The sequence below is a fragment of the Pseudophryne corroboree genome, chromosome 2 (assembly GCF_028390025.1).
Source record: "Pseudophryne corroboree isolate aPseCor3 chromosome 2, aPseCor3.hap2, whole genome shotgun sequence".
Classification (NCBI taxonomy): domain Eukaryota; kingdom Metazoa; phylum Chordata; class Amphibia; order Anura; family Myobatrachidae; genus Pseudophryne; species Pseudophryne corroboree.
The window spans coordinates 169,861,402-170,005,580 of NC_086445.1; the positions used below are offsets into that span (position 1 = coordinate 169,861,402).

General features: G+C 46.6%; 2 protein-coding genes across 8 annotated transcripts in view; one reads left to right on the forward strand and one right to left on the reverse strand.

Moving 5' to 3' along the window:
* CAB39L (calcium binding protein 39 like) overlaps nucleotides 1-9,179 on the forward strand; it is a 131,863-nt gene extending 122,684 nt beyond the window's left edge. The window contains exons 8-9 of the mRNA XM_063951994.1: nucleotides 1,181-1,324; nucleotides 3,432-9,179. Of these exons, the coding sequence (XP_063808064.1) occupies nucleotides 1,181-1,324; nucleotides 3,432-3,611 (324 nt within the window). The 3' untranslated portion in view covers nucleotides 3,612-9,179. The remainder of the gene's footprint in view (nucleotides 1-1,180; nucleotides 1,325-3,431) is intronic.
* Nucleotides 9,180-32,047: 22,868 nt separating this feature from the next.
* On the reverse strand, nucleotides 32,048-109,463 carry CDADC1 (cytidine and dCMP deaminase domain containing 1). Of its 7 annotated transcripts, none has more exons than XM_063952005.1 (10): nucleotides 109,446-109,463; nucleotides 108,068-108,157; nucleotides 86,846-86,949; nucleotides 81,814-81,994; nucleotides 69,284-69,853; nucleotides 58,231-58,280; nucleotides 55,553-55,728; nucleotides 52,414-52,603; nucleotides 32,979-33,039; nucleotides 32,048-32,841 (listed from the first exon to the last, which is right to left on the reverse strand). In XM_063952005.1, the coding sequence occupies exons 3-10, from the start codon at nucleotides 86,894-86,896 to the stop codon at nucleotides 32,765-32,767; spliced, it is 1,356 nt and encodes a 451-aa protein (XP_063808075.1). In that variant the 5' UTR covers nucleotides 86,897-86,949; nucleotides 108,068-108,157; nucleotides 109,446-109,463; the 3' UTR covers nucleotides 32,048-32,764. The 7 variants fall into 7 exon arrangements, 6 of the variants coding, with proteins under 6 accessions (XP_063808075.1, XP_063808074.1, XP_063808071.1 ...); XM_063952004.1 differs by having other exon boundaries at nucleotides 109,408-109,459; XM_063952001.1 differs by lacking the exon at nucleotides 109,446-109,463 and adding an exon at nucleotides 108,305-108,428.
* Nucleotides 109,464-144,179: the final 34,716 nt, after the last annotated feature.

Consider the following 144,179-nt stretch of genomic DNA (forward strand, 5'->3'; position numbering starts at 1 on the left):
TGTGTGTGTGTGTGTGTATATATATATATATATATATATATATATATATATATTATACTAAAGTGGCTGTGTGTGTACATACTTTTTTGGGGGGTTGAAATGTACTACTTGGGACTATGTATGAACTATGAATATGAAAATGTTTTATTTCAGAATGTTTGTCTGTTCGTTTAAAAACAAAAGAGAGTTTATATTGTGCACATTATTATACAGTACAGCTCCCGCCATAATTATATAGTCTCCTTGGACCTGAAAGGATGCTTAAACTAGCCTTATCACAAATAACATATACAAGTATAATAATAATAAAGTGTAAATTGTTGTAAATATTTCTCCATGTTTGCAAGCTGCCGTAACAGCTATAAGTGCAGTAATTCAGATAGTTCTGAGAACTGTAGTGAAAATGCACTGCTATATTACCTTATGATCTAAAAACACAGACGAGGGCTGGTGTGAGAGGTGAAGCTTTCTGTTTCCCATCCGATGGCTGACCGCTTCGATGCAGCTGCAGATACCCAGAATTGGTGTCTGCAGATCAGCTGATGTGCTCATGCGTCAGGCTGTGACTGCTTCTGTGCACAGTATGACCATCAGAGGTTTCGATGCCATAGCTAGTAGCTGCCACATTGCTGGATTTGATGTTAGAAGTCTGACAACCATTCGAGTTTCTTATGTCCATCCGTACACTACTGTATGTGCAAAAGATACACCTCCATACAGGTTATGCTTAACTCAATCTCTATGCAGTTACATCAGCACTCCCCAACTCATCTCTAACTACAGATGAATGCCCTGGTACGCCTCTCCAGCTGTAAGTGTAGGTGCGGCTGGAATGTACCATTCTGCATCGCCTGTATGTACGTACAATGTACGTATGCGCAGTGCTAATAGTGTATGTTCAGCTTTGCAACAGTCCCATTATCATGCTAAAAAAGGACAACACATTAATTTTAAACACACCTCATTAACATGTTCTCATTTCACTGCAAGTAACACGATGAAAAGGTGGATTATATTAATTGTCATTTTCAGAATTCCTTATGGTTACATGGGAATGTATCTTGCCGTGTTTCTCGTGTGTGTGTGTGTGTGTGTGTGTGTGTGTGTGTGTTATAACCTGTGTATTTTTATTTAGCTACAACATGTACAGTGACTGATAAGTGAATGTTTTCCTCTGTAGTTGCTGGGTGAGCTAATCCTTGACCGGCATAACTTTTCCATCATGACAAAGTACATCAGTAAACCAGAAAACCTGAAGCTTATGATGAATCTGCTCAGAGATAAGAGCCCCAACATTCAGTTTGAAGCGTTTCATGTCTTTAAGGTGAGTGAGCTACTTTGTGCATCTGCGTTTTGTCAGGCAGTAGAGAGGACACATGGAAACCTGTTACTGGAGAGCACCAGACAATATGCATGAGGCATCTGGCCAAAGTCCCATGTACGTCACAGGTAATGGAAGCACATAGCTTGGATCTATTTTTAGATGCTGCACTGGGAATGATAAATAGGAGGATATTCACAGTGCCATTCTCCTTTGTGTAATCCAACAGCATGTGTGGAGACAGCTTCACGCTATGCAAAAGAAAATGGTGTAGGTAAAAAAAAAAAAAAAACACTTTATATCCATACAGGCAGATTGTTACCCAGCCCCAAACGTGCACTGTGTAGGATTCAGGAATACTTATCATTCACATTATCACTGTGGGAACGGCTGCAAAACTTTATTTTTGAATAACTGTAATTTCAGTGATAATTGTACCAATTGTCAGTACCGATCGTTGCCATCTCCCCAGAGTTGTGCTCCTGTGCATCTTTTCACACCTCTGTTTCCTCTGATTAAAACATGATTTAATAAAATCTGATTTTAATACTAAAAATCCCCCTGGACACTCAGACGCTAATTAAACCCACAAGGAAAACTCTCTTATGCGTCATGATTGTGCCTCAAGAGTAAGACCAAGGTTTTTTCTACTATAGATCTATATGGATGTCAACGAGTCTGTGATATCGCTATTACAAGAGTGCCCAAACCAACTATGTACACAAACAGTGTCAACAATGGTGAGGTGCAACTTTGCCACAGACCGCTGGCTGTGGAGGGGTTAAGAGGAAGGCTCATTACCACCTCTTCTCCAAGTTCTTTGTTCTTGCTTCTAGTGAAGCTGATTTTCAGTAAGCAGATTATTCTTCTCTAAAATTGTGACCTATTAGTCTTTTCACCCATGCACCAGCTTTCACAGGAGTAGTAGGTGTCCCTGTCTTGTAGATCCCTATGTAGGAATATTTTCTATTTGCTTGGACCTAGAAAGTTCTGCATTTTTGTTTTAGATTATCTGTGTAGTCTGTTGACCTTATTAATGCATAACCTGATTTAAATTTGATGGCTAATGAGGTGTTGTAATCAACTAATTGATTGATTATGCCAGGGGTTCCTAACGCAGTCCTCAAAGCACCCTAACAGTCAAGGTTTTAAGTATATCCATGACTCAGCACAAGTTGGGGCTGTGAGACCAGTGGTGAGGATTCCAGCGGTCAGCATACCTACCCTGGGAACTGCAGAATGCCGGGGAAAAGGGGGCGAGCGCAACAGAGCCCCTTGCGTGGGAAAGGCGTTTGATCGCTCGGGATCCTGGAATCGGCATGGGACTGCATCCCAATTAGCAAAGATGGGTAAATCATATTGACTGTGGTACTAATTAAGTCACTTGTGGCCAAGCATAGATATACTTAAACCTAGACTGCTAGGGTGCTTTGAGGACCGCGTTAGGAAACATCTGGAGTATGGGCTTCTTGACGTTTTATTGCATCTAATGGGGGTTTAGGAACATATGACTGTTTAGTTACATCTCAGCGAGCAGTTTTGGAGAGTATTGGATACTCCTGATACTCTGCTCCATTCATTCTTTGTGGGCTTTAATGCTTATAAATGCATATGTGCATTTTGTTGTTAGAAAAAAATGGCAGCTATAAGCATAGACAATGCGTACTGCCTCACTTTCCCAGATCCTGCCTGCTGTGACATGAGAAGAACATGCCTAGAGCGTTATAAAATAAAAGAGCAGAAGTAACACCCATCTTAACGCAGACTTTAACATGCAATACAGGGAATCTAGTATTTGAAGAGAACGATCATTTTTTTGCGTTTCATTTCTAACAAAAAAATTCCAAATGAATTTTACAAGAGACTTTTTTTGGGACATTTTTACATTTAGCATTACTGAATGGGAAATTATCTACACTATTGAAAACTATATTTATATAAAGTAACTAGAACATCTCCATTACAATATAAATATACAATTCCTCAGTCAGGAAAAGCACAGACGTGCAATCGCATATGTACTGGCAGAATCCATTCTTTTTCTCTAGCAAATACATTTAAGCACAATACTGTTCTCAAGTCCACTCATCTGTCTTGCCTTACATCCTAGGTATTTGTAGCGAATCCAAACAAAACACAGCCAATTGTGGATATCCTGTTAAAAAACCAGACCAAGTTAATTGAGTTCCTGAGCAGCTTCCAGAAGGAGAGGACAGATGATGAACAGTTCTCTGATGAAAAGAACTACTTGATCAAACAGATACGAGACTTGAAAAAACCCACCCCATGAAGATCTCCGACTGTGCATCTACCATCGATCATCTGAATCAAGTGTTTTAAGGATTGGTCATCATGGCATTGTCAGTGCCTATGTCTTTGTTTCAGTTTAGTTTATTAGCTGCCAAGAGTATAAAGGTTTTATATTAAAACTTTAAAAAAAAATTGTTTTTCTTAATCAGGTCTGTGGGGATGTGAAATTTGCAGTTGGGGGTGCAAGGGGTCAGTCACTGTAAGTAGGGGCTGCTACTGCTGATGTTGATTTGACTTGAGCACTCATTTGGTTTATAAGTCTGGAGATTTCTCTTTAACTTTTCCCAACTTGTAGTTGTAGAGAAGATGGAGGTTATCTTCTCAGCCTTCTTGTACTGGTTTCTAGAAACGGATCATGCCGCAATTTTCCTTTTCTCTAGCAAAAACCCCCCAGATCTATAGCACTTTGTCCGAAATGGCTCCTCTATTGGAGGGGGTAAAATGTATGTAATTCAAAGATTGTTTTATGGAGGTCCACTTGTACTTGGCGACCTAATAAATTCCTATGAGTGATATAGCCTATTATTCTAGGCCACTTTCTTCATTTGTCACCTGCCGCACAGGCATCGAAGCGTTTGTCTCTAGAGTCCTCTCGCATCCAGCATATGTGCATGAATGTCTTAACTTGTCATTGTGAAATGATTGTCAAGACAATGACAGCTTTTGTATACACCAAAGGGCACGATAGTAACTGCATTTTCATGATACCACAGGCATATTCTTTCAATAACTTCTTATTAGTAGCTGAGTGGATGACACTGTTATAGAATATACATTTAACACCATCTCTGGTATAGGAAGACCCTCCTATTGCAAAACACAATTGGTGGGGGAATTAGGCTAAGATCATAGTTGTGCTGCGGACCATCATATGTATAATATGTAGGAGCGATGTCTTCTGGTGCATTATGTGGACACTGTACCCTAATACTGTCTAGAATACATAAATTATATTAGATCCATATATATATTTGGACACTGACACAATTTTCATCATTTTGGCACTACAGCCACAATGGAGATGAAATTTAAATGCAGATTTTCAGCTTTAATTGAAACAGAATGTACCAAACGGTTCATTTGGCCACACCTAAGGTTGCCAAGTTTGACCTTATGTTGTGGATTCACAGCAACAGATTCCAAATGCAAATGCCACACTTGGAATCAACTCCAGACCTTTTGCCTACTTAATTAATAAATAAATAAATAACGAAGGAATAGCCAGACCTTTCCATGAAACAGCTTTTGGGTCAATTGTCCAATTACTTTTCGGCCCTTGAAAATGAGGGAGCTACATTTTTTACAGCTATAATTCCTAAACCTTTCCTCTAATTTGGATGTGATTATCCTCAAATTAAAGGTAACAGTCTGCACTTTAAAACCATATTCATTATATAACTGTAACATGTTTTGGTAAACGGCTAAAATATCAAAAAAACGCATCAGTGTCCAAATATATATAGACCTAACTGTATACTTCTATAGTTTGGTGTTATCCGTTCAGTGACCATTAGGAAAAATTGTATATTATAATTAATATACACCCCCTATGTCAATTATGCCTCATGCCTTTCATATGGTAAAATTATAGTCTTTCTGATTCATAATATTGTACTAATTTGTATTAAACAGTTTATTACAATAAATGCAGTCGGCTGAGGGATGAGTGGAATAAACCCAGTTTTGTTCTATTACTGTTGTTCCAATTGTAAAGTGCAACGGAATATGCTGCGCCATATAATAAACTAAACGTGCAAATTTTAATGAACACCATAAAGATCAGACCTCAGACCACTGCAATTGATAATCTCCAGCAGTCAGAGATCTGATGTAAATGTGTCCTTATACAATATACATACATATAAACTGTTTCAGATTACGTTTCTGCCTTGTGTATTACCTGTCAGTCACTTATAATATGTAAAGGAACCAGCGGCTGAGGCGGAGATCTAGCAATGATGTTACCGCGTACATTGCCCAGCTGTGACTGGCCCTTGTCTTTCCCCGTCTCTGTGTGAAGTGATGTCTCGGTGAGCATAGCATTCGCCCTGGAGGTGGCTGCCTGCGCATCATATTCAAAACTGTTCTATAACTCTGCACGTTATTGGGGTGATAAAAGCATAAGGCGTAAACCAAGTTCTTGTTTTCTATTTTTATATCAAGTGGGTAATGAAGTTGGCTCTGTAAAGGAATTCTTTTATTAATATAATTTTAATATATTCTTGGTCTATCTTGTTATGATTTTTATTTGTCCTTTTGATGTGCTTGACTATCTTTCCTCTGCAGAGATACTGCAGCCTTATGGGTACCAGGAACTATACAGTGCTAATTGGCACCCTATTTAATAACTGGTTATGGGTGTGTGCACTGCATGAAAAAAATAATCTGATGAGATAATACACTGTCATACATTTCTTGTCACACTGAAAATACAGATGTGATCTCGTACATCTAGTCCTGTATTGTGAGATGCCTGGCGGGGGAGTGAGCCGTGAGGTCTCATGCCACTCTGCTTGCATCTAGCATATTTTTCGGAAGAATATGCATCTTAGTTGCAATGCAATGCCACTAAGATGCACCAGGAGACTGTACTGATTAAGTTGATTTCTGTGTGTGACTGAGTCTGTTTATGAAGCGCAACAGAACTTTGCATGGAAAAAAGCTGCTGCATTGTAGCACTTCGTATACAGATTAAGAGACTCAAGGGGTAGCCAATTAACAATTACCAATGCGAATTGTCCCGCCGGGGGCTATCCAATTAGCCCTGATAAACCGGCATGAGCCGTGGCTTATCAGGGATTTTGTTTCGCCTGCCTCAGACAGGCGAAACCAAATTGCTGTTTCTATCGAAAACACACAGGTTTCACTGAGCCTGTGTGTTTTCAAAAGAGAAAGTATTTTTTTTTGCAGGTGACCAAATTGGATAGCCTGGTAAAACATCGTGAAAAAACATGAAAAACGTTAATTTTTCACGCCTGATGTTTCTTAACCTCTAATTGGATACCCCTCTCAGTCGCACACAGACATACAAGTGTCGCATATCAAACTGATCATCACATTCTCCTGGGGCATTTAAGTGGCATCGCATTGCATTTAAGACACATTTTCGGGTAAGAAGATGCTCGGCATGCAGTCTCACAGCACCTGGCGCACAGAGAAGGGGCCGTTTGCCGCGACTGCAGTAACAATGGTATGAGGACGCATCTGCATGAGATTGTGTAAAAGTCAGCAGATATAACGCTAAAAACCTCAAGTTTATATAAACTGAGGAACATAGGCAAGTGTATGGGTGTTGTATACTTGTGTGAGTTGTATTCTTATTGCTTCAGTCCCAACATAACCAGGAATTCTTGTACAGGGATTTGTGTGTGAGATAATCAGATAGATAGTAATGTGTTCATACAGCTGTCTGCACTACATATAGCAGTGGTGTAACTAAAATGATACTTAAGTCAGGGCCCGAGAAATATGAGTAAGAAGCATTGTGGTTTGTCATGTAGACATTGGGGAAAACGACTGCATTATTGTAGTACTGCTGCCATTGAAATTTGGATGGTCTTATGTAACGGGTTAAGCTTGCCTTGTTGGTGCTTTCTGGTAGCATCAGGAGGGCAAGAACCAAGCAACCTTGAGCCCCTGGTATATATTTGTATATTCAGCAGAGCCAAACCTAATGGGCTCTAATTAGGGTGTCAGTGCTGTTACTCCTGTTGCTACACCATTGACATATTCTGCTGATGTGTTATTTAGCTATGATCCCAGAGCTCCTATGTATGAACCTTTAACCATACAAAAGTAAAGCAAACTGCTTACTGTAGCAAAATAACAGTCTATACTTCTAATGCTCCCATCCTTAATAGGCTCCATGACCAGGTGCCACAAGTAGCGAGTATTACATTATACAAAGTAGAAGTAACATTTAGATTAGATTGGCATTGTGGCCTATAGGAAATGAAAGATTACGTTTTGGGGGTCACGTGTTACATTATCAGATGTTTTGGCACATGTATAGATAGAGGTATGACTTTTGGGCCTTGTAGGACTGTCACTGATTGGAGCGTGCAGTGTAATTACATGATGGAGATGGTGTTACTTATTGAATGCATTGATGTACCCTGAAGATTGAATTATAAAGTGTATCTGTTGCCTTAACTCAGTGGAGGCAGGAATTTTGTGATGGAGAATATCCCTGAGAATAGGGCCTGTGCGGTAACTAGGGTCCAATATCCCTGAGAATAGGGCCTGTGCGGTAACTAGGGTCCAGATATATGCCATAGTGATAAGAAAACCTAAGCACTCCTTGACAAGATGCTGCAGTGCACAAGGGCAGAGACTGTTGGACTTTTTAAATTAGACTGAAGAGGACATTTGGGGTATAATCCCCTAATCACAGTAGAATGTATAAGAGGTTCTGTTTAATGGATCCTCATGATTTTTTTAGGACAAGTGAAGTAATCTGAGTTTATCCAGGAGCCTGGAGTTGGAAAGTACTGACATTTTTTTCTTCCTTTTCGATGTGACTTGATGAGCTACTTGTTCTTGCACCAGGATCCATTCAGGATACTGGCAGTCTGAATACCAACACCGGCATCCTGACATGGATTGAAAGGCTGGTGCCGGAATCCCGATCAAGCTCTACCGGGGAGAGTTGGGGTCAGGCTGTGGGAAGGGATGGTAAACCTTCACTGGGATGCCAGTGTTGGTCATATGACCTCCGGCATCCCATATGTATGCCCTTGCACTTATTCTCAGTCAGTCAGAGGGGTGTGGTTTCACTACTTCTTATTCAATTGATGATATTCTGCCCTTTCTGGAACAACTGGAGGCAATTCCATTAAATATTATGGCAGTGAAATATCAGAGAATCCTGGTACCTCGCAGCCACCAACGTCTCACATTGTATCTCATAGAGGTGCAGAGTAAAATGTGCAATGTAGGAGTACTGTCATTCTCTGTGATGTGCTCACGTGGGCAAGAATTATATTGCTGCCATTGATTTAGCCTACAAAATGACTTCCTCCACTGATCGTAGTCAATAGGCACACTGAGGAGGATAAAACACCTTACGTATGGATATATTGTACCATTTTTCATAGTGTGATGTAATTCTAAAATGACACGTTCACCCTGCTTAGTGCTCTGTAGAAATGGTCTCTGCTAATGATACCTGCAGTGCAGTGTGACCCTGCAATGTTTTCTAATGGCAGCGACAGCAGAGACTTCCACACGTTTCTCCTGACATTGATTGTTAAGTGATGATCGTCCGACATACACCATAACGCATCCCTATGTAAATGGAGAAACCTTTACAGCAATCTCGGATTTTGCGACTTTAAACCTCTGCACTTTGTATTGCAATGTAACAACCCTTTTACACAAATGTGAGAGGTCTGTACTGCATACAGATCTACCTTCTGCGCCTTAGAAAAGGGATGAAACCTAATAAATATTTGCTTATTTAAACTATTGTGTGTATAAAATAAATGTATATCATCAGTTTGTACTTATAAGATTATATTTACAAAACATTAAAGGCACGGTTACTGATCCCTTGTGTGACGCTTATTTGCACCCTTACTGTGTATTGTGTTTTATCATATTGGATATTACATGGAAATGAGCATAGTAAAGAGTGTCACATACAGTACAGCTGTTTTGTGTTAATGGTTAGTTTCCCAAACTGGTGTGTGTGTATATATCCATATACCTTTGCCATATTATGTCAGTGGTCTCCCAAACTCTGTGGATAATTCAGATCTGATCGCAGCAGCAAATTTGTTAACTAATGGGCAAAACTGTGTGCACTGGGGGTGGGTGTGTGTGGGTGGGTGTGTGTGTGGGGGGGGGGGGGGTCCTCTGTCCTCAAGGCACCCATTGTTCAGGTTTTAAGAATATCCGTGCTTGAGCCAGATGGTTACATAAAATTGACTGAGGTACTGGTGAAGTCACCTGTGCTAAACCATGGATATCCTTAAAACCTGGACTATAATGGTGGAGTTTGGGAAACTCTGGGTCAGATGGCTACATAGTGTTTCCAGCTTTTAGCTAGTCATCACATACATTACATGCTCACACTAGAGGCCATACTCAGACGGATGATCTGGACCTAGCATAGGGCTGGTAAAAGTTACAATGGCGCAGCCAATGGTGGCATCTATCAGGGTATCCCTGTCCTTGCATATTTGGATGCACTAATGCACACAAGGACAGAGCATTGGGGCATCCAACTGAAGCAAAAGATGCAAGGAAGGCCGCAACTGTGCCCAACTCGGAGTCGGACCCTATGAGGAGGAATCTGCCCTTCTCAACAGACTCCAGCCTCACAACCGACCCCGCCCCATTTGGGCTGCTTCCATAAATTTCCCGAGCTGGTCTTCCATCACAGTCCGCCCCTGGCTACAGTCCTCTATATTAGAGGTGGCAGAAACACTGGTCCAGCAATTCACAAACCCTGCGGGTGCCAAACAGAAAACCCTTGTTTTGGAATGAAGACGCATGAAATCTAGCATACAGTCTTCCACAAAGCATGTGAAAGTCTCTCATACCAAATGGGAGAGGGGAGGGTGTTGTTATTTGGGCAGATAACGCCAATATGGAACATCCTCAGTGCATGGTGACATGTTTGCATAGTGGTGGGAGAATAATATGATGGGGATTCATTTCAGGCTACAACCTTATCAAAAACAACAAGCATACTGTCTCGAAGTAGCCAAGACCTCAATATCTTTCCAGAATCTTTTAAATGATTTATAAATCTCTGTTGGCTAATGCTACGTCCAGGCTAACAGAACTCAAGGAGTAAGTGTGGACAAACAATGGCAAGGCAAGGCTGGCGGAGAATTAACAGGGACGTGCAGTCAGTGGAGGCAGTGCCTCCCCTGTCATAATAATACAAATAATACAAAGAAGATGTTTATAACACAGATTCTGTGATATCTGCTTTGTATTATTTTCATTATTTCCCCCTCATGAAAATCCCTGCATTTTACGGTGGGAGGCAGCGGGTATACTAAACATCGGGGAGGGGGGGCAGGCAGGGGGTATGCGAAGCTATGGGCTGTAAAAGCCCATTGACATTGTATGGAGAAGCGGCACCTACACTGGTGCCTCAATGACAGGGGCGAGCATTCAGCCCATCCTCCAGATGTCATTGTACCAGTGGATCCGCTGGCCAGCGGACACGTACGATGGCGCAACGCGGCAGGCATCATGGCGGCGGGATCCGGCGGAGAAAGGGTGGCTGATGGCAGACCTGGATCCTGAAAGGATCCAGTCCTTGCCAGCCATTCTTCAGAGTTCGGCAGTGGAGAGTGGCTTCCCATTTCAAAAATGGCGCCTCAGCGTCATTTTTGAAATTCAAGATGGCCACCGAGAGCCAATCACGGCTCGCCGCGTCATCGCCCTGCCCCCTCAACTGGCTTAAGCGGCAAGGTAGTGGCAGTCAGTCCGGCAGCGGGGAGGAAGCAGGCAAGATAGAAGACGCTGGAAGCCCTGTCGCAGCGGCGGCCATGCAAAAGAGCTTAAAGGCCGCCGCCCCCAGGTGAAGGTGCAGCTAAATAAACTATTACAACATTAGGTGTCTGTGTTTTTATTTTAATATTTTCTTGACAGGCGGACTACGGGTGCCAGCGGGCCCTTAATGTCCAGGCATGCTGGCACTTGTGGTTCTTCAAGTGCCAGCATGCTGGGGCTGGCTTGCTGGGACCTGTAGACCACCTGTAAAGAACAATATTAGTATGACATGAACCCCCCACCCACTGCTACCAGAGGTTGCTCAGGAGGGGGGGTCCCCACTTTCCAAGGAATGCCAACCCTGGGCTGACTGTTTAATGCTATGGCGGGGGACCCCACACTGAGCGTCTCCCCTGCTATGGCATTATCCCCCCTGCTGGTTTTGGTTAAATAGGGGGAACCCTATGCTTTTCTCTGGGAAGGGGGAGGGTTTGCTTGTCACTATATGCCTCCCCAGTCATTGCCCTCACCGCACATCACTGAGAGTCACATAGACTCACAACTGTAATTATAGTTAAAGCTGCTTCAGTAAATATGAAAACAATGGGCCTAATTCAGACCTGATCCCAGCAGCAAATTTGATAGCAGTTGGGCAAAACTATGTGTACTGCAGGAGGGGCAGATGTAACATGTGCAGAGAGAGAGTTAGATTTGGATGGGGTGTGTTCAAACTGAAATCTAAATTGCAGTGTAAAAATAAAGCAGCCAGTATTTACCCTGCACAGAAACAAAATAACCCACCCAAATCTAACTCTCTCTGCACATGTTATATCTGCCCCACCTGCAGTGCACATGGTTTTGCCCAACTGCTAACAAATTTGCTGCTGCGATCAACTCGGAATTACCCCCAATGTGCAGGTAATAGTGTATATAATGGTACCACAGGCTTTTCTAGTCTAGAGTTACCTTATTCTCAAACCATATGCCGCCAAAGTAGCCATCACCACTACATATTACAGGAGCGCAGGAGTCACAAAATGGCGCCGGAGCATGCTAAGGGGGAGGGACGGGGAGCATTGCCCCAGGGTTTTCGGGAGGCAGCCGGGCAGGAGAGCAGAGCGGACCATAGAGGAAGGAGCCAGCAGCAGCATGTAGCCGGAACTCGGCCGGCCAGAGCTCCCCCTGGTGGCCGGAGGGAGGAACATCCACGGCAGGACACAAAGAGGAAGAGGTCCGGGGGGAAGCAAGGAGCGCAGGCAGCAAGGAAGAAGGGACAAGCAAGGGAGCCCCCCAGCATCGCCAGGTGGCAGCAAGCGGTGAGTGGCACCTCGGAGATAGCGGGGAGGAGGCGCGGGGCTACGGAGGCAGATGTGCCCGTGGGGGGAGGGGAGGAGCACGAGACTTGTGACGAGCAGCAGCCTTTTATCCCCAGCTCCCCAGCATCACAGACAGATTCCACATACCCCCTCCCCAGCATACCCAGCGGGCAGGGGGCCAGCAACAGAATACAGCAGCGAGCATGATCCGGCGGCAGATTCGCAAGGGGCATGGGTGTATCTTGCCTCCATGCAACTGTTTAAAAAGGCGGTGCAGCCACCGCCGTTTACACCAAGGGACAGAGGGCAGCCGGTCGAGACCCATTATAGCAGGGGGCGGGGGCAGCAGGAAGATCGACCATCCAGGTCGGTATATCAGCAGCAGAGCTCCCCCCAGTTCTCCCACCCCAGGAGCATACGGCATTGCCCTTCCCCTTACGGATACACAAGGGCGCAGAGGTCGCTAGCCGGGGCCACTTGCTATGGGTTTTCATCACCGCAGTTCAGCATGCAGCATCACGGCTGCTGCTGGGAGCGTTCTGAGAGACACTATCATAGGGACATGCGGGAGGACAGTCATCAATTTTTATGCAGAGGCAGGAGCGAGCAGCACGGCACTGAGCCAGCGCAAGGGGAGGAGCATCAGCAGGGGGAGCGCCATCAGGGTCCAGTCAGGCACCGCCGGGGAATTGCAGCTCGGCCAACACCGCACTCAGCGCGGCAACCACAGCAGTACGTCAGGCAACAACCGGGGCGGTTACTTCAGCGGCCGCATCCGTCACCAAGCTCAGTGGGCCAGCACAAGAGTTAAACGGCACGGCCAGAGCTACGTTCAGTGTGGCTTCGACGACAGCAGCGCAGCTTCCTTACGTCACAGCCAGCGAGAGCAATCCAAGAGTCGCAGCGGACACCAACAGCGGGACATACTATTCCTCTTCGCGCAAGGATGGTGAGAACATCAGTAATAATTGCAATGTTGATACTGTGAATGTTAATGCGGGGGTTGTGCAGGAGGTTAGCAATGCTATTGATAGGTTTACAGGTGTGTGCGGTAGTAGGTTACCAGTGCGGGGTAATGCGCAGGACAGTAGTTCTTCAGAATCTGAGGAAGACGAGTCAGTTAAGGTGCTAAAGGAGCAGCTGAAGCTAGCAAGGGAGAATAGTAAAAAGAAGAAGGCTAGCACCCTAGGGGTAGAGGTGTCGGGTAGCCAGATGGGCCACGTGAGGAAGAAGGAGGCAGGGGGTTCCTGCAGGATGGGGTGTCGGTAGGATGCGAGCTGGGGTCAGTGGCCAGGCGCTTGCCGAAGGAGGCTAGGAAGGAAATTGTGAAAGGAGCGTTCGTGGATATTTGCTCGCTTACAGTGGCAGGGTTGAGGGACAAAGAGAAGGCCACGCCAAAGGGGGCGAGCCATCAGACTCCTACAAGACAATAGAGAACTGGTTGAGCGGCATGTTTGCCTACATGGGTTGTTATACGGAGACCTATCCGGAGGCGGCCATGGGCATGCTAAAGTATACAGATCTTATTTATTCTGCGTACAAGGAGTGCGGCGGCTCGGTGTGGCGCACGTACGATGAGGCATTTAGGCGGAATGTGGCAGGCGACAAGCCCATCGACTTTGGAATCAGGGATTTACATGAGTGGTTCAGAGCGCAAGCAAGCGGCTCATTGGAGAAGGGCCTGCCTGGGCAGAAGTCCAGTGCGGGGAGGCCTAGCACGCAGAAGCAGGAATTCAAATGCTGGGCATTCAACGAGTCACAGTGCACACGGGCGCAGTGCAAGTTTAAGCACGCCTGCAATTTCTGCAACGCAAATCACTCAGGAAAAAACTGCAACAAGAAAAGGGCTAGTTACACACAAAAACTACCCGCAGCGGCGGGGACTAGCAAAAGCAATTAGCCCGGTCAACCTGGGCAGGGTCCTGGAGTGGCTGTCCAGGTACCCCAAGCCTGACGAAGCCAAGCTGTTGCGGGCAGGGTTTGCTGAGGGATTCAGGATTCCTATATCAAGAAGGGTGCCACCAACAGTTAATAGCAGAAATTTAAAGTCCATTGCGGAGCAACCGCTGGTGGTACAAGACAAAATCGCGAAGGAGCTTGTGCTGGGCAGGATGGCGGGGCCATTCAGTTCCCCGCCTGTACCAGAGCTCGTGATTTCGCCGCTGGGCCTGGTCCCTAAGAAAGTACAGGGAAAATACCGGCTTATCCAGCACCTATCATACCCAGAAGGAGCATCAGTAAACGATGCGCTGGATAAGGGCCAGTGTTCGGTGCAGTACCAATCATTTGATAGCGCAGTACAGATGGTGAGGAAGCAGGGCAAGGGAGCGCTCATGGCAAAGCTGGACATTGAATCCACTTTTAGGCTTCTGCCCCTGCACTCAAAGTTTCAGGCTCATGGGTTTCCGTTTTGACGGTTACTGGTTCATAGACGAATGCTTGCCCATGGGGTGCACAATTTCTTGCGCACTCTTTGAAGCGTTTAGCTCATTTCTACAATGGTGTCTGGAGGAGCGCACGGGGGTGAAAGCCATAGTGCACTACCTGGACGATTTCTTGCTGGCAGGTCCACCGCAGTCGAGTCAGTGCGGCCAGCTGTTGTGGGAGCTCCAGAGCATGCTAAGGGCATAGAGATTGATTCGGAAAAGGGGGAATGCAGGTTGCCCGGCAGACAAGGTGGAGAGGTTAGGTAGGGAGGTCACCCAGTGCGTGAAAGCAAAGAAGGTTACCCTGGCTCAGATGCAGGCCTTGTTAGGGAGGCTGAATTTTGCGTGCTGGGTAATTCCCATGGGAAGAATCTTTAAAAGGCGGCTGGAGCAAGCCATGGCAGGCGTTAAAAAAAGGCACCATTTTATCCGCATTTCCAGGGAGCTTAGAGAAGATTTGCGAGTATGGGAGGAATTCGTCCTACACTTCAACGGAGTGTGCATGTGGCAAACAGCAACTTCGCATAATCATGCGTTGCAGCTGTTCACTGACGCAGCCGGGGCCACCGGCTTCGGGGCCTATCTGCAAGGGGAGTGGTGCGCCGAGCGGTGGCCAGCCCGGGGGACGGATACAGGGCTGACCAAGAACTTGGCAGTTTTGGAATTGTTCCTAAAAGTAGCGGCAGTGGACATCTGGGGTCACAGGCTGGCCAACAGGCGCATTCTGTTCTGGTGCGACAACTTGGGGGTGGTGCAGATTTATGAACAATCAAAGTGCGTCATCCCCGCCAGTTATAAGGCTGGTGAGGAGGCTAGTTGCGGCCTGCCTGCGGCATAATATCACATTCAGGGCCAAGCACGTACCCGGGGAGCAGAATGTTTTAGCAGATGCATTGTCCAGACAGAAGTGGGAGGTCTTTAGGGCATTAGCGCCGCATGCGCGTACGACAGGCTTAACATGCCCCTCCCGTCTTTGGCAGATAGTCGAGCCAATCTGAGTGACCTCGTCAAGCAATCACTGGCGGCGAAGACGTGGAAAGCATACGAGGCCGGCTGGCAGAAGTGGCAACAGTTTTGGAGCACGCCAGGCCAGGAGGGTAAGGCCGCAGGACAGCGATTACTAAGTATGCTAAGAGGGGAGCGAGCTTCCAGGGCCAAGGTTAGCACTACACTCGCCGGCATTTCCTTTTTTACAAAACTTGAGGGCGGTCAGGACGAGACCAAGGCTTTTGTGGTGCGCTCTATAATGAAGGGCTGGGCCCGGGCAGAGGGGAAGAAGCCGGACAGTAGAGAGCCAGTGACCATAGAAAGGCTAGAAAAGCTGGTCGGCGCGGTGCCTTTAGTATGCAGGGACACGTGTGAGGCTATGTTGTTTAGAACAGCTTTTATTATGGCATTCAGCGCTTCAGAGTGAGCGAGCTTGTAGCCGAGAGCAAGCATGCACTCAGCTCGGGACTTCAGAATGGGAATGTCACAATCGCGGAGGACACGTGCTGTGCAAGATACAGAAGTCCAAGACTGATCAGGGGGGCAAGGGTAGATGGGTTCGTTTGAAGCCACAACATAAAGCAGCGGTGTGCCCAGTGATTGCAGTCAGGGAATATCTGGACTTCAGGCCTAAGGCGGGAAAGAATTTCCTAGTCCACGGAGATGCGACTTCGCTAACTAAGTTCCAGTTCACGGCAGTATTTAAGAAATGCATTAGAAGCTGGGGTGGGACGCGTGGAAATTTGGCACGCACTCATTCAGGATAGGGGCGGCAACCTCAGCAGCCACCGAGGGGTGGCCGGTATAAGATATTAAGGCTCTAGGACGGTGGCTGTCCAAAAGCTATAAGACATATATCAGGTCCATAATAGGAGGTGTACCGGCAAACTCACTAACATAAGTATCCCACCTCCACCCCCCAACAGGTCACGATGGAAGGAGGCGTATATGGATTGTCGGGCATTACTACGTTTATTGGGCGGCAAACAGGGCCGCTGCCAGGCCCTATGGACGGCAGCTTGGGCTCCCGGCCAAGGTCGGAAAGGTATTCTGGTTCAGGAGGAGGGGGATGAGATGGCACGAGCTAAGAAGGGCTCTTTTGCTCGCGGAGGAGTTTACGGGTTGCCCGGACGTGATAGTGCTGCACTTAGGGGGCAACGACCTAGGCAAGGTAAAATCTATTGATCTGCTTAAGGCCATGGGGGTAGACTTGGCATGGGTGAAGGCACGCTGGAGAGTGGCCGAGTTGGTTTGGTCGAGCATCATCCCCAGGCTGACGTGGTATGGAGCTTGGAGGGGAGCGGGCGTGGATAGAGCAAGGAAAAAAGTGAACGCGGCAGTGAGTAAGCTGGTCACGGTGATGGGGGGGCAGCACAATACGACACGGGGACAGTAAGGAGGGGATGTACAGACGGGATGGGGTCCATCTGTCAGACGTAGGCATTGATTTATTTAACAACGCAGTGCAGGAGGCTTTGGAGGCAATTGTGGAGCATTAGTTGCAGGGTGGAGGGCTTCGGTTCTCAGGGTGACCTGAGAGCCTCGGCTGGCGGAAACAAGCAGCGCGCAAGGCATAGGTAAAGGGGGAACCAGCCGAGGTTTGCAGACTCACCCTCGGAAAATGGCCGCACGCTCGGCACCAGCTTTGGACGGTTGGGCCATGTGGGCTGCGTGCCAAGAGAGCGTGAGATGCGCCACAGGGGGGCGGATTCCCTAGAGGGGTGTGGCTGTGGCGCCTACAGGGTAGGCGGACACACCCCCGGGAAATAATCAGGGGGATAACGAAAGCTTGCCTTGCCCACTGCTTATTTTTGGTGCCCTGCAGCATAGGTAACGAGGTAACAAAAATAAAGCTGTGACCAGATTATTCATCCAAAATACTGCCTCCGAGTCGTCTATTTCTGGGAGGGGAGGGGGGGGGGGGGGGGCATAGCTGAATTAGCGGGACGCAGGCAGGTCGGTTTCTCCCCCTTACTAGATAATGAGGGAGAACAAACCCATACACAAAGGTTCCATTTCCTATTATGGGAAACTAATCACATTAATGATCAATGGCAGTGAACGTTTACAAACCATAATTAAGAATGGTTTCCTTTCATGTAATTTTTAATTTGGTTTTAATTTAATTCCTTCTCTATTTCTCATCCGTAATTAATACACACAGTAGCGGATCTTGCCACGGGCAAGCAGGACTTTTGCCCGGGGCGCCGCCTTCCGGAGGGCGCCAGCGCCATCCGGAGGGCGCCGCACCATGGCAAGATCTGCTGCTGCTGTGCCCCCCGTTGGTCGCTCTGTCCCGCTGCCGCTGTCCCCCGCTGTGAAGGGAACTAGACGCGTAGCGTCTAGTTTCCCTTCATGGAGAGGACCTTTACTGTGCGGTGCGCGATGACGTCATCGCGCACCGCACAGCAAAGGCCCTCTCCACGAAGGGAAACTAGACGCGAGCGTCTAGTTTCCCTTCGTGGAGAGGACCTTTGCTGTGCGGTGCGCGATGACGTCATCGCGCACCGCACATCATTTCACTACTGTACAGGGGGCGTAAATGGCCACGCCCCCTGTATGAAGCCACGCCCCCTTTGCCCGCCCGGGGCGCTGGAAGAAGCAGAACCGGCCCTGAATACACACATGATGATGCAACTGGTTAGGTGTATTCTTCACTTACCTCCAGTGGCAGCAGCTATGATTGGTCACTTCACGTGAGAACACAATTTATTAATCTACTGCTATCTGTGAGATAGCTGCTGCTCTTTGGGCTTGCCTTGCAGATGGAGGGGAGCAGTTTACTGAGGTCTATAATATACACTGTCTGCATATCTGACATGCCGGGATCACCATGCAAATAGCCACATTTCAAAATGACAACCACAAGAAGCATGAGAACCGTTGCTGAAGAATGACCTTGTTATTTCCAGAAAGTAAATGAAAATGCAGCGTAAAGTTTTGTTGGGTTTTTTTTTTCAGACAATTTTATTCTGTGCACCCACAAAGATCAGATAAATGCTGGGCCCCGTTGATTATTATATGCTGGGTGCAGAATGTGCCATTATGTGTTTGCAAATAAATGTTTATTTTATGCTTATATGGGGGTCATTCCGACACGTTCGCACGCAGCGGTTTATCGCTGCGGTGCGAACGGGTACGGAATGCGCATGCACGGCAGCCACAGTGCGCGACGTTGCCCGGCGACAGGGGTCGCTGGGTTACGTCAAGAAGAACGAACAAAGCGGTCGCAGAGCCGACCGCAAGAAGATTGACAGGAAGAAGGTGGTCCTGGGCGGCACCGAAGCTTTTCCAGACGTTTTCGGGGGAGTGGATTTGAAAACACAGGCGTGTCCAGAAGAAAGGAGGGCGGATGTCTGACGTCAAAGCCGGGACCTGTATCGCTGAGATCGTCGCATAGGGTAAGTATGTCCAGGGCTGGTCTAATTTTACATTAACATTTTTTAGCTTAGCAGGGCTGCACAAGCGATCGCAGCCCTGCTAAGCTAAAATACACTCCCCTATAGGCGTGTACTAGTTGATCGCAGCAGCAGCAAAAAGTTGCTGGCTGCGATCAACTCGAAATGACCACCAATATCCTTTATTCTGTGATTGTGTTCTGTACTATGGTGATTATTGTGCACCATAGCAATAAATAAAAAAAGACAATTAAATTAATTGAGACCTGATCGCAGCATCAAATTTGTTCTCTAATGGGCAAAACCATGTGCAGAATGTAACGTGCAGAGAGAGTTAGATTTGGGTGGGGTGTGTTCAATCTGAAATCTAAATTACAGTGTAAAAGTAAAGCAGCCAGTATTTAACCTGTACAGAAACAAAATAACCCACCCAAATCTAACTCTCTCTGCACATGTTATATATGCCCCCCCCCCCCCCCTGCAGTGCACATGGTTCTGCCCATTAGCTAACAAATTTGCTGCTGCGATCAGGTCTGAATTAGGCCCACAGACAAAGCACCTGCAAGTGTTCCATACAAGAACACTTATACCAATAGTAAAACAAAATTACATTAAAAAAATTAAAGCTTCAGTATAAAGAAATATGTCTGAAACTGTAAATGAATATACACAAATCTATCCATGATGTCCATTAATAAGTTTTGTTAACAATTTCTTCACAATCGTGGATGGTGGAAGAAGACCTGGCTAATAATGCCCTTTGCCGAAGTAGGACCTTCATGAATAACCCATGTTTTATGTAAGGGAGACCTATTACAGCAGCCAGCAGTTGGTTAAGCAATGGCTGGTGAACAGCTATCAAACTCCAGTTATGGAATAAACTTCTGCAGTCTGTTGCAATCATAACACCTCAATTGTTAACATTAAAGTTCACTCCTAGTCGGGGCAACAAAGTCTGCGGCAATACCAGTGACCATGCAGCCACAGGGATTACTTTCCTTAGTGAATGATCTAATCAGTGCCCATTCAGAGGCGTCACTGCCAGTGGTGGTGACACCCGGAACAGGGATATGCAGTGTGCATGGTCATTGGCGCACGCTGGAAAAAAGGTATGGGGCGTGGCCTTGCGTCCCTAACCCATGTTACATCTGTTCGGAAGTCCCGGAGATGCAGGCTGTACCCAGGTACCAGTGCGTGTGCGATGCTGGTTTCTACAAAGTGACAGGAGCTGGGTGCTACACATAAGGTAACAGTGCAGCACTCTGCTCCTGCCACTGAAGAGGAGTTGGCACTTTGGTGTCACCCCTCGGCAGGTGACACCAGGGTGCGGACCGCACCCCCCCCCCCCCCCCCCCTGCACTCCCGTTGTGACGCCACTGTGCCCATCTACCCATTTTATACCATCCCGAACACGTGCCTGCTGCAGGAGCACACCATTTCACTTGTGCATGTACTTCTGCTTACAGTAGAAGCAACAATCACTTGAGCAGTAAGTACCATACCACCATGCAGCATTATTACTAGTGCATTTATTTTATAATGTGACCACTGAGCTAGCATAGCGTATTCATGTGACACTAAGTGGGGTCCATGTGATCCCATACAGCAATGTAAGGGTCTCCCTGGTACCTTAAATTAATTTAGAGGAACATTACCTATGTTGTCTAATATATATCTAATTTACTGTGTTTACAATAAACCCAATTGTCAGATCATTAGCATGACTAGTGTTATTAATATTTGTAAATAATAATCGCATCATTTCCCATCCTTCCTATACCCAGTCCCTGCACAAATATAGGAACACAAAAGTAACAGCTACTGAATGCCACCTTCCAGCATACAATGCAATGTTGCTGTTTTAATTAGGTAGATGGGGGGGAGCGTTACCAAGGATACGACACTCACTGCAAGGTCTGCAGGTGCTGTAGTAAAACGGGAGGAGATTGTCTTCGCTGGACACGTAAAATAGGATGTATGAATGAATTGTGTAATTCATTATTTTGTTACAATATCTACATGAAATACACAACGAGCAGAACCGGTGCTATGCAGCCATTATGTCGACATTCACAATCTACACATGACTAATATGTCGAAATAAATGTGGACATGGACAGAATGTCAACATGAAGTGTCAACGTTGGGGTTAGAATACTCAAAACACATAGTTCACATTTCCGTACATCAGTGTTGACATGGTCAATGTCCACAATAGGAACGGCAACATTTTAAATGTGACAGTATAATCTACACCCGTGCCAGGAAATGCCAAACACACTTTTGCATAAAAGACGTCCAGCTCTGTTACCTGAAGGTATTATTGTAAATATGTTCATTGTACTACAGTAAAGAATAAAAGAAAAGTAATAACGTATGCCATAATTTCATGAGCAGCATTTTATTGGGAAGCAGGGAAAGCATATGACATATCTCATTTTGTAATCCTTATATAACTGTATTTATTTATTTATGAAGTCATTTTTAGAGCACATACATATTCCTTTAGAGAATAATTTGGTCATTCGCACTCAATCCCTGCCTCAGTGGAGCTTACAATCTATTTCCCCTATCATGTGCACAAGGGCAAATCTTTTCTCAGAATCCAGTTAACCTACCAGTATGTTTTTGGATTGTGGGAGGAAACCAGAGAACGGAAGAAACCCCATGCAAACAAGGGCATAACATACAAACTCCACACATATAGGGTTTTGTGGGGAATTGAACTCAGGACTTTGAGGAACTAATGCTAACCACTACATCCCCATGCTGCCAACCACATTGTGTAAGTGCAATGATAGATCTATCAGGCATGTTTGCTATGCTGCCCAAATGTCTGTATGTCTGCACTTTCCTGACCCATCAGCAGGGGCATTTCTAAAGAGGAGGGGGTCCGTGTGCACCTCCGGGTGGGCCCCCTCCTCTCTACGGCACTGTAGACTCCGGCATTGTGCCGGAGTCTACTGTGCATGCGCAGGTCTCCAGAAACATGGCGCCCGCCATGATCTGGAGACCAATTTGGCTACCTCGCATGCAGCGATTTCCGCCGTGATTGCAGGTCCCGGCGCTGGACTCCGGAGAGGTAAGTGTTAAAATGGGTACAATGGGTGCGGTGTGGGCCCCCCCTGGACCCAGGGGCCCGTGTGCACCGCACCCATTATAGAAGCGCCAATGCCCATCAGACTAACCATAGCTACTCTGGAAATACTGTAGAGCCACCACTCCTAATGTTTACAAGAATCTGTAATACAATGCATGGGTAAAAGAGGACACACCCTTATACTTGCATGGCCTCAAATAACTTTATATAATAGCTTTGCATTATACCCCTTTTCCACTGTAGCTCGGGTCGCAGCCGTGTCGCCTGACACGGCTGCGACCCGAGCTACAGCCCCCTTTCCCATCAGCACTCACCAACCCAGCATATTGCCGGGTTGGTGACGCTGCTAGTGACGCGGCAGGGGCGGCACTGGGAGATCACATGATCTCCCAGCACCGCCCTCCCATACCCTGTGAATGGGAGCTTCCCGTTCACACTACTCAGCTTACCGGGTTGAACACGTGTTCAACCCGGCAAGCTACCTGGGTAGGATTTCCAGATCACTTGATCCAGGAATTTGCAGGGGGACCCTTTTCCACTAGGGAAAAACACGGGTAAATGCGCGCCCCTGCGCATTTACCCGTGTTTTAAAAGCTAGTGGAAAAGGGGTATAAGTCTGCAGGTCCCTTATGCCCTACAGGCACTGTGTACTTGTAAGTAACCAAATACAGAAAGGAAGATAGCAATAATACACCCCAGAGATAACAGGCACACCTTTCAAACAGGAATGTCAACTTTCCATTAGACACATTTTATTCTGCATTTCCTGAATTCATAAAATCATTAATAAGATATAAATGATTAACAAGGTAATTATTGAAAGAATCTCTAATTTATTTATTAATTATTTATTACGTTTCTTATATAGTGCAGCAAATTCCATTGTGCTTTTGAGATGGAAGCAAAAAAAAACAACTTACAATCTATAGGGAAATAGGCATTGATACATAAGGATAGGTTTAATTTATTGAATAATGGTCCACCATTAATACAGGGCCTTATTCAGACCTGATCGTAGCAGCAAATTTGTTAGCAGATGTGCAAAACCATGGCCCTCATTCCGAGTTGTTCGCTCGGTAAATTTCATCGCATCGCAGCGTTTTTCTGCTTAGTACGCATGCACAATGTTCGCACTGCGACTGCGCCAAGTAATTTTGCTATGAAGATAGTTTTTTTACTCACAGCTTTTTCTTCGCTCCGGCGAACGTAATGTGATTGACAGGAAATGGGTGTTACTGGGCGGAAACACAGCGTTTTATGGGCGTGTGGATGAAAACGCTACCGTTTCCGGAAAAAACGCAGGAGTGGCTGGAGAAACGGGGGAGTGTCTGGGCGAACGCTGGGTGTGTTTGTGACGTCAAACCAGGAACGACAAGCACTGAACTGATCGCAGATGCCGAGTAAGTCTGAAGCTACTCTGAAACTGCTAAGTAGTTTGTAATCGCAATATTGCGAATAAATCGTTCGCAATTTTAAGAAGCTAAGATTCACTCCCAGTAGGCGGCGGCTTAGCGTGTGTAACTCTGCTAAAATCGCCTTGCGAGCGATCAACTCGGAATGAGGGCCCATGTGCACTGCAGGGGGCCAGATATAACATTTGCAGAGAGAGTTCGATTTGGGTGGGTTATTTCGTTTCTGTGCAGGGCAAATACTGGCTACTTTATTTTTACACTGCAATTTAGATTTCAGTTTTAACTAGTGATGTGCACCGGAAATTTTTGATTTACCACTCTACAGGCTAGACTCAGTGGACGTGAAGTTCACAAGTGTATATACTTTATTATTTATTGTTAAATCTTCCTGGTAGGATCAACTTTAGTATGACTAGTTAATATATGTGGTCACCCTATGAACATCAAAAATGTTTCCCAACTTCAGTCCCCAGCGACCCCCAACAGTGCATGTCTCCCAGATCTGATACTCTGCATACATGGGGAAACTGTAGTAGTATGATATACCCTGTATGGAAAGATCCACGTGAAGTACATCATGCCTGCACCCGTGGAGGAACTATCCCATGCAAGTATTGCAGAGATTGACACAAGAAAAGCGGAGGGATGGCATCCCTGCAGTTGGCAGCTGCAATGGGATTTCAATTAGTGGAATTAGATTATTGCAATGAAATAATTGAGCGGAGAGAGCACATTTATTAGGAGCCTACTTTACTGTGCGCATGAATGCAAGAAGACTTGATAAATGCTGCACATTGACAGAGCAGGTTCTGCAGTGTTAAGTTGGGTACACACTAAACTATGCATGCACCTGGCACTATCTGCGGTGACAGAAACCCGGTGGGGTGCAGACATCGGCAAGTGCATACACACTTGTCGATGTCAGGGCAGCAGTGGGGGAAGGGGGGCATACTGCATTTGGCATGGCATAGCTAGTGGCATCCCCAGATTCAGCTGCATGTACAGCCGACTGGTGATGTCACTAGAGACCTGCAGGAGCGCACTTCACTAACAGTCTAGTGCGTACATACTGGACGATTTGAATGATGTGTTGTTCCGATCTGTCGGAAGCGGCCACATAGTTAGGATCATCATCTAGTATAGTGTGTACCCAGCTTTAGAAGGATAAACATGGCAAAAAAGTTTTATAACGCCACCATTTTACTCTACACAGTATAATGTCTCAATCTGCTGTGATTAAAGCATAAAACAAACAATTGGGGATAAAATCAAATTACAAAAAAAAAAAAAACAGAACAATTTTAACAAAATTGAATTTATATTTTTAACTCTTCAGAGTAGCCACTAAACACACTCTTTCTAAACACTAAACACACATTCTTTCTATAGTGGGAGCCAAATTCTGACCCTCATTCCGAGTTGTTCGCTCGCTAGCTACTTTTAGCAGAAATGCAAACACAAAGCCGCCGCCCTCTGGGAATGTATCTTAGCATAGCAGAATTGCTAACGAAAGATTAGCAATTGCTAACGAAAGATTAGCAATTCTGCTAATATTGGGGGTAATTCCAAGTTGATCGCAGCAGGAAATTTTTTAGCAGTTGGGCAAAACCATGTGCACTGCAGGGGGGGCAGATATAACATGTGCAGAGAGAGTTAGATTTGGGTGTGGTGTTTTCAAACTGAAATCTAAATTGCAGTGTAAAAATAAAGCAGCCAGTATTTTCCCTGCACAGAAACAAAATAACCCACCCAAATCTAACTCTCTCTGCAAATGTTATATCTGCCCCCCCTGCAGTGCACATGGTTTTGCCCAACTGCTAAAAAATTTCCTGCTGCGATCAACTTGGAATTACCCCCATTAGCAGAATTGCTAACGAAAGCAATTTCCTTGCAGTTTCTGAGTAGCTCCAGACCTACTCCTAGATTGCGATCACCTCAGTCCGTTTAGTTCCTGGTTTGACGTCACAAACACGCCCAGCGTCCGACCAGCCACTCCTCCGTTTCTCCAGCCACTCCTGCGTTTTTACCTGGCACGCCTGCGTTTTTTAGCACACTCCCTGAAAACGGCCAGTTTCCGCCCAGAAACACACACTTCCTGTCAATCAGCAGAGCGATTGAAAAGCTTTGTACGCCTGTGAGTAAAATAGCATCGTTTTGTGTAAATTTGCTTAGCGCGTGCGCCCTGCTGTGCATACGCATGCGCAGAACTGCCGGATTTTAGCCTATTAGCAATTCTGCTAAAATTAGTAGCGAGCGAACAACTCGGAATGAGGGCCATTGTTCGGGAAGATCTTCCCAACACTCTTTTATAAGTTTGATAATTAAAAAACATTGCCCTTGTAAATTCTGACCTTAAACTTGCCAGGAAGCGGGGGCATGTAAATAAAGATCAGACAATGAGAGACTATACTTTCACCTAGTAAGTGACATACAAAAACCTTGTATTATGAACCAGAGATTTCAAATTGATTTATCGGCCCATATGACTGTCTTCCAGTCATCACTAGTCCACTGCTGGTGCTTAATGGGCCAACAGGTCTCTTTATCATTGCTGCAGAACAGCTGTTCAGTTCTTAGCCCATTACTTGTTCCCTGAAATAGGCCTTTTTTAATAGAACTCTGAAATGGCCATTCTTTTAACCTAAACTTGTTTTTTTCTAACCACTAGCAGGTTACCACGTACATTTGTACCATTAAAAGTAACACACTGGATTTCAATTTCTTAAATTACAACAAACATTGGAAAAATGGGGGTGTTGTAAAACTTTTGACTTGCAGTGTACTTTTACAGTGAGTTTTTTTTTCCATTTTGCACAGAGTGCATCAAGATTTTTCTCCTCTCGATATACAGAAGGCATACAGCTTTCTGTGCACAGAGCAGAAAGTAGGCATGCACGTTAATGTGCCTCACCCTCCCACGGCCGACCAAACGCTGTGGCTCTGGGAGGGCTGGGGGTGGACACAGAAGGGGAAGCAGGAAGGGGCGGAACAGGATGACGCACTGGAAGTTTGGCTGCAGCGCTGCCCGCTGCCTGGCTTCCTATGTTAGAAGTATCTGAGCGCTGTAGCTAGCCGCAGACTGATAATAAAAAATGCAGCGGCGCGGCAGTGCGGGTGTTGCCAGGGGCAAGGCACCACTGGCACACACCTAATTACAGCCCTGTGGAGAGCAAACGAGTGCAGAGCAGAGAGTAGGCACACAGCTGGATATGTGGAGAGCAGACGAGTGCAGAGCAGAGAGTAGGCGCACAGCTGGATACGTGGAGAGCAGAGGAGTGCAGAGCAGAGAGTAGGTACACAGCTGGATATGTGGAGAGTAGAGGAGTGCAGAGCAGAGAGTAGGTGCACAGCTGGATATGTGGAGAGCAGACGAGTGCAGAGCAGAGAGTAGGTACACAGCTGGATATGTGGAGAGCAGAGCAGAGAGTAGGCACACAGCTGGATATGTGGAGAGCAGACGAGTGCAGAGCAGAGAGCAGGCGCACAGCTGGATACGTGGAGAGCAGAGGAGTGCAGAGCAGAGAGTAGGTACACAGCTGGATATGTGGAGAGTAGAGGAGTGCAGAGCAGAGAGTAGGTGCACAGCTGGATATGTGGAGAGCAGAGCAGAGAGTAGGCGCACAGCTGGATATGTGGAGAGTAGAGGAGTGCAGAGCAGAGAGTAAGCACACAGCTGGATATGTGGAGAGCAGAGGAGTGCAGAGCAGAGAGTAGGCGCACAGCTGGATACGTGGAGAGCAGAGGAGTGCAGAGCAGAGAGTAGGTACACAGCTGGATATGTGGAGAGTAGAGGAGTGCAGAGCAGAGAGTAGGTGCACAGCTGGATATGTGGAGAGCAGAGCAGAGAGTAGGCACACAGCTGGATATGTGGAGAGCAGAGAGCAGGCACACAGCTGGATATGTGGAGAGCAGAGAAGTGCAGAGCAGAGACCAGGCACACAGCTGGATATGTGGAGAGCAGAGGAGTGCAGAGCAGAGAGTAGGCACGCAGCTGGATATGTGGAGAGCAGAGGAGTGCAGAGCAGAGAGTAGGCACGCAGCTGGATATGTGGAGAGTAGAGGAGTGCAGAGCAGAGAGTAGGCACGCAGCTGGATATGTGGAGAGCAGAGGAGTGCAGAGCAGAGAGTAGGCACGCAGCTGGATATGTGGAGAGCAGAGGAGTGCAGAGCAGAGAGTAGGCGCACAGCTGGATATGTGGAGAGTAGAGGAGTGCAGAGCAGAGAGTAGGCACACAGCTGGATATGTGGAGAGTAGAGGAGTGCAGAGCAGAGAGTAGGCACGCAGCTGGATATGTGGAGAGCAGAGGAGTGCAGAGCAGAGAGCAGGCACACAGCTGGATATGTGGAGAGCAGAGGAGTGCAGAGCAGAGAGTAGGCACGCAGCTGGATATGTGGAGAGTAGAGGAGTGCAGAGCAGAGAGCAGGTATGCTCCTTGATGTTCTCAAACTGGACCATCTAAATGCATGGCTGCAAAACAAAGGGCCTGATTCATAGAAACATAGAATTTGATGGCAGATAAGAACCACTTGGCCCATCTAGTCTGCCCCATTTTTACCTCAAACCTTATTTGATGCTTGTTTCTTTGTAAGAATATACGTATGTCTATCCCATGCATGTTTACATTGCTCTACTGTCTTAGCCTCTACTACCTCTGATGGGAGGCTATTCCACTTGTCCACTACCGTTTTTTGTGAAGTAATTTTTCCTCAAAGTTCCCCTGAACCCCCCTCCAGTCTCAGTGCATGTCCCTGTGTCCTATTGCTTCTTTTAATTTGGAGAATGTTTCCCTCCTGGACCTTGTTAAACCCATTGATATATTTGAAAGTTTCTATCATATCCCCTCTTTCCCTTCTCTGCTCCAAACTATACATATTGAGATTTCTTAGTCTTTCTCGGAATGTTTTGTGATGCAGGCCATGCACCATTTTAGATGCCCTTCTTTGTACAGTCTCTAATGTATTAATAGCCTTCTGAAGATATGGCCTCCACAATTGAACACAGTATTCTAGGTGAGGCCGTACCAATGACCTATACAGTGGCATTATTACTTCTTTCTTTCTGCTGCTTATTTCTCTCCCTATGCAACCAAACATCTGACTAGCCTTCCTCAGTGCTTTGTTACATTGCTTACCTGCCTTTAAGTCACCTGAAATAGTGATCCCTTTCATCCTCAGTAGTTTCCAGTATAGTGCCATTAATACTATATTTAGCTTTCGGTTTTTGAGTCCCAAGTGCATGATTTTGCATTTGTTGGCATTAAACTATAATTTCCATGCTCTTGACCATGCCTGTAGTCTACCTATATTCTCATTTGTTTTACCCCTCCTGGTGTGTCTACCCTGTTGCATACCTTTGTGTCATCTGCAAAAAGGCATACTTTCCCTTTAATGCCATTTGCAATGTAGAAAATAAAGATATTAAAAAGCACTGGTCCAAGTACAGATCCCTGGGGTACTCCACTGGTAACATTTCCCTCATGTTAATGCACTCCACTTACTACAACTGTCTGTTTTGTATCCTGCAACCAAGATCTTATCTATTCAACCATCTTAGTATCCAAGCCCAAGCTTTCGAATTTATGTAGCAGTCTGCGATGTGGGACAGTGTCAAAATCCATACTAAAGTCTAGATAAGCTATATCTATGGCTCCACCTTTATCTCTTACTTTAGTCACACAGTCAAAAAAGTCAATACAGTTTGTTTGACATGATCTCCCCCCAGTGAATCCATGCTATTTGGGATCCTGTAAATTGCTGGATTTGAGATAATCTACAACTCTTTCTTTTAAGAGTGTTTCCATCAATTTTCCTACTACTGATGCTCACTGGTCGTAGTTGCTTGCCTCTTCCTTGATTCTACTTTTGTGCAGTGGGACTACATTCGCTTGTTTCCAGTCCTCTGGAATTACTCCTGTAGCTAGTGACTGGTTGAATAATTCTGTTCCTGGTGCTACCAGCACCCATTTAAGCTCTTTTAGTATCCTTGGATGTATCCCATCTGGCCCCATTGATTTATCCACTTTCAGCTTTGAGAGTTCTGTTAGGGCCTTATCCTCTGTAAATGTACTTGGGGGGTCATTCCGAGTTGTTCGCTCGCAAGCTGCTTTTAGCAGCTTTGCACACGCTAAGCCGCCGCCTACTGGGAGTGAATCTTAGCTTATCAAAATTGCGAACGAAAGATTAGCAGAATTGCGAATAGACACTTCTTAGCAGTTTCTGAGTAGCTCCAGACTTACTCGGCATCTACGATCAGTTCAGTGCTTGTCGTTCCTGGTTTGACGTCACAAACACACCCAGCGTTCGCCCAAACACTCCTCCGTTTCTCCAGCCACTCCCGCGTTTTTCCCAGAAACTGTAGCGTTTTTTCGCACACACCCATAAAACGGCCAGTTTCCGCCCAGAAACACCCACTTCCTGTCAATCACACTACGATCACCAGAACGAAGAAAAAACCTCGTAATGCCGTGAGTAAAATACCTAACTGCATAGCAAATTTACTTGGCGCAGTCGCACTGGGGGCATTGCGCATGCGCATTAGCGACTAATCGCTCCGTTGCGAGAAAAAAAATACCGAGCGAACAACTCGGAATGACCCCCTTGGTTCATTTTCCTGAATATCTCTTGTCGTCATTATTTTGTGTCTGCTTATATTTCCTAAAAGCCATCTTTTTTGCTTTCACAATACTTGCTACTTCTGTCACAAACCACACTGGCTTCCTTTTTCTTGTGTTTTAAGAAACACTTTTGATACAAAAGGTCTGTTGCCTTTCATATTGCACTTTTTAATGTTTCCCACCTCTCCTGCACTCTAGGGGGTGCACACAAATCCTGTTGTGACTGTGATTCTTATATGCAGTAGATTTGTGAAAATATGAAAATGTCGTAACCATAGGGATTTGTGTGAATTACTTTAACTGTGTACATAGCAAACTCAGGAATGCCCCCAGTCGCTATGCGCCTGCATTTGAGACGCCACCCACCGTTACTTCCCACAAACGCTCGTGGCCTGACAATAAAACTGCAAGATCTCTAATTAATTGGGACACATGCACCGTACAATACAAATCTCTCAGATCCACAAACATCTGCACTGCATCCACCTCTGGATGATGCCCAAAGGCTCTTTGCACTGTAAATTGAGTGCACTTGGTAAGTGGGGTCCTCTGTGTCTTACAATGGCAGAACTAAATCAAACTGTTCTCTTAAGAGATCACATTCATTGCAAATAAAACTAAGGTCCTCTGCAAAATCCTGCGTGAGTCCCATCACTTCTCCTATAGGAAAGAATTTGTAGCATTCACAGTTAGCTGGCCTATTGCAGCATATATATCATTAAATAAGAGAAATAAACATCTTGGAAATCTTCGTCCTATTTATGTCCAGATCTTTGCTGTCACTAATATCTAAGTGTATTTGTGCCATTATCTCCTCCTTGGTTGGTCAGTATATTGTACAATAAACATTCTAGTGACAGTGTAAAGGTGCATACACACGGTGAGATATTGGCCCTCATTCCGAGTTGATCGCTCGCTAGCTACTTTAGCAGCCGTGCAAACGCATAGTCGCCGCCCATGGGGATTGTATTTTAGCATAGCAGGAGTGCGAACATCTGTGCAGCAGAGCGACTGCAAACACATTTTGTGCAAAACAAGACCAGCCCTGTAGTTACTTATTCTGTGCGATGACTGCTGCGACGAGTGACACGGTAATGATGTCAGATACCCGCCCAGCAAACGCCCGGCCACACCTGCGTTTTTCCAAACACTCCCAGAAAACGGTCAGTTGACACCCAGAAACTCCCACTTCCTGTCAATCTCCTTGCGTCGACCAGTGCATCTGAAAGAGTCGCTAGAACCTGTGCAAAACCACGATGCTCGTACCCGTACGCCGCATGTGCGCATTGCGATGCATACTAATGCGCATATTTGCCGTTTTTTTTAACTGATCGCTACGCAGCGAACAACGGCAGCTAGCGATCAACTCGGAATGAGGGCCATTGTCTATGCCCGATTATGACTATGCGATTTCCCTTCAACTCCGCCGGAGCCCAAAAGCTCTAATATTGTCTATACACACGGTGCGATTTTGGCTATGTGCGATTTTGACTATGGCCATTTTTGACTATACTTTGTACTAGATTGTACACAATATAGTCAAAATTGCCTTGCCTGCACAGTCTGTATTTTTCTTGTGATTCCGATCCCACGGGGCCGAGCATCGGTATCGCAAACTGTGTACACACGGTGCGATATGTGTTAACTTTTCTTGCGATTTTGGCTATATGGTCAAAATCGCAAGAATACATCACACCGTGTGTATGCACCCTTAGGGAAGTCTTGCGTTCTCCACATCCATCTATCCTCCAGCATCCATATTAGCTTTCACTACAGGATGATTTCGATGTATTGGACATCTCAATACAGGATGACCGGTATAAATGTTAGCAGCAGGTAAAGAGAAACTGTCCTATATATGACACATGACAGGAACATTGGTCCACAGTCCTTTATCTCATACATGAAGTTGGAGCAGGCACCGGCCGAGTACATGATAAAGTGCACAATTAAGTTGAGGTAACTGAGAATTCGCTCATTGTGCTCAGGCCTTAGTCCAGTCTACTGGTTTCCTTACTTCGCAAGACCACTTTGTTGTAGGACACCAATGAAATAGCAACTCATGGAGAATGCTAACTTAAGTCTTCTACCTGAAATTCTTCATTGAAAAGTTAAAGCTTAAGTGAAACAGAGAAAATCTGTTGTACTTCTAAAAGCCATTAGTGGTCTCATCTGTCACTTGTCTGATATAGGTATGTTTATGATGTCTAGACCTCCTGTTCATCCATTGAAAGTCCGTCGGGTCAATGCAATGTCCAGATTTGTTCAAGAGGGCAGATCACATCAATTTCCATAAATTATGTAAATGTCATTAGTAAAAAAAATAGTAATAATTTGACATCTTAAAATATAATGGTTTCTCCATTAGCTGCAATAAATAAATGATCTTCTAAAATAAAACCAATTTGCAAGGAGATTTCTGCATGGTTCATGAGCTTTTCCCAAAACACATCCTTTTGTTCTTAAAATCCAAATCATCTGGTTTACTTTTCAAACATCCACCTGCTAAATATATGACAGAAGAGAACATGAGATAGGGCTAGTGCAGTAAGACAAAGCAGCAATGCACAAGATGCTTCTAGCGTGTAAAGCAATCACGCCAGTCTTACGGGACTGTCTGTGGCTATTTGCAGCATACTCACCTTCCGTGGTCGTGGAGTTAGTTGGATAATCAGAGCAAGCACTGTGCGGATTTTGTTGCCACTGTTGAAAAAAAAGGAAAGCTCCACTAAATAATACAATGATTATGAACGGGTTTAAATCAAGTTTAAAGAGGGTCACTTTTATAACCGTGTTTTGACAAACAAGGAAAACTGTATATTCCATTTGTCTTGATGTGTTTTACAGCACATAGGGGTCTTTGAACTATGCCTCAGAGAGTGCTAAAGTACCAACCAACCAGCTCTTGTCATTTTTCAAGCACATCCTGGAACATGGCAGTTAGGAGTTGATTGGTTGGTACTTTCTCTCCAAGGCTTAGTAAATAGACCTAAGACTGGGGGACAACTAGGAAGAATTGAGAATGTGCTGTATAAGGAAATAAAGTACATCATGTTTTCTCATACGTCCTAGAGGATGCTGGGGACACCATTAGAACCATGGGGTATAGACGGGATCAGCAGGAGACATGGGCACTTTAAGACTTTCAAAGGGTGTGAACTGGCTCCTCCCTCTATACCCCTCCTCCAGACTCCAGTTTTAGAATTGTGCCCAGTGAGACTGGACGCACTACAGGGGAGCTCTACTGAGTTACTCTGAAAAAGACTTATGTTAGGTTTTTAATTTTCAGGGAGGCTGCTGGCAACAGTCTCCCTGCTTCGTGGGACTTAGGGGAGAGGAGTATGACCAACTTCTAGTGAGTTCAATGGCTCTGCTTCTGGCTGACAGGACACCATTAGCTCCTGAGGGTGCTGATCGCTGGGTACGCCTAGATGCTCACTCCCGGAGCCTGCCGTCACCCCCTTACAGAGCCAGAAGTCAGAAGACAGGCGAGTAGCAGAAGAAAAGAAGACTTCTTCTTCAGTGACGGCATTCTAAGGTACCACGCAGCGAACGGAACACTGCGCACCATGCTCCACTCACACAGCACTGCAGGGTGCAGGGCGAGGGGGGGGGGAGGGGGGGGTGCGCCCTGGGCAGCAAAAAAGTCCTACATTTCTACTAGCAAGAGGGGACATTAGTGCCAAGGCACTGTCCTAACCCCACCAGTATAATTATTTATTAAAATAAGCGGGACAGAAGCGCGCCATTGAGGGGGTGGAGCTTTTTCCTCACAGCTCACTCTCAGCTCGGCGCCATTTCCTCTTCACAGGGCTGCAGAGACGCTGGTCCTTCCTCATACTGCTGACAAGTATCAGAGTGCAAAACGGGGGAGGGGGGGGGGGGGTGGGCACAGTATAAATTTGGTGCAATATATTTGATATTTAAAACGCTACAGGTCTGGGGCATTTGTTAGTGTTTTCAGACCCGTTAATTTGGCGCTGGGTTGTGAGCTGGCAAATCCCCTCTGTGTCTCTCTGACAGACTTTACTGTGGGACTGTCCCCTATATGCCCGGTGTGTCTGTGGGTGTCGGTACAGGTGTGTCGACATGTCTGAGGCTGAGTGCTCTCCCCAGGAGGAGGCTGTATTAGGGACACAAACGGCTGTGGGGGTGACCCTGTCGGCACCGTCGACTCCTGACTGGGTAAATGTTTTGAATGCTTTGAATGCTAATGTGGCTCTTATTAGTAAGAGATTAGATAAGTCTGAGTCTCAGACCCAGGCATGGAAGAAATCTGTGGAGGATGTGTTATTACAAGTACAGGACCCCTCGGGGTCACAAAAACGTACTTTTGCCCAGTTGGCAGACACTGGTACCGACATGGACACTGATTCCAGTGTCGACTATAGTGATTCCAGATTAGATCCAAAATTGGCAAAGAGCATTCAGTACATGATTGTGGCGGTTAAAGATGTATTACATATCACTGAGGACCCTGATGTTCCTGATAATAGGGTCTGTATGTATAAGGAAAAGAAACCTGAGATAACGTTTCCTCCTTCTCATGAATTGAACACTCTATTTGAAAAAGTCTGGGAAAGCCCTGACAGAAAGTTTCAGATTTCCAAAAGGATTCCGGTGGCTTATCCGTTTTCCCCCCATTGTAGACAAGGCCCTATCACGTTTGTCTAAAAAGGTGGCTCTCCCGTCACCTGGCACGGCAGCCCTTAAGGACCCTGTGGATCCAGTGGCGCACCCAGGGGGGGTTTCCGAGCACCCAGAAACCCCCCTCCACTAAAAAAAAATTTTTTTTTTTTTTTTTTTAGCTGCATGAGTATTATTAATGGCTGTCTAACATCCTCTGCAGCCTGCTGTCTTCCTGGTGGCACTTGTAAGTGCAATAAAAGTTTACTTTATTTTAATTATAGTACATATATATCCATGTGCATACATATATACACGTGTATATACATACATATAAACACACACACACATGATATACTGTATATACATGTGTATATATACGTGTGTGTGTGTGTGTGTGTGTGTGTGTGTGTGTGTGTGTGTGTGTGTGTATATATACATGTTTAATATGCTATGTATATGTGTGTGTGTATATATAAATATATATATATATATATATATACGGTATATATATATGTGTAGACGTGTGTGTGTGTGTGTGTGTGTGTGTGTGTGTATATATATATATATATATATATATATATATATATAGACACACACACACACACACACACACACACACACACACACACTAGTTTTACGGACCCAGCATATACTGGGTCACCTCAGTCCCCACCCCCGTGATTGGCTCCACCCAGTTCTGGAAACCACCCCATGCAAATCCTGCGTTTGCCACTGGGATCGTAAGCAAGAAACTACGTTAAAATCCATTTATGCGACCACAGGTACGCTACTCAGACCTGTCATTGCATCTGCGTGGGTGAGTAGTGCTATCAAAAAGTGGGCAGAAAACTTGTCATCTGATATAGATACCCTAGATAGGGATAGCATCCTCTTGACGCTGGGTTATATCAAGGACGCTGCAGCCTACCTAAAAGGAAACTGCGAGAGATATTGGCCTTTTGGGATCAAAAGCCAATGCCATGGCAGTCTCAGCTAGGCGAGCATTGTGGATTCACCTATGAAATGCTGATGCTGACTCCAAGAAAAAGATGGAATCTCTACTACAGTGGCGTAACTAGAAATTTTTCTCCCCCAAGCCAAAAAAATCCTTCGGCGCCCCCCCCCCCCCCCCCTAATTGGCTCGCCAAAAAGGGGGTGTGGCTTCGTTGAATGGGCGTGGCTTCGTATAAAGGGGCGTGACATTGCTGGAAAAGACTACCTTATACCCCAGTTTTGCAACCTGCACGCCCAGACGTTAGCCACCACAGGAAAGAAAAATAATCCTGATTCATGCCCCTTACATTATTTGTCATTTTTCCTCCTTATAGTAATGCCCAGTATACATTATGCCACATACTGCAATGGCCTTAGCCATTATGCCACACACAATAATGCACATGACACAATATGCACACACTGTAATGCCCCCGACACATTATGCCACACACCGTAATGCCTGTGACACATTATGACAGGAATCGCAATGCCCGTTATACATTATGCTACACACTGCAATGCCCCTGATACATTATAGCACATACAATGTCTGTGACACAGTATGACACACACCACAATGATCCTGAGACATTATACCACATACCACAATGCCCGTGATATAGTATACAACACACCGTTATGCCTGACACATTATGAAACACACCGCAATGTCCGTGATACATTATGCCACACACCGTAATGCCCATTACACATTAAGTTCTACAGTAAGGCTTCTAATTACTTTTAAATTACCTGCTCGTTGCCAGGGGTTTCATGCTCTTGGTTCCATGCACGGTGCCAGGGGTTTTCATGCTCAGGGTGTCATGCTCATTGCCAGGGGTTTCATGCACTGGGTGTCATGCTCGTTGCCAGCGGTTTCATGCTCTTGGTTCCATGCACGATGCCAGGGGTTTTCATGCTCAGGGTGTCATGCTCGTTGCCAGGGGTTTCATGCACTGGGTGTCATTCTCGTTGCCAGGGGTTTCATGCACTGGGTGTCATGCTTGTTGCCAGGGGTTTCATGCACTGGGTGTCATGCTCGTTGCTAGGGGGTAGTGCTTGTTGCTAGGGCCATGCTCCCAGTGCCACATATGCCCCCAGTGCCAGATATTCCCCCACAGTGCCAGGTATATGCCCCCAGTACCAGATATTCCCCCACAGTGCCAGGTACATGCCCCCAGTGCCACATATACCCCCCCCCCCCCAGTGCCACATATGCCCCCTCAGTGCCTGCTCCCCCCAGTGCCAAATATTCCCCCACAGTGCCACATATGCCCCCTCAGTGCCAGATATTCCCCCACAGTGCCAGGTATATGCCCCCAGTGCCAGATATTCCCCCACAGTGCCAGGTACATGCCCCCAGTGCCACATATACCCCCCCCCCCCAGTGCCACATATGCCCCCTCAGTGCCTGCTCCCCCCAGTGCCAAATATTCCCCCACAGTGCCACATATGCCCCCTCAGTGCCTGCTCCCCCCAGTGCCAGATATTCCCCCACAGTGCCAGGTATATGCCCCCAGTGCCAGATATTCCCCCACAGTGCCAGGTATATGCCCCCAGTGCCAGATATTCCCCCACAGTGCCAGGTATATGCCCCCAGTGCCAGATATTCCCCCACAGTGCTACATATGCCCCCTCAGTGCCTGCTCCCCCCAGTGCCAAATATTCCCCCACAGTGCCAGGTATATGCCCCCAGTGCCAGATATATGCCCCCAGTGCCAGATATTCCCCCACAGTGCCAGGTATATGTCCCCAGTGCCAGATCTTCCCCCACAGTGCCAGGTATATGCCCCCAGTGCCAGATCTTCCCCCACAGTGCCAGGTATATGCCCCCAGTGCCAGATCTTCCCCCACAGTGCCAAATATTCCCCCACAGTGCCAGGTATATGCCCCCAGTGCCAGATCTTCCCCACAGTGCCAGGTATATGCCCCCAGTGCCAGATATTCCCCCACAGTGCCAGGTATATGCCCCCAGTGCCAGATATTCCCCCACAGTGCCAGGTATATGCCCCCAGTGCCAGATATTCCCCCACAGTGCCAGGTATATGCCCCCAGTGCCAGATATTCCCCCACAGTGCCTGCTCCACCCCCCCCCACCCCCCGCTCCTTTGTGTTGGAGGGACACGGAGCGCATAGCGCGCCTCTCCTGTGTCCCTCCTGGCTCTCCTGCCGGTCTAATAAAGGAAGTGCCGGTTCGTGAGCCAATCAGAGCTCACGAACGGCACTTCCTTTATTAGACCGGCCGGGGGAGAGCCAGGGAGAGACACAGGAGAGGCGCGCGATGTGCGCTCCGTGTCCCTCCTTACAGCAGCGGAGGGAAGGAGACCGCAGACTGACATGCGGACGCTCGTCCGCATGTCAATCTGTGCAAAGTCAGTGGCGCCCCCGCAGCCCCTCGCCCCCAAGCCACCGCGAGGACTGCGGGGGCAGTAGTTACGCCACTGCTCTACTATATAAAGGTGGTGCCTTGTTTGGTGACGGCCTCGTTGATTTGGTATCTACGGCTACCGCGGGTAAGTCATCCTTTTTGCCTTATGTTCCTTCACAACAAAAGAAAGCACGCCACTATCAAATGCAGTCCTTTCGGCCGAATAAATACAGAAAAGGGTGAGGTTCCTCCTTCCTTGCTTCTAGAGGAAGGGGAAGAGTAAAAGATCACCAGCCTTGTCGGGTTCCCAGGAGCAGAAGTCCTCCGCGGCTTCTGCCAATTCCACCGCATGATGCTGGGGCTCCTCCTCGGGAGTCCGCACCGGTGGGGGCACATCTCAAACTCTTCAGTCAGTTCTGGTTTCGTTCGGACATGGACCCATGGGTTTTACAGATAGTATCCCAAGGGTACAAACTGGAGTTTCAAGACGTTCCCCCTCGCCGATTTTTCAAATCGGCCTTACCAGCTTCTCTTCCGGACAGGGAGGTAGTATGCGACGCAATACAAAAGTTGTGTCAAAATCAGGTCATTGTCATGGTTCCCCAGTCACAACAGGGAGAAGGCTTTTATTCAAGCCTGTTCATGGTCCCGAAGCCGGACGGCTCGGTCAGATCAATCCTAAACCTGAAATCCCTCAATTTCTACTTAAAAAAATTCAAATTCAAGATGGAGTCTCTCCGAGCAGTGATCTCCAGTCTGGAGGAAGGGGATTTTATGGTGTCGGTGGACATAAAGGATGCCTACATGTTCCCATTTATTCTCTGCATCAGGCTTACCTGAGGTTTGCAATTCAGGATTGTCATTACCAATTTCAGACGTTGCCGTTTGGTCTGTCCACGGCTCCGAGGATTTTCACCAAAGTGATGGCGGAAATGATGGTTCTCCTTCGCAAGCAAGGAGTCACGATTATCCCGTACTTGGACGATCTCCTGATAAAGGCGAGATCCAGGGACCAGTTGGTGCAAAACATTGCACTCTCCATGACAGTTCTTCAACAACATGGGCCAGTATTTACTAAGAATCAGAGTTTGTCCGATTTGTGTTTTTTTTTCTAAATCCCAATCCGGGAATTCACTAAAGCACCAATCTCGGCAGTGTTTGGACTATTCGTAATGGTTTGAATGACAACGTTCAGAAATACGAATGAATAGACCATCGGTCAAACGCGGCTGTTATTTCATAGAATACGGGCATTCACTATTCATTCGTATTTCGGTGTTAGTTTCTGAGTGCTGAAGTGTGGGTCTGTTTTTTTCCGATTCGTTAAAAAAAGCAGCAATAAAATAGACCTGCTTTTTCCAGTCGAGTTTGGATAACCATGCACGGATCAGTGAGATCTGTGCATGGTTATCTATGGGAAAGGGTCTGTTTAGTGTAAAATCTGGAAAAAAAATTGCGTGGGGTCCCCCCTCCTAAGCATAACCAGCCTCGGGCTCTTTGAGCCGGTCCTGGTTGAAAAAATATGGGGGGAAAAATGACAGGGGTTCCCCCATATTTAATCAACCAGCACCGGGCTCTGCACCTGGTCCTGGTTCCAAAAATACGGGGGACAAAAAGCGTAGGGTTCCCCCGTATTTTTGAAACCAGCACCGGGCTCCACTAGCTGGGGAGATAATGCCACAGCCGGGGGACACTTTGATATCGGTCCCTGCGGCCGTGCCATTAAAACCCCAACTAGTCACCCCTGGCCGGGGTACCCTGGAGGAGTGGGGACCCCTTCAATCAAGGGGTCCCCCTCCAGCCACCCAAGGGCCAGGGGTGAAGCCCGAGGCTGTCCCCCCCATCCAAGGGCGGCGGATGGGGGGCTGATAGCCTTGTGAGAAATTGTGAATATTGTTTTTAGTAGCAGTACTACAAGTCCCAGCAAGCCTCCCCCGCAAGCTGGTACTTGGAGAACCACAAGTACCAGCATGCGGTGGAAAACCGGGCCCGCTGGTACCTGTAGTACTACTACTAAAAAAATACCCCAATAAAAACAGGACACACACACCGTGACAGTACAACTTTATTACATACATGCACACCAACATACACACATACTTACCTATGTTCCCACGAGGCTCGGTCCTCTTCTCCATGTAGAATCCTAGGGGTACCTGTGAAAAAAATTATGCTCACATAATCCAGTGTAGAATCAGACCTTTGCATAATCCACGTACTTGGCAAAATAATAAAACGGAAACCCGACCACGCACTGTCCAGTCGGACAATGTAACAGCAGTAGCGTACATAAACCGCCAGGGTGGAACAAAAAGCAGAGCGGCAATGGCAGAAGCCACAAAGGTTCTCCGCTGGGCGGTAAAGCATACAAGCGCTCTGTCAGCGATCTTCATTCCAGGAGTGGACAACTGGGAAGCAAACTTCCTCAGCAGACACGATCTCTATCCAGGAAAGTGGGGCCTACATCAAGAGGTCTTCACAGAAGTGACAAGTCATTGGGGAATTCCTCAAATAGACATGATGGCATCTCGTCTCAACAAGAAGCTTCAGAGATATTGTTCCAGGTCGAGGGACCCTCAAGCAATAGCAGTGGATGCACTGGTGACACCATGGGTGTTTCAGTCGGTGTATGTATTCCCTCCACTTCCTCTCATTCCAAAGGTTCTAAAGATCATAAGAAGAACAAAGATTCAAGCGATCCTCATTGTCCCAGACTGGCCAAGGAGGGCTTGGTATCCAGATCTGCAGGAATTACTCATAGGAGATCCCTGGCCTCTTCCTCTACGCGAAGACATGTTACAGCAGGGGCCGTGCGTGTATCAAGACTTACCGCGGCTACGTTTGACGGCATGGCGGTTGAACGCCAAATCCTAGCCCGAAAGGGTATTCCCAGTGAAGTCATTCCCCTACTTATTCAGGCCAGAAAAGGAGTAACGTCTAAACATTATCACCGTATTTGGAGAAAATATGTTTCTTGGTGTGAATCCAAGAAGGCTCCTATGGAGGAATTTCAGCTAGGACGTTTTCTCCATTTTCTACAAATAGGTGTGGATGCAGGCCTAAAGTTGGGCTCACTTAAGGTACAGATTTCAGCCTTATCGGGTTTCTTTCAAAAACAATTGGCCTCCCTTCCAGAAGTTCAGACTTTCGTGAAAGGTGTGTTGCACATCCAACCTCCATTTGTGCCCCCAGTGGCACCATGAGATCTTAACGTGGTGTTGCAGTTCCTTCAATCACATTGGTTTGAACCTTTACTGAAGGTGGGGTTGAAATTCCTCACTTGGAAAGTGGTCATTCTGTTGGCCTTGGCATCCGCAAGGCGGGTGTCTGAGTTAGCGGCCTTGTCTCACAAGAGCCCTTATTTGATCTTCCATGAAGATAGAGCAGAGTTGAGGACTCGCAAAAGCAATTTCTGCCGAAGGTGGTTTCATCTTTCCACATGAACCAACCTATTGTGGTGCCAGTGGCTACTGACGCCTTAATTGAGTCAAAGTCTCTGGATGTGGTCAGAGCTTTGAAAATTTATGTCGCCAGAACGGCTCAGGTTAGGAAAACGGAGGCTCTGTTTGTCCTGTATGCTTCCAACAAGATTGGGTGTCCTGCTTCCAAGCAGACTATTGCACGCTGGATCTGTAATACGATTCAGCATGCTCATTCCACGGCTGGATTGCCGTTACCGAAATCGATGAAGGCCCATTCTACTAGAAAGGTGGGCTCGTCCTGGGCGGCTGCCCGGGGGGTCTCTGCATCGCAACTTTGCCGAGCAGCTACTTGGTCGGGTTCAAACACTTTTGCAAAATTTTACAAGTTTGATACCTTGGCCGATGATGACCTCAAGTTTGGTCAATCGGTGCTGCAGAGTCATCCGCACTCTCCCACCTGTTCTAGAGCTTTGGTATAACCCCATGGTACTAATGGTGTCCCCAGCATCCTCTAGGACGTATGAGAAAAGGGGATTTTAATACCTACCGGTAAATGATTTTCTCTTAGTCCGTAGAGGATGTTGGGCACCCTTTCCAGTGCATACTGTATCTGCAGCTATTAGTTGTGGTTACACACATGTTGTGTTACGTTATTGTCAGCATGTTGCTGCAAGTGTTCATGCCATTGACTTGTGTTCTGTTGAATGCCACGTTGTGCGGCATGCTTGAGGTGTGAGCTGGTTTGAATCTCACCTTAGTTTAACAATAAATCCTTTCCTCGAAATGTCCGTCTCCCTGGGCACAGTTCCTATAACTGGAGTCTGGAGGAGGGGCTTAGAGGGAGGAGCCAGTTCACACCCTTTGAAAGTCTTAAAGTGCCCATGTCTCCTGCGGATCCCGTTTATACCCCATGGTTCTAATGGTGTCCCCAGCTTCCTCTACGGACTAAGAGAAATAGGATTTACCGGTAGGTATTAAAATCCCCTTTTTAAACATATTTTTAAATTGAGTTTTTCAAATATGAAATACAAAAGTACAAGAATAAGCAATCATTTCTCTGAATAGAGTACTATAACATACAATGTTGGAGTGAGCATCAGTTACAATCCAACAATGTTGAAGGTAAAATAAAAATTTACTTGTGGAAGTCAGGGAGGGGGAATGTTAGTACACAAAAACAAATACGTAAAGCAAGGGGTCATATAAGACCAATCACAAATTATTTATTACAGTATACAGAGCACAAATATTACGCAGTTTAGTTAGTCACAGTCTCAGGGTAGCTTGCAATCTATGGGCCTAATTCAGATCTGATCGCAGCAGCAAATGTATTAGCTAATGGGCAAAACCATGTGCACTGCAGGGGGGGGCAGATATATCATGTGCAGAGAGAGTTAGATTTGGGTGGGGGGGTGTTCAAACTGAAATCTAAATTGCAGTGTAAAAATAAAGCAGCCAGTATTTACCCTGTACAGAAACAACATAATCCAACCAAATCTAACTCTCTGCACATGTTATATCTGCCCCACCTGCGATGCAACATGGTTTGCCCAATTGCTAACGTTTTCAGTTTTCTAATAACTCTGAATAACCCACTAAATTCCAAAATTGGAATACGGGGAGATATAAGGCCCGATTCATAGGTGGACATAGTTCAATAAATTATGCTAATGATGCAGAAGGCGACTTATGTAAATAGACTTCTGCCGGCTTCTGAGATCCACTGCCATCTGTGGATCACTTGTGAGAACATCGGCCATGTGAGTAATCTTCAGGGTACGCAGAATGGCTGTCTCAGATCTGTAGCCAAGGCCAGTAAGTCTGTATCAGAAGACGCAGACACTGGCCTCTGCACTCCCAGAAAACTGGGGGCGACACAGTCGCCATCATTTTCCGAAACGTTGCCCGGAGCCACTCCCTCCCTTCCCAATGGAGGGGGAAAAGATTTTGTAGCAACTTTGTATTGTTCATAGTCCAGTAATCAAAATCTAATACCTGGAGAGAAGTCTCTGTTATTCCATAAAGAAGTCACAAGCTTCAGATGCTGAACAAGATTATAAATATTCTAGCACAGTAATCCCATATTGTTAGGATACATTTAAAGGTAGGAAGGAATTGCATAGATGGAAGTCTGTGTTTCCGAAGATACTAGGTAAGAGATAAAGCAGATATAGAAGACCAAACAGACTCAGGGGGTAATTCAGAGTTGATCGCAGCAGCAAATTTGGTAGCAGTTGGTCAAAACCATGTGCACTGCAGGGGAAGGGGGGGTAGATATAACATGTGTGGAGAGAGTTAGATTTGGGTGGGGTATATTGTTTCTGTGCAGGGTAAATACTGGCCGCTTTATTTTTACACTGCAATTTAGATTTCAGTTTGAACACACCACACCCAAATCTAACTCTCTCCGCACATGTTATATCTGCACCCCCCTGCAGTGCATATGGTTTTGCCCAACTGCTAACAAATTTGCTGCTGCGATCAACTCTGAATTACCCCCTCATACTCTTGGTCTACCCACACTCTAAGGTGAGAATTCGCATGAGCTTGCACTGATGGTAGCTAAGTAATATTTCTGGAGGTTGGCTAAACCCAAGCCGCAATCTTTTGTACTGTTATGCAAGCTCCATAGGGGAACCCTAGGCTTCATACTAGACCAGAGAGTGAATCAGTAGAGTTTTCAGAAACCTTAATGGAATACGAACTAGAAACAAATAAAAATGAGAGGGATGATGTTCATTTTGTAGTGTTTATGCGACCTATCCAAGATATGAGCAGAGACCGTTGCAGTTGCCAGGTATTCTATGCACAGTCTCTGTACCGAGGGATAGTTCGCAGCAAATACCGGGCCGTAGGATTTAGTGAGAGTGAGATGAGCACCTAAATATTTGAGTTTCTGGTTAAATTGCTGTAGTTTTTTACAGTGAAAAGTAAATGACATGCACATTATACAGCACCCTAAAACATTCTGAATGCTTTAAAGCATATAACATATAAACATAGAACTAAACAACAACAGCTTAATAGACATACTGCAAAAAGTGGAGAAAACATTTGGCGGTGTCCTGGAGTTGACTTTTACAGTATGACCATTTTTACAGTACAAGTTTCAATGTGAACACCGGAGCGTTTACAACACCTTTTTCCACAGTTACCTGTTATCCAATTTCCATTGTTTTCTCAAACTATGTTCTCGTCTTGTTTAACAAAACAAACACATCTATCTTCTAGAAATATATAGTTTCAAAGTTATTAATTAGTAGTAATGTAATTTTAGTATTACATTGATCTGTCCACTGGGGGGCACTATGCTCCAAAGTACTAGGTCAATCGCCACACATTAATATATGGCAATATTACTATTATCTTCCTTTATTTATAAAACCCAAACATATCCCACTGCACTGTGTATAGTAGAGTCCTGCATGAAGTTAGAGAAATAAGATTCTATGCACAGGCTGTTCTGTACTTCACTGAATAATTGTAGAAAAAGTATATTCCAACAATAAAACAAGATGCACTCCAATTGTCAATACAAATGTCCAGTAATTCATACAGGAGGTACACGTTATACAAGTGATTCCACGCAAAGAGCCTCATACCGCTGTACATCATCTATAAATAACACTGGGTGTTCTAGGCATCTTTCTGGAGGTAAAAGAAAATATCAACCATGAAACTCATTACAAAAAAAAAAAAAGTCTCCCGAGTGGCCCCATTATCACGGGAGAATGCAGGCTACTTACCTGGCTTTACTAAAATGCTGCATTGAGAGCCCCAATGCATCACAATGCACAAGGGACAGTCAAGAAACACTGGTGATCACTGATGTCACTGGTAGATGGTTGATCTGGGTATGATAAGGTCACCTCCCCGGCAGCCTCCCTAGCAGTAGGGCATGCTCTAACACAGGCAGGGATGTATATGACATCCCATGTTATACTGTAGGACAGGACAGGCCAACCTGTGGCTCTCCAGCTGTAGTATAACTACAAGTCCCAGCATGCCCTGCTACACATTTGCTATTAGGAAATGCTAAAACTGTGGCAGATTATGCTGGGATGTGTAGTTTTACAACAGCTGGGGAGCCACAGGTTGGCCAGGCCTGCTGTACCTCATGTAAACAACAGTGACATGCGGTGAGGTGAGGAGAGCCTTTCCTGTCATACTAACGTACTATATATGCGAGAGCTTTGCCTGTATAAAGTATATGAAAAATACAAAGAATATATCAGAAATATCTTCTTTGTATTATTCTAATCATTTTTATAGTCAAAACTGTCTATGACATCAGTGGTGCATACAAGGGTGGTTTCCGTGTACTTGGAAACCCCCCTTTATGAGACATTTTTGTTATTTTTGAGATGGAGACAGTAGTGTCTACGTCTAAGTAAAAGCCGCGATCGCAGCCGCTTACTATATCTGCAGCAGCAGAGAGCTATAAATGGTCGCATAGAGCTATAAATGTCCCGGGGGAGCTGCTGGCAGTCCATGCTTAGCCACAGCAGCTCCTTCCGTCCTCGATCACAGTGCCGTCCATCTTCTCCCGCCTCACAGTCCCAGCCCCTGGTATGTATAAAATATAGAGTATGTACTGTATGTGTGTTTGTGTATGTATAAATGAATGTGTGCGCTCTATGTAAGTATATATAATGAGTGTGTGATAGATAGATATATATATATATATATATATATATATATATATATATATATATAGTTTTGGTTAAATTAAAAAACGGTCATCAGGAATCCAAACATTAAAAAGGTCTTGCCTTAAATACATTAACATATTTTCACATACATTCACATTTAAGGCTAGACCTTTTTAATGTTTGGATTCCTGACGACATTTTTTTTAATAAAACCAAAACGTAGAAGCATTTAATATCACGTTTCCTTTATGACCGTGAGTGCAGTGCCATCATGTGTGTGTGTGTATATATATATATACACATATAAAACACTCGCTTCTCCAGCGATGCAGAAAAAGTAGACAAGCCAGCACTCACGTGTAGGTGAAAGAAAAGCAGGATTTATTCCTTAACCAAACGGGATGGTGAAGTACAGCAAATACAGCAAACACAGCCCGACAGCTGTTTCAACCGACTGGAGAAGTGAGTGTTTTATATTTATTGCTGCCTTGCACCACCATTTTTTGCTTTATATACATAGGCTTTGAGTGCTGTCGTGATTTCCTATATATATATATATATATATATATTTATTATATGCACACACATACACAAGGAAACCCCCCCTTACTAAATTCTGTGTTTGCCCCTGGACATATGACATATCTCTAATCAAAACTCACCACATTTCCAGCAGTATATACTGCTGCATCATTGTAATATGCCCTTGGGCTCATATATTGTGGGTAACTCTGGCTCTGGTACTAGCCAGTGCCTCCTGAACCATTTACCTCACTGCCCGTCCCTGGTAAACACATGCTATACAAATAATATTAGTGTTATAATAAACATACACGTGCATGCATGTGGATGAGAGAGAGATAATTCGCTATATGGTGTTCATGGAGCTCAGGAAGACCTCTTCCAATATCGATCAATAAAGTCCAAGAAAAGATGGCAGCACTCAGTCTTCAAGAAGTTATGTTTTAAAGCTTTCTTATATACTAGCATTTCAGGGTGCTATACAGGTTGAATATCCCATATTAAAAATTCTGAAATACGGAATATTCTGAAATACGGAATATTCCGAAATACGGAATTTATTGTGCATGACTGAGATACTAAAATCTTTGCTTTCTGATGGTTCAATGTGAACAAACGTTGTTTAATGCACACAATTAATAAAAATATTGTAGAAAATTATTTTCAAGCTGTGTTTTATAAGATGCATATGAAACAAATGAATTTTGCATATGTACACAAACATGCACTAAATTATAAAACATATTGTATAAAATTACCTTCAGGCTTTGTGTATACTTTGCGTCTGAAATGTAAATGCATTACATGTTTAGACTTGGGTCCCATCCCCAATATAACTGCGTATTACAAAATATGGAATAATCAGATATCCAAAATACTTCTGGTCCCACGTATTTTGGGGTATCCGGACTCCAGGTCAACAACAAAAAGGTCGACACCTTAGGTCGACGCCAATTGGTCGACACACCTTAGGGTCGACGGGAACAAGGTCGACATGAGTTTTTCACGATTTTTTTCTTTTTTTTTGAACCTTTTCATACTTAACGATCCACGTGGACTACGATTGGAACGGTAATCTGTGCCGAGCGAAGCGGTAGCGGAGCGAAGGCACCATGCCCGAAGCATGGCGAGCGAAGCGAGCCATGCGAGGGGACGCGGTGGACTAATTGGGGTTCCCGGTCACTCTACGAAGAAAGCAACACCAAAAAAACATAAAAAACTCATGTCGACCCTTTTCCATGCCGACCTTGTTCCTGTCGACCTTTTGTCCATGTCGACCTTCTGTCCATGTCGACCTAAGGTGTGTCGACCAATTAGTGTCGACATAAGGTGTGTCGACCTAAGGTGTGTCGACCTTTTTGTTGTCGACCCTGAGTCCCAGACCCGTATTTTGGATACTGAACCTGAATGTTCTTTTATCATTGGTGATTGATTGTGTTACAGTACATTGATAAAAGGACATATACATGATGGCTCCATGTTTATCTTGGCCTTTAATAGGATTAACTGAGCCAGGGCAGTCGGACTTAACCCCCTGCTGTAATGACTTAATCCCCTGCTGTATTGTTCTCTGTATTGTATTGCAGCTGAGAACAATAGATGAAAGGTTTATGTAAATAAAACATGGTGTGCCTAGGCACAGCAAAGAAGCCAAGATAACCGTGGATCTATCTGTAGTATCCTGAAACGTTGGTAAAAGCACCCACCTATTTTTGGTAGCATAAGGTAAATGTATTACGAAGCACATGGTGGAGCAATTAATCTATAATGAAATAATGTAATTAATTGTCACAACTTAATTAACAGTCTCATTAGATAGGCAGAGCTCCTGTCACCTGTGACACTCAATAACTACAGGAGGTAGCCATGCTCATCTTTGCTGCGATGAGGCATGCTGCATAGAAAGCCAGGCTGCAACTAATTGCAGCCGGCGATCACTGCATTCATTCCTAGAGGAATTAAAGGAGTGATCGCCGGCTGCAAATAGTCGCAGCCTGGCACACCATGCAGCATGCAGCATCGCAGCAAGATGAGCATGGCTACATCTGTATACCAGCCCATTTCATAGAAGAGTTTCATTGTACACAGCAGCTGTGACAATATCAGCCATTTCAGATGGAAATAAGAGGTCATGCACTCACTATAAAATAGATTCTGTGATCACACAAATTACACGTTACAATGTATTTTCTAAAGGGGTACACACGAACCTAATTGTAGCAATGTGCTGTCATTTGACTGTCAGATGGACTAAGTATGGAAGGGTTCACTCACCAGAGGCCCAGACTTAACTGTGTATACGGGATGGAGACGGTATCCCGGCTGACGTGATGACATCTGTCAGGGGCGTAGCCAGAACTTTGTGGTCCCCATAGCAACATTTTGAAGGGGCCCCCATTCCAGTGCTTCTAGAGAGACACTTCTCTGCAGCAGTTGTTAATTTTATGCCCTATAATAGTGCCCTAGTTCATTTTCTGAACCATAGTAGAGCCTTATTTAATGTTATGTCCCATAGTGGTGCCCTAGTTGCTTTAATGAATCGCAGTAGTGCTTAAGTTCACCCTATGTCACATTTCAGAGCTACCAGTACACATTATGCTGCACAGTACCCTCAATTCACATTATGTTATATAGTGCTCCCCGTTCATATTGTGACTCATTACAGTGCCCCGGTTCATATTATATAACATTAAAATGCCCTCCAGCTCATGTTATACCCCACTACAATGAGCAGGTCCAGGGGCATACCTAGATATATTGCAGGCCCCAATGAAAAAGTTTGAAAGGACCACTACGTACCACCCAATGGTGAAAAATGTACAGTATATAACACATGTAACTTTGACAGGGAAGGTAGGCCCCTCCCAGCTCTGGGCCCCCTTAGCAGCTGCACTGCCTGCACCTATGGTAGCTACGCCTTTGACATCGGTCATGATCCCGCCAGCCATAATACCGGCAGCGAGTCCCCTCACAGGCTCGCTGCACTCACCACGCTTTGGGGCCTCCACGGGTTCTATTCTCCCTTGGGTGGTGGCGTGGACCCACCAACTGAGTGGGAATACCAGGAAGTGGTCGGTATTCTGACCACCGGCATTCTACCGCTGTTAGATCCTGAACGCCAGGGTCCCGACAGCTGGTATATTAGCTACATCCCGTGTATAATGCCACACTTAAGTTTCTAATTTTGGGAGGGTCTAGCATGCAGGAAAGGTCTGATGAGGAGCAATGAAGTGTGTGTAGAGGGAGGGGGATGGACCCCACGGATGCCACTCACGTGGCACTAGTGCCAATGGTTGACTATGCCTGTACTAAAGGATGGCTAAGCCTAACACAGAGGCCTTTTTTTTAATAAAAGTATTACTAACATCGTCACATAGATTTATACCAAATTGACCTACATTGTCAGACCCTGAGGGATAAGACACTTCCTGTGCTGCCAATTTACTGTTTTCTGTTATTCACCATTTTCTGTAAAAGGCGACAACAGTACCTAGAGGCAGTGTCAGCGGTATTACTAATGGGAAGTCTGACTTATGCAAGAACATACCCAGGGCAGTCTTTTCGTATTGGCTCAATGGGCTCTTACCCAAGGGCCCCAGAAGTAGAAGGGCCCTAGGCTGATAGCTGAGGGTCCCCTCTATCCAGGGGTACCAGATTTTTGAAAATCGTCCCAGGAGAAGCAGAGATATCCGACTTAAAAGCAGTGGTCCCCATCCTAGCCTGTTAATTGCTCATCCCGGCCAGATATCTTGGGTTCTGTCTGACTTAGAGTTTTTCTGAGGGTATAATCCTAAAGCTGGGACTCTCCTCTTCTGGTGGACACTGGCAGCTTGTCTCTACTATGCCCAGAACTAGAGATATCAGCCTTCCAGCAGCTGGTCCCTGCACCAGCTCCACACGCCTAATATGCAGTTTTATATTTTCGTTGGTGGATTGCTCTGGCTCCTAAACTCTGATCCCCAAGTCCCCAGAACCTCCTGAAAGGTGGGACTCTCTAGTTTTTTTTTATCACATTCAAAGCTAAGAAATATATTTTCAGGAACTGGAGATATCTGCAGTCAAGCAAGCTGCCCTCCCACCGGAAAATGATAAATATTAAGCCCACTCCACTAGCCACCCCTCCCCTATGTATTAAACACCCCCTATCACCCTAGAAGTCATGTACCAGGGCTTCTTCATTCAGCCCAATGCCCCCTTATACAGTTTTGTTCCATCTGTGCAGTAAAAGAGTAATTAGCAGAAATTACTGCTCCAGGTCCTACATGCTGAGCGGAAGATAGAACACCCCCTACCGCCCGCGGGACATGAAAGCTGCTGCTGATATCACCCCCCACCCCTACAGCTGGAGGATGAGTAGGGGGCCCAGTGCTTTGCTCTCTCCAGGGGCCTACACTGCTGTTAAGACAGCCCTGAACATACCCCCACCCCACCTTGTCCACATTAGCATTTTACATACTGTATAGACCTGTAGATTTATATAAAAGCTACTAATGACAACATACTTTAGGCTAAGTGGGTCTTAAAGCAAGATCTATTATTACAAAACAGTAAATCTACATTTAGAACAGGAGTTTGTTTCTATAAAAGGAAAAACAAGGATCAGTTACAATTAATTTTGCACAACATATTGGAAACACTTAGGATAGCTTATCTTTCGGGTTTGGTATGTAATACCGGCGGTCAGGATGCCGGTGGTCACATGACCGACAGCTGCATCCTGACACTGATCATCCCGACATCGGACGGGGTAACCATCCCCCTTCCCCTACCCGAACCCTAAAACTCTGGGGTGGTGGCTATGGTAACCCTCCGGGGGTGGCAGCTACGGCTAACCCTCGGAGGATGTCTGCTATGGCTAACCACCCCCCCAGTGCCTAACACCCCCCCCTCGGGCTCTAACCCTAATGCCGATACTTTGGGATGCCGATACTTTGGGATGCCGAACGCATCCGACTTGCTTCAATTCAATGCAAAATAAAAACATCCTGCTTCATATCTATTTGTCAAACCCTTCATGTCAAAATAAACTTACTTGCTCACTGTAGAGTGCCCCATCACCTGCACAAAGTGCATGTAGCCATTTTGAGAACTAATATTTATAACTACATAACATGAGGGGGCAGGTGTCGATCTTTATACATGTCAACTTAATGTGTAGACAGAACACTGGGCTATGCAGAGCTATACGTGAAGATACACCTGTTCTCGGATGGCTCCCTGGCACCAGGTATAGGGCTGGTCCTAGTGCGCACGGACGTGGATAGGTGCAGAGCAGTGTGGTCACATATCAGTACAACTCAGCAAATGGGTGAATATCCGTCATGAACGTAATGTGGGTGCATATACGGCCAACTTGCATTCAAACCCCCATCAGCCCCATAGTGTCTCAGTCATTCTTTCCTCAGGAACAGACAGGCTGCATTCCCTGGAGCATTGTTAAGGTCACAATATAGCAGACTGCGTGCAGGTAACTTTAATGAATACTTACAGTATATTTACTGACTCCCTTAAGTTCAGCAAATTTCATATATGATATATCGGCCTTCTTTTTCCCAATGTCCACATCTCCGGAATAAATCTGCTTGATGCCAGAGCCTTTAATCAGAGGAACACATTCATCACACGGGCATTTTGTCACGAAGATCATGGTTTTTTCATCCGGCTTAATTTCATGACACCTGAAGATGATAAAAGTCACTATAGGGTGTGACCTGCTACTATACAACAATATGCTGGGATATTAGAGAAGTGACTCAGACTGTCAACATAGTGGTCATTGGGCTGTGAATGGTAGAGGCAGGGTCGGTGCTAGGGTGTTCGGCACCCCCTGCAAACTATAAATTTGCACCCTCCCATACGTAATAAAGGAGCAGCGTGTGAGTCACAAAATAGGGGTGTGGCCTCACAGGGAAGGGGCGTGGTCACACAATAGGAGAGAGGAGGGAAAGAGCCAGTGTGGCCTGAAACAGGAGCTGCACTTCACGCTGCCAAAGCCGCTGCCTGTCATACAGTGTACCAGACACTGCAGCAGCAACATGCGCAGAGTGGGGAAAGCGCCTCTTCAGATCGGCACCTTTGCAGGCTCTCCTGAGCGGGTTGAGGCCCTTATTCCCATTCTTAATCCACTGCAATCTATAAAATAAAGTGACCTAGTCTAACAAACATCATTCAGTCGTCACTTCATAATGACCTAGATTGAATACACTGCAATACGACGTATAATATGCCAGTACATAGGGGGTAATTCCAAGTTGATCGCAGCAGGAAATTTTTTTAGCAGCTGGGCAAAACCATGTGCACTGCAGGGGAGGCAGATATAACATGTGCAGAGAGAGTTAGATTTAGGTGTGGTGTGTTCAATCTGCAATCTAATTTGCAGTGTAACAATAAAGCAGCCAGTATTTACCCTACACAGAAACACTATAACCCACCCAAATCTAACTCTTTCTGCAAATGTTATATCTGCCCCCCCCATGCAGTGCATATGGTTTTGCCCAACTGATAAAAAATTTCCTGCTGCGATCAACTTGGAATTACCCCCATAATTTTATTTTGTCAGGTTTCCATGTTTATCCCAATATTCTAAGGAACGGTGCAAATTGCTGTTGCCACGGCATTTAAATGCCGGCAACAGCTCCACATCTAGTACCCTTCGAATGGCCAGCTGAATGCCAGATTCGAACAAAAGTGCTCTGTGCCCTATCGAGCAGCAAACACTTATGTGCGAGAACCCGGCTACGGAATAGTGCGACCATTGTTGTGCTGCTTGGGCCAGGCAAACGTATTCTACCTTAATTGAATTCCTCCCTTAAGGGGGGTTACTGATGGGAGAGATGTGTGCTGAGCGATCTTAACACAGACCGCTCAGCACACATCTCTCCCCCAGCTCAGCACAGCGCGATGTGCTGAGCGAGGGGGGGGGCGACGACAGGGGGCCGCTCACTTCACACAGCGCTGAAGTGAGCTACCCGCTAGATTGAGCCTGCATGCAGGCTCAATCTAGCACTGGCGATAGCCTGTGCATCGCTATCGCTGGGGGGCATACACACGGCAGATCCGTGCTTAAAATCTATGCAATCTAGTCAGATTGCTTAGATTTTAAACACGGATCTCTCCGTGTGTACCCCAAGTTAGTGTCACTATATCAAGGCACAACAATCAAGTGCAAGAGCCCCTATTAAATACCCACTTTTATCAAAAGTCTGACATGGGTAACACTTGGCTACCAAAGCACAGCTACTGTATGTGTTACTATAGTCTGATTAGGCAATAGGATATAAACTTTGGGTCTGATGAGGAGTTGAATGTACTCCTGCTTGCGGAGCGTATCTTCTGCGTTTTTGAAATGCGCATAATCAAGAACTGAGCATATGCAAGAAAAGGAAATGCAGAATGGGACACATTTTAAGCACATCTACACTTACTGTGTAACTGAAGAGGCTTAATTGGGATGCAACAGGGTTTTATCACAAGGTCCTGATTCAGAGATGGGGCAATATCTATGTAATACTGAATGCAGCAATTGCTCATGTGCCGTGATGGTCTTGCAACGTCGGTCACAGTAAGGATTTATTTACAAAATGAGTGACAGTCAGGCACCATCTGTGAGCAGTAACGGGGGGAGGGGTGTTGTGGCTCTAAAACACAGAGGAGTCCTGACCGTACGCAGTCAAAGGGCTCCAACATCTCAGTTCCGTCAACCAGTCTGCACAGCCATAGGATTATTCACTCAAAAGGTCAATTATTGACTGATGTGCGTCCAATGGTTGCATTTTTGTTCACAAGCGCAGGATCTGAGACGCTTCTAGTGGGTGTCTGAGTACAAATCCTGGCAGCTGCAACATTTGCATATTTTCGCACAGCTGCTGCAAATTCGCAACTGCAAATGTACATCTCTGAATGAGGTTCAAGAACCACTGGCGGAGGGTCCCACAACTGCAGGCTATGCAATGGCTGCAAGCAGAAATATGAATGCACCTAGTAGTAGTATTTTCACCAAGTACAGGCTGGTGCAAGTATACCCTTGATAATGACAAGCATACGGACAGGAGTCAGGTGCAGCACAACGATGTGTACATCTCTGCACACTAGCAAATATACACATCTACAGTAGTTCCATGCGTGTAATGAGGGAGCAATTATGGGCAACTTGTGTTCATTTCTGTATCTTACCCATAATCTCTTAAAGCAAAGTAATAGCACCCTGACCAAATGCATATCAGAAATAACACATCAGTGGCAACAATGGATATCATGGAAAGGCAGACAGGCCATGCACAGGATTTACTGGATTTATAGCAATGATTGTATCAGGATGCGGTCGGGATCCAGTCAGAATCTAGATAGCAGAATCCCAGAGGCAAGTACTCGGGCTGGGGTTAGGGTTAGGCATTACGGGAGGGATAGGGTAATGCTATGGGGGGAAGGGATAGGGTAGGTAGCAGGGGGGGGGATAGTTAGGATTAGGCTGCGAGAAAGGACGGTTAGGGTTAGTCTTAGTGTTAGGATTATGGATAGAATATGTAGGGTTAAAATACTCACTGGGATCCATTGGGATGCAGACTGCTGGGATTTCATACCCAACCCATTGTATCTACACAGTGTGTCAGATGTGAGGTTAGTAATACCTGAATGTTATTGCATTCTGCTCTGCGTGGATAATGTAGCGGAATTTCCTGATTTCTCTGTCTTTTTGTTTGTCGTCCATATGAGGAAAGTCGGCATATGCTGACCCAACAGGGAAAGCGTTATATCCACAGCCAAGGAAATACATAGATCCTGTACCGTCACAATCTAGTGAGTTCTGCAAACAGGAAGAGATGAAAATCCTGTGTTTCATAGGGAAATACCATATTTATTATAAATTGACATCCTACAGTATATTGACATCCTACAGTATACTGACGTAAAAAGCATTACCATAAACTATTTACATACATGCATCAGGGCCGAAACTAGGATTTTTGTCACCCGGGGCAAGGTAGTCATTTGACCCCCCCCCCCCCGCAAAAATAAATAAATTATTTTACAATAAATAAAAAAAATTTTTTTTTTAAATAAATAAATGAATAAAAATATTATATATATATATATATATATATATATATATATATATCTCTTTCAGAACTTTTTTACCTGAAAAATTGCCTTTTCTAACATAAATTTCATATCCAGGAAAAAGTGTCCCCATTTTACACAGTACGACAGGCAAGTGTCCCCATTCCCCATTTTACACATTGCGGCAGACAGGTGTCCCCATTTTACACATTGCGGCAGGAAAAAGTGTCCCCATTTTACACATTGCGGCAGACAGGTGACCCCATTTTACACATTGCGGCAGACAGGTGTCCCCATTTTACACATTGCGGCAGGAAAAAGTGTCCCCATTTTACACATTGCGGCAGGCACGTGTCCCCATTTTACACAGTACGCTGGCAAGTGTCCCCATTTTACACATTGCGGCAGGAAAAAGTGTCCCCATTTTACACATTGCGGCAGGCACGTGTCCCCATTTTACACAGTACGCTGGCAAGTGTCCCCATTTTACACATTGCGGCAGGAAAAAGTGTCCCCATTTTACACATTGCGGCAGGAAAAAGTGTCACCATTTTACACATTGCGGCAGGAAAAAGTGTCACCATTTTACACATTGCGGCAGGAAAAAGTGTCCCCATTTTACACATTGCGGCAGGCACAGGTCCCCATTTTACACAGTACGCTGGCAAGTGTCCCCATTTTACACATTGCGGCAGGCACAGGTCCCCATTTTACACAGTACGCTGGCAAGTGTCCCCATTTTACACATTGCGGCAGGCACAGGTCCCCATTTTACACAGTACGCTGGCAAGTGTCCCCATTTTACACATTGCGGCAGGAAAAAGTGTCCCCATTTTACACATTGCGGCAGGCACAGGTCCCCATTTTACACATTGCGGCAGGTGGTGGAGGGAGAGAGAGAGAGAGAGAGAGAGAGAGGAAGGGAGAGGGGCTGACTTACATTTGAAGCGGTTCTCGCCGCTCTTCAGCCGCCTCTCCCTCCTCGTCTGCGCGGCTCCCCCTTCTCCCTCCTCCGGCGGGGTTTCGTGGAATGACGCGTTTGCGCCGTGACGTCACGACGCAATCGCGTCATTCCGCAAAACCCCGCCCCCCGAGCTGGGCACTCGGGAGAAGGGGGTTTCAAAGTCTAAAAGTGCCGCGGCGGGTGTTAGGGGGTCTCGGCGCCCCCTCCAATCTGGCGCCCAGGTCGCCTACCCCCCTAGCCCCCCCCTAGTTTCGTTCCTGCATGCATATGGTAGGTACTGCTCAGTTATATCCCGAATACAAACTGCTGCACATCTTTCTGCCAGTTACACCAAGTGGATTAATATACTGTAATGTTATTTACAAACGCCATGTATTTTGCACTTCTCATATGTTTCCAACAGTGCAATTCATTTCAAACATAGGGATCACTGTCCAAAAAGAAATACATGTTCTGAAGCCCAAAAGGAAAACGGGAAAATAGTACAGTACACTCATTATATTACTGTTCTGCCTTGAGATAAAGTAGAGCGATAAAGTACTAGCCAATCATCTGTCATTTTACAGGTTGTGTGTTGAAAAATGACAGATGCCAATTGGTTGGTACTTTATCTCTCTCCAAGTTCAGGTAAATCTACCCCTGAGGTTGTGAGAGTCTGGTAATAAAAAAAAGTTCACATACAATATGCAAGTGCAATACTCACACAGGAAATCATTTCATATAGCACAGATACAAGAGCAACAAAATGTACTGTATACTGCTAAACATGTGTATTAAATATATCACAAGGGTGATGGTGGTGGGAAGGATTTGGTATCTTTTACCGGCAGACAGGAGGCCGGCTGTCAGTATACCGATAGCGGCATCCCGTCTGTCGGAATCCCAGAAGCAAAGCAGTTTCTATGTTTATAGAAAGACGGTGGCATGGTGAAATATGGGTTCTCGCAGTGTTTAGCATTGCTGTCTCACAGTAATGAGGTCATGTGTTCAATTGCAACAAGGGCTTTATCTGTGCGGGGTTTGTATGTTCTCTTCATGTTTGTGTGGGTTTCCTTTGGGTGCTCCTATTTCCTCCTATGAGCCAAAAACATACTGGTAGGTTTATTGGACTCTGGCAAAAAAATTAATCTTAGTGTGTATGTGTCTCCATGTGACAGAGAAGATTGTAAGCTCCACCGGGCCAGAGACTGATATTTATGACCAAATATTCTCTGTAATAATCGGCGTAATATGTGCATGCCATATAAATAACTTAATTAAAAAAATAATAGATGAAGTACTCACAGATTTCCTTTCTGCCCAAATAACAGCGCCAACTCCAGTTTTGTGGTCTTCTAAGAAAGTGAACAAAATGACATTAGTTCAGTATAGCTATCTGTAATGAGGAGAGGTGAGCTGAACAAGTGGAGTCCTCTGGTCATTCTGCAGATGTGCAGTTACAGCAATACCATTTGTTCTCCAATCCTGCACTATATAAATTCATTTTCAGGGCCCCATTTAACATTAAAAAAAGGCTCAATATATCTCCCGCTTTTGTTGCCACTTACCTGCTTCTGGTATTTAACACCTCCTTACCACACAGCAAGAGATAGTGTTATTTTACTTGGCAGCGGTCCCGTCCCCCCCCCCCATCTTTCCTCTTGCCACCAACAAGTGTAGAATTAAGCAAAAGGGAGACAGCAGAAAGGAGGAGGGTGGGGGCAGAGAGTTGGCTGGGATGTGGTGGGTAAGATGGAGCTGCTCTACTGCATTGTGGGTAATGTCCTGGTTGTTGGCTACTCATCAGGACATTGCCACTCGCCGATGTAGCCGGATGCCAGGATTACTTGACGAGTTTTACCGGTGGTGCAAGTTGACATTTTTCCTTAGTGGTACTGATAGTAAAAATGTGCATGGTCACGTGTCATGAGAGGGCGTAGTCACATGAAGCTAGGGGAGTGGCTACATGACAATAGGGGCATGGCCACATTATGCCCCTTACACCTTATGGCAAACACCATAATGCCCATTACACATTATGCCACACACCGTAATGCTTATTACACATTATGCCACACACCGTAATGGTCATTACACATTATGCCACACACCGTAATGCCTATTACATATTAAACCTCACATCATAGTTCCTATTACATATTAGGCCACACACAGTTATGCAACTGACACCATTTTATGTCCCACACACAAAAATACCCCTTATAAATTATGCCCCACAGTAAGGCTTCTATTTACTTGCTGCCAGGGGTTTCATGGCAAAAGATGCAGCTTTCTGCCTCTTTTCCTGGTACGCCAGCATTCCCAACACTTCTGGGTAGAGCTATAAATGCAGTGGCGTAATTATATATTTTGCGCCCCCCCCATGGCATTTTAGTGCCACTTACGCACATAATGCTCCCTGCAGTGCTGCTTACATGCATAATGCCCCACTAGTGTTGCTTACACACATAATGCCCCCTGCAATGCCGCTTACACAGATAATGCCTCTAGTAGGACTTAATGCCCTACATGCTCAATGCCAGGGGTTTCTTGCTGTTTGCCAGGTGTTACATGCTCATTGTCAGGGGTTTCTTGTTGCTCATCTATAATCACAAAGCTAACTTATAAGAGCTATTTGTACAGGTTTTAACATATAGGATGTTTAAAAAAACAAACATGGATGTAATATAAAAGTGCCTAAATAAGCTTCTTTTTTTTTTTGGTAGAATTTTTTGCTCTCCTTTATACCCAAAACAATACAGGTCAAGTCTCCCTTATCTGGAATGGTCAGGGCCAGGAGCATTTAGTATATGGGATTTTTCTGGATAGCAGAATACCTCTGCAGGGTGGTCCGGCAGGTTCCACAGGGGTCTTGCAGCGTCTGTCCCGGTACAGCGAGGTCATTGCGGACGTCCAGCATGGTGCAGCAGTTGTTCCCGGTGAGGGAATGCCTGCAAAGCCACTCCCTCACTGGCATCCACTGACACTGGTGACGTCATGACGTCGAGTTACGCCATGATGTCACGGCTTCCCCGGAATATTCCCGTTTTTTGGAAGTCCATTTAAGGGAGACTCAATCTGTATCACAAAATGTAGTTGTCACGTACAGGACAATCCATGTCCACCACCATTTTGTAAAGGAAACGTCTACTTGATATTTCGGGATGATATCGGAATACAGACAGTCGCTTAACTCCAAATTATAAGGTAGATTCATGAAAGCTTGGAGAGAGATAAAGTGGAGAGAAATAAAGCACCAATCAATCAGCTCATAGCTATCAGTTAGGAGCTGATTGGTTTGTGCTTTATCTCTTTCCATGCTTTGATTAATCTCCCCAAGAGCCTGTTATTTTATTATGAAAACCTATGAATAATTTACAACTTATAAATATAATTGAACTTGTCAATCTATGTTGAAAACTCAAAAGATACATAGCTACATATTCTGTTTTAGTCCCCCGAGTACCAATCACAAATACCATTTCATTTTCAAATCTGGTTCTTCTAGTGCTGCTGTAGCATGTTTGGTAAAAAGAAGGGAGTGCTAAATTCAAATAGAAAGTATGGATACTTTGTATATTTAGAAAAATGTAATCTGCAATAAACCAGGAATTCTAAAAATACATAATAAAGACAAAAACAGAACCATAAAAGTCTGCAAACACACAACAAAAAATAAATGTATTCATTTATATGTTACACCATATAGTAGGGAATTCAATTAGCTGCTGTCATTTACTGCAGCTAATTTATCCCCCAATACGCTGCCGGCGGCAACACTTATCGGGGATTTGTTTTCAGGACCTCGGCAGGTCCAGAAAAAAAAAATCCCTAATAAGTGCCCGTTTTTGCGATCACAGCTGCAGAAACACGCAGGTTCTGGAACTTATCCCAGATCCTATGTGTTTGTAAGAAATGGGTCATTTTTAGGGCAAACAAAAAAACAGGACGCATTTGATTGACCAAAAATCACCTTTGGGCAAAAATCGCAGTAAAAGCCCATTTTTTCCACCTGGAGATTTTTGGGTGGTAATTGAATTCCTCCCATAATGTAGAAGTCTTAAGAACCACTCCAAAGTAGATTCCAGAACAAGAAGTGTCCCTCCAAGGAAATATTAAATGTTGTGAATGAAGCAGTCCAGTATCAGCAGCATTGGTGTAGCTATAGTGGGTGCAGGGAGTGCCATTGCCCCTGAGTCTTAGAGGGCTCTGGATGCAGGTCACATAGGTCACAAGTTCCCGGAAATGCCTGTAAGCAATTGGGTCTAGCCCGCTGCCTGGTCTGAATGGGGAGACATTTCGTTTTCAGCAAGTGGCCTGTGTAGTGGATGTTATAATGGAGAGAGGGCACTGTAATGTGGCATAATCTGCATTGGACACTGTAATGTTACATAATGTGAACTGGAGGCACTGTAATGTTGCACAGTATGATCACTTCAGCAGAGCTGTCACAAGGGGGTTTTGGGCCACAAGGGGCAACACCAAGATACCATCTCCTCCACAGTGACGACAGGAGCCGGGTGCTGCAGTGTGACATTACCTGCAGCTCCCAGCTCCTGTCACTGAGGAGACTCTGCGGGCAGTCAAACATTTCTGGGGCTGCTAGCCACATCCCTGGAGTGATATAACTGGGTGTGAGGGCAGGGTAGGGCTTCCCCATGGCCACGCCCCCAATGTGACATAAGTAGGGGGTTTCCTGTCCACAGAGCCACACCCCCTTTTCACAGGGGGTGTGTCAACGACCCCAGTACCGCCACTGACTACAATGTGGCATAATATGAACTGAGGGCATAACTATATGGAATACAGGTTGAGTATCCCATATCCAAATATTCCGAAATACGGAATATTCCAAAATACAGAATTTTTTGTGTGAGACATAGATAGTGAAACCTTTGTTTTCTGAAGGCTCAATGTTCACAAACTTTGTTTAATACACAAAGTTATTAACAATATTGTATTAAATGATCTTCAGGCTGTGTGTATAAGGTGTATATGAAACATAAATGCATTCTGTGCTTAGACTTAGGTCCCATCACCATGATACTGTATCTCATAATGGTATGCAATTATTCCAAAATACGGAAAAATCCGATATCCAAAATACTTTTGGTCCCAAGCATTTTGGATAAGGGATACTCAACCTGTATTATGTACTGGGAGTACTACAATGTGGCATAATATGTTCTGGGGACACTATGGCATAATTAGAGGCACCACTGTGTTTCATAAAATGAACTGCTCTGAGAGAGGTGTCTCACTAGAACCATTATAGTGGAGGCCCATTCAAAATGTTGCTATGGGGCTTACGACGCAGTTTACGCACACCTACAAACAGGACAAGTGTTTGCAGACCCCCAAACCTTGGATTTGTACATAAACCAGCGGGTTTGCGTCTAAATCTGAATCAGGCCCAATCAGAGGCAGAATTCTGGGAGGCAATGGAGTCATCTGCCGCCGGGCTCCGGCTCTGAAGGGGGGCACCTCTCCTCCCATTCTGGGACACCATTGAATTAAGTTAATTGATAGCTGTCGCTGTCTTTTCAGTGGCCGACTTCGTCACTGGTCCCTGCACCTTACAAATCACATCCTATTTATTATACTGAATATACACATTTTACAAGGGTCACACCCAGGATTAGAAACCACAACCTATTACACTGGAAGCAGACACCTTACTGATGAAGCTGTTTGCTCCTGTATAGGAAAAATTAGAATTTTAACTATATGAAGATAATTCTCTGACAATTACACATAACTTCATATAGTTAGAATTCTAATGCTTCCTCTACAGGAGCAAATAACTCCATCAGTAAAGTGTCTGCTGTCAGTGTAACAGGTCATGGGTTCTAATCCTGGGTATGACTGCTAAGAAATGTGTGATTTAAATTAAAAGACAATTAAATGTATAAATACAGTATATACATTTTTTCAGGACACTCCATATACACACACATATATATATATATATATATATATACACACACACATATATTATATATATATATATATATATATATATATAAAAAAACAAAAAACAATTGTGACCAGCACTCCTACAGCAAGGATTGAATACCTGGGTGCCTTCCCGTGGCACTGCAAGGCCCAGCAGACAAGGTAAGGTGATGGGCGGCACTCCAAAGGATTTTCTATGAATAAAACAGCTCACCAGGCCGATTAGCGTGTCAACGTTTCAGGTGTCTTTATTCACACCTTTCGTCAGGTATCCTGACGAAAGGTGTGAATAAAGACACCTGAAACGTTGACACGCTAATCGGCCTGGTGAGCTGTTTTATTCATAGAAAATCCTTTGGAGTGCCGCCCATCACCTTACCTTATATATATATATATATATATATACACACATATATAATATATATATATATATATATATATATATATATATATATATATACACACACACACACACACACATATATATACACGCACACATACATATATTTATCTTAATATAGGAAATAGGGGGGCACCAATATTTATCTTGCCTCCGGGCAACTGTGATGAATTTACGCCACTGGGCCCAATATCTGGGAGCCAATCGGGGTGGTATCACCTGCTGTATCAATATGCTGCAGATTCCCTGTCTACAGTAATAATGCTCTTTCCGCCTTTACTACACTTCACAGAGTTTGGAGCTTGGCACTCGACTGTCTTCCACTAGCTCCATACAATGGCTGGCAACGTAAATGGACCTGGGAGCCAACAACCTAGACACATCTGGGAGCCGGCAGCTTGGTCACAGTTGAGAGCCGGCAATCCAGGTGCTTCAATCTACACACAGAGGGATTGTTACGGGGTGCTCACAGAACACCATTAGCCACAGAGAGTTACTAGTCTGGGCCAGTGTTACTTTCCATCAGCGGCACCTGCTCTATACCACGCTAATCATACGGAATGCTCCTATTACACTACTATCAGTCACTGCTATAGCTGCCAGGGGATGCAGTCAATTTACCTACAATCAAAATCCAGACGAGGCACCGTGCCCGAAGCGCGAGTCATGCGAGGGGTCGCAGTACACTTACATGGTGTCCATGTCGACCTGTGTCGACATACACCCCCCCCCCCAAAAAAAAAAATGGTGTCGACTTTTTGACCTGTCAACATTTAAAATGTTGGTATTTTGATCTTGTCGGGATATTGACCTTGTCGGGATTTTGACCTTCGGTCAACTGTCGACCAACGGTCAAAATCCAGACAACAGTTGACCGACGGTCAAAATCCAGACAACTGTTGTCTGGATTTTGACCGTCGGGATTTTGATTGTAGGTAAATCATACTGATCCTGCTGCCAGCACAGATTGTGTGCCAAAAGGAAAGACAGACAATCTTACTATCTACAATTACAACCAGGAGCGGCTCTTGCCCCGGGCAAGCAGTACTTTTGCCCGGGGCGCCGCATCTACAAGGGCGCTGCCGCATCATAACGGGCGCCACCATGTTACTGTAGGACTGGAGTCCTGACTGAGCACAGCGCAGTCAGCGCGGACCCTCCCTCCCTTCCGCCCACTTTCCCGCCCACTTTCCCATGATGCATTGCGCACCGTCGCACGGTGCGCGATGACGTCATCGCGCAACACCTGACGTCATCGCACACCGCATCGAGGAAGGAGACGAGCGGCAGCGCTGATATGGGCACACTTGAGGCAGGCGGCACAGTGGTCAGCGGCACGGCATGATCAGGGCGGCGGGCGGCACAGCACAGCATCATGATTAGGACGGCTTGTTCCTGCACTGTCCCATTGTCTTTTAACAAGTTCCATCATTGCAAAACTGCAAGCCAGGTGAGGAAACAGTGATATATGAAGTACTTTTTTTCTATTAAATCTCAGCTTTCTGTGAGCTATTATTTATTTACCTCTGCCACCACCACTGGGACCATGTAACAACTACTACTTTATGAGCTTCTAATTTCTACTGTACATATTATCTTTCATTTTCCATTCTATGACTTCTCCCTGAAATAAGTACTACTTTGTGGTAATGGGACTGTTGGACACCACTGTGCGGTGTAATGTGAATTGGTGCAATTCTGTGGCCACGCCCCTTCATCATTAAGTTACGCCCCTATTTGGCATGCACTGTCCCTGTTTTGAATGGGGGCGGAGGGGCGGAGGGGGGGCGCCAGAGGAAAAGTTCGCACTGGGAGCCACAAGGTCTAGAACCGGCCCTGATCACAACTTGCTACATAGTGGCCTATTTGTACAAGAACACATTATATAGATACAGCAGGTGCCAGCTCCCTGATAATATCTGGAGGACCTGAGCTGACCGGCAGCACAAGTCACCAACTGCCCCTTTGATATCTTATTACAGCAAAAGTGAAAGATTAATACATTATATCCTGCAGCTACTGGACAGTAATTGTTATCCACTTTGTTGCAACATTTACATCTAATTTAATTGAAATTGCATTGTTGGGAACTTGGGACTAATTTTACTTGGAGGGACCCTTGTCCGAAATCTACTTTGGAGTGGTCCTGAAAACTTTTACATTATATAGTGTGACATTTATATTACTGCTCTATAAAGCATTAATACCTTTATTTTATAGTGTGTACAGATTATTATGGTTCTGTTGCTTCTATATTGTTGCGTAATTATATTTCCTGCTTCATTTCCAACTACATTTTTCTAAATATACAAGGTGTCCATACTTTCTATTTAGATTTAGCACTCCCTTTTCTTTTTTTGTTTTCACCGTTTAGTAGATTATAGATTCGGGAGCTGTCTTTATCCAGCAGATTGTTTTCTCTGTCTCACATAACAGTGCACCAGTGTTTTTTTTTTCTTTCCACCATATTTGCTGCTTGCAAACACAGGGCCTGATTCAGTTCTGTGTCTTGCCTATCAAAACGCAGGTGTGGTATGCAAGGTCGACCACACTTATGTCGAAGTCGGAAAATATTACAGTACACACATCATGTACAAACTCCACACAGATGGCCTCCGTGCGCATACTTGTTGTGCCGTGCGTGCACATATTCGCAAGTTGCGTATGACCGCTCACACGGTCCTGCGTATTAGCGCGTGGTATGAGTAATTACGGTAGCATTTGTACTCGCATGGAAAAGCCACAAAGACATATCACATATTTAATTCACATAGGTGGTCATTCCGAGTTGTTCGTTCGTTGCCGATTTTCGCTATGCTGCGATTTGTTGCTAAATGCGCATGCGCATGGTACGCAGCGCGCATGCGCTTAGTTATTTAACTAAAAACTTAGCAGTTTTGCTGTTGATCCTGCGGCGCTCTTCAGTCGCACTGCTGATCGGTGAGTGATTGACAGGAAAGGGGCGTTTCTGGGTGGTAACTGAGAGTTTTACGGGAGTGTGCTAAAAAACGCAGGCGTGTCAGGCAAAAACGCAGGAGTGTCTGGAGAAACGGGGGAGTGGCTGGCCGAACGCAGGGCGTGTTTGTGACGTCAAACCGGGAACTAAACGGACCGAGCTGATCGCAATCTAGGAGTAGGTCTGGAGCTACTCAGAAACTGATTGAAAATATTTATTGCCAGTTCTGCTACTCTTTCGTTCGCTATTCTGCTAAGCTAAGATACACTCCTAGAGGGCGGCAGCCTAGCGTTTGCAATGCTGCTAAAAGCAGCTAGCGAGCGAACAACTCGGAATGAGGGCCATAGTGCACAATGAACACATAGCCCACATGCACCACACCAGCAATTTATACTTGTTTAAATGGTACAGGTGGTGTTTGGTATCCAGCTGTAGGGTATTTTAAGGGCAACATTCCGGTAGCAGTTTGCAGAAGATAACAAGCTCCTGCGCATAGTTATGCGCAGGAATAGGATAATAATATTATACTGTAATTACTGTACTCTGATATTCGGCGGGAACCCAGTGGAGACCAACTGCAAGTGCACCTCGACCAGACATCGCCCACCTATTCAAACCAACCTATGACCCCTCCTGTACTGTAAATGACCAGCCCTTTGACCTATGGATGAAGAGGTTACAGTTTCCATTGTATTGTGTTTTGACCAACTGTATGAAAAGCCAAGCTGCCTAGCCAGTCAGCTATCTCTCTCTGAAGGTCATCTTACATAGTATCTGAGGTTGAAAAAAGACAATTGTCCATCGAGTTCAACCTATTTGCGGTCTCCTATGCATGATGATTTGACTAAAATTTCTGACTGATGCTGCTGTCAGCCGTTACATTTTATCCCTATTTATAGTAACTATAATGCATGACTATGCACCATACCCCTGGATATCCTTATCCATTAGGAATTTATCTAACCCATTCTTAAAGATGTTGACAGATTCCGCCATTACAACTCCCTCGGGCAGGGAATTCCAAACATGTATTGTCCTTACCGTGAAAAAGCCTTTACGCCGTATTGTGCGGAATCTCCTCTCCTCTAACCTGATTGACTGAGCACCGGACCGTGTGGCGCTGGCGAAACAAAACATATGTACCATTGTATTGTAGCCTCTTTTCTCTTATTGTAATTGTATATCTGTTGTAACCCCCATTTATCAATTATATGTTGGCGGGTCGGATCCCAACATCTTAAATACAATTGGTGTCGTGTCTCTTTCCCTGCTAAGGTTATAAGTGTATTTCAGCCACACGTGAAGCTGCATTGTGCTCTCAGCGTGTCGGTGTGTATGCACTACGTGTACTTTGTACGTCCATCGTGGCGTGGGTACGCAAAGTGTATGCACGGTACGGGCCTTTGTACGCTAACTGAGTAAAAAGTACGTAGGTTAAGGATTGAATACAACGACTGCAGCGGCTCGATTTTAAAGTGTATTGAGTGTATTAAAGTATTTATTTTAGTCCTGTAAGTAAATCAGCATTTACACTTAAATTTACAGTGTCTAGGTCGACCACTATTGGTCGACAGTAAGTAGGTCGACATGGTTTCTAGGTCGATAGGGACTCTTGGTTGACATGTACTAGGTCGATATGACAGAAGGTCAACATGAGTTTTTGCACTTTTTTGGGTGTCGTTTTCTCCGTAGTGTGACTGCGAACCCCAATTAGTGCACCGCTTCACTCGCCATGCTTCAGGCAAGGTGTGAAAAACTCATGTCAACATTTTGTCATGTCAACCTAGAACATGTAAACCTAGAGTCCCTGTCGACCTATAAACCATGTCTACCTACTTACTGTCGACCAATAGTGGTTGACCTAGACAGTGTCAACCTAAGTGTGGTCGACCTAGAGACCGGATACCAAAAACGCAATACGGTAGTGCATCGCATCTTTGAGCAAGCCTCAGCACCTGTGGAGGACCATTAAATTGATTGAGCAGCCACCATTTTATATTACTGTTCTGAGAGGCATGGCGGGGACCAGCAGTTGGAGGGCATTCTGGTCCTTATAGGGGTTATTCAATTAGTGCAGTTTTTTTGACCAGTCGAAAAAACAGCACTTTTCACCCATGTTTTAGGTCGAATTTACATTTAAACCTATTCAATGCCCGTGTCATTTCTTCGACTGATCGAAAAATCTGGGACTGTCAAAAACCACATGGATCGGCGAATTCGCCGCCAATACACGTGTTTTGTTGAATTTGCGGGCGTTTTCGGCCATGCAGGTTCGCCAAAAAAATAAATGCATGGGCGAAAATGGTTCCAAAAATGGATGAAAAAGTCCGCTATTAAATACACATAGGTCGAATTAGTGCCGATTTTCCGACTGTCAGAAAATTCAGCATGAATTGAATATCACCCTTAGTGTCACTTGGGGTGCCTCCAGGTGAATTTGCTCTCAATTTATATATATTTATGTATGTGCTATTATCATGTAGCATAAGAGTATGGAAGTATATGACCCAGAGTGGGTGCAATTATTACGTAGCATTAGGGACCAAGACACCTTGACATGGCTTGGCGGCTTAATCATAAATTTGCAAATATATGCAAACTGAGATCTCTGTATTTCTATTATCATGTAGTAAAATTTAATTGCTGATCCCTTCCAGGACTTGTCAAGTCTAAGGTTTCTCAGAATGGATGCCTGAATTAGGATGCTGAAACCAGTGAATCTGCGTCAGAAGACGCACTTGCTGGCAGATACTTGCCCTAAAAAATGGTCGCAACATGCCTGCATTTTTGTCGCCACTTCCCGTTACCTCCCCCACACAGCTACTGTCCGTCAATTACTCTGCGTATTAATCTTGCCTGCGACCGCTGTCGCAAGACCATCACGGTGCGTGCGCAATTCTAAAACCATCAGTCAGCTACATCCGAATCAGCATTGGCTTCATCACTGAATCAGGCCAACAGTGTGAACAAAGATGTGCTCCAATGTAGAACACTCTATACCCTACTAATTATACTATAAAAAAAATCTAATTAAACAGACCACTAACCGGTTCGATATGCCAGCAGCCGGGCTTGAATGATACAGTGCTGTGCAATTTCTTGAGAAAGGCTTTGGTGATTCTCAGCACTCGTCTTACGGAGGTAGAAACCAAAATCAGAGTAGTTGGGAACACTGGCCGCCACTGTAGCCAGTATGAAGACGAGCTCCTTCATGTTCTGTCTCAGGCTAATGAAATATGGGTTTTCACATAGATTCTCCAGCCCTATCAGCTTGAGGATCTCCTTGTGCGTGTCCTCATTAGAGATTAAAAACATTGTTTCATACTGCTTAAACCGTTCCTGGCGATACTCGTAGAAAGATCTCGTTGGGAATTCAGGCCACTTCCTGGCAATCATCTGCACAAAGTCACATTTCAAGGATGTTTCTTCTACAAACTGCACCATGTTACATGACAACGGCTGCAGCAACACGCACACATGGGCACGACTGTTTGATTTTAACCGCTCAACTGCATTGGCGTCCAGCCTGGCATCTCCGTTGTCTGTGTGGGAAGAGTTTTCTTGCTGAAGGCTCATCTCTGGATCTGAGGGCCAGTAGGAGATCTGGTTCACCCCAGCTGGGAACAGAAATTGATACACGCAAAAAGAAAATCTCTTATTATACAGAAGTCTTATGAAGCCAAACAAAGATGTGTGTATCGGTGGCGACGTGACATCTGATGTAACGATACAGCAGTCACCCGTACACACTGAATGATATATCACACAATATACAGTATTGTTCATTAGCCGCATTCAGCTGCATGCTGTCTGCACCCAGGTCGTCCTATCTGATGTGTACAAGGGACGACCCCGATGTTGGCAGACGGGAGCGTGCAATCATGTGTTCAGACTAAGTGTACAATATATTTCACTGATCCGTGGGATCGGACGACATAAAGTGGAGAAAGATAAAGTACCAGCCAACCAGCTCCTGCTATGTTACAGGCTTGGGGGGGGGGGGGGGGGGGTCATTCAGAGTTGATCGCTCGCCAGCTACTTTTTGCAGCACTGTGATCAGATAGTCGCCGCCTAAACCGAGCTCTGCAAAAACAAATTTTGTTCAGTTTCTGAGTAGGTCTGAACTTACTCAGCCCTTGTGATCACTTCAGTCTGTCTGGTCCCGGAATTGACGTCAGAACACCCACCCTGCAAACGCCTGGACATGCCAAACACTCCCAGAAAACGGTCAGTTGACACAAATGCCCTCTTCCGATCAATCTCCTTGCGATCGGCTGTGCGAATGGATTCTTCGTTAAATCCATCGCTCAGCAATGATCCGCTTTGTACCTGTACAACGCGCCTGCGCATTGCGGTGCATACAGTAGTGATCTAATCGCTGTGCTGCGAAAAACGTCAGCGTGCGAACAGGTCGGAATGACCCCCTGTGTTTGAAAAATGAGGGGCTTGGTGGAAAAGAGGCACTTGCCACATCTACACTGGATTTTGAACTTTTGCTGCCATCAAGTAGCTTCTGCTATCTAGCGTCTGCTCCACTATCTTCTAACATAGTGGCGTCTGGCCACTTCTCACCAGCAGCAGCAGCAAAATACAAATCCCTGGCATTATATTTCAAGACTTATCTAGACGAAAAGGGGCCCATTGTGCTGGTGGTTAGATTCAGTGGCTATTTCTTTTGATTTTTTTTTTTCAGTGAATGTAACAAACTGTCACATTCACTGAATGTAAATGCTGATGTTACAAGACATTGTTTTCAAGATGGTGAGGTTAATGTTTAAGTTTATTTCAAATTAACAGGTAAGAAACATTCTAGTGATGAAAATAAATGGAAGGACAATAAAGGAAATGTATTTTGAAACTGCGGAAAACAATCCTAGCGAGGAATCTTTGAGGGTTAGTCTACAGAAAACTCGGGGTATGCCTTCTAACCTTGGAGATTGAATTCTGCTCCACCCGCTTCCACATCCGATCTGTTTATGCTGGAGGGAATGGCATAATTTCAGCTCACTACCCCTGGGGTAGTGAGGCGCCCTCACCCTTTATACAGCTAAACATGATTACTATGGGCGCAATATGCGCGATAACGGGGATCACTTTAGGAAGGAAATTGGGTGTGATATATCATTTGAATACCGGCCATAGAGTCTCCTGCAGTGTAACCACCTGTTTATGCTCCATTTTATCAATCCTTGAAATCTGATGAAAGTCGAGAAACACTAGAATGTGAAAACATTGATGAGAACTTGGATGTGATATAAAAGTTCAGAGATATGATTAATAATAATATTCACTCATTATCCACTGACTTTATATACATAATTTTTAGTATCGGTAACGTATCGAAATTAGTATTTTATGTATTATTTCATTATTCACAATAATGCAACAGGTACATTATTAAATGCTACATCCCGATATAAAAATCTGAATAAACTGATGTTTGTCATGCTGCTCTGCCTCTTTGGAGACGGGCTATCCCCTTAACAATGTCATGTTGTATCTATACCCATTGTGGACTTCTATCCGAATACCATATTGCCATGCATGCCTGTGTTTCATACTGTTTTGCCCTTTATCGTGTTATGTTTCTTTTTCTCAATAAACATATATTTAAAAAACAAACAAAAACAAATCTGAATAAACAAACAAAGAACCAATACACTGTTTATGATTTAGTCAATAAATACATACATAGTGTATAATACCATCCAAGATTTGTTTATAGCAGCAATAAACCCTCTAATTTAAATTCCTGTTCAAATAAATACAAATAGGCACCAACTTTCTACAAACTTCTTTCCTACAACTTGTTGTCCTGTAAAAAAGTACTTTTGTGGCTTGTGCCTCATTTCCACTGAGCCTCTCAACAGTTATAATCTGTTTGGTTGGTAGTTTATTTCTCTCCAAAGCTTAGTACATCTGGCCCATAGAATTTTTTTTTTTATTAAGTGCTTTTTATTGATTTTAAAACTCTACAAAAAGTGAAACAATTACATTGTTGTCAAGGAATACTTTATGACATAGATATAAAAGGGCAATGCAAGTCAATAACAAATACATGGAATACAAGGTGTGCAAAACGTCCTTCAAGTATAGAACAAGGAGAGGAATACAACATTTTAGATATAACACAGAAATTGACAAGGTTTGGACAAGGTGCTGAAAACGGACATAAGAACACACCACTTTACCCTAAACACAGTTGTAGTGCACGTAGTCTAGGATTTCCCAGATGAATCACCACCCCTACCCAATCTGGAGAGACCCCATCTCTCCCACTTATCATGGAACTTTGACATGGAGTTACGACAACTCCATGACTCTGATGTGGTCAGTCATGAAAGAGGTGCCCTCCATGCCTGCCCACATCACACACACCAAAGCTCTCTATTTATTGCCACAATAACTTTAAATGGTGGTAAAGCACAACGTATAACTATACTAGCTATTCTACCCGTTCTTTGCATGGGACTTTCCGATTTACATGGTTGTAAATATAAATGTGTGTTCAAAAATTTAGTAAATCTGTAGAGATGTAAATTTGAGACATCTTAATGTAAATAAATATGAATCCATGGTTCTTGGTGTTACCCGTGTCACAGTTGCAAATATCTGAAAAGGCTGTAGTACAGACAGCAAACTCAGTCTGCATGAAAGACTTAAAAAGTCCCTCACCAGTCACCAAACAATTGACCTAGGGAAGTAACCTCCTTCAACACCCAAATATTGTCCAAGGAGATTTTACGTAGCTCAGGATATGTGAAGGGTTAAACGAAAGGGGGTAATCAACATCAAAATTTGACCATTCATATAGGGTGTGAGCATATCGCCAAATCATTAGAGCTTGTCATAGTAAATTAAGAAGACCAAAAAGCAGAAATTGCATAAGAAAAAGGGAGGACCCGACTAGCTCGGCCAGAAAATTAACGAAAATTAAAATCCGCAAAATCAGAAGCCCAGCTAGACAGGTGGACCAATTGGGCAGCTGCATAATACAACCTGAGGTTAGGAAGGCCTAACCCACCTGAAGCCTTAGACCTACGGATGGTGTAATGGTTAGCATTACTGCCTCACAGCACTAAGGTCATGGGTTCGATTTCCGCCATGGCTCTACCTGTGCGGATTTTGTATATGCTCCCCGTTCTTGCGTGGGCTTCCTCTGGGTGCTACGGTTTCCTCCCACAATCCAAAAATATACTGGTAGGTCAATTGGATCCCAACACAAATTAACCATAGTATGAATGTGTGTGTGTGTACATGTGGTAGGGAATATAGATTGTAAGCTCCACTGGGGCAGGGACTGATGTGACTGGGCAAATAGTCTCTGTAAAGCGCTGCAGAATATGTGTGCGCTATATAAATAACTGGTAATAAATAAATAAATATCCAAATATTCTGAAACACAGAATTTTTTGAGTAAGACTGAGATAGTGAAACATTTGTTTTCTGATAGCTCAATGTACACAAACTTTGTTTAATACACAAAGTTATTAAACATATTGTATTAAATGGCCTTCAGGCTGTGTGTATAAGGTGTATATGAAACATAAATGAATTGTGTGAATGTACACAAACTTTGTTTAATGCACAAAGTTATTAAAAATATTGGCTAAAATTACCTTCAGGCTGTGTGTATAAGGTGTATATGAAACAAACGCATTCTGTGCTTAGACTTGGGTCCCATCGCCATGGTATCTCATTATGGTATGCAATTATTCCAAAATACGGAAAAATCAGATATCCAAAATACTTCTGGTCCCAAGCAACCTGCTACAGACTTCTGATAACCACCTGAGCTGGTTTATTATTATTATTGCCTCAAATGAAGAATGACAGAACACTGTCAATACTTGAAACACTTTTTAGGATTATAGACTAGAGAGTGCTGAATTAGGTTTAAATATTTAGGTTGGATGGACATTTTGAATAGATTAATACTACACATAACAGACAAGGGCAATTTCTTCCATGTATGAGCTCTCATCTTAAAATTAAACTAAACGGGGTCTATGTTTTCAGAAACATAATCCAAAACTTGAGGCGTAATCCAGACTCCTAGGTACTGTACTTAAAACACAAAGTCAACATTATTATTATCCTTTAATTATATGGCGCCACAAGAGTTCCACAGTGCCCAATTACAGAGTACATAAACAAAATCAAAACAGGAAAACAGCAACTTTCAGTTGAAGACAATATAGGACAAGTACAGGGTAACTAAAATAAGAATTTACTTACCGATAATTCTATTTCTCGGAGTCCGTAGTGGATGCTGGGGTTCCTGAAAGGACCATGGGGAATAGCGGCTCCGCAGGAGACAGGGCACAAAAGTAAAGCTTTCCGATCAGGTGGTGTGCACTGGCTCCTCCCCCTATGACCCTCCTCCAAGCCAGTTAGGTACTGTGCCCGGACGAGCGTACACAATAAGGGAGGAATTTTGAATCCCGGGTAAGACTCATACCAGCCACACCAATCACACCGTACAACTTGTGATCTAAACCCAGTTAACAGTATGATAACAGCGGAGCCTCTGAAAAGATGGCTCACAACAATAATAACCCGATTTTTGTAACTATGTACAAGTATTGCAGATAATCCGCACTTGGGATGGGCGCCCAGCATCCACTACGGACTCCGAGAAATAGAATTATCGGTAAGTAAATTCTTATTTTCTCTATCGTCCTAGTGGATGCTGGGGTTCCTGAAAGGACCATGGGGATTATACCAAAGCTCCCAAACGGGCGGGAGAGTGCGGATGACTCTGCAGCACCGAATGAGAGAACTCCAGGTCCTCCTTAGCCAGGGTATCAAATTTGTAGAATTTAGCAAACGTGTTTGCCCCTGACCAAGTAGCTGCTCGGCAAAGTTGTAAAGCCGAGACCCCTCGGGCAGCCGCCCAAGATGAGCCCACCTTCCTTGTGGAATGGGCATTTACATATTTTGGCTGTGGCAGGCCTGCCACAGAATGTGCAAGCTGAATTGTATTACACATCCAACTAGCAATAGTCTGCTTAGAAGCAAGAGCACCCAGTTTGTTGGGTGCATACAGGATAACAGCAAGTCAGTTTTCCTGACTCCAGCCGTCCTGGAACATATTTTCAGGGCCCTGACAACATCTAGCAACTTGGAGTCCTCCAAGTCCCTAGTAGGTGCAAGGCACCACAATAAGCTGGTTCAGGTGAAACACTGACACCACCTTAGGGAGAGAACTGGGGACGAGTCCGCAGCTCTGCCCTGTCCGAATGGACAAACAGATATGGGCTTTTTTGAGAAAAAACCACCAATTTGACACTCGCCTGGTCCAGGCCAGGGCCAAGAGCATGGTCACTTTTCATGTGAGATGCTTCAAATCCACAGATTTGACTGGTTTTAAACCAATGTGATTTGAGGAATCCCAGAACTACGTTGAGATCCCACAGTGCCACTGGAGGCACAAAAGGGGGTTGTATATGCAATACTCCCTTGACAAACTTCTGGACTTCAGGAACTGAAGCCAATTCTTTCTGGAAGAAAATCGACAGGGCCGAAATTTGAACCTTAATGGACCCCAATTTGAGGCCCATAGACACTCCTGTTTGCAGGAAATGCAGGAAACGACCGAGTTGAAATTTCTTTGTGGGGCCTTCCTGGCCTCACACCACGCAACATATTTTCGCCACATGTGGTGATAATGTTGTGCGGTCACCTCCTTTCTGGCTTTGACCAGGGTAGGAATGACCTCTTCCGGAATGCCTTTTTCCCTTAGGATCCGGCTTTCCACCGCCATGCCGACAAACGCAGCTGCGGTAAGTCTTGGAACAGACATGGTACTTGCTGAAGCAAGTCCCTTCTTAGCGGCAGAGGCCATAAGACCTCTGTAAGCATCTCTTGAAGTTCCGGGTACCAAGTCCTTCTTGGCCAATCCGGAGCCATGAGTATAGTTCTTACTCCTCTACGTCTTATAATTCTCAGCACCTTAGGTATGAGAAGCAGAGGAGGGAACACATACACCGACTGGTACACCCACGGTGTTACCAGAACGTCCACAGCTATTGCCTGAGGGTCTCTTGACCTGGCGCAATACCTGTCCCGTTTTTTGTTCAGACGGGACGCCATCATGTCCACCTTTGGTATTTCCCAACGGTTTACAATCATGTGGAAAAAACTTCCCGATGAAGTTTCCACTCTCCCGGGTGGAGGTCGTGCCTGCTGAGGAAGTCTGCTTCCCAGTTTCCATTCCCGGGATGAAACACTGCTGACAGTGCTATCACATGATTTTCCGCCCAGCGAAAAGTCCTTGCAGTTTTTGCCATTGCCCTCCTGCTTCTTGTGTCGCCCTGTCTGTTTACGTGGGCGACTGCCGTGATGTTTTTCCCACTGGATCAATACCGGCTGACCTTGAAGCAGAGGTCTTGCTAAGCTTAGGGCATTATAAATTTACCCTTAGCTCCAGTATATTTATGTGGAGAAAAGTCTCCAGACTTGATCACACTCCCTGGAAATTTTTTCCTTGTGTGACTGCTCCCCAGCCTCTCGGCCTGGGCTCCGTGGTCACCAGCATCCAATCCTGAATGCCGAATCTGCGGCCCTCTAGAAGATGAGCACTCTATAACCACCACAGGAGAGACACCCTTGTCCTTGGATATAGGGTTATCCGCTGATGCATCTGAAGATGCGATCCGGACCATTTGTCCAGCAGATCCCACTGAAAAGTTCTTGCGTGAAATCTGCCGAATGGAATTGCTTCGTAGGAAGCCACCATTTTTACCAGGACCCTTGTGCAATGATGCACTGTTTTTAGGAGGTTCCTGACTAGCTCGGATAACTCCCTGGCTTTCTCTTCCGGGAGAAACACCTTTTTCTGGACTGTGTCCAGAATCATCCCTAGGCACAGCAGACGTGTCGTCGGGATCAGCTGCGATTTTGGAATATTTAGAATCCACCCGTGCTGTTGTAGCAGTATCCGAGATAGTGCTACTCCGACCTCCAACTGTTCCCTGGACTATGCCCTTATCAGGAGATCGTCCAAGTAAGGGATAATTAAGACGCCTTTTCTTCGAAGAAGAATCATCATTTCGGCCATTACCTTGGTAAAGACCCGGGGTGCCGTGGACAATCCAAACGGCAGCGTCTGAAACTGATAGTGACAGTTCTGCACCACGAACCTGAGGTACCCTTAGTGAGAAGGGCAAATTTGGGACATAGAGGTAAGCATCCCTGATGTCCCGGGACACTATATAGTCCCCTTCTTCCTGGTTCGTTATCACTGCTCTGAGTGACTCCATCTTGATTTGAACCTTTGTAAGTGTTCAAAAATTTTTTTAGAATAAGTCTCACCTAGCCTTCTGGCTTCAGTACCACAATATAGTGTGGAATAATACCCCTTTTCTTGTAGTAGGAGGGGTAATTTAATTATCACCTGCTGGGAATACAGCTTGTGAATTTTTTCCCATACCTCCTCCTTGTCGGAGGGAGACCTTGGTAAAGCAGACTTCAGGAGCCTGCGAAGGGGAAAAGTCTCGACATTCCAATCTGTACCCCTGGGATACTACTTGTAGGATCCAGGGGTCCTGTACGGTCTCAGCGCCATGCTGAGAACTTGTCAGAAGCGGTGGAACGCTTCTGTTCCTGGGAATGGGCTGCCTGCTGCAGTCTTCTTCCCTTTCCTCTATCCCTGGGCAGATATGATCTTATAGGGACGAAAGGACTGAGGCTGAAAAGACGGTGTCTTTTTCTGCAGAGATGTGACTTAGGGTAAAAACGGCGGATTTTCCAGCAGTTGCCGTGGCCACCAGGTCCGATGGACCGACCCCAAATAACTCCTCTTCCTTTATACGGCAATACACCTTTGTGCCGTTTGGAATCTGCATCACCTGACCACTGTCGTGTCCATAACATCTTCTGGCAGATATGGACATCGCATTTACTCTTGATGCCAGAGTGCAAATATCCCTCTGTGCATCTCGCATATATAGAAATGCATCCTTTAAATGCTCTATAGTCAATAAAATACTGTCCCTGTCAAGGGTATCAATATTTTTAGTCAGGGAATCCGACCAAGCCACCCCAGCTCTGCACATCCAGGCTGAGGCGATCGCTGGTCGCAGTATAACACCAGTATGTGTGTATATACTTTTTATGATATTTTCCAGCCTCCTGTCAGCTGGTCCTTGAGGACGGCCCTATCTATAGACGGTACCGCCACTTGTTTTGATAAGCGTGTGAGCGCCTTATCCACCCTAAGGGGTGTTTCCCAACGCGCCCTAACTTCTGGCGGGAAAGGGTATACCGCCCATAATTTTCTATCGGGGGGAACCCACGCATCATCACACACTTTATTTAATTTATCTGATTCAGGAAAAACTACGGTAGTTTTTTCACATCCCACATAATACCCTCTTTTGTGGTACTTGTAGTATCAGAAATATGTAACACCTCCTTCATTGCCTTTAACGTGTGGCCCTAATAAGGAATACGTTTGTTTATTCACCGTCGACACTGGATTCAGTGTCCCTGTCTGTGTCTGTGTCGACCGACTAAAGTAAACGGGCGTTTTAAAACCCCTGACGGTGTTTTTGAGACGTCTGGACCGGTACTAATTGTTTGTCGGCCGTCTCATGTCGTCAACCGACCTTGCAGCGTGTTGACATTATCACGTAATTTCCTAAATAAGCCATCCATTCCGGTGTCGACTCCCTAGAGAGTGACATCACCATTACAGGCAATTGCTCCGCCTCCTCACCAACATCGTCCTCATACATGTCGACACACACGTACCGACACACAGCACACACACAGGGAATGCTCTGATAGAGGACAGGACCCACTAGCCCTTTGGAGAGACAGAGGGAGAGTTTACCAGCACACACCAAAAAACGCTATAATTATATAGGGACAACCTTATATAAGTGTTTTCCCTTATAGCATCTTTTTTATATATTTCTAACGCCAATTTAGTGCCCCCCCCTCTCTGTTTTAACCCTGTTTCTGTAGTGCAGTGCAGGGGAGAGCCTGGGAGCCTTCCCTCCAGCCTTTCTGTGAGGGAAAATGGCGCTGTGTGCTGAGGAGATAGGCCCCGCCCCTTTTTCGGCGGCCTCGTCTCCCGCTCTTAACGGATTCTGGCAGGGGTTAAATATCTCCATATAGCCTCCGGAGGCTATATGTGAGGTATTTTTAGCCAAAATAGGTATTCATTTGCCTCCCAGGGCGCCCCCCTCCCAGCGCCCTGCACCCTCAGTGACTGCCGTGTGAAGTGTGCTGAGAGGAAAATGGCGCACAGCTGCAGTGCTGTGCGCTACCTTTAAAAGACTGAGGAGTCTTCTGCCGCCGATTCTGGACCTCTTCTTACTTCAGCATCTGCAAGGGGGCCGGCGGCAAGGCTCCGGTGACCATCCAGGCTGTACCTGTGATCGTCCCTCTGGAGCTGATGTCCAGTAGCCAAGAAGCCAATCCATCCTGCACGCAGGTGAGTTCACTTCTTCTCCCCTAAGTCCCTCGTTGCAGTGATCCTGTTGCCAGCAGGACTCACTGTAAAATAAAAAACCTAAGCTAAACTTTTCTAAGCAGCTCTTTAGGAGAGCCACCTAGATTGCACCCTTCTCGGCCGGGCACAAAAATCTAACTGGCTTGGAGGAGGGTCATAGGGGGAGGAGCCAGTGCACACCACCTGATCGGAAAGCTTTACTTTTGTGCTTTGTCTCCTGCGGAGCCGCTATTCCCCATGGTCCTTTCAGGAACCCCAGCATCCACTAGGACGATAGAGAAACATAGCTACATCAGCAGATGACACTGGAATAAGTATCAGGTGGCAGAAGACTGCTGATGGCAGAGGGCCCTACTTGTTAGAGCTTACATTCTAAAGGGGAGGGGTAGACGGACAGGGGTGACACAGACAGGGTACATAGAGAGCGTGGAACAGAGAGTTAGGATGAGATTTGGCTGGGTTTGGCGAAGAAGTGGGTCTTAAGGGGCAAAGGGGTTGCTCTGTGTCAGGAACACAGCCGGAAATAGGAAAAATACTAGATTTGTCCCAATTACGTAACCGTGAGAAAACTCCAAAGGCATTCACAATTCGCAACACTGAGCCCAGAAAGTCATCCACATTATCTAAAAATAGGAGCATGTTGTCAGCATATAGCGATACAACTTCTTCCATTTTCCCTGACTGGATCTCTCTAGCAAGCGGACAACAGGGCCAAAGTGTATCCATTAATTGAGACTCGGCTGCCAGAGAAGAATACAGCAACTGAATCCAATGGATAATACGAGGACCAGAAGCAAATTTATGAAGTACTTCTTAGAGGTAGCCGAAGGCATAAGAAGAATCAGAGCCAAAGAATTCCCCAGCATAAACCCAGTCTGGTGTTCGTGGATAATGGAAGTAATTACTGAATTCAGATGTGTAGCCAAAAGCTTGTTATCCAAAAGTTGTACTTTGACATCCGTGGATAAGAGGGAGATGGGCCAATAGGCATCAGGGAGAGTGGGGTCCTTCCTAGGTTTTGCCAAAACTGGGGGGACGAATATAGTCCCATTCAGTCAGAAAATTAAAGACATCTAACAAGTGAGGGATAAAAAAAAATCCTTGAACCTCCTGTACACCTTCACAGGAATCCCATCGCAACCAGGAGCCTTGGAAGCTGGAAAGGAAGAGACAGCTGTCTTTGCTTCTTTCACTGTGAATGGAGCATCAACGAAATCAATAGCTTCCTGGGATAATCCCGGCAGAGTAATAAACTGCATGGTGGAATAGGAAGCTCTAGGTGTACAAAGAAGAGAAGCACATGAGAGGTCGGAAATCCCCCTAGGCAAATAGCTCACCTCCGATACCCTAAAAGACTCGGAGAGATTAAGGCTAAATCTATACAAGAAAATGTATGGAAGGTGGTAGAGTGGAAAGAATATTGAGCAGCAGAGGGGTAATGGATCCTCCAAACATCCATCCACCATAGCACAGAGACCAATTTAGCGAACGGAGTAGGGGAATGAAAAGAAGAGGTAGGGCCAGAAGATTCTCTCCAACTGTATAGAGTGAGGGTCCATAACATTATTAAAATCTCCCAAACAAATAGCCAGAGTAGCCAGGGGTAAAAGAGGTGCCGTACGGAGGATCTCATTACTATTTGGAGGAGGAATATAAATGGCCAGAATATGAAGCAAAGTGTTATTAATACATGCATGCAGGAAAACATAACTACCATGGAAATTCACCTGACTCAGTTCAATGCAGACATTAAGGGATTTTTTTTTTTTAATCTAAACCAGAAACGCCCCTAGCATTTTGGGAAAATGTGGAATGATACATCCAGCCAACCCACGTTTACCACCTTACGCTCAGTCAAGAGAGCCTGTGAGAGACATACTATATCTGCTGGGTATTTCTTAACTTGGACCAGGACAAGAGAGCATTTTATTTTGTCATTCATGCCACAAACACACCAACTGGGCAGGTGGAGAGCCTCATCCCCCCAGCCATAGTACCAAAAGAAGAATAGTACAGGAGAAAAGAAGGAAATGGGGAGAAATACCAGGAAAAAAAGCATTAGCAAATGAAAAGCATAAGAACCTGCCGGGACCCCATTGAAGGGTCATAGCTTACCATTTACGATCATTTTTAAGCAGGCTGAGCATGGTTTCCTGGAGAAGTAGAGATCACAGTCCTTGAGTCTGGATCCATGCTTGATGACTGCAATTTGACCAGCATGAAGCTCCTTACTGGAACAGTGGAGACCAATGACTTTCATATTTCCAACCACAACAAGACCAGTCTTCTTAATCTGCTGTAAGTAGTAAAACACCAGATTCAGAAATCACGTAAAACAGTTTATAAAGCAATGGATGATAGCGCTGCGGAAAATGAACATCCACAATTATTTAAAAGAAAACCATACAAGAAGAAAACTAAAACTTGAAACTTCCTTTCAGGCATTGTATAGTGATTATTAGCAGGGATTTGTTATATTTTAATCATTTGTAGACAATTTATAATTACTATTATAATCATCTGACAAATCAAGCTACATGTCGTAATAAGCTACATGGTAGTTTTTCAGATGATGATTGTAAGCACTTGTTGAAATTGACAGACTGTAAAATGCCTTGTGCGTCATACACTTCTCCAACAGTTCCTATCTTGTGAGAGGAGGAAAGCGAGAGACCTTTGTATAGCTTTTATGTATATATAACATTAAGGACATACTGGCTGATCATGGTTTTCCCTGGTTACCAGGAGGAATAGTTCAGTTTAGCAAGAATTCATAGACACACAAAGCAGATAGTTCTGTAGATAACTAAGCTTAGTAACACCTTTATAGAAGCGAGGGTTAGTCATAAACCAGTAAATACATTATACATTCATCTCTTAATGTTGACTAACATCAACACAAATTATGGTTTTATATTGAATAGATTATTCCTAAATGAAGGGTTATTGCGTTTAGTAATTTATTTGTGTGTTTGTCCTTCTTTACTCCGAGGAGTACAGATTTAACATTTTATAAAAGTATTAGGGTGGGATGTACTAATGTACATCGCCGCCCTGCGCCACGATGCTGATTGCATATCTACTTACATATGCGATCAGCATTGCGGAGGACAGCTCTTCCGATAAGAGCTGTCCTCCACGATGCGCAGCTGCTGCCTAACTTCGGCCCCCGGGAGTCAGTCTGCGCAAGCGCAGAGTGACGGGGGGTGGGCGCGAGGTATACTGGGAGGGATCCCTCACACAGTGCCGTGGAGAGAAGCCCATAGGCTTCTATGGGGTATAGTAAACAAAAGCGGCGCTCACCTGCCGGCCGAGGGATAGTACATCAGGAAAATGCATTAAACAGGGTTTACCGCATTTTCCGCTTAGTACATCCCGCCCTCTGACAGTTTATATTTTATCTGGCAGGCATCCATTAAGGAGCAGTTACTAGGAGTATGTGTAAATGAGGCACATTTAGTATTTTAATATTTTTCATCAACAGTTGTCAGTGCCCCAATATTAAATTCCCTTCTAGAGACATATTCCAATGGGATGCGGTCAGGATCCCGGCAGTCGGAATAACGACGCCAGAATCACATCACAGCTTGGAATGCCATTGTCGGTATCCAGACATTGATTGTCTGGATACGAGGACTACCGGGACGCCACACTCATCAACCAAGGGGTGGGGGTGGGGGATTTCGGGTGGGAATTTGGTTGCAGGTGGAAAAGGTTAAAAGGTTAGGGTTAGACTGCGGAAAGGAAGGGGGGGGTGGGGGGGTTGGCACCACCAGGGAGGGTTAGGGTTAGGCTGCGGGGGGGGGGGGGTAGAGGGTTAGGTTTAGGCTGCAGGTAGGAAAGGTTGGGGAGAGGCACCACCGGGGAGAATTAGGGTTAAGCTACAGGGGGGGAGGGGGGGATGTTAAGGTGAGGCTGCAAGAAAGGCTTGTTAGGGTTAGGGGGTTAAGAGCTCAGGATTACCTTAGTTATTTGCAGTCCAAAATATATTTAATGACATTCTATAGTTATTACGGGGTCGTTTTTGTAAAATGTTGATTTCAGATCTATTTTGAATTCATATTTAGCATCAAAAGATTGTGACTTGCAAATAGGTGCTTATAAAGAAACTATAAGCGCCTATATGTCAGATTGAATCCTGGTGAGGTTTTGTTGATGTAATTAGTGTTTGGGCAGCTGTTTTGCGCCGTTTACTAAGGATTCCCTCAGTTTTGTATGTTCTATTTTGAAGTAAATTTATATAAACGGACATCGACAGGATTTGCAAGTGCAAAATCTGCATATTTATCATCCGTTGTGTATCATCTTCATTTGAAACCAAAACATCAACGTTAGTCGGATTTTGCAGGTGTAATTGCTGTCTTTTTGATCTTTTAGTTCAAAACCAACAGCAAATAGAAGCTAAAACACAACGGCAAACATGTCCAAACAGAAGTACTGTATAGATCACTATGATCTGTGCAAGCATCTTAAGTTAAAGGAAGAGTTAAAAAAATATATTTTAAAACATGGTGTGGGTTCCCCCGTAAATCCATAACCAGCCCGGGTGGGATGTCCCACTGATTTTCCATTAACCAGCACCAGGCTAAACCAGCCGGTGGAGCTTATACCATGGCAGGAACACACACATCATCATAAGGTCCCCCTGCCAACACGTAAGATCTTCTCCAGTCTAGTCAGCCCAGGCTTGGTCTCCCCTTCCAAGGCCTGGGCTGAAAGCATCCCTGGTCCCCACCCAATTAGCAGAACTGTGGGGGTCCCATGCCAAGAATCCCTGCAGTTTGGGTCTCCTGTATAATTTAACAATAGCAGGTGCTAGCTCAGTATTCATTACTGAAAGAGAGGGGAAGGGGCCACAGTTAAGTTGCTGGAATATTCATGAAAATGAAACAAGTACATTTACAGCGGATAAGGTCCTAACAGAACTCTCAAAGCTGAAAGTGGATAAATCTATGGGGACAGTTGGGATACATCCAAGGATACTAAAAGAACTTAAAGAGGTGCTGGTAGCACCATTGGCAGAATTATTCAACCAGTCATTAGCTACAGGAGTAATTCCAGAGGACTGGAAAAGAGCAAACGTAGTCCCACTGCACAAAAGTGGACGCAAGGAAGAGGCAAGCAACTACGACTAGTGAGCATCAGTAGTAGGAAAATTGATGGAAACACTCTTAAAAGACAGAGTTGTAGATGATCTCAAATACAGCAATATACAGGATCCCAAACAGCATGGATTCACTGGGGGAAGATCATGTCAAACAAATCTTATTGACTTTTTGACTGTGTGACTAAAGTGGTGGATAAAGGTGGAGCCGTGGATATAACTTATCTAGACTTTAGTAAGGCTTTTGACACTGTTTCACATCGCAGATTGCAAAATAAACTTGAACGTTTGGGATTGGATACTAGGATTACTGAATGGATAAGATCTTGGTTGCAGGATAGAAAACAGAAAGTTGTGGTAAATGGAGTGCATTCACAGGAGGGAAATGTTACCAGTGGAGTACCCCAGGGATTTGTACTTGGACCAGTGCTTTTTAATATCGTGACATTGCAAATGGCATTAGAGGGAAAGTATGCCTCTTTGCAGATGATACAAAGGTATGCAACAGGGTAGACACACCAGGAGGGGTAAAAACAAATGATTGAGGATCTAGGTAGACTAGAGGAATGGTCAAGAGTGTGGAAATTACAGTTTAATGCCAAAAAAATGCAAAATTATGCACTTGGGTCTCACAAATCCAAAGGCTAAATATACTATTAATGGCACTATACTGGAAACTACTGAGGAGGAAAGGGATCTATGAGTCACTATTTCAGGTGACTTAAAGGCAGGTAAGCAATGTAACAAAGCAATGAGGAAGGCGAGGAAGGCAAGTCAGATGCTTGGCTGCATTAGGAGAGGAATCAACAGCAGAAAGAAAGAAGTAATAATCCCACTGTATAGGTCATTGGTACGGCTGTGTTCAATTCTGGAGGCCATATCTTCAGAAGGATATTAATACATTAGAGACTGTACAAAGAAGGGCAACTAAAATGGTGCATGGCCTACATCACAAAACATACCCAGAAAGACTAAGAAATCTCAATATGTATAGTTTGGAGCAGAAAAGGGAAAGAGGAGACGTGATAGAAACTTTCAAATATATCAACGGGTTTAACAAGGTCCAGGAGGGAAACATTCTCCAAATGAAGAGAAGCAATAGGACACGAGGACATGTACTGAGACTGGAGTGGGGGGAGGTTCAGGGAGAATTTGAGGAAAAATTACTTCACAAAAAGGGTAGTGGACAAGTGGAATAGCCTCCCATCAGAGGTGGTAGAGGATAAGACGGTAGACCAATTTATACATGCATGGGATAGACATAAGGATATCCTTACAAAGAATTAAGGATCAAATAAGGTTTGAGATAAAAAAAAAATGTTAAAAAAAAAGAAAAAAGGGGGCAGACTAGATGGGCCAAGTGGTTCTTATCTGCCGACACATTCTATGTTTCTATGTAGCCACTACTGCTTTATTGTCTCTATGCACTATTTGATATAACACAGCTATACAATAGTTTTAATGACAGATTGCATGTTAAATATGCAAAAATATACATTCACTTCATACTTGCCTACTCTCCCGGAATGGCCGGGAGGCTCCCGAAAATCGGGTGACCCCCGCGGCCCCCCGGAAAAGCAGGCAAGTCTCCTGATTTGAGGGGTCCCCCCTGCCCGTCCGCCCACTTTGTGTGTAAAGTGGGCGGTACTGGCAGTCGATGACGCGATTTTTGCTGAATCGCCTCATCATAGCCACGCCCCCTGCAGTGTAATGCCGGTGATCGCGGCATTACAGAGCGGGGGCGTGGCTTAAAAGAGGCGTCACCATAACCCCGCCTCGCCTCCAGCCCACCCCCTCCTTACGTCAGAGAGCTCCCCGGCCCGCCTGTTGAGCCAACCTGGCTGCTCTCTCCCGCAGAGAGCACCCAGAATGTCAGTAAGTATGATACCCTGCAGTAGAATAACAAGTGAAATAGAGTAAGTCACCAAGTAACAGAGCGAATGATTGTAGCCTGACTTCATTACTGCTAGAATGAGAAATGACAAAATTATCTCAAATACAATTTAAATGTTTACTTCCAAAATGCATTGGCCATGACAATACCTGGGGTCTCTTTCGGTCATCGCCATCTACAGGGGGAGGAAAGACCTCCATCCACAGGCTCAGTAGTGTGAATAAATTGAATCTAGAAAGCCTCGGTACCTGACCTGCAACCGGAGGAAGATGTAAAACAAGACAGATATTTATATATATGTGTCAGGTTACAGCAGAAATCATTTATGTGCTATTTTGAGAGACTATTTAGAAACCTGCAGAGCGACAAGAAAAAATATGTGAACCTTTTCAAATTAGCTGAATTTCTGCATAAACTGGTCACAAAATACAATCTCATCTTCAGCTAAAGCTAAGCTCACACCAAATATTGGGCCAATTGGCTGATGACTGATCAGCCCGATAATTGGATCATGTGTATGCATAAGAGTGTGTGGAGTGTCAGAGTGTTTTACAGTAGCTGATAAACTCTGAAAACGCTCCTGGTCAGGAGGAAGATATAGCAGGTGCTGCACACGCTATATTGTTCCTGCAGGGCCGTATTAAGCCTTCGGGGGGCACTTAAGACCAGGGGGCCCACAGCTAATACTCCGGCCCTCACCCTATCGTCAGCACTGCTTGTTACTCAGCTGCCTAATGATAAAGCTAAATATTTATCTTATAACATTCACTATATATTGGCCCTTTGCTGACAGATAAAGTCTGCTTGTGTTCGCTAGAGCGGATATGTGGAGGACGGACGAGCCGCCAATTGATAAAGCTAAATATTTATCTTATAACATTCACTATATATTGGTAAGAGACTCAGTACGCAATGGGCGTACGGGGTACCGTAAGGGTACGCACTCAGCGTAGCAGACGCTAGGCCGTGGTCGAGACGCACGAGCGGCACGTTCGCTCACGGCTTACGCTGGGTATCGAGCACGCTATAGGCAGTCCGAGTACCGTAATGCAACGCCCACAAGAGGAACACGAGCGGCGCAGACGCTCACAGGATGACACACCGTAAACCTTGTATGCAACACAATGTAACGCTGATTACCCTCCGTTATGTAAAAGTTGCTTGAGCGATTGAGACACTCCGATTACCCTTAGCAATGTAGTGATAAAACACACAATACCTTGTAAGGTTCCAAAACCTTTGTCTAGATGATTTTAGTATGTAAAAGGGGAAAACAGTTACAGTTTATACACTACAGCACTAACATAAAACATCTACACAGAATAACGGAAAATATACAATATACAACAGCATAACAATAACAGAGAGAGAGAGAGAGTATGGCAAATACAAACAGATAATAAGTTCTAATAATATACTCTACCGTTACATACTAAACACAACTGCTCAAAACCTGTCTGACCCTTCGTATCATGTAAAGAGGGATCTCTCTGTCCATGAACCAGTTACACTAAACAAACTCACTGATATTATTAAGAGGACCATAACCTATAAAATACACTATTTGGATTAATTATGTAACGATCGAGTCGCCCGCCAGACGCACACAAACTCTACCGTAAATGCACATACCACGCGCCTGAGCGCACGACCGTGGAGGCGCCATCACGCAACTGCGAATATGCGCACGCACGGGAGAGAATGTGCACGTGCAGCGGGCAAGCGCATGGGGTTAGTACAAGGCATGAGAATAACGATATTTTTCGACTTTGACAGTCCACCCTTTGGCAGTCACCAATAACTGCCACTTCCTAAACAAAACAGAAAAATATATGTCATCATGTAAACACCTTTTTATGATTGGGTAAGGGAATTGAGGAGAAGGTTAGAAAGATATGACCTAGTGAGACAGTAAAAGCATGTGTGTACGAAATCCATGTTTGAGGGGTCATGTATCATCGTGCCGTACGTGTTTTAAATCAAGCTTCGAGGTATTTGCGAAGTATACATTTGAATCCTTCTTATCCCTTATCAAGGGTCTGTGGATGGGCTGTCAAACTCTACCGAGCTCTTTTCGGCTTTTGGTTGCAACAAATGGGGGAGCACATTTAGTTGATGATACATGAAGGGGGGAACATGTGAATGCTAATATGTGAGAATCACCTGTCGACTATGTGAGATACTACCTGGAGGTTGTAGAGATGAAGATAAAAAACAATCGTTATAAATGCAGTCGTAAACTATGTGAGTTTAAATAAACAGTCGCCGATTGAGGTCTTGTCTGATGTCTTGTCTTGATGTACATGTTGTCTGATGTCTCTCGGTGCTTTTGTTGTAAATAGCGAGCAAAAGCTTTTCCATTGTCCATAAAATTACAGTCTCTAAAGTATTGGGCTTTCGTAAAAAGTTAAAGTCACTAGGGATATTGGGGGCTTGTGGCATAGTTCATCAATGGTCTGTATAAAAGAGGTTGTCAAATTCTTCTTCCAAGCGGATGTCTTTGTACCTTGGAGGAAAACAAAGGAGAAACGGGTGAAAGAAACGGACCGTGGAATCACATTTTCATCACAACATTGTCTCTATCGTTGGGTCATAAATCAAATTAGTTGTTGTTGTTAGTACAGTGTCCTCGCTCCTCAGACTCATCACTCTAGTACTACCTTTACACTTCGTTAAAGTCCGAACGCATCTAAATATCAGGCCAACCAATATGACGACTCCCAGAATACACAAGAGAAACTTCCCTACATCCATTATAATACCTTGGGCCCATTCTCCTAAACCAGAGAACCAATTTCGTGGGTTCAACCATGACACCCAACTGGTCAGCTCATTACCCACAGCAGCGAGTGTGAGATTGTGTTTCCTTCGAAACTCCCACTTTAATTGTAAAATGTCATCCATCTTTTGGTCTATGACCTCGGCTGGGTCCTCCGTGCTGTTTGTAATATACGTGCAGCACTTTACGCCGTACTGAGTCGCTAGGGTAACACAATACCCGCCTGTCACTGCTGTGAGATAATTGAGAATCATCCTATGCTGAACCAGCTCTGTTTTGTAGGCTTGTAACTCTTTCGCAGTGTACCTGAACGTGTCGTCATACATTTCGGTGATATTGTCTAACAAGTTCGCTAGCGCAGATATATATCTATAATTTATCACTCCTCTGGCGGTACGAGTGATATCTAACGCGAGTAGGAATTGAATCCCGGTGGATTCATGGATCAGATCAGAGGCCGGATGCTCTGTCCTCTCTATCAGGTGCCTTTTAACGACGTGCTCGTAATGAGTGTGAGTATAAGGAGCTTGGGCACCGCGGTGAATGTCTTTCATTTTGATATGGGATACAGTCATTACTTCAGGCAGTACTTTTCCAATGTAACACAATCCCTCTGAGTTTGGGGCAAGCCACTTATATGCCTTTCTCCCGCATATGAAATATGCATCATCGGGGAGAACATATGGGACAGAGTATGACATTACCATGTTACAAATTTTCCATGTGAAATCTCCTAACCCTAATTCTCCCATCTGTCTAGTACACGTATCCGGTTGTACGATATGTGCACAGTATCCTGGTGATACTTCTCCAACTCGCATGGTCCTACTTCCTAGAGTGTACCTATACCGGTAATTATTTTCCACTGTCGGCTATCTGGCGTATAAGCTCTGTGTCTATGGGCATTCTATCGGCTCTATATGAAAATGTCATGGTTTGATTACTCCATGACACTTCCCAATTTCCCGGCTTTCGGGGATTGGAGATGTTAAAGCATACTAAGGACTTATCCACATGATATTGGTGGAGCTTCAAACTAGGAGGACTAGAGATATTAAACCTCTTGTCCACCGGCCTCCCACCACTTAACTCAAGTACCTCTCCTACAGTTAAAGGGAATGGTACTAGTCCTGATTTGCTATGACCTTGAGGTACTTGAGAGCATACCCAACAGTCTGTCTGGTTTAACACTCTACCCACTAAGGAGTGATAGTCACTCAATGGATGCCGGTCCATGTGGACATTAAAACGCTTCGGGCCACAACAATCCTGTTTCAGCCATTACCTTGCTTAATTTGTTTTTAATAGTGCTGTTTACTCTTTCCACTTTCGCACTCGCCTGGGGGCGGTACGGAGTGTGCAGCTTACTATTAATTCCCATCAACTTACACATTGCTTGAAAAACTTCACCTGTAAAATGGGTACCCCTATCACTCTCAATGATTCTAGGGATACCGTACCTACACACAAATTCCTGCACAATTTTCTTTGCAGTAAACACAGCGGTATTTGTGGCCGCGGGAAATGCTTCAACCCAATTTGAGAACACGTCAATACAAACCAATACATATTTTAAATTTCTACAAGGTGGCAATTGTATGAAATCAATTTGTATTACCTGGAAAGGACCATCTGTAGGAGGGATATGGGATGGCTCTGTTGGTATTGCTTTTCCGATATTCTTCCTCAAGCAGGTGAGACATGTCATCGCTCTTTTACCCGCATGGGAAGAAAATCCTGGGGCGCACCAATAAGCTCTTACCAATTTACACATTCCTTCTTTGCCTAGATGAGTCAGCCCGTGTGCCGCTTCCGCTAGACTTGGAAGGTATGCTCTGGGTGCCACTGGTTTACCCTGTCCATCTGTCCAGAGTCCTGAGGACTCCTGGCCATATCCTTTTGACCTCCAAACTGATTTTTCTTGTGGTGAACACAAATTTTGCATTTCATACAATTTCTGTGTGTTTACAGTATTAAATACCATCAGTTGTGTGCTGTCTGTCTGTATGGGGGTACTGGCTGCTGATTTAGCAGCTTCGTCTGCTCGGCTGTTACCAAGTGATACCGGGTCTTGGCTATACGTGTGAGCTTTACACTTGATAACAGCCACTCTGTCGGGTTCCTGTATCGCTGTTAGAAGTCTTGATGTTGGCTGCATGCGCTACGGGTGTGCCAGCTGCCGTCATGAAATTTCTGAGGCGCCATAGGGCCCCGAAATCATGGACTACTCCGAAGACGTACCTAGAATCTGTGTAGATATTAGCTGACTTGCCTTTAGCCAATTCGCATGCTCTGGTTAGGGCAACCAGTTCAGCAACTTGTGCTGAGTGTGGTGGGCCTAGGGGTTCCGCTTCTATGGTACCTTGGTCATCTACGACTGCATATCCAGTACACAAGTCTCCCGAGTCCGTCTGTCTGTGACAACTGCCGTCAGTGTAGAAAGTAAAATCTACATCTTCCAGTGGGTTATCACTGATGTCAGGCCTTGCCGTGAAATTTTGGGTCAAATATTCCATACAATCATGTGTGTCATTTTCCTTACTAAATCCTCCTTCACCATCACTATCATCCTCCACCCTTTGTGCCTGTCCAGGCACACCTGGGAGATATGTTGCAGGATTTAGTGCGCTGCATCTCCTTATGGTGATGTTTACGGGGGCCATCAATGCCAATTCCCATCTTGTAAACCGCGCTGATGAGACGTGTCTGGTTTGGGCAGAATTCAGTAAAGCTGACACTGCATGTGGTGTATGAATTGTGAGGTTGTGTCCTAGCACTAGATCTTCGCTTTTACTTACTAGCAATGCTATTGCTGCAACACTTCGCAAGCATGTGGGGAGGGATCGCGTTACCGTGTCTAGCTGAGCGCTATAGTAGGCTACCGGCCTGCTGGCATCACCATGCTTCTGGGTTAAGACACCTGCCGCACACCCAGCACTCTCTGTTCCGTACAGCTCAAAGGGTTTTCCATAATCTGGCATGCCTAATGCTGGTGCCTGCGTTAGGCACTGTTTAAGTCTCTCAAATGCCATCTCAGACTCGTCTGTGTGCGAAATCCGATCAGGTTTGTTTGAGGAGACCATCTCCTGTAAAGGCAAGGCCAGTATGGAAAAACCTGGGATCCAGTTACGGCAATACCCACACATTCCTAAAAATGTTCTAATCTGCTGCTGGGTTTGTGGCAGGGTCATGTCACGAATTGCTTGAATTCTATCAGCGGTAAGGTGTCTCAGTCCTTGTGTCAGACAGTGTCCCAAATATTTTACCTTGGTCTGGCATAATTGTAACTTATCTTTGGAAACCTTGTGTCCGGTGTCTGAAAGATGAAACAGGAGTTGTTTCGTATCTCTCAGGGACGATTCGAGCGATTCCGAACATAGCAGTAAGTCATCTACGTATTGTATTAATATTGATCCACTCTCAGGTTGAAAAGACTGTAAACAATCATGCAAGGCCTGTGAGAAAATACTTGGACTGTCAATGAAACCTTGTGGTAATCGAGTCCAGGTGTACTGAACTCCTCTGTATGTAAATGCGAATAAGTATTGACTGTCAGGGTGCAGAGGTACCGAGAAGAAGGCGGAGCAGAGGTCAATCACAGTGAAAAATTTGGCAGTGGGAGGGATTTGCATAAGGATGACAGCTGGATTTGGCACTACGGGGAATTGACTCTCAACTACTGTATTTTGTTGATCCCTCTTAGATCCTGCACTAATCTGTAACCCCTCCCCCCACTCTTTTTAACAGGGAAGATGGGACTATTGGCAGTGCTGGACGTCCTTACCAGAATGCCCTGTTGTAGCAAGCGCTCTATTACAGGGTAAACTCCTAACTCCACCTCTGGCTTCAGAGGGTATTGTGGGATTTTTGGAGCTATCCTACCATCTTTTACTTGTACAACTACTGGGGCTACGTTTGCCATTAATCCAGTGTCTTGTCCATCCTTGGTCCAAAGTGATTCCGGTATCTGGGAAATCATTTCCTCTACCTTGGACGGACACCTATTTACAACAACAGTGTGTGACATTAATCTTGTTGGGGAATCTAGCATATCCTGCACTTCCTGAGCGTGGTTTTCGGGTATGTCCAAGAACACACCTTCAGGAGTACAATATATGACACATCCCATTTTGCACAGTAAATCTCTCCCTAGGAGATTAGTCGGAGCCGATGCAGCCAGCAGAAAAGAATGCTTGGTATGCAAAGGCCCTATCGTAATCTCTGCAGGTTTGCTTAAAGGGTAGTGTTTTACTACTCCTGTTACTCCCATGGCTGGAATTGTTTTACCAGTGGTTCTCATGCCCACGGTCGAAATTATCACTGACTTGGCCGCCCCCATATCTACAAGGAAATTTAGAGATTTACCAGCTACATCAATTGTGACCTCGGGTTCACTTCCAAGGCTCGCAATTAATTTCACTGGCTGCAGACTACAGGTGTGGCCCCACCCCTATTGTATGTGGTGACCTCCCTGCATTGCGCTGGCAGCTATTACCTGTGAAGGGGGTAAATGGGAACTATCAGAGACTTGCCAGTCTCTTCTTGGGGGATACCTTTTTGTTTCCCCTGCGTGTGGCTCATAACTCCGTCTCTGCGGTCCTTGATCCCAATTTCGTGTGTCATGTCATTGTCTAGGGGGTTGATATGAGTTTTGTGCATTTTTCAATCTACAGTCTCGTGCAAAATGTCCCTCTTTATGACAGTAATAACAAGTTACCATATTTGACTTACCCACAGGGGTCTGAGACTTATGCTGAGTTGGCCTTGTGGTAAGGGCCTGTATACTTACAGCCATCAGCTTATCACTCTGCGACTCCCTGTGTCTGGTGATGTTCCGATCATGATCAATAGCGGCCTCTCTCAAAGTAGCCACCGACAAACCTCGCCAACATGGTTGGGTGGTCTGTACCCTCGTCCTCAATACTTCCTTTAAACCATCCATTAACACAGATACTGCTACTTCTCTATGATTCACATTTGTCTTAATGTCTTCTATCCCTGTATACTTAGCCATTTCCTGCAGTGCCCGATGAAAATAATCAGCAGCTATTTCTCCTTCTTTTTGCTTGATGGAGAAAATTTTGTTCCATTTAGCAACAGCTGGGAAATATACTCCCAGCTGCAAATTAATTCTTTTCACATTATCTTGATTGTACTCCTCAGTAAGGGGTACCTCTTCATCTAGTCTACAGTCAGCTATAAATCTCGCTGAGTCGACATTGGAGGGTAAACATGCCCTTAGCAATATCCGCCAATCTTTGTTATTGGGCTCCACAGTATTTCCTAGCTCTCTAATGTACTTCTGGCTTGCAACTAGATCTTTCCTAGGATCAGGGAATTCAGACACCATTGATCTTAATTCCGTTCGGGAAAAGGGGCAGTGCATGGCGATGTTTCTGACAGGAGTGACTCCTGAAGTGTCAGTTTTCCCATTTGGTACTGCAATTACCCTAACAGGATTAAGTTCAATAACATCATTCTGAGTAGATTCTACAACATGTGGTGTAATGGTTTCAGCATAGTGTACAGTGCCGTACTTACCAGTTGATACGACCTCACCTGTCCCCCCACTAGGGGCCTTTGATACTGCTCTTACTGGTTGGGCCGTGCCCACTGTTGTTTCTGCTATGGTGGCTGCTAGAGAGAGTGCCGATATTGTTGTGGGCTCATCCTCTTGGTCACAATCCTGGGGAAAGTTTAAAACAGGGTACAGCTTGCACGAGTTAGTATTAGCATCAACAATCTTAGTTACATTATTCTTAACATCTATACAGTTACTAAGTGCATGTTTATCATACACCAGTGTGCCATTCTCTGTAACCACTTTCTCTCCTGTTATGTATGGTGGTGGGGTAGCGGTGGCTATCAGTTTCCTGATAGGGTTAGATCCAGCCGCTTGAGCCAATCCTCTTTGTATTTCACCTTCCTGTTGCCATAATTGTAAATAATCATAATGTTTGATCCGTCTCTTTGCAGATTTAATGAGACATATCCTTCTCCTTAGATTTTGTAACACCTCGAGGCTAAAACTGCCTACCCGTGGGAACTTTTCCCTGTCATGCACAGTCATTCTTTCCCATTCATCGCACAAAACCTCTGTGTGTGAACCGTATTTCTCACACATGATATACCTTGCCGACCCTATTGGTCGGTTTACTAAATCAACCTGGACCAGGGTTGATCGCCCCCTACCTGAACAACTGGCCCCCATCTTTGCAGGTGTTGCTTTCACGACCTCTGACCTTCAAATCAGGGTCTTCAGCGAACCCTTACAAAAACCAAGATGTCCGGGGTAGGCTGACGGTGAAAGTTTACCGAGTACCTCCACTCACTCGCCCACGTCGACCAATACGCCCACACACTGCCTTAGCGCTGGCGTACTCAACCTAGGGCCCCTGCGACCTGAACCTCTATTTACTGGAACGTGTGGGTGTGATCCGAAGAGCACTTAATCCTTCCCAGTAAATATCAGTTGCTGGAGAATTCCTGAGTGACCAGCGAACCTCCCTTAAAATAAAAAAATTACACAAATCACGTTAGAATGTACAAATAGCGTTTATGACCCCTCTAGCGTACGCAAATGGTACTGGGTCAAGTTACAAACTAATGCACACAATTACATGCGGTACAATCGTACTGCACATAAGCAACTAATCTTATGTGCGGAACGACCAGTGGAATCGAAAATTGTGGCTGCGAATTCCTTCAGCCAGAGCTTAATGGCCTATATGGGTATTGCACCAACCCTCCTGGTGTTGTGCTTCTTGACTCTGGGGGTAATTCCAAGTTGATCGCAGCAGGATATTTTTTAGCAATTGGGCAAAACCATGTGCACTGCAGGGGTGGCAGATATAACATTTGCAGAGAGAGTTAGATTTGGGTGGGTTATTTTGTTTCTGTGCAGGGTAAATACTGGCTGCTTTATTTTTACACTGCAATTTAGATTGCAGATTGAACACACCCCACCCAAATCTAACTCTCTCTGCACATGTTATATCTGCCACCCCTGCAGTGCACATGGTTTTGCCCAACTGCTAAAAAATTTCCTGCTGCGATCAACTTGGAATTACCCCCTCTATCTATAGCGGACTTCCTAATCCGCTGTACCTAGACCTCCTGGTCTGTCTCTGGACCTCCTGGTCCGTTACCTCCTGGTCTGCTATACTCTAATGCTCTTATATTAATATGTTAACAAGGGATGCCTCCCAAGCCACCACGCTGTCACTTTCACGTATGTACCTCACGAGAACTCGATTTCCTGTGGTTCCACCCCAAAAATGAGAAACTTATATATATATATATATATATATATATATATATATATATATATATATACATACACACACACACACACACATATACACATACACACACTCTTTCACCTCATATACTCTTTACTTTCGTTTCTGCGCAGAAATCCCTTTCATTCAGTATCACAGTCTAGTCCCAAAGGAGTTACAACTAGAGAAGGATTATTTACGCTAAAATTTAGGACACTGAGAGTGACTTGCGCTATTATCGCGTTGCCTCTGTATCGCCTACTAAAACAATACTATATATCCCTACGCTCCGTTGCGTAATATACGCTACGTGCGTCGGCCCTTGCGTACGCTAGTCCCGCCCTTTGTTAGAGACACGTGTACGCAGGCCAGACACGTCCACAGTAACACAAGTAACACGTTTCTATCAATGCAAATGATATTTAACTGTAATCATTTACTGAACACCACACAGAACTTCCTTGTATCTTAGGCAAGCCGTGTGCGTGTTTTACAAATTACTCCCTTACGTATTAATTTTACTTTCTCTAACGTCCTAAGTGGATGCTGGGGACTCCGTCAGGACCATGGGGTTTAGCGGCTCCGCAGGAGACAGGGCACAATAATAAAAGCTTTAGGATCAGGTGGTGTGCACTGGCTCCTCCCCCCATGACCCTCCTCCAAGCCTCAGTTAGATTTTTGTGCCCGGCCGAGAAGGGTGCAATCTAGGTGGCTCTCCTGAGCTGCTTAGAATGAAAGTTTAAGTTAGGTTTTTTATTTTCAGTGAGTCCTGCTGGCAACAGGCTCACTGCTACGAGGGACTTAGGGGAGAGAAGTAAACTCACCTGCGTGCAGGATGGATTTGCTTCTTAGGCTACTGGACACCATTAGCTCCAGAGGGAGTCGGAACACAGGTCTCACCCTGGGGTTCGTCCCGGAGCCGTGCCGCCGACCCCCCTTGCAGATGCCGAAGTTGAAGAGGTCCAGAGGTCCAGAAACAGGCGGCAGAAGACTTTCAGTCTTCATAAGGTAGCGCACAGCACTGCAGCTGTGCGCCATTGTTGTCAGCACACTTCATACCAGCGGTCACGGAGGGTGCAGGGCGCTGGGGGGGGCGCCCTGGGCAGCAATGTATTATACCTTTTTTATGGCTAAAATACATCACATATAGCCCTTGAGGCTATATGGATGTATTTAACCCCTGCCAGATCTCACAAACTCCGGGAGAAGAGCCCGCCGTTTTAGGGAGCGGGGCCTATTCTCCTCAGCACACGGCGCCATTTTCCTGCTCAGCTCTGCTGTGAGGAAGGCTCCCAGGCTCTCCCCTGCACTGCACTACAGAAACAGGGTTAAAACAGAGAGGGGGGGCACTTATTTGGCGATATGATTACATATGTGAAAATGCTATAAGGGAAAACACTTGTATAAGGGGTTGTCCCTGTATAATTATAGCGTTTTTGGTGTGTGCTGGCAAACTCTCCCTCTGTCTCCCCAAAGGGCTAGTGGGGTCCTGTCCTCTATCAGAGCATTCCCTGTGTGTGTGCTGTGTGTCGGTACGTGTGTGTCGACATGTAGGAGGACGATGTTGGTGAGGAGGCGGAGCAAATTGCCTGTATTGGTGATGTCACTCTCTAGGGAGTCGACACCGGAATGGATGGCTTATTTAGGAATTACGTGATAATGTCAACACGATGCAAGGTCGGTTGACGACATGAGACGGCCGGCAAACAAATTAGTACCTGTCCAGGCGTCTCAGACACCGTCAGGGGCTTGTAAAAACGCCCATTTACCTCAGTTGGTCGACACAGACACGGACACTGACTTCAGTGTCGACGGTGAAGAAACAAACGTATTTTCCTTTAGGGCCACACGTTACATGTTAAGGGCAATGAAGGAGGTGTTACATATTTCTGATACTACAAGTACCACAAATAAGGGTATTATGTAGGGTGGGAATTATCTACTTGTAGTTTTTCCTGAATCAGATAAATTAAAGTGTGTGATGATACGTGGGTTTCCTCTGATAGAAAATTATTGGAGGTATACCCTTTCCCGCCAGAAGATACGGCCGCCCTCAAAGAGCCAGCTGATAGGAAGCTGAAAAATATCCTAAAAAGTATATACACACATACTGGTGTTATACTACGACCAGCAATCGCCTCAGCCTGGATGTGCAGCGCTGGGGGGGCTTGGTCGGATTTCCTGACTGAAAATATTGATACCCTTGACAGGAACAATATTTTATTGACTATAGAGCATTTTAAGGATGCATTTCTATATATGCGAGATGCGCAGAGGGATATTTGCATTCTGGCATCAAGAGTAGATGTGATGTCCATATCTGCCAGACGATGTTTATAGACACGACAGTGGTCAGGTGATGCAGATTCCAGACGGCACATGGAAGTATTGCCGTATAAAGGGGCGGTCCATCGGACCTGGTGGCCATGGCAACAGCTGGAAAATCCACTTTTGTTACCCCAAGTCACATCTCAGCAGAAAAGGACACAGTCTTTTCAGTCTCAGTCCTTTCGTACCCATAAAGGTAGGCGGGCAAAAGGCCAGTCATATCTGCCCAGGGTTAGAGGAAAGGGAAGAAGACTGCAGCAGGCAGCCCATTCCCAGGAACAGAAGTCCTCCACAGCTTCTGCCAAGTCCGCAGCATGACGCTGGGGCCATACAAGCGGACTCAGGTGCGGTGGGGGGTCATCTCAAGAGTTTCAGCACGCAGTGGGCTCACTCGCAAGTGGACTCCTGGATCCTACACGTAGTATCCCAGGTGTACATTGGAAATTCGAGACGTCTTCCCCTCACAAGTTCCTGAAGTCTGCTTTACCAACGTCTCCCTCCGACAGGGAGGCAGTATTGGAAAAAAATTCACAGGCTGTATTCCCAGCAGGTGATAATCAAAGTACCCCTCCTACAACAAGGGAAGGGGTATTATTCCACACTATATTGTGGTACTGAAGCCAAACGGCTCGGTGAGATCTAAAAGATTTGAACAATTACATACAAGGGTTCAAATCAAGATGGAGTCACTCAGAGCAGTGATAGCGAACCAGGACGATATGGTGTCACTGGATATCAGGGACGCTTACCTACATGTCCAAGTTTTGCCCTTCTCACCAAGGGTATCTCAGGTTCGTGGTACAGAACTGTCACTATCAGTTCAGACGCTGCCGTTTGGATTGTCCACGGCACCCCGGGTCTTTACCATGGTAATGGCCGAAATGATGATTCTTCCTAAAAGAAATATGGACGCTTTCCTGATAAGGGCAAGGTCCAGAGAACAGTTGGCGGTCGGAGTAGCACTATCTCAAGTAGTTCTACGACAGCACGAGTGGATTCTAAATATTCCAAAATCGCAGCTTTTTCCGACGACACGTCTAATGTTCCTAGGAATGATTCTGGACACAGTCCAGAAAAGGATGTTTTCTCCCGGAGAAGAAGACCAGGGAGTTATCCGAGCTAGTCAGGAACCTCCTAAAACCAGGAAAAGTATCAGTGCATCATTGCACAAGGGTCCTGTGAAAAATGGTGGTTTCTTACAAAGCGATCCCATTCGGTAGATTTCACGCAAGAACCTTTCAGTGGAATCTGCTGGGAAAATGGTCCGGATCGCATCTTCAGATGCATCAGCGGATAACCCTGTCTCCAAGGACAAGGGTGTTTTCTTCTGCGGTGGCTGCAGAGTGCTCATCTATGAAAGGGCCGCAGATTCGACATTCAGGACTGGGTCCTGGTGACCACGGATGCCAGCCTGAGTGGCTGGGGAGCAGTCACACAAGGAAAAAATTTCCAGGGAGTGTGATCAAGTCTGGAGACTTCTCTCCACATAAATATACTGGAGCTAAGGGCAATTTACAAGGCTCTAAGCTTAGCAAGACCTCTGCTTCAAGGTCAGCCGGTATTGATCCAGTGGGACAACATCACGGCAGTCGCCACGTAAACAGACAGGGCGGCACATGAAGCAGGAGGGAAATGGCAGAAACTGCAAGGATTCTTCGCTGGGCGAAAAAGCATGTGATAACACTCTCAGCAGTGTTAATTCCGGGAGTGGAAAACTGGGAAGCAAACTTCCTCAGCAGGCCTAACCTCCACCCGGGAGAGTGGGGACTTCAGCGGGAAGTCTTCCACATGATTGTAAACCGTTGGGAAAAACCAAAAGGTGGACATGATGGCGTCCCGCCTGACCAAAAAACTAGACAAATATTGCGCCAGGTCAAGGGACCCTCAGGCAATAGCGGTGGACGCTCTGGTAACACTGTGGGTGTACCAGTCAGGGTATGTGTTCCCTCCTATGCATCTCATACCAAAAGTACTGAGAATCATAAGAAGGAGATGAGTAAGAACGATACTCGTGGTTCCGGATGGGTCAAGAAGGACTTGGTACCCAGAACTTCAAGAGATGCTCACGGAAGAACCGTGGCCTCTACCTTTAAGAAAGGACCTGCTCCAGCAGGGGCCTTGTCTGTTCCAAGACTTACCGCGGCTGCGTTTGACGGCATGGCAGTTGAACGCCGGATCCTGAAAGGGCATTCCAGATGAAGTCATCCCTACCCTGGTCGAAGCCAGGAAGGATGTAACCGAAAAACATTTTCACCGCATTTGGCGAAAATATGTTGCGTGGTGTGAGGCCAAGAAGGTCCCTACAGAGGAATTCCAACTGGGTCGTTTCCTACATTTCCTGAAAACAGGACTGTCTATGGGCCTAAAATTAGGGTCCATTAAGGTTCAAATTTCGACCCTGTCAAATTTCTTCCAGAAAGAACTGGCTTCAGTGCCTGAAGTTCAGACGTTTGTAAAAGGGGTACTGCATATACAGCCTCCTTTTGTGCCCCCAGTGGCACCTTGGGATCTCAATGTTGTTTTGAGTTTCCTAAAGTCACATTGGTTTGATCCACTCACCACTGTGGAATTAAAATATTTCACATGGAAGGTGAAGATTCTATTAGCCCTGGCTTCAGCCAGGCGTGTGTCAGAATGGGCGGCTTTATCATATAAAAGCCCTTACTTAATTTTTCATTCTGACAGGGCAGAATTGAGTACTCGTCCTCAATTTCTCCTTAAGGTGTTTTCTGTTTTTCACATGAACCAACCTATTGTGGTACCTGCGGCTACTAGGGACTTGGAGGACTCCAAGTTACTTGACGTTGTCAGGGCCCTGAAAATATATGTTTCCAGGACGACTGGAGTCAGAAAATCTGACTCGCTGTTTAGCCTGTATGCACCCAACAAGATGGGTGTTCCTGCTTTTAAGCAGACGATTGCTCGCTGGATTTGTAGTACAATTCAGCTTGCACATTCTGTGGCAGGCTTGCCACAGTCAAAATCAGTAAAAGCCCATTCCACAAGGAAGTGGGCTCATCTTGGGCGGCTGCCCGAGGGGTCTCGGCTTTACAACTTTGCCGAGCTGCTACTTGGTCAGGGGCACACCCTGACTGAGGAGGACCTGGAGTTCTCTCATTCGGTGCTGCAGAGTCATCCGCACTCTCCCGCCCGTTTGGGAGCTTTGGTATAATCCCCATGGTCCTGACGGAGTCCCCAGCATCCACTTAGGACGTCAGAGAAAATAAGAATTTACTTACCGATAATTCTATTTCTCGTAGTCCGTAGTGGATGCTGGGCGCCCATCCCAAGTGCGGATTGTCTGCAATACTTGTACATAGTTATTGTTACAAAAATCGGGTTATTCTTGTTGTGAGCCATCTTTTCAGAGGCTCCTTCGTTGTTATCATACTGTTAACTGGGTTCAGATCACAGGTTGTACGGTGTGATTGGTGTGGCTGGTATGAGTCTTACCCGGGATTCAATATCCTTCCTTATTATGCACGCTCGTCCGGGCACAGTATCCTAACTGAGGCTTGGAGGAGGGTCATGGGGGGAGGAGCCAGTGCACACCACCTGATCCTAAAGCTTTTATTATTGTGCCCTGTCTCCTGCGGAGCCGCTAAACCCCATGGTACTGACGGAGTCCCCAGCATCCACTACGGACTACGAGAAATAGAATTATCGGCAAGTAAATTCTTATTTTTAACTACCAATAGCAACAAATCTTTCTCAGCACGTTATCAATGATAAATGGCAAACAGGAAGGCGAGATGTGAAAATTACACAAATGGAAAATGCAGGTGTGTGCGTGTGTTGCGTACGCAATGTGTATCAAACAGAAATAAAACAGTTTTAAAAGACAATAGCGTACTGTTCTTACCTTCCGGTTCCGGATTCCACCAGCACTCCTACAGCGTAGCGATGCAGACGCTTATCTAGTCAGCACTACCGTATCCCTCACCACCAACACGGATACGAAGGGATACTCCTTCCCGCCCTTTGCTGACAGATAAAGTCTGCTTGTGTTCGCTAGAGCGGATATGTGGAGGACGGACGAGCCGCCAATTGATAAAGCTAAATATTTATCTTATAACATTCACTATATATTGGTAAGAGACTCAGTACGCAATGGGCGTACGGGGTACCGTAAGGGTACGCACTCAGCGTAGCAGACGCTAGGCCGTGGTCGAGACGCACGAGCGGCACGTTCGCTCACGGCTTTCGCTGGGTATCGAGCACGCTATAGGCGGTCCGAGTACCGTAATGCAACGCTACTAGCGTAGCGGACGCTGTGCCCACAAGAGGAACACGAGCGGCGCAGACGCTCACAGGATGACACACAGTAAACCTTGTATGCAACACAATGTAACGCTGATTACCCTCCGTTATGTAAAAGTTGCTTGAGCGATTGAGACACTCTGATTACCCTTAGCAATGTAGTTATAAACACACAATACCTTGTAAGGTTCCAAAACCTTTGTCTAGATGATTTTAGTATGTAAAAGGGGAAAACAGTTACAGTTTATACACTACAGCACTAACATAAAACACCTACACAGAATAACGGAAAATATACAACAGCGTAACAATAACAGAGAGAGAGAGAGAGAGAGAGAGAGAGAGAGAGAGAGAGAGTGTGAGTAAGTATGGCAAATACAAACAGAGAATAAGTTGGTTACAGAGAAGAACTTACACACTGGGGAATGATCGCTGCGCAGTCCTGGTATCAGCTCTCAAGTTAGTCAGTGATGAAAACCTTTTGTGGAGAGTAGACTGAGCTGGCCCAGACTGGCTGCCTTATATACACTACATACAGTACACTACAAGGGGCCTACAATCTCATTGTTCATTGGACACAGGAATCATAACAAAAGGTCATAGGTTGATTCGAACAGGTGGGCTGTGACTATTTCATACTGCTCAGGTGGGAGGGAATCTCAGGATTCCCGCCGCATGGATAATGAACTGCAAATACAGTAAATGTCCATAAACTTCTTATAGACATAACTATTCGCAGGAGCGATAACTCTCTTTCAAACCAATACCGGAATGTTTCTAATAATATACTCTATCGTTGCATACTAAACACAACTGCTCAAAACCTGTCTGACCCTTCGTATCATGTAAAGAGGGATCTCTCTGTCCATGAACCAGTTACACTAAACAAACTCACTGATGTTATTAAGAGGACCATAACCTATAAAATACACTATTTGGATTAATTATGTAACGATCGAGTCGCCCGCCAGATGCACACAAACTCTACCGTAAATGCACATACCACGCGCCTGAGCGCACGACCGTGGAGGCGCCATCACGCAACTGCGAATATGCGCACGCACGGGAGAGAATGTGCACGTGCAGCGGGCAAGCGCATGGGGTTAGTACAAGGCATGAGAATAACGATATTTTTCGACTTTGACACTAAACTGCTGCAGTGGTGGGGGTGCTGTCATTTACTGCAGCAAAGGACAGTGGTCACTGGCGGGAGTCGTCTGAGCTTCTCTCACAAGTGCTGGTGGGTCCCCTGGGATTTGCCTGGTGACACTGTCACTACAGTAATAATGGGTGCACAGCTACTGTGCATCAGTGAGAGACCAGCCGTAGCAACAGGAATCCTTAGCAGCTGATCTTGTAGCCGGTGGCTAGGAGTCTTTGTGCTCAGTGGCTGCTGTGCAGTAACAGAGGTAGTGTAAAGCACTTCTATAACACTGCACAGTGCAACAGAGTACTGATCCAGCCGGGAGACCCCTTAGGGGGGGGACCCGGGGCACTGTGTCTCTGTACCCCGCCCTTTAATCCGTCTCTGCGTTCCTGTACTCCTTATACCAGCGGTTTCCAAACATTTTTTTAATCACGGCGCCCTAGAATATCAGAATTTTTTTTCACGGCACCCCTAGGCCAAAAATTTCTTATTGAGAAATTTAGAAAGAAATATTACATTAAGTAGATCGCGTTTATATGTCATCCTTAGGGTCAGTTGTGTGGTGAGGGACAAGATTTGCTTCTGTTTGGCCACATATTTTATGACTGGCAGCCACCAGCACTGGTTTTGCCTATTATATTGACCATTAATAATTTGAATTGGTCCTGGACCTACAGCCCAGGGCACCCCTGCAAGTGTCCCGAGGCACCCCAGGGAACCACGGCACACAGTTTGGGAACCTCTGCCTTATACTGTTTTAGAGATCAAAGGAAAGTAAACACGGAGCAAGAAATAGCCGATTGTGTATTGGTGTGGACTCATCGGATTGAAGCCTTTTTCGGATCAGCACACAGTATCGTATAGTGTGTACCAGAGGCGTCACTTACTTTTAAAACACCCGGAGCGGTTGCGGGTGAAAAGGGGTGTGGCTTCGCTGAAGGGGGCGTGGCTTCGCGTCCCGACCCCGTTTTCGGCACATTGTGGGTCCGGGGGATGCTGGCTTCACCCGGAGACTGCTGAATCTGCAGTGCTGGCTTCTGCACTGTGACAGGAGCCGGGTTGCAGCATCCAGCTCCTGCCACTGAGCAGGAGCCGGCACTTTGGTGTCACCCCTCAGAGGGGAACACCCGGGTGCGGGCCGCACCCCCCGCACCCACGTTGTGACGCCACTGGTGTGTACCTAGGTTTAGTCACAAAAATAGACAAGTCTGCTCAAACTAACACCACACAAATTACAGTACTTTTCTTGTTCATATTAAATACATCAACATTCAAAGAATAGGTTGGAAAATGTGCAGCTCTAGGCTAATGAATTATAAAGCTGGGAACACACTAGATGATTTTCTGAATGATTTGCCTGATTCCAACAGATCGGAAAGACAAACCATTCAAATCATCCAGTGTGCACGTAGTATGCGCATTCCCGCAGCGGTGTCTGTCACATCTTCAGGTCAACCCTACATGCTGTTCAATCTAAGGATATCGTCATCCACAGGCGACAGCATACTCCTGGATGTGGCCACTGATATAGCTTTAGGTCAAGATTGCACAGTGTGTATGCACAATATTATTTGTCTGGGAGTTCAAGGGAAATCATTGACGTCATTGCGTTGTTTGTCCGTCGTCTAATGTGCACCCAACTTAAAAAAAACAACAATGTAATTGGCATCAGGAGTTAACTAACCTGGAGTCCAATCAATGAGACAAGATTCGTCTCCTTTCTGGGAGAAGTCCAGAGAGGAGACACAACTTCCAGGGTGGGCCCAGACTGTTACATCAGTAGTCCCTGCACCCAAGATGGGAAAATACCTATGATTGGTGGGTAGGGGGCAGGGCTTAATGACACAAGGGGCTGGATTAAAATCTCCCCCCCCCCCTCCTGGCCACGTTCGCGCCTGCCAGCAGTATTCTAATGTTACTCCCGACAGGGTGTGACAAGTTAATTTCAGCTCGCTACCCCCAGGGTAAATGCACATAAAGAGACCCGTTTGGGCACCCAAACAAGTCTTTTTATGATCGTGTCTATTACTTTCATTGGGTTTAGGTGCTTTGCGCGCCTTAACCCGACTCTAATGGGCATGATCAGCGTGATTATGAGGGGCATTTGAATATCGCTCCTCTATCTCCTGTCACTTTAGGAAATAAGGGGTGCGATAAGATTTGGATTACCCCCAAGTTGTCTGTTAGCCACGCCCTCTTCACACCATCACTGCAATTACAGTGATTTCATCCTCATACTGCCCGCTGCACTAGGAAGTGGATCTCTCACATTGTGAACATTCACAATCTACAAAGCCCTTTTCATCCGTAACAATGGCTGATCTGGTGATTGTGTGTGTGTTTACCATACTATCCCCTTAAACCAAGACACTCATGAATTACACAGGTTCTGCGGGCGACTGACTTCAAGCCTGAATTTTAGGTGCTGGTTGTAATCAGGCACAGAACTTGTGTGTTTCATGAGTACACCGGTTTGAAGAGATAGTATGGTAAACCTACACACACACGTATATATATGTGTATATATATATATATATATATATATATATATAAACTTTGACAGTCAAAGAGGAATAATAGAAGTCAAAGTGATTGTTAGTGAAACTGTAACATTGCCAGAGCATTAGAATTGGTTTTGTCAATCGTTCCCACTTCAATCCCATTCTCACTGTACATACTGTCACTAATGGACTCAAGAGTCACTTCCCAAGCTCCCATCTCACATGCAGCGTTTGCAGTAGGAGGCTGTGTGACCCTTACCCTGCATGCTTTCAGTCTGTGTCCCCGTGGAGCGCCGGCTCTCGGTGGGTTCCTCGCTCCTGTGCATGGAGTGGGCCGGGTGTCTGCCTCTCTGTATAGGCCTGCACAGTATTTCCACTCTGAAATCTTGGAAATTCCCTGCTCCAACCTGTGTTTTCCTGGTGTTTCCTGGTCAAAATCTCAAAATGCCCTATTTTTTCCCATCTCCATCCTTTTGGTTAAAACAGTACAATAGATGCTTTACAATCCCATTAATGTCAAAGCTTACAAAATGAATGTCCCTGTATGGTTTCCTTTGTGCAGTGACAAGTCTGCATAAAAAGCTAAAGTGACTATGTTGTTGTTGCTGCTGCTTGTGCTGTTCAACTACTCCACCCCTCCCCTCTCCTCTCCATTCTCTTCCGCTTTCATCACCACTCTCCACCCCCTCCCCCATCTAATAGTCATATGGATTAGACACTAACCCTCTTAAAATTCCAGAATTATGTGATTTTAAAAACAAATACAGATTTACTATATAACTGGCTTTTATTTTATTTTTTTACAGACTTGCAAACACAATCAATGCATTCATATTCACCAAGATAACACTACACATAACACAGTGGCAGTAAATTGTCACTGTACCAATAGAATTCTGTTACCAGTTGGTCTAACATGTTAGTATTGTAAGCCTATATAATAAATAATAAAAGACAAAATGTAGGGAAATAATGAAAATATTTATTCATAATAATGTTTCACACGATATTGTAACTAAATATTATCAACATTATTTAAAATGTTATAGTATAAAAGAATAAACAAACAAACATACCTTATAATGGACTCAACCACATGTGCTTGCTGTGGCTTGTGGCTCTGGTATGAGGACGTCCTTCATCTTCATCATCATCCTTTGCCGTAACTACAAAATCACAAAATGGCAAAACAAAACAAAAGACAGAAAACACGGCATGTTTCATGTATCCTATCGTTACTAAACATATCAATACACAACATATAAATCTAAAGTACATACTCAATACACAACATATAAATCTAAAGTACATACCTATAAAGACATTCTCACACAGAAAATTATTGTAAAGGGATAAATATAATGCCTAAATGCAATGTATCAGGAAGAGGCATTCTGCAAACCACTAGAACAGGCATTCCCAACCACGGTCCTCAAGGCACACCAACAGTGCAGGTTTTAGTGATATCCAGGCTTCAGCACAGGTGACTTAATTAGTAGCTCAGTTATTTTGATTTAACCATCTGTGCTGCAGCCTGGATATCACTAAAACCTGCACTGTTGGTGTGCCTTGAGGACCGTGGTTGGGAATGCCTGCACTAGAACCAGTGGTTCTGAAACTCAGTTCTCAGGATCCCAAACAGTTCACGTTTTCCAGGTCACCTCACAGAATCGCAAGTGAACTAATTAGTTCCACCTGTGGATCTTTTAAAATGTGTCAGTGAGTAATGACTGCACCAGTGTGCTCCTGTTATATGTCCTGGAAAACATGAACTGTTTGGGGTCCTGAGGACTGATTTTAAGAACCACTGCATTAGACCATAGGTTCTCAAACTCGGTCCTCAGGACCCCACACAGTGCATGTTTTGCAGGTCTCCTCACAGAATCACAAGATCCGGTCTGAAGATCGACAATGTTTAGGTCGACCACTATAGGTCGACAGTCACTAGGTCGACATGGATGGAAGGCCGACAGGGTTTCTATGTCGACATGTGCTAGGTCGACAGGTCTAAAGGTCGACATGAGTTTTTAAAAAAAAAATTGGGGGGGATTTTTTCATACTTAACGATCCACGTGGACTACGATTGGAACGGTAAAGTGTGCCGAGCGAAGCGAAGGCACCATGCCCGAAGCATGGCGAGCGAACGCGGTGCACTAATTTGGGATCCCGGTCACTCTACGAAGAAAACGACACCAAAAAAAAAAAAAAAATCCCCATGTCGACCTTTAGACATGTCGACCTAGCACATGTCGACCTAGAAACCCTGTCGACCTTCCATCCATGTCGACCTAGTGACTGTCGACCTACAGTGGTCGACCTAGATACTGTCGATAAAACGAACCACACTCGTTTGGCGCCTCCCTGCAAACTATAAATTTACGCCCTTGCTCCAATACTTAATAAACGGACGGCATACACAGAAGGCACGTGCCACAAAAAGGAGTGTGGTCTCACAAGAAGGGTGTGCACACAATTGTACCCGTGAGGGAGAAAATGCTCTGTTCATGGACTTTCCTGGTAATGTATGATTGCCATCACCTGTGGTGAAACCCCTTTCTTATCAACTAACTAGCTCACCACAGGTGATGGCAATCATACATTACCAGGAAAGTCCAGGAACAGAGCATTTTCTCCCTCATGGAGAGGGTCAGGTAGGCGAGTATGTATATAGTACGTACATGTGATGTGTACAATTATTATTATTTTCATACCTCCCAACCTGACCCTCTCCAGGAGGGACAGAGTGCTCTTCTTCTGGACTTTTCTCTTAATTTATGATTGCCAGCACCTGGTTAATGGATAAGAAAGGTGTTTCACCACAGGTGATGGCAATCATACATTACCAGGAAAGTCCAGGAGCAGAGCATTTTCTCCCTCATGAAGAGGGTCAGGTAGGCAAGTATGCATTACACCACACAGTAGCACTTATCTTATTCACATTACACCGCACGCAGTGCTCCTGATTACACCACAAAGTAGTGTCCCTTATACACTTTACAACATATAGTAGTGCTCCTTATTCAGGGTTTAAAGTGGTCCTGGAGTGGTAACGGAACTCATTTCACCCACCACCTAATCCCCTCCCATTAGGTGATTCAGGGCCGATAGTAGGGTATGTGGCGCCCCCCTACAAACTTTGTGCCCAAACCCCCATACTGTCCAAAGGAACAGTGCGCGCCGAAGGGGTGTGATATCATAAGGAAGGGCATGGCCCCACAATAGTACCCCCAACTAAACCACGCCGCGCAGTACTGCCCCATACTCACATTATGCTACACACAGTAGTGCCCATGGTGGCTTATACACATAATAATGCCCACAGTATCCGTGCCGCTAATACACATAATAAATACACACACAATATATAGCTCTGGTACATTTTTTTTATTGGAAGCACACACTTGCAGCAGGAGCATTCATACAATTAATGTAGGTAACAAGGTTGTCAAAGAGTTAAACTCAGTGCATCAGCATGAAGAGGGGGAGGGCTCAGACACCAGAATGCAGGGAGAAGGTAGCAGGAACAGAAACTGAAAGTAGACAGGCTGTGCGGACTATGGGGGTCATTCAGACCTGATCGCTAGGCAGAGATGTTTGCTGCCCTGCGATCAGATAGTCACCGCCTACAAGGGGAGGGAGAATTTGCTGTGCAAGTGTGCGTTCGGATGCGTAGCAGAGCTGCACAAACTAATTTTGTGCAACCTCTGCTCAGCAAACAGCTGATCCCACCTGCGCTTTTCTGGACACTCCTGTAAAACGGTCAGTTGCCACCCACACACGGCCTCTTCCTGTCAGTCACCTTGCAAATGCCCGTGCGTTCGGATTTTGTGCACCATCCCGTCACAGGGCGCTGAACCCTGTAGCAGCAGCCCGTCGCGCCTGTGCATTGCGGTGCATACGCATGCGCAGTTCAGATCTGATCGCACACTGTGCAAAAATGCACAGCGGCGATCAGTTCTGAATTACCCAATGAGTTTCAGGTAGGGATGGTCATCAGTGGGTACCATCAATTGATAACCTCGACGGTGAGAAACCATCTGCAAGGGAACCATTGATGGTTTTGATCATCGATGGTCACCCTTAATTTAATATTGAGTTAGACGCGGGCCAATCAGGGCCTGGGGGCATGGCTTCATAGTCATCTGGGGGTGGAGCTATGCTCCTTATCTCTGACACCCTGAAAGATAAACAAAAATAAATAAATCTGATAACTCTTTAACATCAATGGCAGGAAACCATCTGGTTCTCCCCCATCGATGGTAAAAGTAGTTGACATCGGTCATAGACCATCGATGACTTTGAATCATCAAGGGTCGATGGCCATCCCTAGTTTCAGGCTGTTAGTGAAACTACTCCTGCGTGCTCTGCTGGGAGGGAGAGACGGAGGGGAGAACAACTGGGGTCTCATGCTGCCGGCCCGTTACCTGTCATAATACTGAACTCAAGTTTGGTCAATCAGTTCTGCAGGAGCCTCCGTGCTCTCCCTCCCATTCTGGGAGCTTTGGTAGATCCCCATGGTACTAATGTGGACCCCAGCATCCTCTTAGACGTTAGAGAAAATAGGATTTTAATGACCTACCGGTAAATCCTTTTCTCGTAGTCCGTAGAGGATGCTGGGCGCCCGCCCAGCGCTTCTTTTTCCTGCAGTTGTTATCTGGTTCAGTACAACTTTTGTTTAGTTATGTACTGCATTATTACTAGGTAAGTAATGTTTCAGCGGTTGCTGAAGTTTTTCAAGCTTGTTAGCTTGATGTGCCTTGTATGTGTGAGCTGGTGTGAATCTCGCCCCTATCTGTGTATAATCCTTCTCTCGAAGATGTCCGTCTCCTCGGGCACAGTTTCTAGACTGAGTCTGGTAGGAGGGGCATAGAGGGAGGAGCCAGCCCACACTCTCAAACTCTTAAAGTGCCAATGGCTCCTGGTGGACCCGTCTATACCCCATGGTACTAATGTGGACCACAGCATTCTCTACGGACTACGAGAAAATTATTATTTTAGGTAATTAAAATCCTATTTTTGCTATCTGCCCAGACATTGGCCACCACCGGAAAAAAAATCCTGATTCATGCCCCTTACTTTATTTGTAATTTTTACTCATAGTAATGCCCCTTACACTTTATGCCACACACTGCAATGCTTACATGTTACGCCACACAGAGTAATGCCCATTACACAATATGCTACACCAGTGTTTCCCAACCACGGTCCTCAAGGCACACTAAAAGGCCCTACACACTTAAAGATTATCTGTCCAATCTGGCTGATTGGAAAGAAAATCTGGCAATGGCTGGGAGCAAATGACAATCAACAATTTGCTACCAAAATCAAGAAAATGGACAAAAAACAGTTCAGATAAATTGGTTTAATGAAACAAACTTAACCAATTTGTCTTAAAGTCCATTTTTGTCTATTTTCCAATGTTTGAGAGCAAATAGTGAATTGCCATTTGCTCCCAGACATTTCCAGATTTTCTTTCCAATCAGCCAGATTGGACAGATAATCTTTTAGTGTGTAGGGCCCTTACAGTCCTGGTTTTAGGGATATCCAGGCTTGAACACAGGTGACTTAATTAGTACCTCAGTTATTTTGATTTAACCATCTGTGCTGAAGCCTGGCTATCACTAAAACCTGCACTGTTGGTGTGCCTTGAGGACCGTGGTTGGGAATGCCTGTGCTACACACTGTAATGCCACCCTGACACATAATGTTACACAACATAATGCCTGTGACACATTATGCCACACACCACATTGCCCGTGATACATTATGCCACACACCACATTGCCTGTGATACATTATGCCACACACACACACCTTAATGTCCGTGATACACTATGCTACACACTGCAATGCCTGTGACACATTATGTCACACACCACAATCAGGGCCGGTGCAAGGTTTTTCGGCACCCTAGGCAAAACTACAGCAGCTACCCCCCCCCCCCCCCGTCTCTTCCCAGTCCGTCAGGTGAAAGTATAGAGGTAGCTTCTTATAAGTTCCGCTCCCAGCCACTTGACCTTCAATTCCTCCTCTCTGTACAGTCCACACATATCCTGACACTAGGTGATTCATCGCGCCCTACGGGTGCTCTTCACACCGTCGCAAGGGGCTACGCCCCCTTAACCCCTGAACGCCTTTTCGGCATTCAATATTTGTATTATTATATAGAGAATTACAATTGCACGACGAAAGGGCATCAGATGGTGAAGGGGGCGAAGCCCCTTGCGATGGGGAGGGGGCCGCAGATGGGGGAGCGGTCCAGATCCTCTGCGGTTAGGAGGGGCAGGTGCAGCTGTCGCAGATGGGGGAGGGGTTCCGGAGGCACTGCGGGTGGGGAAGGGGGGGTTTCGCGGGTGGGGTAGGGGGTCCTCCGGAGGTGCCGCAGGTGGGGGAGGGGTGGGTGTAGGGGTGGTGTGGATGGGGGAGAGGGTCTGGCAGGCATTGGTAGGTATGAGTGTACAGCAGATATATGTGTGTATGGAGGGGGTACATAGGGTAGACAGGTATGTGTGTGGGGGTGTAGATGTGTGTACAGCAGGTATGTATGTGTGTATGGAGGGAGTACATAGAGCAGGTATATACACAGAGTGTGGGCCGGGGAGGGGAGGAGGTGCTGCAGCCGCTGTGTACTGCGGGTCACTTGCTTGTCTCTGTGTCTCCATGCTTCGGCGCCGGCTCCCCGCTCTCATCTCTCAGCTCCCCGCTCTCATCCTCCCTGGGCGGATCAGTCCTCTGCTGCTGCCACCTCAGACTGCGCCCGCTCCCATCTCTCGGCTGCCCGCTCACATCCTCCCCGGGCGGATCCATCCTCTGCTGCCGCCGCCTCAGACTCAACGGCTGCCGCCACGTCAGACAGCTGCGGCCCGTTACCCGTCCTCCACCTTCAGTCAATCACACAGTGCCAAGTTGACTGCCGCCACGCCCCACCGACAGGTGATTGGCAAACAGCTCCGAGGGATCACAACCCCTCTTCAGACACTCCGCCAATCACACGACTGGGGTCATACCTAGATGCCTCCTTATTAGCCCAGATCTGTGACTCTGACTCCGCCCAGCATTGTGACTCCGCCCAGCGTTAGCAAATGAGTCACAAAGTCACAGAACTGGGCTAATATATAGAAGATATTTTGTCTTTTTTCACTTTCACATCCTCCTGAACCTTGGTCAACATCACTGGGTAAATTAGTCTCACCCCCACACTATAAAATATATTTAATGAATTTCTCACCCTCAATACCCTCAATGACCTCAGTGCTGACTTGCGGGTCCCAGCTCGGTCAGGCAGATTCAGAATCCGATTCCAGAGTCCCACTCATTGTCGCCTTCTTGCGTGATGAGACGTCATAATGTCTCATCCACAGTGCCAGTAGCACACTGTCATCTACCAATCACTGGTCCCAAGCACTGCGGGTTTATAGACACAGCTGCGCGAGTCAGAGATTATTCTACTTCTCTCCCAGCCAGTGTTAGATTAAGGCTTGTAGGGGTCCAAGACAACCAAGTTGTGGGAGACCCCAATAATAACATTGATATGAAACCACATTACCACCCCACCCAGAGCCTAATATTAAAATGTAGTTGGTAACAGAAAAAAACATTTAATATAGCCTGTCTTTTTCTTTGCTGTCGGCAAAGACAGGCAGTGATGATGACACATGCACAGGACAGAGAGAGCCTGCACATTCCTCTCTGTCTGTGCTCAGGGGCAAACGCAGGATTTGGGAGGTGGGGTTTCCGTGTGTGTGCAAGCCACACACACACACACACACACACACATATATATATATATATTCCCTCCATAGACAGACAGCACACCCCTCTCCCTCCATAGACAGACAGCACCCCCCTCTCCCTCCATAGACATACAGCAACCCCCTCTCCCTCCATAGACATACAGCAACCCCCTCTCCCTCCATAGACAGACAGAGCACCCCCCCCTCCCTCCATAGACATACAGCAACCCCCTCTCCCTCCATAGACATACAGCAACCCCCTCTCCCTCCATAGACAGACAGCAACCCCCTCTCCCTCCATAGACAGACAGCACCCCCCTCTCCCTCCATAGACAGACAGCACCCCCCTCTCCCTCCATAGACATACAGCAACCCCCTCTCCCATACCTCCCAACTGTCCCGATTTTTGCGGGACAGTCCCGTTTTTTGGGGACTGTCCCGCTGTCCCACCCGCGGGCCGCAGTGTCCCGCGGTGGGGGGGGGGGGCAGTTGGGAGTCTCTGTCTCTCGCTGCCCTGCTTAGCAGAGCAGCGGAGAATAGACGCTGTGCGCATGCGCACAGCGTCTATTCATTGGAGACAGAGGGAGAGGGGGCATGCCAGCAGCTCACAGAGCGCTGGGCATGCCCCTTCAGTGACGAAAACAGGGGGCGTGGCTCGCGATCGCGGGTCCTCCCGCGGAGCCACGCCCCCTTTTCGCAGGCCACGCCCCTTTTCGGGAGCGCACGAGGCTTCGCCGCGCATATGTCCCTCTTCACAGAAGACAAAAGTTGGGAGGTATGCCCTCTCCCTCCATAGACAGACAGCCCCCCCCCCCCTCCCTCCATAGACAGACAGAGCACACACCCCCCTCCATAGACAGACAGAGCACACACACCCCTCCATAGACAGACAGAGCACCCCCCCCCCCCCTCCAACCATAGACAGACAGCAACCCACTCTCCCTCCATAGACATATGTGATACCCTGAAACTGCAGCCCAAATCAACTGTGGCACTACAGGTGCCAGCATGACTTTAATAAAAGTAAAATGTTTGCTGGAGTTGCATAGCACTGTGCCAGCAGCCTACGGCTTGCAGCTCAGAAGGAGTTAACAGCACAGCTCACAGCTATACAGATTAGTCTGCAAAATGCAAAGGGCATGACTCACTCATTTGCAGACTCAGAGCGGGAAACTGAGAGCGGGAAACACAGAGCGGGAAATCCCAGATAGAATGTGTACCTGGGAATGCAGGGTTATAAAAAGGTTGTCCTGCAGCAGCCTAGGAGGAGGACAGTCAGTGAGGAGAGTGAGCAGACAGTGAGGTGGATTTAGCCAGAAAGATGTAGCCCCAGTGAGGGCTCCCCACATGTTTAGGTGGGGAGTGATGCCAGCCACAGCAAAGCACTTGATGACAGAGGGAGACATCGCAGTGTAAGAGCAGCAGTATGCAGAATCCAGTGAAAGGGTGATGCCAGGAGAAAAGTGTGCTAATGGTGTGAGTCTCAAGAGGTATCTGGGTGAAGTGGTCGGAAGCCACGCGGCGTGAGTAAGCGCCCCCATGGAAAAGTATCTCGAGAGGTATCTGGGTGAAGTGGTCGGAAAGCCACGCGGCGTGAGTAAGCGCCCCCAAGGAAAAGAATCCTCGCTAAGTAAGAGAGAGAGAGACGGTCACCTGATGTGTAGCACTACTGGTCACAGAATGCCCTGGTACGTAATGCTGTTTGCCATGTATATGCCGCTGCGACTAAGCGATGCGCTGGAGGAGGTGCCCTGATGTGTGATCCACTGTAACTTATGCTTTGTGCTGGAGGAGTGTTCACAAGTTATCCCTGCAATCTCCCTGTTTGATGTTTGAATAAACTTTATGCTGTTTATCTGAGATGGGCAGGCGCCCAATTCTTTATGCGCTGCACCGACACCTGTAGTCCACACCCACAATGTACTTGTAGTTAAAGACCTGATTCTTCAGGGGACCCTCTGGTAACTGTGCCTGAACCCATGACCACCGGGGCAAGGTAAGGGTGATGTACTATACACAGTGACTGCAGATCTTGCATACCTAATACTAGTGGGTTATCACACATACAGCAACCCCCTCTCCCTCCATAGACAGACAGCACCCCCCTCTCCCTCCATAGACAGACAGCACCCCCCTCTCCCTCCATAGACATACAGCAACCCCCTCTCCCTCCATAGACAGACAGCAACCCACTCTCCCTCCATAGACAAACAGCACCCCCTCTCCCTCCATAGATATACAGAGCACCCCCTCTCCCTCCATAGACAAACAGCAACCCCTCTCCCTCCATAGACAAACAGAGCACCCCCCTCCCTCCATAGACAGACAGCAACCCCCTCTCCCTCCATAGACAGACAGAGCACCCTCTCTCCCTCCATAGACAGACAGAGCACCCCCCTCCCTCCATAGACAAACAGCAACCCCTCTCCCTCCATAGACAAACAGAGCACCCCCCTCCCTCCATAGACAGACAGCAACCCCCCCTCCCTCCATAGACAGACAGCAACCCCCTCTCCCTCCATAGACAGACAATGCACCCCCTCTCCCTCCATAGACAGACAGCAACCCCCTCTCCCTCCATAGACAGACAGAGCACCCCCCTCCCTCCATAGACAGACAGCAACCCCCTCTCCCTCCATAGACAGACAGAGCACCCCCCCCTCCATAGACAGACAGCAACCCCCTCTCCCTCCATAGACAGACAGAGCCCCCCCCCCCTCCATAGACAGACAGAGCACCCCCCCTCCCTCCATAGACATACAGCAACCCCCTCTCCCTCCATAGACAGACAGAGCACACACCCCCCTCCATAGACAGACAGAGCACCCCCCCCCCTCCATAGACAGACAGAGCACCCCCCCCTCCAACCATAGACAGACAGCAACCCACTCTCCCTCCATAGACATACAGCAACCCCCTCTCCCTCCATAGTCAGACAGCACCCCCCTCTCCCTCCATAGACGGACAGCACCCCCTCTCCCTCCACAGACAGACAGCACCCCCCTCTCCCTCCATAGACATACAGCAACCCCCTCTCCCTCCATAGACAGACAGCAACCCACTCTCCCTCCATAGACAAACAGCACCCCCTCTCCCTCCATAGATATACAGAGCACCCCCTCTCCCTCCATAGACAGACAGCACCCCCCTCTCCCTCCATAGACAGACAGCACCCCCCTCTCCCTCCATAGACAGACAGCACCCCCCTCTCCCTCCATAGACATACAGCAACCCCCTCTCCCTCCATAGACAGACAGAGCACCCCCCCTCCCTCCATAGACAAACAGCAACCCCTCTCCCTCCATAGACAAACAGAGCACCCCCCTCCCTCCATAGACATACAGCAACCCCCTCTCCCTCCATAGACATACAGCAACCCCCTCTCCCTCCACAGACAGACAGCACCCCCCTCTCCCTCCATAGACAGACAGCACCCCCCTCTCCCTCCATAGACAGACAGCACCCCCCTCTCCCTCCATAGACATACAGCAACCCCCTCTCCCTCCATAGACAGACAGCAACCCCCTCTCCCTCCATAGACAGACAGAGCACCCCCCTCCCTCCATAGACAGACAGCAACCCCCTCTCCCTCCATAGACAGACAGAGCACCCCCCCTCCATAGACAGACAGCAACCCCCTCTCCCTCCATAGACAGACAGAGCCCCCCTCTCCCTCCATAGATAGACAGAGCACCCCCCCTCCCTCCATAGACATACAGCAACCCCCTCTCCCTCCATAGACAGACAGAGCACCCCCCCCCCTCCATAGACAGACAGAGCACCCCCCCCCTCCAACCATAGACAGACAGCAACCCACTCTCCCTCCATAGACATACAGCAACCCCCTCTCCCTCCATAGACAGACAGCACCCCCCTCTCCCTCCATAGACAGACAGCACCCCCCTCTCCCTCCATAGACATACAGCAACCCCCTCTCCCTCCATAGACAGACAGCAACCCACTCTCCCTCCATAGACAAACAGCACCCCCTCTCCCTCCATAGATATACAGAGCACCCCCTCTCCCTCCATAGACAGACAGCACCCCCCTCTCCCTCCATAGACAGACAGCACCCCCTCTCCCTCCATAGACAGACAGCACCCCCCTCTCCCTCCATAGACATACAGCAACCCCCTCTCCCTCCATAGACAGACAGAGCACCCCCCCTCCCTCCATAGACAAACAGCAACCCCTCTCCCTCCATAGACAAACAGAGCACCCCCCTCCCTCCATAGACAGACAGCAACCCACTCTCCCTCCATAGACAGACAGAGCACCCCCCCTCCATAGACAGACAGCAACCCCCTCTCCCTCCATAGACAGACAGCAACCCCCTCTCCCTCCACAGACAGACAGCACCCCCCTCTCCCTCCATAGACAGACAGCACCCCCCTCTCCCTCCATAGACATACAGCAACCCCCTCTCCCTCCATAGACAGACAGCAACCCACTCTCCCTCCATAGACAGACAGCACCCCCTCTCCCTCCATAGACAGACAGCAACCCCCTCTCCCTCCATAGACATACAGCAACCCCCTCTCCCTCCATAGACAGACAGTATCCCCCCCTCCCTCCATAGACAGACAGAGCACCCCCCTCCCTCCATAGACAGACAGCAAACCCCTCTCCCTCCATAGATAGACAGAGCACCCCCCCCTCCATAGACAGACAGCAACCCCCTCTCCCTCCATAAACAGACAGAGCCCCCCTCCATAGACAGACAGCAACCCCCTCTCCCTCCATAGACATACAGCAACCCCCCCTCCCTCCATAGACAGACAGAGCACCCCCCCTCCCTCCATAGACATACAGCAACCCCGTCTCCCTCCATAGACATACAGCAAACCCCTCTCCCTCCATAGACAGACAGCACCCCCCTCTCCCTCCATAGACATACAGCAAACCCCTCTCCCTCCATAGACAGACAGCACCCCCCTCTCCCTCCATAGACATACAGCAACCCCCTCTCCCTCCATAGACAGACAGAGCACCCCCTCCCTCCATAGACATACAGCAACCCCCTCTCCCTCCATAGACATACAGCAACCCCCTCTCCCTCCATAGACATACAGCAACCCCCTCTCCCTCCATAGACATACAGCAACCCCCTCTCCCTCCATAGACATACAGCAACCCCCTCTCCCACCATAGACATACAGCAACCCCCTCTCCCTCCATAGACAGACAGAGCACCCCCCTCTCCCTCCATAGACAGACAGCAACCCCCTCTCCCTCCATAGACAGACAGAGCACCCCCTCTCCCTCCATAGACAGACAGCCACCCCCTCTCCCTCCATAGACAGACAGCAACCCCCTCTCCCTCCATAGACAGACATCAACCCCCTCTCCCTCCATAGACAGACAGCAACCCACTCTCCCTCCATAGACAAACAGCACCCCCTCTCCCTCCATAGATATACAGAGCACCCCCTCTCCCTCCATAGACAGACAGCACCCCCCTCTCCCTCCATAGACAGACAGCACCCCCCTCTCCCTCCATAGACAGACAGCACCCCCCTCTCCCTCCATAGACATACAGCAACCCCCTCTCCCTCCATAGACAGACAGAGCACCCCCCCTCCCTCCATAGACAAACAGCAACCCCTCTCCCTCCATAGACAAACAGAGCACCCCCCTCCCTCCATAGACAGACAGCAACCCACTCTCCCTCCATAGACAGACAGAGCACCCCCCCTCCCTCCATAGACAGACAGCAACCCCCTCTCCCTCCATAGACAGACAGAGCACCCCCTCTCCCTCCATAGACAGACAGCAACCCCCTCTCCCTCCATAGACAGACAGAGCACCCCCCTCCCTCCATAGACAGACAGCAACCCCCTCTCCCTCCATAGACAGACAGAGCACCCCCCCTCCATAGACAGACAGCAACCCCCTCTCCCTCCATAGACAGACAGAGCCCCCCCCCCCCTCCATAGACAGACAGAGCACCCCCCCTCCCTCCATAGACATACAGCAACCCCCTCTCCCTCCATAGACATACAGAGCACCCCCCCTCCCTCCATAGACATACAGCAACCCCCTCTCCCTCCATAGACATACAGCAACCCCCTCTCCCTCCATAGACAGACAGCACCCCCCTCTCCCTCCATAGACAGACAGCACCCCCCTCTCCCTCCATAGACAGACAGCACCCCCCTCTCCCTCCATAGACATACAGCAACCCCCTCTCCCTCCATAGACAGACAGCAACCCACTCTCCCTCCATAGACAGACAGCAACCCCCTCTCCCTCCATAGATAGACAGCAACCCCCTCTCCCTCCATAGACATACAGCAACCCGCTCTCCCTCCATAGACATACAGCACCCTTCTATCCCTCCATAGACATACAGCAACCCCCTCTCCCTCCATAGACAGACAGCATCCCCCCCTCCCTCCATAGACAGACAGAGCACCCCCCTCCCTCCATAGACAGACAGCAACCCCCTCTCCCTCCATAGACAGACAGAGCACCCCCCTCCCTCCATAGACAGACAGCAAACCCCTCTCCCTCCATAGATAGACAGAGCACCCCCCCCCCCTCCATAGACAGACAGCACCCCCCTCTCCCTCCATAGACATACAGCAACCCCCTCTCCCTCCATAGACAGACAGAGCACCCCCCCTCCCTCCATAGACAAACAGCAACCCCTCTCCCTCCATAGACAAACAGAGCACCCCCCTCCCTCCATAGACAGACAGCAACCCACTCTCCCTCCATAGACAGACAGAGCACCCCCCCCTCCCTCCATAGACAGACAGCAACCCCCCCTCCCTCCATAGACAGACAGCAACCCCCTCTCCCTCCATAGACAGACAGAGCACCCCCTCTCCCTCCATAGACAGACAGCAACCCCCTCTCCCTCCATAGACAGACAGAGCACCCCCCTCCCTCCATAGACAGACAGCAACCCCCTCTCCCTCCATAGACAGACAGAGCACCCCCCCTCCATAGACAGACAGCAACCCCCTCTCCCTCCATAGACAGACAGAGCCCCCCCCTCCATAGACAGACAGAGCACCCCCCCCCTCCCTCCATAGACATACAGCAACCCCCTCTCCCTCCATAGACATACAGAGCACCCCCCCTCCCTCCATAGACATACAGCAACCCCCTCTCCCTCCATAGACATACAGCAACCCCCTCTCCCTCCATAGACAGACAGCACCCCCCTCTCCCTCCATAGACAGACAGCACCCCCCTCTCCCTCCATAGACAGACAGCACCCCCCTCTCCCTCCATAGACATACAGCAACCCCCTCTCCCTCCATAGACAGACAGCAACCCACTCTCCCTCCATAGACAGACAGCAACCCCCTCTCCCTCCATAGACAGACAGCAACCCCCTCTCCCTCCATAGACATACAGCAACCCCCTCTCCCTCCATAGACATACAGCACCCCCCTATCCCTCCATAGACATACAGCAACCCCCTCTCCCTCCATAGACAGACAGCATCCCCCCCTCCCTCCATAGACAGACAGAGCACCCCCCTCCCTCCATAGACAGACAGCAAACCCCTCTCCCTCCATAGATAGACAGAGCACCCCCCCCTCCATAGACAGACAGCAACCCCCTCTCCCTCCATAAACAGACAGAGCCCCCCTCCATAGACAGACAGCAACCCCCTCTCCCTCCATAGACATACAGCAACCCCCTCTCCCTCCATAGACAGACAGAACACCCCCCCTCCCTCCATAGACATACAGCAACCCCGTCTCCCTCCATAGACATACAGCAACCCCCTCTCCCTCCATAGACAGACAGCACCCCCCTCTCCCTCCATAGACATACAGCAACCCCCTCTCCCTCCATAGACAGACAGAGCACCCCCTCCCTCCATAGACATACAGCAACCCCCTCTCCCTCCATAGACATACAGCAACCCCCTCTCCCTCCATAGACATACAGCAACCCCCTCTCCCTCCATAGACATACAGCAACCCCCTCTCCCACCATAGACATACAGCAACCCCCTCTCCCTCCATAGACAGACAGAGCACCCCCCTCTCCCTCCATAGACAGACAGCAACCCCCTCTCCCTCCATAGACAGACAGAGCACCCCCTCTCCCTCCATAGACAGACAGCAACCCCCTCTCCCTCCATAGACAGACAGCAACCCCCTCTCCCTCCATAGACAGACATCAACCCCCTCTCCCTCCATAGACAGACATCAACCCCCCCTCCCTCCATAGACATACAGCAAGCCCCTCTCCCTCCATAGACAGACAGAGCACCCCCCCTCCCTCCATAGACATACAGCAACCCCCTCTCCCTCCATAGACATACAGCAACCCCCTCTCCCTTCATAGACATACAGCAACCCCCTCTCCCTCCATAGACATACAGCAACCCCCTCTCCCTCCATAGACAAACAGAGCACCCCCCTCCCTCCATAGACAGACAGCAACCCACTCTCCCTCCATAGACAGACAGAGCACCCCCCCTCCCTCCATAGACAGACAGCAACCCCCTCTCCCTCCATAGACATACAGAGCACCCCCTCTCCTTCCATAGACAGACAGCAACCCCCTCTCCCTCCATAGAAAGACAGCAACCCCCTCTCCCTCCATAGACAGACAGCAACCCCCTCTCCCTCCATAGACATACAGCAACCCCTCTCCCTACATAGACATACAGCAACCCCCTCTCCCTCCATAGACAGACAGCACCCCCCTCTCCCTCCATAGACATACAGCAACCCCCTCTCCCTCCATAGACAGACAGCAACCCACTCTCCCTCCATAGACATACAGCAACCCCCTCTCTCTCCATAGACAGACAGCAACCCACTCTCCCTCCATAGACAGACAGCACCCCCCTCTCCCTCCATAGACAGACAGCACCCCCCTCTCCCTCCATAGACAGACAGCACCCCCCTCTCCCTCCATAGACAGACAGCACCCCCCTCTCCCTCCATAGACATACAGCAACCCCCTCTCCCTCCATAGACAGACAGCAACCCACTCTCCCTCTATAGACAGACAGCACCCCCTCTCCCTCCATAGATATACAGAGCACCCCCTCTCCCTCCATAGACAGACAGAGCACCCCCCCTCCCTCCATAGATAGACAGCACCCCCCTCTCCCTCCATAGACAGACAGCAACCCCCTCTCCCTCCATAGATAGACAGAGCACACCCCCCCTCCATAGACAGACAGCAACCCCCTCTCCCTCCATAGACAGACAGAGCCCCCCTCCATAGACAGACAGCAACCCCCTCTCCCTCCATAGACATACAGCAACCCCCCCTCCCTCCATAGACAGACAGAACACCCCCCCTCCCTCCATAGACATACAGCAACCCCCTCTCCCTCCATAGACAGACAGCAACCCCCTCTCCCTCCATAGACAGACAGAGCACCCCCCCTCCCTCCATAGACATACAGCAACCCCCTCTCCCTCCATAGACAGACAGCAACCCCCTCTCCCTCCATAGACAGACAGCAGCCCCCTCTCCCTCCATAGACATACAGCAACCCCCTCTCCCTCCATAGACATACAGCACCCCCCTCTCCCTCCATAGACATACAGCAACCCCCTCTCCCTCCATAGACAGACAGCATCCCCCCCTCCCTCCATAGACAGACAGAGCACCCCCCTCCCTCCATAGACAGACAGCAAACCCCTCTCCCTCCATAGATAGACAGAGCACCCCCCCCCCTTCATAGACAGACAGCAACCCCCTCTCCCTCCATAGACAGACAGAGCCCCCCTCCATAGACAGACAGCAACCCCCTCTCCCTCCATAGACATACAGCAACCCCCCCTCCCTCCATAGACAGACAGAACACCCCCCTCCCTCCATAGACATACAGCAACCCCCTCTCCCTCCATAGACAGACAGAGCACCCCCCTCCCTCCATAGACATACAGCAACCCCCTCTCCCTCCATAGACATACAGCAACCCCCTCTCCCTCCATAGACAGACAGCACCCCCCTCTCCCTCCATAGACATACAGCAACCCCCTCTCCCTCCATAGACAGACAGAGCACCCCCCCTCCCTCCATAGATATACAGCAACCCCCTCTCCCTCCATAGACATTCAGCAACCCCCTCTCCCTCCATAGACATACAGCAACCCCCTCTCCCTCCATAGACATACAGCAACCCCCTCTCCCTCCATAGACATACAGCAACCCCCTCTCCCACCATAGACATACAGCAACCCCCTCTCCCTCCATAGACAGACAGAGCACCCCCCTCTCCCTCCATAGACAGACAGCAACCCCCTCTCCCTCCATAGACAGACAGAGCACCCCCCCTCCCTCCATAGACAGACAGCAACCCCCTCTCCCTCCATAGACAGACAGCAAAACCCTCTCCCTCCATAGACAGACAGAGCACCCCCCCTCCCTCCATAGACAGACAGCAACCCCCTTTCCCTCCATAGAGAGACAGAGCACCCCCCCTCCCTCCATAGACAGACAGCAACCCCCTCTCCCTCCATAGACAGACAGAGCCCCCCCCTCCATAGACATACAGTAACCCCCTCTCCCTCCATAGACATACAGCAACCCCCCCTCCCTCCATAGACATACAGCAAGCCCCTCTCCCTCCATAGACAGACAGAGCACCCCCCTCTCCCTCCATAGACATACAGCAACCCCCTCTCCCTCCATAGACAGACAGAGCACCCCCCCTCCCTCCATAGACATACAGCAACCTCCTCTCCCTCCATAGACATACAGCAACCCCCTCTCCCTTCATAGACATACAGCAACCCCCTCTCCCTCCATAGACATACAGCAACCCCCTCTCCCTCCATAGACATACAGCAACCCCCTCTCCCTCCATAGACATACAGCAACCCCCTCTCCCTTCATAGACATACAGCAACCCCCTCTCCCTCCATAGACATACAGCAACCCCCTCTCCCTCCATAGACATACAGCAACCCCCTCTCCCACCATAGACATACAGCAACCCCCTCTCCCACCATAGACATACAGCAACCCCCTCTCCCACCATAGACATACAGCAACCCCCTCTCCCTCCATAGACAGACAGAGCACCCCCCTCTCCCTCCATAGACAGACAGAACAGCCTCTATAATGCCTCACCTCCACCCCCTCCCCCCTCCCCTGCACTCATGCTGGTCAAAGAGCATAGCCGATACCTTTTTATATCCAACCGGAGCCTATCTGCCCTGCCCGCCCACAGCATACAGTTACAGACACTTTACTTCCCTCAGCGTTCGCTGCTGCATGGGAGTCATTGTGTGGAGTGAAGACACAAGGAAGCGCCGGTGCTACCATGTCCTCACCAAGTCAAGCGCTGAAGTCCCACCACTCGAGAAGTGACCAGCCGGAGAGGAGCTGCTCCTCCTATATGCAGCCTCTCTGCGTGTACGTAACGGAGGCAGCTGCTGGCCTGCTGCAGCCACGCAGTGAGTCACTGCCTGAGGCTTAGCTCCGGACTCTTGTGCAAAAAAAAAAAAAGAAGAAGAAAACATTGGTCAGCTGTTGGGTGATACATCGGTGGTCCAGGGGGTGTAATATGCGGGATGAGTGAGAGAGGGTGGGAGAGATTGTGCTGTTGTGGTGCAGGGCGGCAGTGAGGATGCGGAACAAGTGAGTTCATTACAGCGAGGGGGGGAGGAGAAAACTACAGGGAGCAAAGGGCAGCGCCGGCCAGTGGGAGGAGAGCAGTTGGAGAAGACAACGGTAGCACAGAGAGGGGAGATTCTGCAGCTGGACAGCTTAGAACAATCCGCCCTCACACTGTTTGTGCCAGCTGATGGGAAGTGATGGGCGGCTGCAGCATCATTGCTCCTCGTCTCTTAGGAAATGGAAGGAGCACACAGCTAAGGGCATAATAAAGGAAGCGTTCATCGGTAGTGTGCAGGGCCGCCCTCCAGTGGCCGGCGCCCATAGGCAGCTGCCTAAAGCTGCCTAGTGGTGGCGCCGGCCCTGACCACAATGCCTATTATACATTAGGCCACACACTGCAATGCCCATGATACGTTATGCCTCACACCATAATGCCCATTACACATTATGCCCCACAGTGTCACAAACCAAGTGCTATCAGCACTGTCCTGCCGGGCACCCTCTCACCTGACCCGCTAGAGCGTGGTGCGGCCATGTGTCTCCACTGGCTGCGGACTGTGGTTCATATCCTCACTCAAAAGCTGTGCCAATTGGCGTTCTACGTGGTCCCAGCACCAGGTGCCGCCATCTTGATTCGGATGACTGTGGAGTACCAATGGTAAGGTGTAGGAAGTTGCATCATTTGGAAACAACTATGACAATGCAAGACCGACTAATCGGTTAAGACCTAATTGGGAGTCAGCCAGAAGTCAGAAGACATGCAAAACCAATCATCCAGAATCCAGGGGTATAAATATCATGTGGTAGAACTTCCTGGTTGTCAGTGCTTTGTTGTTCATAGTCCTGCTGGGCTGCTGCAGTGTCCCGCTGTTCCAGGTTCCTGCCCAAAGACTACAGTGCTGTATCACCTGGCACTCAGTGACTATTCCAGTTTAGCTGTGCTCCAGGTTTCCTGCAAACCAGACCTGCTCCACAGTCTGGTATCAAGTATTGTAGCTGTGTCCTGGCATTCCTGCAACCAGACCTGCAGTCGCCCCCCCCCCCCCACACACACACACACACCCGATGCAAACCAACTCACCCCACGGCAACACAACTAAAGGGGGCCCCTAGGCAAACCAGCCCTCCGTAGCAATACCCCGGGCACACACTCACCACCACCCTGTCGCCACATCTCTACCCTCTCCGAAGCTGCAATCCCTGGCCACGCATAGACCGTCTTATATGAGAGCTGTATGCAGCCTGCGTTTGGAGACAGCAGACAGCGCAGGCCAGGGCAGACAGGCACAGCAGTCAGCGCAGGCTGGGACGGACACTCAACACATGCAGTCCTGTGCATGAAATGGGCTACCGCAATTCAGGCACACCGGTGAATCTCCGCTGGGGCTGAAAAAGATCTGCTTCTTCCCTCCCTGCATAATCTGGTAGCCAGGCAGCAAAATCTAGGGCTACCTGGCCCCTGGGATTTGTCGATCCCTGCACTATTCTCCATCTGCCAGTATACAGAGGAGTTATTTGGATACTGTGTCACTTTTCTGGAAACTATTTCACTCTGTTTCAGTTTCAATTATTGAAAAACAATTTCACATGCTGTGTGGCATATTTTTATAATCCACAAATTTCCCGGAGACATACTATGAGGGATACGGTCGTTAGGTCGACACAGCTTAGGTCGACAGTCATTAGGTAGACCACTGAAGGTCAACATGCATTAGGTCGACAGGTCAAAAGGTCGACATGAGTTTATCAAAAAACAATTAATTTTTTGGATTTTTCCATACTTTACGATCCACGTGGACTACGATTGGAACGGTAACCTTGCCCGAAGCATGGCGAGCGAAGTGAGTCATGCGAGGGGACACGGTGCACTAATTGGGGTTTCCCATCACTTTACAAAGAAAACAACACCAAAAACAGTCCAAAACCTCATGTCGACCTTTTGACCTGTCGACCTAGTACATGTTGACCTAATTTCCATGTCTACCTAGTGCATGTCGACCTTCAGTGGTCGACCTAATGGCTGTCGGCCTCAGTTGGGTCGACCCAACGACCCATACCCTACTATGAAATTCTTCAGTATTCTAAAGACATTTAATTTTATTTATTTATTTATTTTTTATTAATTACTGCTGTTTTACCGGGATATGTTATTATTGTTGAAATTATTATTATTGAAATTACCTGTACTTATTAAACTTGAAAAAATAAGATTTTAAACCTACCGGTAAATCTATTTCTCCTAGTCCGTAGAGGATGCTGGGGACTCCGTAAGGACCATGGGGTATAGACGGGCTCCGCAGGAGACATGGGCACCTATAAAGAACTTTTAGTATGGGTGTGCACTGGCTCCTCCCTCTATGCCCCTCCTCCAGACCACAGCTAGAGAACTGTGCCCAGATAGATGGACAATACGAGGAAAGGATTTTGTAAATCTAAGGGCAAGATTCATACCAGCCCACACCAATCATATCATATAACCTGGAATACACATAACCAGTTAACAGTATGAACAAACAGCAACGGTCCAAGACCGATTCCAACTGTAACATAACCCTTATGTAAGCAATAACCATATACAAGTCTTGCAGATTTTCCGCACTGGGACGGGCGCCCAGCATCCTCTACGGACTAGGAGAAATAGATTTACCGGTAGGCATAAAATCTCATTTTCTCTAACGTCCTAGAGGATGCTGGGGACTCCGTAAGGACCATGGGGTTCATACCAAAGCTCCCAATCGGGCGGGAGAGTGCGGATGGCTCTGCAACACCGATTGAGCAAATGCTAGGTCCTCATCAGCCAGGGTATCAAACTTGTAGAATTTAGCAAAAGTGTTTGACCCCGACCAAGTCGCTGCTCGGCAAAGCTGTAATGCCGAGACGCCTCGGGCAGCCGCCCAAGAAGAGCCCACCTTCCTAGTGGAATGGGCCTTTACTGAATGTGGTAACGGCAATCCAGCCGTAACATACGCCTGCTGAATCGCGTTACAGATCCAGCGAGCAATAGTCTGCTTTGAAGCAGGCGCGCCAATCCTGTTGGCTGCATACAGAACAAACAGAGCCTCTGTTTTCCTAATTCTAGCCATCCTGGCTACATAAATCTTTAAGGCCCTGACTACATCCAGGGACCTGGAATCCTCCAAGTCACTCGTAGCCACAGCCACCACAATAGGTTGGTTTATATGGAATGAAGAAACCACCTTAGGTAAAAATTGAGGACGAGTCCTCAATTCCGCTCTATCAACATGAAAAATCAAGTAGGGGCTCTTGTGAGACAAGGCCGCTAATTCTGACATCCGCCTTGCAGATGCCAAGGCCAATAACATAACCACCTTCCAGGTGAGAAATTTCAACTCAACCGTGTTAAGGGTTTCAAACCAGTGTGATTTTAGGAACTGCAACACCACGTTCAGGTCCCATGGTGCCACTGGGGGCACAAAAGGAGGCTGGATGTGTAGCACTCCCTTTACAAAAGTCTGGACTTCTGGAAGAGAAGCCAATTCCTTCTGAAAGAATATCGACAGAGCCGAAATCTGTACCTTAACAGAGCCTAATTTTAGGCCCATATCCACTCCTGTCTGTAGGAAGTGGAGAAAACGACCCAAATGGAAATCTTCCGTAGTAGCATTCTTGGTTTCACACCAAGAGACATATTTCCGCCAGATACGGTGATAATGTTTTGCCGTCACCTCCTTCCTAGCCTTTATTAGAGTAGGTATGACATCTTCCGGAATACCCTTCTCAGCTAGGATCCGGCGTTCAACCGCCATGCCGTCAAACGTAACCGCGGTAAGTCTTGGAACATGCCGGGCCCCTGCTGCAACAGGTCCTCCCTTAGAGGAAGAGGCCAAGGATCTTCTGTGAGCATCTCCTGAAGATCGGAGTACCAGGCCCTTCGAGGCCAGTCTGGAACAATGAGTATTGTCTGTACTCTTTTTCGCCTTATGATCCTCAACACCTTTGTGATGAGAGGAAGAGGAGGAAACACGTAGACCGATTGGAACACCCATGGCGTTACCAGAGCGTCTACTGCTATTGCCTGAGGGTCCCGGGACCTGGCACAATACCTTCGAAGCTTCTTGTTGAGGCGTGACGCCATCATGTCTATTTGAGGAACTCCCCAAAGACCCGTTATCTCTGCAAAGACTTCTTGATGAAGTCCCCACTCTCCTGGATGGAGATCGTGTCTGCTGAAGAAGTCTGCCTCCCAGTTGTCCACACCCGGAATGAAGACAGCTGACAGAGCGCTTACGTGATTTTCCGCCCAGCGAAGAATCCTGGTGGCTTCTGCCATCGCGACTCTGCTCCTTGTCCCGCCTTGGCGGTTCACATGAGCCACTGCTGTGACATTGTCCGATTGAATCAGCACCGATAGGTTTCGAAGAAGACTCTCCGCTTGTCGAAGGCCGTGGTATATGGCCCTTAATTCCAACACGTTGATGTGCAGGCAGGACTCCTGGCTTGTCCATAGTCCTTGAAAATTTCTTCCTTGGGTGACTGCTCCCCATCCTCGGAGGCTCCCGTCCGTGGTTACCAGAACCCAGTCCTGAATGCCGAATCTGCGACCCTCTAGGACAGGCATTCCCAACCACGGTCCTCAAGGCACACCAACAGTGCAGGTTTTAGTGATATCCAGGCTGCAGCACAGATGGTTAAATCAAAATAACTGAGCTACTAATTATGTCACCTGTGCTGAAGCCTGGATATCACTAAAACCTGCACTGTTGGTGTGCCTTGAGGACCGCGGTTGGGAATGCCTGCTCTAGGAGGTGAGCACTTTGCAGCCACCATAGAAGAGACACCCTGGCCCTGGGGGACAGTGTTATCTTTGATGTAATTGTAGATGGGACCCGGACCATTTGTCCAGAAGGTCCCATTGAAACGTCCTCGCATGGAACCTGACGAAGGGGATGGCCTCGTAGGCTGCCACCATTTTCCCCAGAACACGAGTGCATTGATGAACTGACACTCTTTTTGGCTTTAGCAGGTCTCTGACCATGTTCTGGAGGTCCTGGGCTTTTTCCAACGGGAGAAAAACCGTCTTTTGTTCCGTGTCCAGTATCATACCTAGGAACGCTAGTCGAGTTGTTGGAAACAACTGTGACTTAGGTAGATTGAGAATCCAACCGTGTTGCTGGAGTACTCTCAGAGAGAGTGACACGTTTCTCAGCAATTGCTCTTTTGATCTCGCCTTTATCAGGAGATCGTCCAAGTATGGGATAATTGTGACTCCTTGCTTGCGCAGGACCACCATCATCTCCGCCATTATCTTGGTGAAAATCCTCGGGGCCGTGGAAAGCCCAAACGGCAACGTCTGAAACTGGTAATGACAATCCTGTACAGCGAATCTCAGGTACTCCTGATGAGAGGGATATATGGGGACATGAAGGTAAGCATCCTTTATGTCCAGTGACACCATAAAATCCCCCCCCTCTAGGCTGGCTATTACCGCTCGGAGCGATCTTGAATTTGAATCTTTTCAAGTACAGGTTTAGGAATTTTAGATTTAAAATGGGTTTGACCGAACCATCCGGCTTCGGGACCACAAAGAGGGTCGAATAGTACCCTTTTCCCTGTTGGTTCAGGGGAACCCTGATAATTACTTGCTGTTGACACAGCGTTTGAATTGCAGCTAACACTACATCCCGCTCTGGGGTAGAAGTTGGTAAGGCCGACTTGAAAAATCGGCGTGGGGGCACCTCTTCGAATTCCAGTTTGTAGCCTTGGGAAACTATTTCCAACGCCCAAGGATTCACGTCTGACCTGACCCAGACCTGGCTGAAGAGTCGAAGGCATGCCCCCACTGGTGCGGACTCCCGCAGGGGAGCCCCAGCGTCATGCAGTGGGTTTTTTAGAAGCCGGGGAGGACTTCTGTTCCTGGGCACTGGCCGAAGCAGGTGTTCTCTTTCCTCTACCCTTACCTCTGGCAAGGAAGGAGGATCCCCGACCTCTTCTGGACTTTTGCGACCGAAAGGACTGCATGTGATATTGTGGAGTTTTCTTTTGCTGTTGGGGAATAAAAGGTAAAAAGGTAGATTTACCCGCGGTAGCTGTGGAAACCAGGTCCGCGAGCCCATCCCCAAACAACACGTCACCCTTATAGGGTAAAACCTCCATATGCTTTTTCGAATCCGGATCACCCGTCCATTGGCGGGTCCATAAGGATCGTCTCGCTGAAATAGCCATGGCATTGGCTCTGGAACCCAGCAACCCAATGTCCCTTTGAGCGTCTCTCATATACAAGACTGCGTCTTTAATATGGGAAAGAGTTAACAAAATAGCATCCCTATCTAGGGTATCAAGGTCAGCCGACAGGGTATCTGTCCAAGCTGCAACTGCGCTACATACCCATGCCGACGCAATTGCCGGTCTGAGCAAAGCACCAGTATGTGAATAAATAGACTTTAATGTAGTCTCCTGCCTGCGGTCCGCAGGGTCCTTGAGGGCCGCTGTGTCTGGAGATGGCAGCGCCACTTTCTTGGACAGGCGTGTTAAAGCCTTGTCCACAGTGGGAGAGGATTCCCAACGTACCCTGTCCGTTGGCTTCTCTTCCAAAGGGTATGCCATATTAATTCTTTTGGGAATCTGCAGCCTCTTATCTGGAGTTTCCCAAGCTTTTTCAAATAACTCATTAAGTTCATGAGATGGGGGAAAGTTTATTATCTGTTTCTTTCCCTTAAACATGTGTACCCTCATGTCTGGAACAGAGGGTTCATCAGCAATATGCAACACATCTCTTATTGCAATAATCATACACTGAATATTCTTTGTCACCTTAGGGTGCAATCTAGCTTCATCATAGTCGAAACTGGAATCAGAGTCCGTGTCAGTATCTGTGTCCACAATTAGTGACAAGGGACGCTTTTAAGACCCAGACGGGCCCTGTGAGTCGGTCCAATCCGAGGACTGACCCCCTGATGCCTCCCTGGATTCAGCCTTATCTAGCCTCCTATGTAAAGATGCCACACTTGCATTCAACATATGCCAAATGTCAATCCATTCCTGAGTCAGCACTACCGACGGGGACACACCACTCATCTGCTCCACCTCCTCCTTGGAGAAGCCTTCCGCTTCAGACATGCCGACACGCACGTACCGACACCCCACACACACAGGGATATACCTATAAGGGGACAAATCCCCAACCAGGCCCTTAGGAAAGACAGAGAGAGAGTATGCCAGCACACACCCAGCGCCAAACTGACACTGGAAAATTCAGACAGAGCTTTTATATTATTATATAATGCCAATCTTCCCACTCACTGCGCTCCTCTTTTTCAGCCCTCTGAAGTGTTCAGTAGGGGAGAGTCCGGGGAGCCAGCGTTCGCTGCAGCCTCTGTGGAGAAAATGGCGCTGGTTAGTGCTGAGGGATCAAGCTCCGCCCCCTCCAGCGGCGGGCTTCGGTCCCTCTTCAATTTTAATAAAATGGCGGGGGATCAGGGGATCATCTATTTGCTGCCTCCGCAGCCTAATGTGACCTTTTTTGCCCAAAAACGAGGTTTATTGCTGCCCAGGGCGCCCCCCCCCTGCGCCCTGCACCCATCAGTGCTTTTTGTGTGTCTGTGTGTGGGAGCAATGGCGCGCAGCTTACCGCTGCGTGCTTTACCTCATGAAGATCTGAAGTCTTCTGCCGCCTTTGACGTCTTCTTGCTTCTCATACTCACCCGGCTTCTATCTTCCGGCTAAGAAGCAGAGCCAGAGCCGGCCCTAACCAATATGATGCCCTAGGCAAGATTTTGGCTAGTGCCCCCTAACACCACCGCTAGTTCTGCAGGAGATGCCTGGCATGAGTCAGCTGGCAGCTCTGCTGTCGGGCGCCTATTGTTTATGAAAATGCATCTTATTTGCATTACTATGTGGCTAGGATGCACAAGCAGCTTCTGTTGATTAAAATGATATGCAGCATGCCTATATTCTCGGTTCGACTGCGGCTGTATCTGCATACGAAATGCTACATTACAGTAATTTCCAGGAATACACGCAATGTAGGATTTCGTATGCAGATAGAGCCGCAGTCACACACAGAATATAGGCATGCCGCATATCATTTTAATCAGCAGAAGCTGCTGGTGCCCCTAAGCATACCAAATGCCCTAGGCATTTGCCTAGTTTGCCTATGCCTAAGGCCGGCTCTGAGCAGAGCCTATCATTTAAGTAGGTCTGCTCCTCTCCCCTCAGTCCCACGATGCAGGGAGCCTGTTGCCAGCAGTGCTCCCTGAAAATAAAAAACCTAACAAAATTCTTTTTTCCACAGAAAACTCAGGAGAGCTCTCTGCAGTGCACCCTTCTCCTCTGGGCACAGAATCTAACTGAGGTCTGGAGGAGGGGCATAGAGGGAGGAGCCAGTGCACACCCATACTAAAAGTTCTTTATAGGTGCCCATGTCTCCTGCGGAGCCCGTCTATACCCCCATGGTCCTTACGGAGTCCCCAGCATCCTCTAGGACGTAAGAGAAATATTTTTTACAAATTTTCGCTCTCACTCCTTTGTTTTACATTGTATTTCTCAACGGGTGTTAACACACTTAATCGCTGGAGAGGGTCCCGGGGAAAAGGCACATCAAACAGGCATATAAAATACATTTTTAAACACTCAACTCCTGGCGCACATTAAAAATTGGCTTCTATCACTTTCATGCAGTATATTCAACATTGGTGCTTAGTGTTGCATTGGTCCCTTTAAAGATGGGCTAAAACCTTCAGTACCGCAGTGGCCCTTTTCTCCACGTGGGCCGGGTCTCTGACCAAACTCCTCCCCTCCCCCTCCCTGTCCATTTTGGCCACCAGTGGGCCATGGTGGCCGCTGGGCAGCAATTTTTGTAGTCCTGCGATAAGATAGTCGCCGCCTACAGGGGGAGTGTATTTTCACTATGCAAGTGTGCAATCGCATGTGTAGCAGAGCTGCACAAACTGATTTTGTGCAGTCTCTGCGCAGCCCAGGACTTATTTATCCTGTGCGATTGAATCCTGCTGATCAGGACCAGAGCTGACATCAGACACCCTCCCTGAAAACGCCTGAGCCAGCCTGCATTTTTCCGGACACTCCTTGAAATCGGTCAGTTGCCACCCACAAATGGCCTCTTCCTGTCAGTCTCCTTGCGAATGTCCGTGCAAATGGATTCTTCGCACCATCCCGTTACAGGGCAGCGATGCCCATTGCAGCCGTGCGACTTGCCTGCACAGTGCGGTGCATACGCATGCGCAATTCAGATCTGATCGCCCACTTTGCAAAAATGCACAGCAACGATCAGATCTGAATAACCCTCCATGTCCCAACAATTTGGATCCTGGTGCCACAGTCTCTTAGGGATAAAGGTAGCTACCTGGGGGCGCTTTGTCCCCATATTGCAGTGGGCTTTTCCTTATGTCCACCATGGAGTCCAAAGCCCCACCCCATCAGTCTGTCAGTTGACCCCCAGGTAGGTTGCAGCTACTCAAAAGGTGGATGGTTAGTCACCACTGTGGGGGTCCGGTTGTACAAACAATGCTGAAGTTGGTGCAAAGCACACACAATTGCCAACCAATGTGTACAAATTGTAGCATACCCTACCTTTCGCCATGGCACTATCCTGTTCATCCAGGTCATAGGGTGCTCCTGTCCATATAGACGCTTTTGATTCAGTACTGCTCCCAGTCCATGCAGTGGCGCGTTAGTTCTTACCACAGTGACCTGGTTACAGATTTGCACCATCAGCACTAGAGCTGGTACCAGAGCCTCCTTCAATGACTGAAATACCTGGACTACCAACTCCCCTGCGAGTGTCAAGTTCACTTCCTAGTCATAACTGTAAGAGGTGTCACTACAGAACTAAAGTCCATAGAGCCCTTCAGTTTCTAAGGTAAGTACCTGTCTGGGGGTTGTGAGCGGGGGACAGTCTCAGGTTGCCTCTACCTCTGCTGGTTTGGGCCTACCCCTGCCTCACCCCACACTATACCGAGGCACTGTACCTCTTTCATTTCTACCTGGCATCCATCTGCCCTAACTGTCAGACCTGCTTCCCAATTCTCTAATGACCTATGACGTGGAGAACCCACCTTTCTCCTAGGTCTTCCCTTTAAACATCGTCTGCAACCTGTTCACAATGATGGCGGACAGAGCACCTGCCTCTGGATCCCATGTGGTATACACCAAGGGTGGGCTGCATTTCTTTCCCGATCTACTGGGTACAGACAGGAGACCTACTACAATGTCCACAGCCACTTGCTGTTAGGGCTCTACTATGAGCAGAGACCTGGAGGAAACATGAACACTGGAGTGGTAATGATGATGATGGTATAGATACTAGCAGTGCAATCTGGTCATTTGTGATGTTTGCACACTGACCTATCCTTCCTTCTGTTAGTATGCCATTCATTAGCATTGGAGATTTATTGGGGCATATCTAATAGGGTATAGTTTGCTGGAGGTATACAAGGGGTATGCGGCCAAGTAAGGAGGCCACTGGCAGCCTTGACCACGCACCCAGCCTACCCGGAAGTCCATGCTGCATACTGCTGGCTCTGTCAGTGGTGGCTCCTGCCAGAGACCAGTGTGAGGAGTGCCAACAAGTGAGGATGACTGTGTGTTGATGAGTGACAGGCTGACCCCATGTGACCGGGCATAGTTTGATAATGTCAATAATCTTTACAGGAATAAAAGCTATACCTTAAACACACCTTAAATACACTTTAAATCTTTAGCCGCTGTGGCGGCTATACTTAATTCACACTACGCACCTTTTACGCTATTAGCGTAAAAGGGTTCCGTAGTGTACGGACTTTGCGTACACACGCCGCGCTGACGGTACAAAGTACTCGCAGCGCATACACACCCAGAGATACACTTTAAACCTTCACAGTAATGCAATGCAATGATATTACACTCTAAACCTTATGCAGCAATGCAGTGTGATGCTATTACACTTTAAACCTTATGCAGCAATGCAGTGAGATGCTATTACACTTTAAACCTTATGCAGCAATGCAGTGTGATGCTATTACACTTTAAACCTTAGCAGGGCAATGAGCACACGACACCAATTGTGATTAACCGCTGGGTTCCGACACCACAGTGGATTATTTCTAAAAGGTGGTTTACAATACAAATTATACACTACAATACAAGACAAAATATATAACAGAATAATGGCTACAGTGAATGTACATACGTGAGAATATTCGCATGCGCTTCCTGGTCCAGTCCTCCCTAATCAAATAGATAACGTTGTGAGTCTTGTGGCTGGCCGGCCTGCAGCAGGCTTTATTTATACAAGTCTTCCAAAAGCAATACAATGGATACTGTTCCCTTTGTCCATTGGACACAGGGATACACTTTTACAGTACAGGAGAGGTCATAGGTTGATTTGAAAAGGTAGGCGATGTCTTTCTCAACTGCTCTTGTGGGTGGTCTTCTCTAGATTCCCGCAGCATACATAATATACAGTAAATACAGTTTATATCTATATTCTGCTTCTGCACATAACTATCCGCAGGAACATGCGATCTTCTGCAGACCAACACCGGAATGTTTCCCTTAAAATACTCTACAGCTGGATACCAAATACCACCTTATAACCTTAGTCTGTCCCCTCTTATCCTGTAAAGGTGAATCCCTTTGTTCTGCAACCATTTAAACAGCTATAACTTTCTGATGTGGTGCAAGGAGACTATGTGTACACTGTGCACTATTTGGATTAAATATGTAATGTGTTCTGATGGCCCTCCATGCGTACACAAACACTGCCGTAAATACCCATACCACGCGCCGATGCACAGGACCGCGGGAGCGACCATACGCAAAGTGCGTACATGTGCACGCACTACAGAACAAGTGCACGCGCAGTGGGCATGCGTGTGCAGTTTAAACGTGCTGTGTGTTCTGCAATATTTTTCGACTTTGACAGTCCACCCTTTAGCAGTCATCAATAACTGCCACTATCTAATCACTAAACATAAAAATATCAATATAATATCTACAGACGATTGGATGGTCGGAGGAGAGTTGTAGGCAGGAAATGTAGGACCTAGTGGGATAGTAAAAAGCATGTATGTATGAATCCATGTCTGAGGGGCATGTATCATCGTGCTGTATATGTTTTAGATAAGCTTCGAGGTATTGCGAAGTATACATTAAATCCTTCTTATCCCGTATTAAGGGTCTGTAAGTGGGCCGACAAACACTACCGAGCTCTTTTCGGCTTCTTGTTCCAACAAATGGGGTGCACATTTAGTTGATGATACATGGAGGGGGAACATATGTGAGTGCTAGTATATGTGGATATCACCTGTCGACTATGTGTGTCATTAACTGGAGGTTTTAGAGATGAAGATAAGACACATATCTAAAATACATTCACATAACATTTTTATAAACATTCTTGGGTAGGGCTGATGTCTTTTCCGGATGGGTGTATCTGGGCAGAGGGGGAGACAAAGGAAAAATGGGTGAAAGAAACAGGCCATGGAATTCATTTGCAATCCTTATCATAACACTGTCTCTATGGGTGGGTCGTAAATTAAATCTGCTGCTATAACACTGCCCTCGCTCCTTAAACTCATCACATTTGTGCCGTGCTTGCGCCGCATCAGAATTCGAACACCTAAATATCAAGCCAATAATTATGACGACTCCCAGGATACAAAGGAGAAACTTTCCTACACTCATAATAACATTTTGAGCCCACTCTCCTAACCCTGAGAACCAATTTCGTGGGTTAAACCATGAGACCCAGCCGGTCAGCTCATTACCCACAGCGGTCAGGGTAAGGTTGTGTCTCCTCTGGAACTCCCACTTCAACTGCAAGATATCGTCCATCTTTTGATCAATGATCTCCGTGGGGTCGTTAGTGCTGTTCGTGATATATGTACAGCACTTCACACCATATTGAGTTGCCAGAGTAACACAATACCCACCCGTCACGGCTGTGATATAATTTAGGACCATCCTGTGCTGAATCAGTTCCGTCTTGTAAGCTTGTAACTCCCTTCCCGTATACCTGAAGGTGTCGTCATACATCTCAGTGATATTATCTATCAAGTTCGCTAGCACATGGATATACCTATAATTTATAATTCCTCTGGCAGTACGGGTGATGTCTAATGCGAGAAGGAATTGAATCCCGGTGGATTCGTGGATCAAATCAGAGGCTACGTGGTCTGTCCTCTCTATGAGGTGTCTCTTGACGATGTGTTCATAGTGAGTATGAGTATAAGGAGCCTGAGCACTGCGGTGAACATCTTTCATCTTATCATGGGTTATGGTCATGACCTCTGGCAACACTCTTCCCACATAACACAATCCCTCTGAGTTCGGGGCAAGCCACTTATATGCCTTCCTCCCACATATGAAATAGGCATCATCGGGGAGAACATAGGGGACAGAATATGACATTATCATATTACAAACTTTCCAAGTGAAAAACCCAATCCCTAGTTCTCCCATCTGCTCAGTACAAGTATCAGGCTGGATGATATGAGCACAGTACCCTGGTGATACTTCTCCAACCCACATGGTCTTGCTTCCTCGAGTATACCTATACCGGAAATACCTTCCACTGTTGGCTATTTGGCGTACAAGTTCAGAGTCTATGGGTATCCTATCAGCTCTCTGCGAAAAGGCCATTGTCTGGTTATTCCACGTCACTTCCCAATTTCCCGGTTTTCGGTAATTGGAAATATTGAAACATAATAAGGATCTATCTACTTGGTACTGGTGGAGCTTTAAACTAGGGGGCCTAGAAATATTGAATTTCTTGTCCACCGGTCTCCCACCCCGTAATTCGAGTACCTCATCTATTGCTAAAGGGTACGGTACTAATCCTGACTTGCTATGACCTTGAGGTACTTGTGAGCACACCCAGCATTCTGTCTGGTTTAAGACCTTACCCACTAGTGAGTGGTAATCACTCAACGGATGACGGTCCATGTTGATATTAAGGCTGGACTGACATCTCTGGATGCACCCATCCTCAACTATGTTTTCACAATTCCTACAAATGCAATTTTCCTCAGCCAATAACCCTTCACAGTGCCTCCGAGCTCGCTGACTACCAGATCGCTTTCTGATACGCGCCTTTGCTCGAGTGATGTGTTGCTCTTGAGATTCTACAAACCCATCCCCGCCATCAGAACCCATTCCAGATCCTTTCTCGACCTCTCTGGGGCCCTCACCGAAACAGACTGTCCTGGTCAACATCAGGATTAACAGGAAAACCCGGAACGCAGTCTCTTGGGGTAAGTCCATCTTGTTAAGGGAAGAGAAGGGAAACAAGAAGGGGGAGAAAGAGAAGGAGGGTAGTGGGGGATGGAGAAAATAAAAAAAACTGGTACGACAACCGCCTCTGGTCTTGTTGTTCTCCGCACTCAGGTGCCGTCTCAACAGTACTGCCTCTCAACCTTCCCGGAACAGACACTCCAGTGATACGATGTTCTCTATACTCTGCTCTTTGTCACGGGTTCTCTCTGGGTCAGCGACCTTTCTGTAGGGAACATAAATCTTGCATTTCAATGTGTTTAACTGTTGTGTAAAGTGAACCATTTTTGGAAAGTGAAAAGAGAGGGGAAATAATAAAAAGAAAATTTGTCAGGTTTGCGTTCACCATCAGGCTGTCACACCATCATGTATATCGGTATCTATGCACAGTCTCCCTTCACCAGTATTCCCATTCTCCACCCTTTGTGCATGGCCAGGCACACTGATACTGGTGTCCCTATGCTGGTGAGATATACTGGGTTTGGGCAGAACTCTGAAAAGACCGAGTAGGCATGTGACGTTTTAACTGTAATCCTGTCAGTGAACGTAAGAAATGAAGAGGAAACTTTGAAGACAAATCACAGGGTTTAGTAACAGGTAAGTTTGTAAAGGCAAAGAAGATTTTACAAAGTTTGACATCTGGATTGGGCACTACGGGGAATGATTCCCTAATCGGTCTGTTCCCCTTAAAAAAAATCTATGTGTGTTATATCTCTACTGGGACTATCCCAGCCATCAATCCAGTGTCTTGTCCATTCTAAGTTCATAGGAAACCCGGTATCTTTGAGATAATTTCCTCTACCTGTGATGGACATGCATCTAAAACAGTGAAAATGCAACATTAGTCTTCATGGGTATCTAACATATTTTGTGCTTCCTGGGTGGGAGCGCTCAATATGTTTACCATCTCTAACAAAACTCCTGTTAAGTTATTTAGAGGTCACTTCTGCTAGAGAGAGAAGCAGAAGTTTAGAGGCCTCCTCCTAACCCCAGTAAGTTCTGTCAAAAGGGTAAAGTTGCATTTATTCTGTTCTTCCCACTAACCGAATCTGTGTTTTTCTATACTGTATCGTGATTCCTTACTATATGTCCCTTGATCCCGTCTATGTGTTTAATAACGTGGTTTGTTTTCTCTGTCTAGGCGTCTATATTGGCTATGTGTTCTACTACTCCTACAATCCCTGGCAAAATGCCCTTCCTTCCTACAAGTGTAGCATATCCTAGGTCCTTTCTTACTATCCATGTTTTGGGGTTTAGGTTGATGAGACTTTGGTGTAAGGGCCTGTATTCTTTCAATCCTCAGCCTCTCCTCCTGAAGTTCTCTACGCCTAGCAATATTCTTATGGTGTTCAATCGCACATTCTCTAAGACAAGCTATTGTGACCTTTTTCCAACTAGGCAAAGATGTTTGTACTCTGTCCCTCACTGTCTTATTGAGTCTGTCCATTAGCACAGAGACAGCTACCTTCCTGTAATTCGTATCGTTCCCTGTATCTGATACCCCCATGTATCTATCCATTATTTGCAGGGCCCGATGGAAATATTCAGATGTCATTTCATTTTCCCTCTGTTTTATGGAGAAAATTCTTCTCCACTCAGTGGGGAAACACAACTCTAGTTGCCTATTAATTTGTTCTATATTTTCCTGATTGTTTCTGTCAGTCATAGGACTATCCGACTCTAGCCTACAATCAGTGGTAAATTTTTGGGTGTCAATATTAGGGGGTAGGCACGCTTTCAAAACTATCCGCCAGTGTGTTTTTGTCGGTTCATACGCATTACCCAGATCTCTGATAAATTTCTGACATCTGGCTAAATGCTTCCGAGGGTCGGGGAATTCTGAAATGATTGATCACAGCCATCTCTGGGCCATGGGCAATACATTGCATTATTCCTGGTGAGGACTACTTCCTGACTATCGGTTCCCCCATTGGGATTTACTATTTCCAAGACAGGGTGTAATCCTACCGTTCCGTTCCTAATCTGTTTACTGTGTGGTGTTGTTGTTTCTGTGCAATGAACTGTCTCATACTTACCGGTAGCTGTGACCTCACCAGTTCTTTCATTGGGGAATACTGTTACTGCTCTACCTGGTTGGACAGGTCCCACCTGAGTTTCCTGCAAATTGACTGTTTGGAGGAGAGCTGGAATTTGGCTGGATCATTCATCTTCTTGTGACCTATAACCTTGAAAAGACTTCAAAACAGGATACATCTGGCAAAAATTAGGGTTAATACATTGTTTTTGCATACTACTATCATTTACGGATATACCATTGACTGTAGCCATCTCTTCCCCTTCGACCTGTGTCGACACTGGTGTGTTTGTGTTCTCATTCCCGCTAGGTCTTGAACCTGTTTTGCGAATTTGTTCTCTTTGCATATCCCCCTCCTGTTGCCATAATTTTAAACAATCATTATGTCTAATCCTTTGTTTTCTGGATTTAAGAAGACGTATTCTACTGCTTACATTCTGCAGTACCTCTGGTTCAAAGCTGCCCACCCTAGGGAATGGTTCCCTATCATTGTTAGTCATACATATCCACTCATTGCATAAACCTTCTATGTGTGAACCATTTTTTTCACACATGATTAACCTTGCGGAGCCTTTTGGCCACGATTCTGCCTGAACCCTGTCTAAACGTCTCTTACTTGAGCAACTGGCTCCCATATTTGTGGGTCTCTTCTAATACCTTTTAAAAAATTCCGACAAACACCAAAATACTCAATATAAGTAGACGGTGGAGGTATACCTGAGCGCCTTCCACTCGCTCGCGCCCACGCTGGCCAGTACTACCATACACTGTTGATAGCGAAGGCAATGAACCCAGCTTAGGGCTCCTATCAGACCTTACACCGTAATTTCTTTCGGTGGAAGTTCTGTTTGGAATATTTTCCTGAGAGAGGCAGTGAAAATTTCCTTTTCGGTTTCTTTCACTGGAATTGTTTGTAGGGTGAAAAACAGAGAAATTAGATAACTATTTTTCACCCTTTCCAGTGAAGCCCACCAGGGAGATTTCTAGTGATGTGCACCAGACATTTTTCGGGTTTTGGTTTTGGATTCGGTTCCGCGGCCGTGTTTTGGATTCGGACACGTTTTGGCAAAACCTCACCGAAATTTTTTTGTTGGATTCGGGTGTTTTTTTCAAAAAACCCTAAAAACTAGCTTAAATCATAGAATTTGGGGGTCATTTTGATCCCATAGTATTATTAACCTCAATAACCATAATTTCCACTCATTTCCAGTCTATTCTGAACACCTCACAATATTATTTTTAGTCCTAAAATTTGCACCGAGGTCGCTGGATGGCTAAGCTAAGCGACACAAGTGGCCGATACAAACACGTGGCCCATCTAGGAGTGGCACTGCAGTGTCAGACAGGATGGCACTTCAAAAAAATTGTCCCCAAACAGCACATGATGCAAAGAAAAATGAAAGAAAAAAGAGGTGCAAGATGGAATTGTCCTTGGGCCCTCCCACCGACCCTTATGTTGTATAAACAGGACATGCACACTTTAACGAACCCATCATTTCAGCGACAGGGTCTGCCACACGACTGTGACTGAAATGACTGGTTGGTTTGGGCCCCCACCAAAAAAAGAAGCAATCAATCTCTCCTTGCACAAACTGGCTCTACAGAGGCAAGATGTCCACCTCATCATCATCCTCTGAT

Bases quoted from the DNA above. Each gene is read 5' to 3' on its own strand.
- CDADC1 (XM_063951995.1), bottom strand. From the start codon at position 107,317: ATGCACAGGAGCGAGGAACCCACCGAGAGCCGGCGCTCCACGGGGACA. The intron at 58,281-69,283 runs GTTAGTGGTCTG...TCACTTTCTTAG, and splicing joins GCTGCTGGCATATCGAACCG to AAGACCACAAAACTGGAGTT. The intron at 55,729-58,230 runs GTGAGTACTTCA...TCCTGTTTGCAG, and splicing joins TTTGGGCAGAAAGGAAATCT to AACTCACTAGATTGTGACGG.